This window comes from Dermacentor andersoni, chromosome 3 (genome assembly GCF_023375885.2).
Source record: "Dermacentor andersoni chromosome 3, qqDerAnde1_hic_scaffold, whole genome shotgun sequence".
NCBI classification, from domain to species: domain Eukaryota; kingdom Metazoa; phylum Arthropoda; class Arachnida; order Ixodida; family Ixodidae; genus Dermacentor; species Dermacentor andersoni.
The window spans coordinates 172,430,167-172,574,345 of NC_092816.1; the positions used below are offsets into that span (position 1 = coordinate 172,430,167).

General features: G+C 46.7%; 2 protein-coding genes across 6 annotated transcripts; one reads left to right on the forward strand and one right to left on the reverse strand.

Annotated features, from left to right (window-relative positions):
- The first annotated feature begins 5,157 nt into the window (after positions 1-5,157).
- On the forward strand, positions 5,158-5,769 carry LOC126524155 (uncharacterized). The gene has a single exon (XM_050172506.1). It carries the CDS (start codon positions 5,158-5,160, stop codon positions 5,767-5,769), a length of 612 nt encoding a protein of 203 aa, XP_050028463.1.
- Positions 5,770-9,463: 3,694 nt separating this feature from the next.
- LOC126524455 (monocarboxylate transporter 9-like) lies at positions 9,464-103,198 on the reverse strand. Of its 5 annotated transcripts, XM_055067323.2 has the most exons (8): positions 102,301-103,198; positions 34,484-34,619; positions 34,350-34,421; positions 19,724-19,895; positions 17,199-17,345; positions 16,346-16,489; positions 12,199-13,077; positions 9,464-10,562 (listed from the first exon to the last, which is right to left on the reverse strand). In XM_055067323.2, exons 4-8 carry the CDS (start codon positions 19,851-19,853, stop codon positions 10,369-10,371), a joined length of 1,494 nt encoding a protein of 497 aa, XP_054923298.1. In that variant the 5' UTR covers positions 19,854-19,895; positions 34,350-34,421; positions 34,484-34,619; positions 102,301-103,198; the 3' UTR covers positions 9,464-10,368. The 5 variants fall into 5 exon arrangements, with proteins under 5 accessions (XP_054923298.1, XP_054923299.1, XP_050028722.1 ...); XM_055067324.2 differs by lacking the exons at positions 34,350-34,421; positions 34,484-34,619 and adding an exon at positions 94,805-94,879; XM_050172765.3 differs by lacking the exons at positions 34,350-34,421; positions 34,484-34,619 and having other exon boundaries at positions 102,301-103,197.
- Between the last annotated feature and the right edge of the window lie 40,981 nt (positions 103,199-144,179).

Consider the following 144,179-nt stretch of genomic DNA (forward strand, 5'->3'; position numbering starts at 1 on the left):
GCTCTTTTGGGCGGCCATCTTGGTGTCGAGGCGGTACTTGGCAGTACAGTCTCTGGAGTTTGTGGCATGGCCGCCACCACAAACAGCACATTTCGGATTGCACTCATGAGGGGCCCGCAACCCTTCCACGAAAGGAGCCTGCAGTCCACACAGGCCGCACTTGTCTTGCATTGGATTTGGACATGAGTCTGCTCTATGGCCCACGGTGCCACACACACCACAGGCAGGGATAGTGCGTAGGTAGGGCTGCACTTGGACAATCTCCGAGTTGTAGTTCACTGTCCGGGGCCTCACCTTTCCGGCAAAAGTCAGGCGAGCCTTAATGGAGGTTCCAAATTTACGAATTTCTAAGATGGTGCCATGCCTCCACTGGATACCGTCTTTCAGAGCTTCCCCTGTTTCTTGATTTGCCACATTGATGACACCGTAGCAAATTTCTTCGCCATTTTGCTTGAGACGGCCCCGCAGTGGCACGTCTCCCTGAGCCGCTTTGATCACGAAATCACCAAGCAGGCGGTCCGCCACGTAGGCGTTCTTGGTGCTCGCAATGAGTAAATTTTGCTCGCGGGAAAAGACGAAGCTGAGTTCCGCCGCCATTTGCGGTCCGAGGTAGGCACGCAAGGCCAGGCCCAGCTCACCATATTGGAAGGCACTCCCGATGCCCACAGCGGCTCGGGGCTTGATGATCACGACGAAATCGTCGGATTGGAACTTGGGGAGAGGTTTGGGCCTCCATGTTGATTTAAGTTGGCGGTCCTTGGCCACACGCGAGACGGGACCGTGCTGAGGTGAGGTCGACTTGCCGGTTGTCGTTGTGGCGTCTGCCGTCAATTTGGCGTTCCGGCGCTGAGAGCGGCTCTCAACGAGACGCAGGAGATTTTCGTTCCGGAGCTGGTCCGATGTTGCCGAATTGGGTTCCTTGGCTTGGGGAATCGTCGACCAGGCCATGGCCTCCGGGTCGTAGCCGTGTTGAGGTGGGGAGTTCACCATGTTGGTGCGGAGAGCGGCTTCTTCGACGCCGGGTGCCGGTGCAGCCGTTAGGCTTAGCGGCGGCACCGCCAAGCACGAGTGAAAGTCCGCTCTAAATTGGCGAAAAATGTGGCCCACCTGGATGAAAGTGATGTCCCTGTGTGCCGGGCAACTTGCTGCGTCCGTTGGATGCAAAATTGGCAGGGTTCGATGAATTGGTCCGTGGCTCCTGTCGAAAAATGACGGAGCCGAGGTGACATGCGTCCGATCGCTTCACTCGCCGGACGCGGACCCTATAGCAGAGGACGTGGCCGTTAGTCACAACTGCATAAGCTCCACCAGTTCTAACGTCACTAAGGCCAATCATTTCCCAAACAATGCCTGATAGTTCCTCAAAGAGTCCTGCTAAGCTAGCTCACTCAAGAGGGCTCGAGCGCTGGACGTTGCCAGGGTCAATTTCCATTTCAGTTTCCGGGTTCTCTCACGCAACGGAGGACTCAATCAATAAATGACAAAGAATGGAAGTGCCCAACTCAAGAGATCAGATAGAATTAGCAGAAATGTCAAAACTAATCAACAAGAAGAAAGGAAGGGATATTCGAAATTGTAACGTGAGAAAGAGTGACGAAGCAATAGACAATGGACGCAGTATAAAATCAGTGAGAAGAAAACTCGGCATAGGACAAACAAAGATGTATGCACTGAACGACAAGCAGGGTAATAGAAACAGCAATTTCGAAGATATAGTAAGAGAAGCGGAAGAATTCTATAATGATCTGTACAGTACCCAGAGCGGCCATGATACCTCTATCGAAGTAGTAATGAACAGGTTAGGGAGGCTCCTTCTATATCTAGTGATGAAGTTATAAGGGCATTGCAAGACATGAAACGGGGAAAAGCGGCAGGAGAAGATAGAATAACAAGTTGAAGGAGATATCGTGCTTGTTGGAGGAGATGTCATGCTTGAAAAGCTTGCGGTGCTTCACACGAAGTGTCTTACAACATCAAGGGTTCCCCAAAACTGGGAGCATGCCAGCATTACACTAATCCACAAAAAGGAAGACGTTCAAGAATAGAAAAAAATTATAGGCCCAATATCTTACTTCCAGTATTGCATAAAATGTTCGCCAAGATAACTTTAATAGAATGAGGGCAACGCTGCACTTCAGTCATCCAAGAGAACAGGCTGGCTTTAGGAAAGGATACTCTACAATAGATCACATCCATGTCATCAATCAGATAGTCGAGAAATATGCAGAGTACCATCAGCCTCTCTATATGGCTTTCATGGATTACGAAAAAGCGTTTGATTCAGTAGAGATACCAGCAGTCAAAGAGGCATCACGTAATCAAAGAGTACAGGAGCCTTACGTAAACGTCTTAGAAAATACCTACAGAGATTTCACAGCTACATAAATTCTCCACAAGGAAAGTAGGAAGATACCTATCAAGAACGGCGTCAGGCAAGAAGACACAACCTCTTTATTTCTATTCACTGCATGCTTGGAAGAGGCATTCAAGCTATTTAATTGGGAAGGCATAGGAGTCAGGATCAACGGCGAATATCTCAACAACCTTTGGTTTGTAGATGACATTGTCCTTTTCAGCAACACAGGGGAAGAATTACAACAAATGATTGAGCACTTTAACAGAGGAAGTGCAAGAGTGGTGTTGAAGATGAATATGCAGAAGACAATGATAGTACTCAATAGCCTGGCAAGGGAACAAGAGTTCAGGATCGCCAGTTAGCCTCCATAGTCTCTGAAGAAGTACATTTACCTTGGTCGATTACTCGCACGGGACCCTGACATTGAGAAGTAAATTTACAGAATAAAAATGGGTTGGATGGCATAAGGCAGATATTGTTAGTCCTGACTGGAAGTTTACCACTATCATTGAATAGAAAAATGGACAGTCAATGCATTGTACCGGTGCTAACATAAGGCCCAGCAACTTGGAGATTGAAAAAGAAGCTCGAGAACAAGTTAAGGATCTCGCAAAAAGTGATGGAACAAAGAATATAAGGCGTAACGTTAAGAGACAAGGTGAGAGCGGTGCGGATCAGAGAGCAAAAGGGGATAGCCAATATTCTAATTGACATTAAGAACAAAAAATGTAGCTGGGCTGGCCATGTAATGCGTCTATTAGATAACTGGTTTACCATTAGGCTTATATGATGGGTGCCAAGTGAAGGTAAGCGCAGTCGAAGACGGCAGAAGACTAGTTGGGGTTGTGGCGACACACTCCGCGCATATTTCTGCGCCCCCTCCGTCTTCTCATCATCTGGCCCAGCACAACACAGCTGCACGGTGGACTGCATGGTCGATAAAACATAGCGCCACCGCCACGTCACCCGAGGTATGCGTCACCGACGGTGGCTATAAAAACAGGCTGCCTGGCTGAGAAAGACCGCCTTCTACCTTCCGCTACTGGGACGAACGTACGGTTGGTATGCCCGTCCGCTGCCATCGTTAGTCGAATAAAGAAGCGTCACGTTTTTATGTTGGGATTCGTCCTTCGGCAGACACGACATCCCGCATCTGGAGACCCGGGCGTGATGCAGCAGTGTCCATTGGATTAAGTGCAATTCGAAGAAGCGGAATGCGGGGGTTATGAATTCCCTACCAGAACAGCGAACACCGTGACGGTATACTGCTGGAACGAAGCGCACGGCTGCGAGAACACAGTCACCTTCGTCTGCTTTTCCAACGCCTCGATGACCACGGCTTACTCGTCAACGCCCCAAAGAGCACGCTCGGCGCTTCAGTCGTCAAATTCCTCGGCCATGAAGTTTCATCAGAGGGAACTCGACGCTTACCTGAACGCATCTCAGCCATGCAAAATTACACTGAACCAACCACCGCTAAAGACCTTCGCCGTTTCCTTGGCGTGCTGAACTTTTACAGGCGTTTCTTGCCACACGCAGCCGAGTACCATGCTTCTCTCCACAATGCCTTGGCTGGTCTACGAGGAAACCAAGCCGTCACGTGGACACCGGCTTTAACGCAACTGTTCGAAAAATGCAAAGCTGCTCTTTGCACCGCCACCCTTCTCTCCCATCCTGTGCCAGACGCTCCCTTGGGGCTCTTCACGGACGCCTCTAGCATCGCCGTAGGCGCCGCCCTGATGCAGCGCGTAGACGACACCTGGCATCCCTTGGCGTTCTTCTCCAAGAACCTCTCAACTCGCAAAACGACCCCTTCTGCGGCCAGTCCCACCGACGAAACCATGACCCCCGCCCCGTCGAGTTCGCCAGCTTACTTCAGAGAACTTCTGGCGATATACGAAGCAGTTCAGCACTTTCGCCACATTCTCGAAGCACAGCACTGCACTATCTACACCGACCATAAACCTCTGACCTACGCCTTTTCTCAACGCCGCGACAAACTCCCGCCGGTCCAGCAGAACCAGCTCTCGTTCATTGCCCAGTTTACCACCGACATCCAACATGTCAGCGGGAAGGACAACGTGGTCGCCGACGCGCTTTCACGTGTGGCAGCTATTAGCCCTTCGCAGATAACAGCTGATGTCCTCGCCAAGGCTCAGCCTACGGACGCCGAACTGCACGAGCTTCTTAAAGGCGGGTCCTCGCTACAGCTGCAGCAAGTCCCCATACCTGAATCGACAACGACTATCTACTGCGACATATCAACAGCACGAAGCAGGCCTTACGCGCCCCTTTCCCATCGCCGTGGCCTCCTTAACCAGCTACATAACCTAAGCTATCCCGGCATACGCGCCTCTGCACGCCTCGTGGCCGAGCGCTATGCCTGGCTCTCCATGCAGCGGGATTGCCGCACCTGGGCGCGCTCCTGCATTCAATGCCAGCGCGCTAAAGTCACCAGGCATGTCACTTCACCACTCGGCGCATTCCCCCAGACCTCTGGTCGGTTTCAACACGTCCACCTTGATATCATAGGGCCCTTGCCTCCAGCTGGACGCTATCGCTACTGCCTCACCGCCATCGATCGGTACACCCGATGGCCTGAGGCATGGCCCCTCGAGGGAATCGCTGCAGAAGACGTCGCCTCGGCGTTCTTCGCCGGCTGGATTGCCCGCTTCGGGCCCCCTCGCCGCGTCACCACCGACTAAGGACGACAGTTCGAATCGCACCTTTTCCGGCTGCTCGGGCTGACCGTCGGGTTCGAACGCTCGCGGACCACCAGCTACCACCCATGCGCCAACGGGATGATCGAGCGTTTCCACCGACAGTTCAAAGCAGCACTCATGTGCCACCCGGACTCAACCTGGCCTGAAGCCATCCCAGCCGCCACCCTAGGTCTTCGCGCCACCTTCAAGCCCGACATTCAGGCTACACCTGCAGAGGTCGTCTACGAGGAACCCCTCCGTCTCCCAGGCGAATTTCTTGCTGCACCGCCATCCACTACCGCGACGTCAGATCCCATCGATTTCATCGCCCGGCTCCGACGCACCATCGCTGCCCTCCACCCGTCACCTGCAGCTCACCACTGTAAGACCGCCCCCTTCGTCTTCAAGGATCTGGCAACGTCCTCGCACACTTTTCTCCGCGACGACACCGTCCGCCGGCCTTTACAGCCACCTTACAGCAGACCCTACCCAGTTCTCCGTCGCGACTACAAAACCTTCACCCTGCGCATTAAAGGGAACGCCGTTCGCGTCTCTATCGACCGGATGAAGCCGGCCTACACCGATTCCGCCGAACCAGGGAATACCAGTGCATCCACAGACGTCCATCCACGACCGCCGACATCGCAGCCTGCTTCTGTCACTACACGCAGCGGACGTCGGGTACGCTGCCCAGATTTTTACAAGCCCTGACGGCTCTCCACTCCGCGGGGGGGGGGTGATGTGGCGACACACTCCGCGGATATTTCTGCGCACCCTCCGTCTTCCTATCATCTGGCCCAGCATAACACAGCTGCACGCTGGACTGCATGGTCGATAAAACATAGCGCCACCGCCACGTCACCCGAGGTATGCGTCACCGACGGTGGCTATAAAAACAGGCTGCCTGGCTGGGAAAGACCGCCTTCTACCTTCCGCTACTGGGACGAACGTAGCGTTGGTATGCCCGTCCGCTGCCATCGTTAGTCGAATAAAGAAGCGTCATGTTTTTAATTTTGGGATTCGTCCTTCGGCAGACACGACATCCCACAGGGTGATTAAATGAGAAAATTCGCAGGAGCTAGTTGGTATCGGATGGCGCAGGAGAGCGGCAATCGGAGATCGCAGGAAGAAGCCTTCGCCCTGCAGTGGACATAAAATAGACTAATGATGATGATGATGATGTGACTAAAATAGCGCTCCGTCGCAGCTGTCTCTCTGTGAATGTTTGGCGTGGGGCGTGACGTAGTGTGCGCTTGATAAGGCCCCCAAGAAGAACTTTGTAACATTTCGCTCCGCCGTTGCTATGGGAAGACCACGCGTAATGCGTACGCCTGAAGAGCAGCGTACCTACGAGGAGGGACAGTGAGAGCAGCGGCGGGAGAGAGACCGTCGACGTCGTGCCAGCCTACTTGGTCAACACAGCTATCACCGGTAGCTTCGAAAACAAAGGCGCTTTTAGCGGCAAGCGCAAGTTGCGCATTCGTCCGGAGCCAAGTTTTGTGTATAATTTGCCAAGAGTTTTAACAGGAAAATGTTCTAAGATGACGAGAACCGGCGAAAACAAAGCGGTGTGAAGGGTGTAGACCCTGCCTTACAACGTGAGAAAATGTTCGCCAGAGAGCCGCAATCTTGAGTTAGACATTGCTTGTAAATATGTGCTCTATTCTTGCTTTTCCCGTGGAGTAAACAGGAAAAGCTCACTTTTAGGGTAATGGTACCGTCTCTGCCTTCCACTCGAAAATTGCGGACTCAATTCTCGCTTGACGTAATAGTTCTGCAGAAACCCCCAAGGAGGAGAGAATTAATTAATGAAGGGAAAATGAGACATCCACCCAAACGTAACTCAGAGCTACAAAGGAAACCCATACGGGTTCTTTGATAGAAAAGCTTCGCAGCTGCAGAAAAATTCGTCCTGGTCCGGGACAAATTTCCTTTTTTCTTTGTCCCTCGAAAGAATAGCTTCGCAGTTGAGTAAAAATTCGTCCTGGTCAGGGACGAATTTCCTTTTTGGGTTCCCTTTGTAGCACTAAGCTACGTTTGGGCGGATGTCTCATTTTCCCTTTATTAATCAATTCTCGCGGTTGGTGTGCTTCTCTTTTTGCGTAATTTTCTGATTTTTGAAGAAACGTTATTCGACACTAAACGAAACGTTATATGTAGCCTACTACAGCACATTCACGAGTTATCAGCAGCTCAAGCCTACCTATGGTGGCACTTGTTTTGATCACTGACGGCTCTAAATAAGTCTTGTGAGCGTATTGCAGAGAGAATCGTAAACGTACTTCTTTGATATTCACATGTTATCAGGCCAGGATCAAACCGAAATAATACCGAGAACAGCTACTTTGTAGTTTGTAAATCGTACTTGCGCTCGCAGCCACGCGGCGAACGCCTGTGAAGGCATCGGTATCTTTCCGCTCCATGTAGCGCAAACCAGCAAACATTGCACGTCATTTGCTAACGTAGCCCCGACTGTGAAATACGGCGTAGGAAAGGGACGCGGAAACGCACTTGGCACCACGCATAAAGCGTCGTCTACACAGGCAACGATAGCATTATGGTTAGTACTGAAAACACCGTAGCGCATAGAATGGAAATCTAAGCCCCTATGGCTTACATTTATTGAAGTCACCCTGCTTAGTATTGTGCGAAACAAAAGAGGGGGCTGCTGATATCTTTCCGCTATGCATTAGGCTAATAAGACTCATGGAGCGAGCGCCGTTCATTTTTGGTAAGTGCAGCAGTCTGTAAAAGATCGCTCGGAAACATCGGCGCCATTTTTTTGTTCCACTGATTTAAATGACTTTGTACACAGTAACCGCATGTCTCGCGGCGTGCAAGCACAAAAAGGGAAGTGCAGGACAGGAATTTCTGTTGTGTGATCATTGCGCGTTTAATCAAAAAAGGGAAACGTTACGTTAAGCTTGACGTCGCCATTATCTTGAGTAGTTAGAAAATACTTTGCAATACTTAGTAGACGGTGACCGGCATATTTACAACAATAGCTTACCCTTCTTTTGGTGATGGTTAGACGCAATTGTCAGTGCAAGGACTCGTGACAACGGATTAAACTGCGCCTAAAAATAAAGAGTGGCAATAGTGACTATAGTGCGAACTACTACAGCAGCCGTTTTCTGACACGTTGCCACTTCACAGGCTCAAGGGCCGCAGGTAGAATTTACTGAAAATAGCTACGAAATTTGCCCTTCTGATTGGCCTCAAAACGTGCTATAGCAATTACAGCGCATCTAAATAACCTCACCGCGGATACGCTACTGCTTCTCCTAGCTGATACTCCAGCAAACATCATCCCGAAAAGGGACCAGCAAAGAGCGGACGCGCTCGTATTTAGGAAGCTTGCGAAACTTTTCCGCAGTTTACACGTGGGCCATTTGACTTAAACGCGACACCGTTAAACAAAACATGCTTCCTCTCCTGCACCCCCGTAAAACAAAAAAGTTATGGCTGCGCCACTGCGATTCTGCCCACTTCGACAGAGCGACAGTTATGTTGGTATCACATCGCGACGGCTGGAGGCGTTACTCTGCCTGGCTTCGAGTGCGGAAACATGTCTCCGCTTGGGACATCCATGGATGAGCTGCCGGAAACACCTAGCAAGGTTTTTTTTTATTAAGCAAACAAAATGCGAGCGTCAGGGAGGCACATTTCTGAATGCAGCGTGTGCTCATCTTGCAATACATTAACCGCATTTGTCTCGAGTTTGTCTTCTATCATCAGCGGTCAACCGGAGCCGGGTTTTATGGTAGCAGCCTGCCCTGGAGAAAGAAGCTCCTACATATTTTTTTATCTAGCTATCTACATATTTTTTTATTTATGTACGATGAGAAGTAGACGTAGCGTCTACTTCTCATCGTACATAACAAACTGCTCTTTGTGATTGCTCAAAGCGATCTGAAATTTGAGATATAAACAGAAATAAACCACGCCCTTCATTCTGTTTCTAACTATTATGTTGTGCCGGTCACTTTTAATAATACTTTTACTGTGGGCACAACTATTCGAATGGGTACGGAACGAAAAAAATATTTATGGGGTGTTATGTGGCAAAACCATGAACTGATTTGAGGCACGCCGCAGTGGGGCACTCCAAAATAACTTGGACCACAGGCATTCTTTCACCTGCGCCTCAACCTAAGTACAAGGGTGTTTTAGCATTTCGCCCCGATCGAGCTGGCGAAGTCCGACTAGGTAGTGAACATCCTACAATAAATAATACAAGAAATTCACTCGTGAAGATTGGACAGTGGACGGAAATGACAGCAATGCGTCGTCTGTTCGGGGGTTGTGGAGAACCGTCATTCCTCAGTACAACTATTAGTGTAATAGCACATGTTAACATTGACATGTACCAGACGCACCAATTAAAATTTCTTAAAATAGCAACTCACAGGGAGGCAAACAAATTCTTTTTATTCGTGTTTATTGCAACGTATTGTGTGGAGGTAGTTTTCGCTTGTATTGTTCTTCACTTTATGATGAAGAGCCATAGATGCCGTACAATTAATGACAAAAATGATGGCGCAAGACATTCGTCATATCTTAGATGATTGTCTGCAGTGTCGTGCATGTATGCATAGTTACTAATAGAAGTTATTATTGTAACCTTTTCTTCGGACACACCCTTCTGTAATACGAATTTAAGAAAAAACTTTCGTGTACAGAAATGCCGCTGCAACACCCGACCGCTGCAACACCCGACCCCATTTCAATATCTCCGATTCATGAGAACCACTGGAAATGGGCCAGCACCAATTGTCGGGGATGCAAGTAATTTGTGATGCAGTCGTTCAGTGCCTGACAGCCAGAAAAAGAGCTAAGGTACAGTGGTACAGCATGCAACGCTTGTGGTCTCCACCCATTGAGCTTGTCCTTCGACCTAACATTCACTCTACGCAAAACTCGTCACTGCGTATAATTGCAGCTCCAAGCGAGTCGAAGTGTCTTCTTTAAAACCACGGATAGCGCGTGCCGCACTCAACAAAACTCTTGATAGGTCTTTCAATAGGCAATAGTAGTGTGTGGGTGGCTCTGTAGACAGACGTTTGTACGAAACTAAAGCAGGTCACTCCTTCGCTTCTATAGCGCGCGGCGATAAGAAGGAATTCACCAACGCACACAACCCGCACGCGCCGGAATGATTTACGCTCGCGAATGGTGGTTCAGCAACAGGAATCTCGCGCAAGCATATTCATGCAGATAATGCAGGCGCCAACGAGGGGCGTTGGCTCAAAAGCGCATGTGTGATTCGCAACGCGCTCATATTTCGCGTTCGCTTCGAGAACGGCCGATTCAAGGTTGGTTCTTCTTTTTTACACTGGCGTCCTGGGAGCCACACAGTGTGCCATTTCCCAACGTCCACGTATGCTTGGAGGTGGCGCAGATCCTGATGTGAACGAAGATCCAGATGATGGCGGCCAGCGTCACTGTGGAGCCGCACAGGCGAAACAGGTTGTCGTAGGATCCCACCTTGTCCCGGAAGTAACCTGCGTGATATTGTCGAAATTTATGAAACAGAGTTTGTGAACAACTCGAAATGATCGAGGAAAAGTGAATTCTATGCATCCTAGTTTCCGTCTTGTACTTTAGCCAGCTTTGTTGCTGCCGCAGATGCATGCGCGAATGCCGGGCCCACGACTTTAATCGGAAAAGTGGGAGCAAGTGTGTTGTTGTGTTCCGAGTGCTTCGCTCGCACCTCCTAAATTAACAGGCGAGAGACGTCCCACTTCTACGGCTCCGAAAGAATGAACCCTGCTTGTTTATAAACAGCCGCGAATACTTTCAGCAACAGGGTTACCTTTACGAATTCTCGACGGGCGAGTCACAGACAGGGGCGCGTGACACTCTATCCGATATTTTCATCCTCCTTACTTTTACGATAAATATTTGAGCTCAAGAAAAGAAGACAGTGAAGCGCCAGTTTGACGCTTCACTGTCTTCCTTTCTTCTGTCCCTTTTCACGAAATGTATCTTGCGCCACAAAGTATACCTTGGAAATCTAAGCACCAACTTGCCCAAGAAGTCCTTTTGGAATACTGTCAATTCGTATGGGAAACCTCAGCGCCCTCTAGCCTGCAACGCAGTCATCTTTTGCAGAGAAATACATTCGTCATGTTTGTAATGCACCATACCGATCCCACACAGCTCAACTTTTTCACAATTCCAGAATAATTAGTATACACGACTTATGTAAGTACCGACTGAGCATGAAGTTCAAAACTGAAATGAGACATAACCTCAATAGTTTTGCAACTTCTTGCAGAATTGCAAAACAGATTACCATGCTACCCAACTAGATGTGCAGAAACCTGGTTAGCCAATACTTCTCGTCTTACTATCGGACAACGGCATTTATCCTACACGTTACACTCTCTTTTGAACGCCTACAAATTAGATTTGATTTATTTTCGTGTTCTCACCAGAATCTTCGCCCTATGTATAGTGCTCGATTCTGGATACTTCCTTTCGCAGTGACTTCATGTTATTCCGTGGTTTGTATTGTCATTAGAATCCTTTACCGTTCGATCATTACCCTCTCTGTATATTTAAGTCAGCAGCATCAGCAGCAGCTGCTGCTGCTTTGTTTTGTTAGCGTGCTTTTGATGTGTTGCTGTGCTTGCCAAAATAAACAGAGCAGCGGCTCTCAAGCTGCCTGCGAGCAGCTTTTTTTTTTTTCCTCCGCCCTCCCATCTAACATGTATGATGGCAAATAAACATTATTATTATTAGATGCATTACTGAATACGGGGTTTGCCATTAGAGTTAACATTCCCATTTTGCATCATTTTACGAGTGCAAAAAGCAATATTTCTTCTGACTTCCGGTGTGTGAACATTGGGTTTCGGTGTTACTTTTGTTACTTGTGAAATTCAAGGTGATATTTTATGAGTCGGTGTCCTCACTATCTTGATTATGACAGGTGAATTGTCATCTCTGCTGCTACGGTATTGAACTGCTGCCCTTCTATTAATATGTTGCCTTTTTCCAGGCACGAATGCAGACATAAGTCTTGCGTAGTCATCTGTGTTCTTTATAAGTCCCCATATCATTTGCAACCAACCAGAAACATACTGTTGCCCTATAGCGAATAGCATGCCTTCATATCGTGACCACAATACGCACCTATGACGAGTGGCTTCGCTAGCGACGTCATCCCTGCCGAAGCGGACACCATGCCGTAGGCCATAGACACTCGCTCGATGCCCACATACTCTGCACACAGCACAGAGAAAAGCACTACAGTGGTGCCGATGCAGAAAGCAATCGCAGCTGCCATGGCGAACACCACGGCGTAACTCTCGGCTAAGGGAAGCATGATGTAGAGGCATCCCATCCACGCGAAGCTGACGGTCATCAGGGCTTGCCGAGTGAAGTATCCTTTGTCGGCCAGCGCAGGAAGTGTTAGCCGACCGACCAGATCAGCCACGGAACTGGTGGAGAGCACGGTCACCGCGTTAGACACACTGACTCCGCGGTCGATGGTGAAGTCCACCAGCAGCGAGATGTAGCACTCGAACGCGAAGCTGAACGCAATGTAAGAGTACATCACCACGTAAAACATGGGGCACGAGAACACGGTGAGCCCGTGACGAAATGATCCAGGCACTAATTCGAGCTTCTTGACACTTGTCTTGTCGTCTGCTAGCCCGTTCGGAATAGCGATGCGGCAGCCATTGACGGGGTGCCCTGAAGTATCGTTTACGCTGCGCAACTTCTCCGCCTGAACTTGCTGCTCCTTCTGCTCCTTCAGCTTTTTCTTCAACCATGAAGGTTGACGCAGGAATAGGCTGAAGGCAACAGCATTGAGGCAAAGAGCACCGAAGAGCAGAAGGGCACTTTTGAATCCGTACTGGTTGGTCGCCAATTCGAGGAACTTTGGAAAGACAAACGTGCCCATGGTGGCGCCGGCGAAATTGATGCCCATGGCAAGGCCCTTGTACCGAACGAAGTGTTCGTTGATGACAGTCGGAATAACGACGAACAGCATGCCACTCCCGATGGCTGAAAAGGAAAAGACGAATGGTTTGAGAATTTGCTGTGCCTAATGTACAACTCCGAGCCACCCGGGAGAACCCAACAAAAGAGACCAGAGCAAATGTCTGGTACACGGCCGACAGCCACCCGCTCGACTGTGCTTGGGGTGAAACGGGTCACATGTAACAAGAGGTTGAACACCACAGACTCAGGTTCCAATGTTTTTATTGCGATGTGCATGGTCGACGCCTTATTTAGCGGCCACGTCAAATCGGAGTGTACCTCGTAGCCAAACGCTTTTTTTTTTAACCTCTCGGTTCAGCAGTACCGGCTCCGATTGCTTCCGCACTCTGCAGCAGCCAACATGCCTCATTTTGCGCTCTCGTGAGTAACACGTCCTCGAGCCAACAAAAGCTAAACTAAGAAACGATGACTTTCACAATTACTCTTTCTTTCATTGAGTGGGAAGGAACCTCCTTTGGCACGACAAGCGAATGACAACCACTCCTCTTTTCTACCATCGTTTGACAGAGATCATGCTATTTATGCCAGTGGCTTTCGTGAACCATTGCTCGTTTACTGCGCTCGTCGAAACGGGTCTGGATTGCTCAGTTACGAATAGCGAACTTGCAATTGGACTGTGGAAAATAAACACATTGTGGCAAGAGCGGCAGCTGCATGAGGCAAATCACTGCATAACAATGTCTTGATTCAAATTCGTCGTTCCTCACTTACTGAACCGTTGTTCTTGCTCCTTCTGTGTTCCAAGCCAATTACCGTTACCATGAAATTTCTTTATCGTGCATAATAATAAGGTTACAAATGGGGATTACACATAGATACAGAGGGAGGTCCCATAGTCAATAGACTGTGCAGGCGACCTGCCATTACAAGTGAATAGGATATGTAAATAGAAAGCAGCTATATGCAAACGCACAAGACACCATATTAAGTTAGTCACTAGCTAACGCCGTAAAATATTTAATGACACAAGCAATTATTAATATAATGATAACGATCAAATTATTATATTGAGTGCAAACATTTACGAAGGTTTGATCTGAATGTGCAAGATGAGAGAGTATCTTAATATGACATGGTAATGACTTCCAAAGTAGTGTGGCAGAAATTTTAGTAGTAAATTTACCATAATTATTTCTAGGCTTTGGTAGTAAACAGCTGTTGGTAGAAGTGAAACGGGTAGACGTGGAATGTGCATACCAGCTGTTAGTAATTATAGGGCATGGGAGCTTTCCGTTAACAGATTTATAAACAAGTATTCGAAGTTAGTATTTATTTAGTTTCTGTAACTACAGAATACCTTTAGAGCTGAGCAAGAGAGATGCTTCCGATGTGTAGCTGCTACATGTAATGATGCGAATTGCTTGATTTTGGGTATGCTGCAGCAGGGGTAAATGTATGGATGCGTATCTTCGTAGTGAATATGACGCTGTTACCGACCTTCGTACTTTTCTCGTGATGATATCAAGCGTTTATCCCCTGTGGCAACAGAATGGCTAGACCGTATTTACAACTTTGCCCATTTTAATATATAAGACACATACCCCCTTCGGTGTTACCTCTCTGTCAAGATTCGCTGCGATAAAGAAGTCTGGCAAACCGCCATCTGTGAAATTAACTTGTCTGTCCTCCTTGCACGCAAAATCTGCCATGCCGAAGGTTTTTATTTTGCTTTAATCGCCCACACAAGCTTATTCAGCTCAGTAAACGGCATACAGACTGAGTGGTCACGAACGGCATCGCGAAATATCGGCATCTCACACAGCACAGCGAATGTGCCTACTTTGAGGAAATTGCCGATAAGCACAGCTCCTATTGGTCGCTTAACCTCTGTGTCATTCGGTGTCTTTTTTTTTGTTATGTGATCACAAAGCCGGAAGGTATGCAAAGCGGTATTTTATGCATAGCTCAAATTTACCTGAGCGTGTTTCGCAGTGTAAGAAAGGATACCTGTTGTGCAAAACACGGTGGCTTTGGCGAAGTGCCGCCCTCCGCGTCGCTTTTGCTCAAGATAAACATGCTATTGTTTCCGTAATACACGACATTCCGTTTATACGACATTAATTCCTTTTATACGACAAGCGATAGCTCCTGTGTGGCTTTAACTTTAACGTCTTGACAGTTGAAAACACACTTCATTTTAATCTAGGGTCCCATTTCGGGGTTCTCCAGTGGCGCACTGTGTGGGCCACACCGGCATCCAGGAACACAACCCTGTCTATGTAGAAAAAGAGAAAAGAATTCAAGGGTCTCACTGCATTTATTTGAGCGTTCGTGTCCTTGACGCGTTACCTGCACTTAGCAGGCCGAAACATGAATGCTAATCAGATAATTAGAGGTGACTAGTTTCACGCACACTGAGTGCGCCTGTTTCTTTTCATTGGCGTTTCACCTTGTGCCTGTTGTGCAGATTCTAATCTTCCGGAATGTGCTCGATAAGTGTGCTGCACAACAACAACCGAACAAGAAACGCAGCCGACACCGCACGATAAAAGGAAAGGTAGCCTGAAGCCCAGCCGCGATGTTCGCCCTGCGCGTTGCGTCGCTTGCAAACCCAGATAGCGCGAACACGCTACACCGAAAAGGCATAGAAGAATTAGAATAATCATGTTGTCCATTATTTTTGTATCTGACGCGCTGCAAGCCGGTTCTCGACACTGTCGTCACTTTTGTTTTTGTGAGTGTTTTGGTAGTTGCACATTTTGATTCCATTGAGCGTGCTACACAAGTGACCATTTATTCGCGAGGTCACACCTCAAGGGTGTTATTACGTGCGTAAAGTGCCTGATAAAATTATGTATTCACGTGTAAATTACGCGATGAACAATGTTGTTTACAGAGATGCGCCTACTGTAAATATGGGTAACCTCAGATTAAATTGCTCTGGTATCTTCACAACGTTGACAATATAATTAAATGGAAGCATGAGAGCACCTGTACGACGTGCAATTAGGCTGCGCAGAGACCTCAGTTATCTGCTCATGGAAGCCGTAAAAGTTGTTTGTCAGTTCCTGACGTGTGTCGCCCTAGTGTACCTGCTAAGCTGGTATAACCAGGGTTCTTTCTTTGTGTTCATTTGCTGAAATAAATGGCGCATTTTTCTTCATCTATTATTCGAAACAAATGACACAGAAAGAAGAGTTTTAACTGAAACTGTATTTCCTCTGCCAAATGAATTTCACAAAATATTGAGCTCTTACGAAATTGGCTGTAATAAACCTACGTCGATAGTGTCCGTTAGATTAGCCTAAATGCAAGGAGAAGGCGTACTTACAATGGACAATGCCCAAGCTGAAAACGAGGTATTCAATGTTGGTTGCGAAATAGGATACGATGAGGCCGAGGGCTCCAATAGTACCGCCGACTATGGCCACCGGCCTTGCTGTGTACCGGTGCGCTAATGGCCCAGCAACGAGTCCTGAAAAGTGACAACAGCTTTAAGTATAGCTTATTAGGCACAGAGTTCACACATCACGGGAATATGTTCGTTAGTATGCTACGACGTACGCTACTGCTTCATTTACGGAAGGTTGGCTTTAGCTCAATCATGGTCAAATATGCTTGACATTCTGCAGGTAGGCATGCACGCTACTTACAGAAACTTTAACGAATAAACTTTGGCAGCTGTATGTGCTGAAAGAGCACCCATAGTTTGCATAATGTACGAGGTTTCTTGTCGCAAATGGTGTTACTCAAATGAAAATACGCAATCGCAGAGAGTTTTTGAAAGGACGACGTCTTCAATAATCTGGTGCTTTGTTTCTTTTTTACTTTTAGGTATGCATAAATTGAACATTTTTGGTTCATATAGCGAGTTCATCAATGCACATGTTTGGTTTGTGCCACTGTCTGCATACAAATTGACGTACTCCGAGGACGAAATACATTTTGACCTAATATTTTTTTTAATTTCTCGTACAAGAAGATGAAAACATGCGCGCGCAGAATTCAAAAGGGGCTCAGTTATTTTCAGATATATTACTTCATTATGCCAGTAGCTTTAGTAAGCTTTAGAAAGAGGCAAACATATAATTGATAGAAATACTAGATTATTACGCTCTGCCTGAGCTCCTCCGTATAGATATCCTACTGTTACCAATATTGATAATAACGTTCGCGAGCTTTACCTGTGAGTAGTAGGACACCGCCAAGTAATATGATGGGCCATGCAGCTTGTGACCTGGTGGCGTTGAACGTATCCAATATAGCCACGTACAAGAAGCCGCTTGACCTTCTTCCACCGACACCGAAAAATGTTGCAAAAGCACATGCTCCTAGAAAACATGGGATGGTACGGGCTATTATTTGCAGAAAGGCGGTCTTTGTATTCAAGTGCTCCTTACGTATCACACCGAAAATGACTCTATTTTACCATGTCTTCCTTATCCTCCTAAAAACAACCAAATATTCATTTATCTAATACTTTTCACAAAGTGCTTTGAAGTCAGTGTTGTCGCTTGTTCACGACTCTTGTATTTTGGGCTCCACCGAAATATCGGCAAGTATCATCCATAAGGCAATGATATTGTAGCGGTTTCATGATACATGATTTTTCTCAGAGCACATCCATTCGGGAGAATTTGCCAAGAATGGGCGCATACTGATATCACATACGCTGTGCCGTACTTTCCTGTTCGGGCACGTACTTAGTGACCCAAGTTGTCTACCAAGTCACGCAGCAGGTAGCAGCAAGTTATCCACTTAGACACATATCCAGTGTTGGCCCATGTTGTTTGCTTGGCAAGACAGCAGCCAGCACATAGGCCATAGACCTCCTTAGTGGTCCATGCTAGTAGACGACTTGGGTCTCTGGGTACGCGAAAGAGGTTAGATACAAACAGAAGCACTGCAAAGTTGGTAAACTTCAGAAACAATGCTGATTGCACTGAAGCAGCCAAAATATTTCTTGTCTAATAACGTGTAGACTCGTGTAAGGGCCGCACTTTTTTTTCACAATTTTGACGAGGTGCGACCCTTAGACGGGACCGAACTAAATGGTTCCGTCCTGTCTAAGAACCGCTACTACATGGTTCTAGATAATATATGCCTCTACCAAATGGCTCTCGCGATCTAATGGTGGCACGAACTACGCAGGGCGCGAACATTGGCCGATGCGCGCGCGCGGTAACGGGGCACCAGACGCGATTGCTTCTGCGCTGTAAATGTATGTTCCCCAAATTTTGGGCTTCCAACTTGGGGATGCGGCCCTTACACGAGTCTGTACGATATTTCGGAAAAATAATTCAATCTTGAAAATAGTGCTTATTCTGGGCTCACGTCTCTCGCGCTACACCAAAACGATAGATTATAGATATACCCACACGTATTTTCTTTTCCGTAGCACTAGTATTCAGCATACAGTTGCTATGCTGATTCTAGAGAAAGAGATTTGCAAGAAAACTGGAAACCACAAAGACGCCACAATGTTGCTATATGTCATTATTGTGAAACCTAAAGTAATCAAAACATCATGCATAAGGAAGTGCTCACACGTAAAACGTACGTGTGGACAATGTGTAAAATTCATTCCGTATGTTTTTGTGGACGATCCGATTACTATTTGTAAATTTCGAAGTAAAATTTACCGTACTTGACACGTTGCATTTGCAAGCGCCTGAACTAAACAGCGCCACTATATTAAGGAAGGCTCGGGATCGCGTCGGCTGCGCACCTCGTCAAAGTCGCATCTCGTCGTCTGCGCTTGCGCGCTTGCACAAGGAAGCAACATGGAGGCGCCCGTTCAGTTACCGATTTCAATGCACGGGCACTACGGGGAGCTTCTCCTCTGTAGTTGGTAGTATTAACTTTACGGCATTTGGTCCCACGCGAAGATGTGGCAGGTCATTTAGCGCTTTATTGGAAATTGCTCGGTCGTGGGAACCTTTACAGGACACCGATTAAGTGCACCTTATTTGATTCAATTCTTGCTGTACAGAGTGCGGACATTGTAAGAGAAGGTGTAATCGTGTCATGATTGCTTGTGAAATGCAGGCATTTTTACACTACAGTTTGGCTAGCGTCAAGAGTGGTTGCATGTTATCTACGTAGTATTTACGCCCAGATCGCAGCCCCCAACCTTACGCACGAAAGGAAAAGACATGCTGTCCTCGCGGGATTTGCCGCTTTCCTCACTGATTGAGAGATCGTAACATTTTTTGTTAATGAGCCAAGTGGCTTTGCAACAACCTGGCAGATGTTGCCAGTGTCATCATAGTATCTCTTATTATGAGAACAAGAGCGAGTTTACGGCATAATTGTATACCATTAAATGTCACGAAATAGAAGGAAAAGAAATACAGCTAGAGTGCAAGTTCGCAGCTTTGCGCTAGACGAAATGATATCCTATTATTTCTTCCCATGAGAAAGGAATGTGTGTTCGTCGCAACGAAATAATAATGTATAAATGTAGGAACTCATTGCACATTTTAGGAACGCGGGAGTTATAATGGTTTTACCTGGCGAATACCGGTAAAGAGCAAAAATTAGGAATAACCAACAAAGCAAACAGTAAGCCTAAGTAGAGCGCTCAATAAGCACTTAAAATTGTTTATGCTCATTTATTACAACAAGTGGCTCATCTATATTATTACACTTACGCCAGTCGAAAAAGCAAGTACTTTAATGACTAGCGACAACAGCTCTTTCGTCCTACCTGCCGTCATCCAACTGTGCACGCTGTCCGGACCATAGCGAGGTATTCCCTTCTTTCCGTTGCTCGGAGAGGCGGCTGCGGGCCCCTTCTTCTTGTCGGCACAGGCGGTCGTCTGGTCCGCGACTGTCATGGCGACCACGGAAGACAGGTGCTTCTAATCACGGGCCATGCACTGCAGATGACCGTTAACGCGGTGAAACACGCGAATAATTATTTCAACGCTCTCAGAGCCTATCTACTACGACCTGCGAGTGCCGCCAGTCGGCCGTATCATTGAATCTCGAATCATCACGTGGAGCAATCTCCGCAATGCGCAGCGCCTTTGTCGAATGAGAACACGTGGAACGGCCGCCGATACACCACGTCAATTCATTTCTGACGGACCCTGCTTGGTAACCAAACATTATCCACGCTCCGTCTTGCCTGCTCTGTTTGGTACGGTGCCAGCGTTATTTCACACTATTGAGCAATTGTACTGTCACAAGAAGTAACATGTTCCGCCCGCATATGTGCAAGACGCCCACGAGTTTTTGCTGTAGGAGCCTTCAAACTGTCTGCACTCTTCCCTGACTGCCCCTCTAAGACGTCCTGTCAGCTTACGGACCAAACTCGCCGTAAGCTGGAGACGTGCGCGTAAATGGGAATGGGGGTGTAGCAAGCTTGTTTGGTTCTGCGCCGTTGCGCAAAATTCGTCTTCTATGACAGGGCGTGGAGGGACAAAAAACGATTGCTCGCCCGCTGCGCCGCTTCGTACGCTGGCTCTCTTCGGTGCCCAAGCAACGGCAGGAGAGCCATTCGGGTACACAGGTACAGAGAAACAGAGTGGTGGAAAGAGCGCGCCTGCTTGGCAACGAAATCGACTTATACGAGATGCTCCGGATCTATAATACAGGGTGTCCCAGCTAACGCTAGCCAAGCTGGCAGACACAAGTAAGAAGTGGTGCAGTACACAATTATGAGAACTACGGTAGTCGCTGCCAGCCCACTTTCACTCCCCAGATAATTTCTCCGCATGAATTAGCCGGCTATTTCAAGAAAAACAATTCATAAACTTCTTAATTTTTCAATTAGGGGCGTGACTTCCGATTGCAAATCTGTTATCGTTTCCTTAAAGATCGCATTCAGTCATTTTCGGCTCGACCTGCCGCGCTGGTTTAGCGGACATATGGTGTTTTGCGAAAACGCCCGTGTCGCGTGCATTGTGGGCACGTTAAAGATACTCCGGTGGTCAAAGTTAATGCGGCGTCCGTTGCAACTCCGGTGACCGGCGTTCGTTGCAACTACTGCGCGCCGGATGATAAAATCGCGGCTTTGGCACGTAATACCACATCAAGCATCATTTTCGGCTCGCTATGTCCTGCGTCAATATTTTTTTCCAAGCTTTACTGGTAGCTTGGGAAATGGAAAGAGCACCGCGTGAATACGCGCCCCTATGCCGCAGCACCAGTAACCCCAAATGTGATTCGAATAATCTCACTCGGCTCTGCCTGGGGGCTTATTCTCGTACGGTCGCTCATTGGCTAGATGAAGAAGTCCGGGTGAGCTAATTGGATGGTTGAGCACTACGTCACGCGGACGCGATATTATCGCAGAAAGTGATCCTCCGAGAATGCGGCCCCGGTCCTCGACAATCGCATGGAAGCGGCAAGCTGTCGGTTTTGGTGTTTGCCTCGGCTGATCGCGAACTGCGAGTTCCGGATAACGATCGCAGCCTACATGATGATGGGCAGTGCGCTGTTGTTAAGTAAGCTTGTCAGGTGACGATCTGTTTTTATAACAACATTTTTTTCTGATAAGACCAACTGCTGTCGAAAAACATCTTTTGAAACTGTTCTCATCAACTCAGGTGAATTCGCAAAAAACTGATATTCAGTATCGGTATGGCAGGATGCAAGGGCAGGGCCAGCGTATAATTTTTAGAATAATTGGATAGTTCAATAAAAGAAGATACGGTAAGACCGGCCCAAATAGAAGGGAAGAAATGTGCAAAGTAGAGAGATAGAGACGATAATCAGAAAAGAAATTACGGTTTGCTATCCCTACGCGTGGGGATCGGGGAAAGGGGGGTGCATAAATATAAGCAGAGAGAATGAGAAACATTAGAGACACGATCACAGCCGCTCGCAATTACTGCACACTATAACAGCAGTGTAGAAAGTTTGGCATTACAAACACCAATTGGGTCTCACTTGTTGGTGAAGGTCTGTTTCTCTTGAAAAATATAGCATTGCCTTCTTCGTTCTCGGCTGCTATGGCTTAAGAGGTCCACATTTCAAAATTGCTTTTTTCGAATATCATGTGTCGCCAACGAGACCTAGCGCATTCGCGTGCGACTGTTTCCAAAATTCATCAAAGATGTCAGCCTATAAGTCTATAGACTGTTTATTGAGTAATCTACAGATGTGTCAATAGAATGTTCACAGACTATATAGACTGTCTACAAAAATTTGGAGCGTGGACAACCACACAAAAATTGTTTCATAATAAAAACACTCAATTTTAAAACACCTTCAATGTGCCGCAGCTCACACAACTGCATGTGTATACTTTTGTGGAAACATCGCGAGACAATGGCAGCCACCACTAACAGGCTACGCACCAAGGGCGTGGCCTGCTAAAACCACTACCTTGCGGGAACCCCCGCACAAGACAAATCTAGAAGTGCGTCACAGGACGGGCTCGGCAACATGCGTATTCGGAGTTAACCAACCGGACCTTGTCTTTACCACTACACTGGCCTACATGCCGGGTGAGGTTGCGCTATGTAGATTATGTGACAAATGGCTTACACGGCGTTACACAAAAAGTTGCTCGGCGGTAGCAATGACGGAATTACAAAAAAAAAAAAAGATAATCATTTTTATGGCACATCTGTTGGCTTAGCATGGAACAAAAATAAATCGAAATAATTGTACTTCATACGCAATACGGATTGAGAGTCAAAGCATTTCAGGCCAAGAAACAGTGCTCGTCTTGTGTTCTGCCCTTTTTTTGTTGATGTGGTTTTCTACGCTGACCCGAAGAATGGAATACAAACACACACACAAACACGCGCACGCGCGCTCAAAGAGAGAGCTGTATAAGCTGATGTGTGAGTCCTTTAGTGACCAAGCGGAAAGTACAGGTGGGCGAATACCAAATTCTTCAAATACAAATATAGTATTGAATAGTCAACCGAAGACGCACGTAGCTATTTACAGTGAAAATATTTATTTCACTGTTACTAGGTAGTATACACCTGAAGTGACTAGTGCAAGGAATTATCGTTATCTATCAGAATCGAATTATCAGTTTTATAGACAAGTTCCCTAATTTTGATTTAATAATTGCGCCAATAGCCTCTAAACATATTTAGTGCCTGTTTACAAACGCAATGAATGGCTGGCGTAAAACGCTAAATAAATGGTTGCGGATAAAAGATCAGAAGTTGTAGACAAAAAAAAAGAAGAGCTGCTGAAGGACTTGGGTGGCTTAGACACACGGAGAAGGCCCGTTGCACACCCACAAAAAAAAAATACCACTGGTCATAGCGTAAAATACAAATGTGCTATTTAGCTAGTCTGTCAAAGGCACTATTGGCAGGCTCCAAACAAAAAACACAAGTTGTCATGTAGGCTCCCAAGGCGAAACCGAAAGCAAAATTTGCGTTATCAATTTTGTTACTGCACTGGTTCGAAATTCCTTTCGTAGTTTTACTTCTTGCAATTTGCTACGCGTTTTTTAGCAAACGCAGAAAGCAACAAGATGGCAATTGTCGGTTGTTGCGAGATATTTTCTTAGTTTCGAATATTCGAAAATACCTAATAAAGCCAAACGCCTTAAACGAAGCGCTTCGCACCTCCGAAATCTTTCATTACGCAGGTCACTCCCTTGTAAATATCGGGTGCCGCACCGTTCGCAATAGGGCAGGCGAAGCAATTTACCTAAGTCAAAATATTCATTTACTATGAACTAAATACATATTGTGCGAATTAATTAAGTCTCCAATATTTTCCCGCACACTTCCTGCGAGGAAATGCGCGACTGCAGCAGACGCAGTGTCATCGAGGTTTGAGGAATGCTCATCAGCGGAATTGGTAGTTGAAGCATGTTACAGCTCAAGATTGTCGAGTGATACTATCGCCTGCCTCGCCAATATTCAAATCAAATCAAATTTAATGTTTTATTTCTTGGTAAATGCACAGTGTCTTCGTCACTGCTACCCGTCGTCGATATTTGCTTTCATACGTTCCTTGACGGTCCCAAACATGTCGTCAGTGCTCAGTTCCGACGAGATAAACGCATCGGTTCAGAGTTGAGGGGGGGGGGGGGAGGGGGAGGAAGCTACTATGCATGGCTCCTAAGGCGTGTATACCTTCCCAGACGGTATTTGTTAAAGCGTCCAGCGGCGCTTCTTAAGCGCACCGCGGCTGTGTGGTGGCTGCACACCGAAGCGGTGCTGTCGCTACGTGTTTTTTTTTCTCTTTTTTTTTTTACCACCAACAAATCAACTATCGGGGACTCCGATATCCCTTCGTGCAGACAGGCCAATTTGCTGTAGGGGCGTTCGCAATACACATAAAGGATATTACTTTGGACGGTAGTGAGAAAACCTTCATTGTACAAGTCATTTTGTTGTAGAGGCATTCGACTGTATAGTTCCTTTTCGAATACAAACGCCAACACTTAGTTATGTTCGATTCGTATGTTAAACTTCGAGTATTCACCCACCCTATAACAGAAACCGTTCGTGAAAATGGGCAATGCAATCGACGCAACTGTATAAGGGATGCACAGGCAGTGAGGTGTCGTGTCGAAAAAAAAGTTATAAGGGGCGTAGCGTCGCGAAACTACGCAATCAAAGCAGGCTACGACAGCATTTCCCCGTACCGTTCCTATATAGGAATGCAAGTATCGTGGCTAGGAGTCGAAACACCAACCTCGTACTTGGCAACAGAGCTCCATAGCCAGTGAGCCGTCTCGCGGCCTCTTTCTGTCTTTACCCTCATCCATTGATTCGAAGATGTCATACGGTAGTTGTAACCCTTTACTGATGACTGTTGCGTACAGTCAACACAGGCAACGTACAGGCAACATTCCAGAATATTTTTTTCTTGTATTTCTCAACAATCACTCCGTATCTTATAACAAGCTCCACATTCGTCTGAAAATCAAATAACCCTCGTTTGGATCCCAGCACACGCCGGGGTTGTCCACGCGCACCTCACCAACCTCAATGAGGCTACACACTCCGTAGCACGAGGACTAGTCAACCTTGCCGGAGGCGGTGCAGGTGCGCCCGCAGGACGCGACTGCCTTACAAGGTACAACGACCTTGTGAAGTCATTTTACCTCGCAAGAAGAACCTTCCCCACCCCTCACCGCAACTTAAACAGAGCACAGGCAACCACCCTTCGCCTGTTACAAACCAATACACACCCCTCCCTCACAGGCTATCACATCATACACCCCGTCATCTACCCGAGCCAGACGTGCAAGATCTGTAAAAGTCAATCAGCAACACTCCCCCACATGCTATGGGAGTGCAAACAACAATACCCAGACCTTAATCCTGCGACCCTCTCGTGGAGGTGGCACGCCGCTTTGCGCAGCTCCCATCTCGACGACCAAGTCTGGGCGACTCAGCAGGCCTACGAAGCGGCGAAGGCCCAGCCAACTAAACTGCTGGTTCTCAATAAAGTTCTCTCTCTCTCTCTTGTTGAGTTTCGGTATTGAGTACGAAGTGTCTAGCTACATATATTCAGCGAACACTGGATGAAAGTCAGAAACCGCCACTTGTTCATTTATAGCAGGGATACAGAACGGCGAAAATTAGGTTTTGAACGCGACTCGCTCACTTCTCAAAGCACGGTAAGAGGGGACGGGCCCACTCAAGATCTGCGGCTGCAGTATTGCCATGCACGTGGGGTAAAGAAAATTAAGTGTTCGCCTATGGTTCACGGCCGACGACAGTTGTCTGTAGATGATGATGATGAAAATATTTTTTATTTACAGGTAAAGGGAAATTGAGCTCGTCCGGGGCTCATGTGACGTCTTCGCTGATGACTCGTGCCCGTCGGATCAGCGCCCGGCGGACCTCGGAAAGGCCGTCGCGAAGAATGCCTTCCCATTGTTCTGTAGTGCCCGTTGCAAGAAAATTCCCAACGAACCCTTAATAGGCTTGGGGTGAGGCCTACTTCCTGTTTTCTTATTTTGGTTGCCCTCCTATCGCTGAAAAAAATTTGCGCAAATGATTTCACGAATATGCTTATTCTGGATGTGTTTCTCACAATTAAATAGGAAAGAAACATTTGTTTCGGGCACTCATAGGTACAGTAATTAAATGGCTTCAAAAGCCAATGTACTGCTTAGTCTTGAAAAAAAAAAAAGCTGTTGTAAGCTTTCTTTTTTTCATCGTTTTAGTTGCTCGAAATATGTGTCTGCATCTGCAGAGCCACTATTTGGTCTGTTGGTAGCGACGTTCTACTCCTGATTCTTAGAGAAAATGAACCTTTTGAGTGATAAAGCGTGCCGCACTATATGCTCCGTTTTATACATCAGTGCAAAGCTGCGGAAGCTACGCAAGGAGTCCGGTCACCAAAATGTATAACTCCGGGTGCTTCCGTCTATGTTTCGCTGCGCAGCAGCGGCGTCCGCACGCGCGAGCATGCACGTGAGGCTGCCGCGACGGGCACTGCAGTAAAAAATAACGAAAAGCGAATTCATTTAAGGCAAGGCCTTTGTTTCTAAGGGTAAATACGTTTCTTTTTTTCTTTCATTCAGAACTAGGCTTATAGACCCTTTCACTGTTCACAAAGATAGGCCCTGGACGGCTTCCGGTTTTTACTCACTGACGTAGCCCATTAAATCTAGCGAGTAACATAAGCATTGGCGGCTATGTTGAGTAGCAGAAGTGCGTTAAAATCTAAGGCCGCAGACTTTCAACACTTTTCCTCTATACATAACGACATATTACAGGTCAAGGTTGCCGTAAGCTGTAAAAAACATTTTATGCATTAATCTTGAGGCGCAATGCGCATGTCTTTTATCTCAAAACTTAAAAATAGGCTTTCCCCACAGTGAAAGAACTTAAAAACACGCTTTGTGTTCCGGCGCAGCAGATTGATAAGGCCCGTGACCGGAAGTTTATTGGGGTCACTCTCCGCTTCTGTTATCGCTCGAGTGAAACCGCCTACGTAAAGAAAACGTTTGCGAAAGCCGGGTCAAGAAACGCCGAACTATTTCTAAGTGCGAACACGGCCACTGAAAAAAGTATCTCTAGCCTCCACGGCGTTGCGCCTGATGTATGAAACGGAGTATAGGCATCACGGATAGCTTGGCGTGTATTCTCGTATAAGCGGTAAAGAATCAGATCACGATAATGTGAAGTTCTGATGCGTGTTTTTCTTGATTTACGAGCTGAGTAGAAACTCTGACGCATGGAAGCACTTCAACATTCTAGAAGGCCACAAACGGCCACATGTGTTTAAGGGTGAAAAAAAAAAACCAGCCATTTTGCTGCATTTTGCAAGCAACATGACGGTCAACAAAAGCTGCGCACGAGGTCACTGTTTGCACGTCGAGGAAAAGTTTGAGTCTAGCGTACTAATTCAATTTATGATCCTCTAAATCGGCAGAACCACAGGAATTGTACATATATATATATATATTTACACGTGAACTCGTTTATCTTTTACGGGTGAGCCCTTTTACCGTCCACGAAATGTTATCGCTCAGCGCAGGACGCGTCTCCATGTATCGGAAGTTTCTAGAATGTTACGATGGTTCCATCCGCTGTCTGTTGTCGCCGAACCTTGTGTAATCTGATTGCATGTATGCGCGACGCGAATGGCGTAGAACTTTGTGGAAGGCATGCGGGTCCCAGCGATTACTCTTGAACATTCGACGACTGATCTATAAAAGCCGACGCGCTTGACCCGCTGATAAGATTTTCGACGATCACCGACTGTGTTCGCCCCTGTCGCCGTTGTTTGAGTGTAGCCTGTTTTTGAGGGCACAAGTTCACCCAATAAAACGCTAGTCTCATCTTTCCCAGTTCGGCTGCTTTCTTCACTGTCACTACCACGTGACAATATATATATATATATATATGTACAATTCATGGCATACTGCCTACTAAGGAGATTTTCAGTGCTTATGCGATTACATTTAATGTTTACTATGATGTGAACAGGGATTTAATAGGTTTCGTCTAATGACGTCAAAAATACCTACCTGTACAACTTTGCGAAATCAGCTCAAGTATGTTGTAGGACGTAAGGGATGGGGCTCGTTATATTTCCTATAGCTTTGGGTGCGACGCAGGGGATGCATCGTCTATGTGTGCGTGCGTGTGTCTGTGTGCGTGTGCGTGCGTGCATGTGCGTGCGTGTGTATGTGTTCGTGTGTTGCGTGCATGTGCGTACGTGTGCGTGTTGCGTGCATGTGCGTACGTGTGCGTGTGCGTGCATGTGCGTACGTGTGCGTGTTGCGTGCATGTGCGTACGTGTGCGTGTTGTGTGTGTGTGTGTGTGTGTGTGTGTGCGTGTGCGTGTGTGTGTGCGTGTGCGTGTGCGTGTGTGTGTGTGTGTGTGTGTGTGTGTGTGTGTGTGAGTTAGGACACCTGTCCAAGCTCTTCCCGCACTCGCTACTACAGCGTTGAAGACACTTTATCCGCTATGCAGATAGCTTTGATTATGTTAAAGCTGGTTCCGCCGCGACATCAGCTCGCAAGCACGGTGACACCAGCACTAACGTGAGTATAACGACACGTTCTGCGCCTCTCTTCCAAAATTTAAAACCACGCGAAACGCTGAACATGAAATATTTTCTGAGTGCGCTCTTCAAACAGAAAGCATGCAATCGGCTCTGATACAGCTAGAGAGAGAGAGAGAGAGAGAGAAAGGCAAAGGAAAGACAGGGAGGTTAACCAGAGATTATCTCCGGTTGGCTACCCTGTACTGAGGGAGGGGAAAGGGGATGCAATAGGTGAGAAAGAAAGAAGGATAAAAAAAAAAGGGAAAAAAAACCTAAGCACACACACGCACGTACACACGAACTATTTCTGTGGGCACTGTCACGCAACCCGCAAAGGCTACATAGTAAACAAACAGCTACATAGTACACATAGTACAGCTACATAGTACACAAACATATGAAGCTGGGACTACGCAGGGATTCTGTACTGCCGATGTGGCCATATGCAGGGGTACGTTCGTTCGTAGCTGCGTTTCTCACGTAAAACGCGTTCCTAGGCTGAGAGACGTGGTGAAGTTTAGGGGTGCGACGTGAGTTCGTGTGGTTTTCACCAAGTAGGCGGCGCAACGGTGGCGAGGCTGATGAATCAGCTGATGTAACGATGTGTACTTCTTCTACACATGTGTGAGTGACGGGCTCTATCCCGTGCAGAATCTCGCAAAGAAACCACCACCGGTATGCAAATATCATCGCTGCGACAAATGCACGCCTCCAAGTGCAAAATTCTATTATTTAAGCGAAAATTTCCGCTTCATGCCTCAGCGGAGTTTGGCGCGTCTGCTCGGTCGATTTCTAGTGCGATAAAGTTTGCCTGCCCCGAAGACAGTGTAATCGAAACAGCGCCGATGCCAGAGACAACGTAATCGTCGATCGCGAGGTGGGGGTCTCCGGGCCTTGACTTCTTGCCTCGGCTGGCACGTATTCAGTGTCCCACAAAACGCGGTGAAGAGCGCGAGCGCGCACATTAACAACATTGCGCGTCGGTACGAAGCCGTATGGCACAATACTCCTGCGATGCGAGCAGGAAGTGAACAGCTGTGAGCATGCAGCCAACAATAAAATGAAATTCCACGCAGGATGTGTCTATTTGCATATTATTTATTCAGAGCGGTTTAGCAGTGTTTTATACTTTGCCATCGCTGTGAGTACTTCGTCTTTTGAGCAAAACTGCGGTGATTATTATCTTTATTGTACAAGGTGAGGTCCATAGCGGTTGTGTAGTTGTAATGCACGGGCGCGTACAAGTGTGACGCGGTAAGCGATTGAAATGAGGTTCTAGCCGAGCGCTGACACTAATGATGCCAAAAGAATGTAATTAGAACAGTCTCACGCGCAAAGAAGGAAGCTGGCAGAAACAAAATGTCAATACCTATACACAATCCGAGCGTTCATAGCCTCGTATATAAACCCATTAGAAAATTAGGATCTCGCGAAAAGACATGGCAAACAGTGGAGAAGGAAAAAATGGAAAGAAGGAAATGAAAAAGTAAAAACAACAGACACAAACAAGAATGCGTTATTTCAGGTCGTGTAGTTCAAGCGCGCTGCATCATTTCTATCGTCGTATAAATTCAAAAGATCCGAATTCGGCGCTATGCCTTCGAAACTTTCATGTAACCTGTTCTCCGTTATGTCTCCCGAAATCAACCTACCCCCATGTTCGACAATGTTAAGGTTTCGGAGGAAAACTTTCGACAAACAAAAAGCCACGAATGAAAAGGAAGGCACACAGGTAATATAATTTAATTGGCATGCGCGAGGCCTGCACCTTAAGTAACCTCGCTAATCTATAGCTGCAAATGAAGTACTACGGGAGGCTTATGAGGAATACGGCACGAGAATCATTGGAACTATTCGTCTGCAATATGCTACAGTTACAAAACGACCACTCCTAATGCTTCAATAACCCCTCGCCACCTCTTTGACGTTCACTAAAGCAGAGTGTGGTTTTAACCCAGAATAAGTAATTCCCCTCTTACTAGGAAAACGAACGGGCTTGTACTCACGGATCTGCTCTTCGGCGACACTCGTAGTCCAAAACCAACTGAGGTTCCGTGCGCGAATGCAGAAAGAAAAAGTCCCAGTGAAATGCGTCTAACGTATTGTTCGGGCCCACGGCCGGGTCTTGGCGGGGCACTGACCTGCCCAAAGGATGCCGTCCGCAACTGTCTAAACATGCAAGCGCGTTCTGTTTCCGCCGAGTCAGCCGACGGCACGTTAGCGGAGATGAGGACAGAGACTCGCTATGAGCGCGAAGTCTTGTTGCCACCCACATCATGTGCGGAGAGTGTTGGGACATTTCCATTTCAGTCATTCCCGTTTTTACTCTCCACGCAGGCTTATAGCAGGCAAGCGCCGAGTACGACGCATTGTAGACAGATCAAGGAAGAGGGGCTCGTGAGAGCGGATCCTGGAGGTATCGGGGCTTTCAAAATCGCCGCGCTGTGGACGCGGCCCGCCCAAGAAGCAAACCGGACGCTACACTCGTAGGAAAGTAAAAGGGAAAAAAACAGAAAGACATGGGAAGCAAAGAAAGAAAGAAAGAGAGAGAGAGAGAGAGACAAACGAATGTTGCAGCGTGAAACGTCATACAAAACGACGCATTCGGCAGGGCAGGCGAGGGCACGCGTCTACTAAACCAGCCGGTCCGGTGCGGCTGCGGCGCTCCTACCCCCGCCTCTTCCCCTCTCCCAGTGCTCCCGCTTCACTTGTACGCGCGAGGACCGACTCGAACGCGCTGTTGTTTCTGGAACGGGAAGTGGGCTTTTCCGTGGTTGCACGCGTTCTGAGAACGCGTGCATCTGAGAACGTTCGGCGTTCTCAGATGCGTTTTCCCCGCTATTCGTTGGAGAAGCGGTCGTTCGTCGCACGTGTCAGGAAGCCGCAAACGGCCCGAGAATTAGGCTCAGGCCGTGGATAAAAAAAATCGGGGTAAAAACCGTGCTGTTGTAGGGGATTTGTTTTTCTCGTTTCTGACGCTTGCTACTTCGTGGAAACTTAAAGGGCAAGTGGTGTAGCTCGTGTTTTCTAGTTGCTCCATGCGCAGACACTCTGTGAAAAAGAAAGAAAAAAGGTGCCTGCGCTGACCTTTCGTGTCTTGTTTTTGGGTCCCGAACGTGCTGTACATTGATGTGTTGCACGAGTTAAGCCATCGTGTACTGACATTCTTACCGTTCGGACATATACACTGTCTCGAGAGCAGAAAAAAAGTATAAGCGCAGTCCTTAGCCATTCCTCCTTCATTGTTCGCGATTCTTGCGGGAAAAGTAATATTGCACGTACTATGTCATTTAAACGGTTCCGCACTGATGGCAAAATGTTTATTTATTTATTTATTTATTTATTTATTTATTTATTTACTGAGTTATTGATTGCTTGATTGATTCTTTATTGGTTTATAGCCATGCATGTGATGGGAGGCGAACGCAAAGGCCATTCAAGTATGGCTTGAGGGAATACTTCGCCCCTATACTGGCAAAGACAGCAGCAGAGGCACACACATTTTCTTTACATTGTCCTACACTTTGACGAAGCGTTAAAATTAAACACATCAATAGTTAGCGCACTACACAGAGCGCCATGCGTTAGCATACATCTCTTCACATCAGCACCAAGCACCAGCGCAACACTTCATTACAACGTACGCATTGTAATAGTGACGTTTAACAATATAATTAAATACAAACCAAAGACAGCGCTAAAGGTCAATTTCAGGCTACAAAGAACGCGTACAAGGCAGATAAGTTTGCTTCGCGAATATCGATTTTTTTTTATTATATTCATTTAGTAAACGCGGTAGTTTGCTGTGAAGCATTTGCTGACCGTATCGAGAGCTACAATACGGAACATGCCATAGTTCTGTTGTTCTTGTGTTATATGGTACTTCCTTTGGGTGCAGATGTACCAACTCCAGGAAGAGATAATTATGACGGTCATAATTTAGGCGATATTCACGCTACAATTTTACTCATATGTGTCGTGTGCTCCAATTATTCTAATTTTTTTAAAAGAGCGGCGCAGTGGAATGCAGAACTGGTACATTCTAAAATACTATTCTCTAAACATTTTTTTTCATTACTGATAACCGTGAGAGGTTCGAGTGTGTAATAATCCCCCAGGCCAACTGACAGTAGTTTATAAACGAAGCATACGGGGCATTATAGATAAACAATTTTACATACTTCGCAATTAAGTAGCAGTTTCAGTTCAGTATTCCGGTATTGCACCTAACTTTTCCAATATCGCATTGACATGCTCATCCCACTGCACTGATACTGAAAAATCCATAAGAAGTACCCTAATAGACCTAACTAGCTCTATCTTTGAGCAGAGAAAAACAAGGTTACCTATTACAGAAACATGCTCACCTATAGTACGGAAAATCGCAGCGCTTTGTTATATTTATCTTTGTTCCTTATTAGCTGTCCACTTGCTTAATCCCTCTAAAACGGCATTAATTTTATGAAAAAGATCAGCATGTTATGAAGACGAAACAAATATGCTGGTGTCGTCCGCATATATTATAAATTTATCTTCTGAAGATATATAGACTATGTCATTTATGTATAAATTAAAGACCAAAGGCCAGAGAATGCTATACCGCGGTACACCTGAGATTATTTTCTTTCTGTCGGATACTGTTTTATTTATCAATACAAAACAACGTCTTTCTGAAAGATGACTTTTCTGTAGCATCAGGGGAAGCGCACGGATGCCACAGTGACTTAATTTGTCAAATAAAGCTTTATGATTTATGTAATCAAATGCTCGCGTAAAATCAACAAAGATTTTCAAGAACAAATAGTTTTTCCTCAAATTTCTCTTATACATGTTGTTTCTGGTCGAGAATATCCGTACTGACATTTCCTTATCACGAACTTGTTACAGAAAGGACATAGTCAATTATAGATTATTCTCCCGAGACCTTTAGAAAACACAGACAATATCGGAACGGGCCTTCTCATATACAGCCACAACACGCACCAATTGCGTTTTGGGTGGAAAAATCCCCGTTGAAATACGTAAGTTCAATACATACGTCAGCACTGGAGCAATTTTATTAATTACGTATTTCACCGGCCTCACTTGCGGCCCACCAGCATCGCACCTACGTCTGTTTCTAAGGCCCAACAAAACAGTAAAAACTTCATGCTCCCCTGTTGCCTCCAAAGAAGAACGAGTTTACATTACCAGCACCTAAAGTTGTGCAGGATACGCGTGGCCCACCGTCAAAATCTCGGTACACAATATAGCCGTTAAACACGCGAAACCACTGATAGTTCCCCCATGAGGTAATATTTCAGTCGCCGGTTCCATTCCATCGCTCTGTCCCATAAGTGAATTCAGATTGTTCCGTAACACCGCTGTTCATGGGAAGAAAATATATGAAAGTACGAGTACATTTTCTTCAATTCTTAAGTTCTTCATGTCAAGCATTTCGAAACCGCTTAAACGCAATTAGGTCTACTTCTATACGCGCACGTCACTTTTGGCTTTGAACAGCCTTTCACCCAACAACAAGTGTTTTTCAAAGCACTTGACAGCAAAACATGTCCTAAAAAACAAACGACGATTAGAGCAGTCAGCATCATCAGTGAAAGATTGTTTAAGTAACGGGGCGAATTTGCCTTTTTATTACATCACCTGACAGAAAATTCAGACGCTGTGATGAAAAAAAAAATAAACGAATAGGAAAAGCAGCGGACTAGAACCCATAACCCTCAAGCGTCGGTAGTAACAGCAGTTTGCTCCATGACCCACCTCAGCGAAACTAGGGGCTCATGGTGAAGTCGTAACAAGTATTTTTTACCGCACGGGTAGCTTTAAACATAACTGAAGACTTGTGCATTAAAAAACTAGAATGAACACGGTTTCATCACCGTTGACTTACTGCTCTCCTACAAAGATCTTCGATGTCGCTGTGTTGTCTTTCTGTCGTTTCTTGTTAGTTTTTTTCGGCTGCCTAGAAGAGTTGTAGATTAATTTTCTAAGTGTAGAGGTTGCAGGAGGGTCACATTGAAATACCTTCATTATTTTCTAAGCCCAGTGCCATGCTTGATATTATCTTCGTTTTGCAGAGGTTTCTGGTATTCACTTTGGTCAGGAATGACAAACGTTAGCGTCGGCGATGTGCGCATAACCTCAGGCCTCCGCAATGCAACTGTAATCAGATCAGAAAAAAAAACATACAATGGTTGTGGAAAACGCGAAAGATAGTTGTGGATGTAAGCGGATAGGTTAACTATATTCGGACTGCAGATATTTAGTGGATACGCCAGTAACACTTTCAAAGTGTACAGCTGATGTGAACAATGCTATTTCCTGAGGACGCTGCAAAATATCGGCATATTTTGGTAGGTGAAATGACAGGTTGACGACAACGACGGCACACCGACGATGATGCGACGACGATGGAAACATGACCAAACGCAACATCACGACGACGTAATAACGACCGCGTGACGACAACGGCATCGCAAATATTGCGCGCATGCTGTTTCTTTTTCGCTTCTTTAACTCCACAGTGGCCAGATTCTTCTCCGTCTGTCACTTTAAAATCAAGCGCATCGTCGGAGTCGGTCTAAGCGAAGCCGTGGTGAGCAGGCAAGGCGACACGGCCCATCTCGACAACAGACGCTCCGTGGACTGTGGAAACAAAGACGCTACGCAACCTGCAGTCCATGTGGCGTAGACATGGATTGCCTCGATAGTACCAAGGAGATTATACACTTACCCCCGTATTCATAAATGCATCTTGAAGCCCTTGCTTGACTTGATTTAAATTATTTCTGTGGTGAACGCTCCAAAGGAAACGCAATGAGCATCTTGAGCACGTTCATGCCAGGCGTCATATAAATCAAGGTAAGCATGGGTTTCAAGTTGGCGTACTTTTACGAATACGGAGGTCAGACTTCTGGAGCGGAGGATGGTCTCCAAAAGTGAGACCGTTCACCGCCATGTTGCTAGAGGCGAAAACCAGAGTCATGGAGGAAGGAAAGCGTAGGACAGGCCCCGGCCAGTACGAACGTGGAGAAAGTGTGGCGGAAGTCACGTGCTGTTTTTTTCACAAAGGAGCGCTGGGACTGGCATGCCAAACGTTAACGTTGTCATGGCAACCGCACTCCTGAAGCTCTCGCTGCTCCTCTCGGCCTCTAAAAAGTGACATAAGATTTTTCGGCCCGTGTCTTTGTACCAGCACATTCTGTTCGCGAGACAAACTTACTTTGGAGCACGGTGTGTAAGCTTCAAAGTTTCGTTTAGGGTCTATGAGTGTGAGTGTCAAAAAGCAACAGAAACGCTCAAGTAATTACGGCGTGGTTCTTCGTCGTCTTCAACGTGCCACAGGAAAGCACAGGAGCGCGTCTGCTTCACTGAACTGTTACAGAAGTTTCGTAGGCTCTGTTCTGACGTGAGCCGGCAGCACACACTTCCGGTGGCTCGTAGAAATGCAAGTTCAAAGCTAGCGCCGATCTGCTCCGGCGAGCTGATTGGAGGCGCAAAGGCAGATGGCACACCAACATGGCTGCACGCCCGACTTCCAATACGAGACGTCAGGGCCTCTCCTGCTTTGTTTCCTTCCTCCACGGTCAGAGTAATCGTAGCCGCTTTAGGACCTCGTTGAGGGCGTTGGTCACGCTTATTGATTGTACGCATTCGCAACAGTGTTTGACTGATTGTGGCATGCTCTTCGACGGCATTACAACATCTTAGTACGTCATGGCTGCCATGCAATCACGTACAGTAGACGCCCCTGGTTTAATCTTCCGGCTGTAACATAAGCTGTCGTTGTTTGTTCACGACCGGACGTTGTGGTTAGGTTTGCTTTAGTTTGCAGCGGTTAGGAAGGTGCCGGCACGTAAACGGATAGAATTTACGTCTGAAGCAGCCACTGGCACGTCACTGCAAGTGATAATATTTAGCGCGGCGAGATCGGGTTCTGACGTGTGGTGCGCATTTTCAACGACATTCTATACTTCGTTTGTACGTATAGCGCAACGCCTGTGTTCGTAATAAGGAAACGGCTGAGACGCCTGCACAAGAAAGACAAGCACTCGACTTATGACAAAAAAGAGAAGGGTTGGATGTGCAGTGCTCATCCTGGCATAATTATCTGGGAAAACAGGTGAATTGAATATAAAGTCCAGCCCTGCTCTTCCCTTGAGTACGTGTTTGCTTGCCTCAAAGACTTCCTGTGTATTCACAAATACGTACCAACTTCGCCAGCAAAAGATGATATTGTATTATAGCCTAAACACAAGAGTGGTTGTGCTCAACTCCAATTGCAAGGTTGCAGAGTGTTGTATAATGTTTGGGACACACCGCATCACTCAGGAATGTAATTGAACGCATTGTGATAAGCGGTACGTAACGCTGCTTTCGAGACTTGTATTATTTAAGAATCAATTAACACAGAACCGAAGTTCCCAACTGAGCTTATGGTAAACCAATATACATTTAAAAAAGGTCAAGTGTGGCCGAAAATCGTTTCTCCTGTTCCTACGTTTCTGCATGCATTGGTAACTAATATATATGTTTACGCTGCCTGGATGCTTCCAAATGGGCCAGTACAATGCGTATATTACATAAACAAATATTTTCGATGCCATGAATGAGGGGCATCAGTTTCTTTAGGTGTAGATACATTGCAAGAGTCTCCAATGGCGCGAGGTTTTCTCTTAGGACCTGCCGAGAGCAGATTAAAAAATGCCACAGTTTCGCCCGGTAGACGAAGCATCGATGGCGATAGCAAATTAGTAGACAGCTAGACGAAGTAAGGATGGTAGTTTCATCGGCTGTATAAACTTGTAAATATAGGCACACTAAGTAAGTTAAGCAGCATGGTGACACGCCCGCATAAGCGAGCATGAACACATCTCACTCGATGACCGCGGAAAGTCGCTGTAAAAACTCTGCACTGTTGAAACGCGGCAGCAGCAGCGAGCGAATTAACCGCCGTGTAGCCCCTTACATCATCGTGAAGTATCGTGTGAGAACACAGCGCAGCGCGGACGCTGTAGCCGTCGCAGATGGCTTTCAAGATACAGCGGCCCGGCCGGGTGCCTACGGCTGCCCAGAGTAGAACGCCTCCGCCCCCCCCCCTCCCTCCTCACCCTCCCGTCGAAGACTTGCGCGCGAAGGAAGGCGGCGCGCTTCCTCCCCGCTTCCGCCGTTGCGTGGGCGAGATTCATCCGCGATCGCCGACTCACCATTGCATGCTTTCGCTTGCGCATACAGCGCGCGGCGATGATTTTATCGCCCTTGGACTTCATGCGGAACCTCACGGCGCGCCGACGGCAGGAATGCTCCTGGAGTGTCTATATATTTACTATCGCAATAAAGAGAAACTTGAGGACGCTTAAGCTGCGCCTTTAACAGCTAGTGGATCGCGATAGCATTCGAAGATCCCTGACGGCTTATCACGCTTCCCGGCAACTGCGGCTTATGTAACCATAATGCTTACCGAGAAACGCTGGCGCCGATAGCTATGCACGAAGTCGAGCTTTCTCGCAGAAACGCGGCGTCCTGCGTGGGCCATTCCCGAAGATTGTGCGGAGCCGTACCAGAAAATTAAATCATGTCAGGTTCCCGAGATATTGTTTCACACTTTTAATATTTCAGTCTGCGAAGATTTACCATAATGCCAGGTGTTGTTGGTGTTTTGTTTCGTGACATTTATAAGTGGGCTGTCCTGAAAATTCCGAGGAATAACTTTATCAAGAATGTAAGACAAGGTATGAGCCACTTTAGTGATAGAATGTTGTGGCAATATGACCCGCATATATCGCATGTAATATAGCAAGGGGAGGCATACACATATACATAAATATGTACGGTAATTTCGCTCAAGGGACGCCAATGCCGGATTTTCTGCGACAGGGGGCCCTTAACGATATCGCGTTAATACGACATACAGTTACTCCACAGCCGTGTAATAATAGCACTCAGGAAAGATACATCAAGCCAATAAATGAGGACAGTGGCCGCGCCGTAAAGGGAAACGTTGTTGGTGGAAAGTGCATTCACAAACGGTGGCTCTAGAATGTTTCTCGCCAAGCAGCGGGTAATCAGTAGTGAATATTACGCAGTCACATCGCACGGGAGACCGCTCGTAATGTAACACTGCGAAGAAGTGTGATTGGCGAAGCGTTCCGCCGTTTGCTTTTCTCGAAACCTGGGATAATAGCTGGATGCAGAATTTTTTTTTTCCAGAACAACACACGATCATGAGCTGATATACATCTTAAAGACGTGTGAAGAAGAAGACGCGCCTCGCGGCACAGACACATCGCCAACGCGCGGCTCGGCTCCGCTCGCGCTGTTGATTACTGTCGCCTTTTTTGGACAGTGCTTCGGGCTGTCTCGCCGTTCCCGGTCGCTGCGCTTTTGCCTTAGGAGCCGCCAATAAACCTCTTCTCAATTGGTGGAGGTGCTGGGACTCAAACCCCGTCGCTTGTAACCCTGGAGCTGCGATCAAGAACGCTATCGCCCGCCATGACCGACAGCTCATCCCAAACGGCGCCGACGCCGCAGTCCGTCACTTGCACCGGCGTTGCACGACAACGCGACCCCAAGATCTTCAGCGGTGCAGACGACGAAGATGTAGAAGACTGGCTGGCGTCATATGAACGGGTGAGCGCGCACAACAAGTGGGATGATCCAGCGAAGTTAACCCACGTCATCTTTTATCTGGCTGGTGTTGCGCAACTCTGGTTTCACAACCACGAAAGTGACTTACCCACATGGTCAATCTTCAAGACAACCTTTACAGAAGTGTTCGGCCGACCCACTGTTCGCAAACTGCGCGCTGAACAACGCTTGCGCGCCCGAGCACAGCAGACGGCAGAAACATTCACGAGCTACATTGAAGACGTCGTGGACCTGTGTAAACGAGTCAACGCGGCAATGCCCGAAGCTGAGCGAATTCACCATATACTGAAGGGCATCGATGACGGCGCTTTCCAGATGCTTCTAGCCAGGAATCCGCGCACTGTGTCCGAAGTCGTCAGCCTATGCCAAAGTTATGATGAGTTACGCAAGCAACGCGCTTCGACTCGGCGTGCTCTGGGCAGCGACGACTTGGTGGCAAGCCTTGACAGCATGTACGACCCATGCTCATTACTTCAACGGGTCAAGGACTTCGTGCGTGAGGAAGTTGCCCGCCAACTTTCTTTAGTCCCCTTCACTCAGGAGCCCACCTCCAGTCTTCCAAACACGCTCCGCACTCTCATCTCCGAAGAGGTCGCTCAAGTTGTCCCTTCCGCACACCATCAGCCGCCTGCAGCCACGAATCTCAACTCTGCTCTGGCAGTGCAGCCTGTCGCGACTCCTCGCACCTATGCGCAGCCAGTCCTGCCTGTGGCTGCGCCTCTTACGTACGCGCAGGCAGTACGCAGGCCTCCGCCTGCGTCTTTCGCGACCCATTCCCAACCGGTGCCACCGGAAGCCCATGCTGCATCTTGGACCGCACCGAGAGCTAATCCTTGGAGGACGCCTGATAATCGTCCCATCTGCTATTCTTGCTGTACTCCTGGACACGTCGCCCGATATTGCCGACGTCGGCCTCAAGCCTTCGGCGACGCCTCTCGGCCCTTCCAGTACGGCAGCCAGCCCTTTCGCCAATACGCCACTCCTTCCCACCAACCGTATGCTCGTGCTGACCTTCCAGAATTTCCTTCGCGTCGCTCGCCATCCCCTCGCCGACGCTCGCTCTCCCCAATGCGTCGGCGACCCGCACCACCTGACCAGGAAAACTGAACGTCGCAGTTCACGAGGCAAGAACTGCGCCCCATTCGAACTGTCCAAGTCCTCGCGCCTGTCCTGCTAACGTGGTCGAAATTAGTGTAGAAGGTGTTCCTGCATTCGCTCTTGTGGATACCGGCGCAGCCGTTTCTGTGATAGCCGCCAAACTGTGCCGTTCGCTGCGCAAGGTGACCACGCCGCTTTCTGGACTGTCGCTTCGTACGGCAAGCGCTCAGCACGTCACTCCGCACGCAGCCTGTACTGTACGTGTGCTTATTCACGGCATTGTTTACATAGTCGAGTGCATTGTTCTTCCCACCTGCTCGCATGACGTCATCCTCGGATGGGACTTCTTATCCCGTCATAAAGCCGTGATCGACTGCGCACGCGCCGAAGTTGAATTTTTTCCTTGTGACGCACCCTCGCACGAAGATTGTGACCGCCCTTCTAAACTTACCGTGCGCGAGGACACAGATATTCCACCTGGCTCCTTCGCTCTCGTACCCGTCTCTTGCGATGCCATCACTGATGCAACGGTCCTCTTCACACCTTCCGACGTCTTCATGAGCCGTAAATCTCTCCGACTACCCTTCGCAACACTTGACATGGCTGGCGGCTGTAGCAATATATACTTCTGCAATCCCCTCTGTGCGCCGATTACATTGCTCGTTGGTGAATGCCTTGGCATCGTGGAACTCCTCGACTCTTCGTCTTTGGTTGACGTCCCCGGAGACTCTTTTGATGTCGACTCCGGCCAGTCGTCTTCGATTTCCGCGCTTGAAGAGACGTCCAAGGATGCATTCTCGAGTGCCATCGCCGATACCCTCACACCTGCCGAACGCGCCGACCTTCTTGATCTCCTGCACCACTTTAGAAGTTCATTCGACGTTTCACAACCTCACCTGGGCCGCACGTCGGAAGTGCAGCACTACATTGACACCGGTTCACATCAGCCGTTACGTCAACGACCCTACCGCGTCTCGGCCGAAGAGCGTCGTGTCATTACCACCCAAGTCGAAGATATGCTGCGCCGTGACATTATTCAACCTTCGCACAGTCCCTGGGCGTCGCCTGTCGTTCTCGTTCGCAAGAAGGACGGGTCTATTCGCTTTTGCGTCGACTACCGTCGGCTAAATAAGGTAACGCGCAAAGACGTCTATCCTTTGCCGCGCATCGACGACGCCCTCGACAGTCTTCAGGGAGCAGAATTCTTCTCGTCCCTTGACTTGCGTTCGGGGTACTGGCAGGTACCGATGGCTGCAGCCGATCGCCAGAAAACCGCATTCATTACGCCTGACGGCTTATATGAATTTAACGTAATGCCGTTCGGGCTTTGTAACGCCCCTGCCACCTTTGAACGACTCATGGACAACACGCTGCGTGGCCTCAAGTGGTCCATATGTCTGTGTTACCTCGACGATGTCGTGGTTTTCTCGCCTGATTTTCCGACTCACCTGCTCCGCCTCAGACTTGTTTTGACCTGTCTAACGAACGCTGGCCTCCAACTCAACCTCAAGAAGTGCCGCTTCGCCGCGCGAGAGCTCACCATTTTAGGCCACGTTGTGTCCAAGCGCGGCGTTCTACCCGATCCTGCAAAACTTCGAGCAGTCGCTGAGTTTCCGAAGCCTCAGACCATCAAAGAACTTCGGAGCTTTGTGGGCCTATGCTCATATTTCCGGCGCTTTGTTCGGAATTTCGCATCGATCATGGCGCCATTGACTCAGCTTCTGCGCGGTGACACCACCCTCTCCTCCTGGTCCCCTGCATGTGACTCCGCCTTCGCTACGCTGCGTCGTCTTCTCACCTCCCCACCTATTCTGCGCCATTTCGACCCGTCGGCTGCAACTGAGGTACACACAGATGCCAGCGGGGTCGGTCTCGGCGCCGTCCTCGCCCAACGAAAGCCAGGCTACCCCGAATACGTAGTCGCCTATGCGAGTCGCACGCTGACGAAGCCTGAGGCCAATTACAGCGTGACCGAAAAAGAGTGCTTGGCCTTAGTATGGGCACTTGGCAAGTTCCGACCATACCTGTACGGGCGCCCATTCGACTTGGTCACAGATCACCACGCGCTTTGTTGGCTTGCCAACTTGAAAGATCCCACTGGCCGCCTAGCCCGTTGGGCATTACGCATCCAGGAGTACGATATTCGCGTCGTATACCGCAGTGGGCGAACACACTCCGACGCCGACGCTCTGTCTCGTTCACCTTTACCTCCAGACTCGGCCTGCGGAACAACTTCCGCACACTCCATCTCATCTCTCGACATGGACTCCTTTGCCACCGCACAACGTCGTGACCCGTGGATCGCTTCTCTTTTCGACTATCTTTCTGGATCATCGACCATGCCTGTATCCCGAACCCTCCGACGCCAAGCAGTTCATTTTGCCATTCGTGACCAGCTGCTCCACCGACGCAATTACTCTCCTGAAGGCCGTCGGTGGCTTCTGGTGATTCCCCGCAGCTTAAGGTCACAAATATGTGCCGCTTTCCACAACGATCCACAGTGTGGCCACGCCGGAGTCTTCAAGACGTACGAACGAATTCGCCACCGCTACTACTGGCGCGGCATGTACAATTTTGTACAAAAGTTTGTTCGGTGCTGTCTTGACTGTCAACGCCGCTAATCGCCGCCTTTACGCCCGTCTGGTGCCTTGCAGCCGCTCCCGTGCCCTGCCACACCCTTCGATCGCGTCGGCATCGACCTATACGGCCCGCTTCCTATGACGCCAGACGGCAATCGGTGGATCGTAGTTGCTGTCGACCACTTGACACGCTACGCCGAAACTGCTGCTTTACCAAGTGCTACGGCACGGGATGTAGCCTTTTTTGTTCTACATCGCTTCGTGCTTCGACACGGCGCACCTCGAGAACTCCTCAGTGATCGAGGTCGCGCCTTCCTCTCCGAAGTCGTCAAAAGTTTGCTCTCGGAATGCCGCATTATTCATCGGACAAGCACGGCATACCACCCCCAGACTAACGGACTCACAGAGCGATTTAACCGCACACTTGGTGACATGCTGTCGATGTACGTGGCATCTGATCATGGTAACTGGGACCGCATCCTTCCATTCATCACGTTCGCGTACAACACCGCGATCCAGGCCACTACGGGATTTTCACCTTTCTTCCTCCTGTATGGCCGCCAGCCTACGCATACCATCGACACGCTCCTTCCATACCGTTCTGACGCCTCCGAGTGTCTACCTGTGTCCGACATCGCCCGACAGGCCGAAGAATGCCGCCAGCTAGCGCGCTCCTTTACGGCCGAGCAACAGCAGCGCCAGAAAGAAAACCGCACCGACACGCTTCCGAACACCACCTACGCTCCAGGTGTTCTTGTGTGGTTGTCTGTGCCTTTCCAGACTCCGGGGCTTTCCTCGAAACTCGTCCCAAAATTCGAAGGGCCTTACCGAGTCTTGGAGCAAACATCTCCGGTGAATTTTCTAGTTGAGCCACTGTCACCACCTGAAGACTTGCGCCGGCGTGGACGTGACATTGTCCACGTCTCGCGTCTGAAGCCCTACCACGACCCTCTGCCTCCTGATTCTTAAGGCGCCAGGATGGCTCTTTTTGTCCGGGGGGGAGATTGTGAAGAAGAAGACGCGCCTCGCGGCACAGACACATCGCCAACGCGCGGCTCGGCTCCGCTCGCGCTGTTGATTACTGTCGCCTTTTTTGGACAGTGCTTCGGGCTGTCTCGCCGTTCCCGGTCGCTGCGCTTTTGCCTTAGGAGCCGCCAATAAACCTCTTCTCAGACGTTTCATCTCAATTCTGCTCGCGTAACTACAAATGCAACCGCATCCCGCGCGTATTCCTCGGCCGCCTGTGCTCGGGACGCGTCCTCTGTTGCCTATGGCCGTCGCGACTTCAGTGGTTCCCTTAGGCGGCTGCCGGGATTGCCACTCCAGAAGTTTTATATAACCGCCCTGGATAGTACCGCCCCTCTCTCGCTCTCTGTCTTTCTATAGAGTGCTGGCATGGACGCCATTGTGGTGGACACACCGTATAGCCGGTCCTTGTGGGTAACTGGACGCGGCTGGAATTATTCATAATGTGCTCAAAAATCGCAATATTTTGCCCAATGCACACAAGAGTTGCGGAATAGTTTGAGCGAAGTATGACGCTGCGTTCACTTGACTTTTTTCTGGCCGTGTACTTTTTTTTCATTTCTATTTTTTTTTATTATTTTTTTTATTTCCACTCAAGCAAACTGCCCTTTGCCGGCATATACGGAAGACGCAGTCTTGAATATGCAAAATTTATTATTTTGCTGCATTGTATGAGCCCATAAAAATTGAGTGGAATGAACTATAGATGCGACCTAATTGAACCTGTCTACGAAACACAATCGTAACAGTCGTCGTGAATAAATAAGAAAATGAGTGCATTTTTGCTGCAAGTGGAATGAGAATTTCATGAACTTAGCGTCAGAAAAGTTACTTTCAACAACGTACAAAACTGAGTCAGTTGGTGCATGTTTAGTTAAAGTAAATAAACGAAACAAGGAAACAGCAGTAAACGCAGCAACGAGCCAGCCATTAACCAGCAGTTTACTGATTTTAGAGTTAGTTTTCTCTTCCCTTTTTAATCGATTGCTTTCTTCAGCAGCGTCTAATAATTACATACAAGTTTATTCACTATGGCATTTCTCTCTGGCAGCTTGCTGTTTTCTTGGATATAAAGGTGCTATGACTTAACCATACGCTTGAGGACTTTCGTTCGGCCAATTAGCATACTCTGACTATTTTAGAAATGCGTGCCACTTTCAAAGCTCATTTCGAATGCACATCCTCGCTGGGCGGAATGCAAGACATTAAAGAGTGCACCTTCGTGCGCGGCTAAACGAACCCAAGTGTTGAAAATTTAGTCCAGAAGTGGAAGTAAGGCGTTGAGGCGCAAGATGGCGCAATCGATCGATTGGTACGTTCATTCGTTTATTCTACATATTCCTATTTTTGCCTACACTGCCGCAACTTCCGTTTCGAGTGTTCAAACGAAAGTCGATGAACCGCCTCACTAAGTTCCTCTCGAAGCTTTTACGCACATCAAGGAAGGCGTAGCGCGGCGCGGAAGACCAAAAGCTTGTAGATATCAACACGCACGTGTTGTATACAGACAACGGGTTTGCCCTATGGTAAGTATTGCCTCCGGAACTCTCGTCAGCTGCACCAAGGCAAAAGGGTTAAGAAGTGCGTGGCTCAAAGGCCTCAAGCAGATGCTTGTCGAGTCGTCTTCCGTGTGTTTCCGACTTATTTACAGCTCTGTCCGTAACAGTCCGGTCCTCGGATCAGCAAGCGTACGATTATATCGGCGTGTGCTTGTCTAGGGAACGCCAGGCGCTAGTGAGTAGTGCTGCTTGACGGTCTAGATTTGGAGTCGTAATGTCGGCGACCGAACGTCACGGAACGCAGGCTGTACGAATGACACGAATCTCTGCTCCTTTAGAGGCACACCGCTTCTAAATCGAATGTAATCATTGCGTGGGTAACGCAAACTACTGCAGTTCGGAGCTTTGAATTCGGGGCTATGTGCCAACGCCTCGGGGCATATGTTCTTTTTTTTTTTTTTGCTGCGGAATTCTTGTTTTTACCTTGTACGAACATGCATCAAAGTACTGATCGTGCATACGCTTGGGAGCTTCGTGTGTATGTCTTATTTTCATGCATGTTTATTTTCATTTTCTTACTTCCTTTAGTGAGCGTGCATGCGGTGAAACTGTAATTACGTTTCTTTCTTTTTCTTTTTAATCTCAAACTTTAACCTCGTACATCATCTCGCGCGTCACCGCAATTTCGTGTTGAAGTGAGTAGAAATAGCCGGAAGCGCCTGCCATCAATATTTCCAGCTGGCGCCTAAGGTAATAAATCTAACCATCTCTATAGTTTCAATGCGGAAGCGTTGCAATCGCTTAGTCCGCGAAAGCTACGCGTAAAAGAGCCTTTCGCCACGAGTGGCAACTTGGCGTTATAATTTAGTGTTCCTTTGTGCTTTCGCGTTCTCTGTAAGATTGAGGAATTCTTCCGGAAGGGCCGAGCGAAGTAACGAAGGAACGGGAAAATGGGCAAATCGAAGGTTGCACACGATTATGGGCAGCGCAAAACCACCGCGAATGAGCGAATAAATTCCACCAGGACGAGCCCTGCAAGGAGGACTCTGTGTAACGCCGAATGTTTCATCGATGGTACGATCGATTTTGCGCCAGAAAACTTTCATTTAGGCGTGATAAAATTAACGTCTGTTCCTGAACTATGGCCAAAAATGGCCCTCTACATTACGGTGGTATCCTTAAATAAGCGACATCTACAATATGTTAAGAGTTTGCTGACACAAAATCTAAATCTTTTCTTGCAAAATTGAAGATAAAAAGGGCAATAAAAGAAAATTAAGGGTATCGTCCACGAGAAAATGAAAGCTGCAAGAAAAAAAGCTGGCAGGACTCCTAAGCTTCGCCTTTAAGAGTGGAACGCAATAGCATTCAAAGATTCCTGACTGCGTCTCACGCTTCCCGGGAACTGGAGCGTACGTAACCGTAATGTTTACCGGGAAGCGCTGGCCGCGAACGCTATGCACGAAGGCGAGCTTTGTGGTAGAAACACGGCCGCTTGCGTGGGCCGCGATGCGATGGAGGCGAGCGCCAGCTGGAGGTATTGCAAGGAACCGGGCGCGCCGCTCCGTGGCCCCCGAGGACGCCTGCGCGCTGGCGCACGCGAATGGCGGACGCCGCGGCGGGTTTGCGAATGGTAGACAAGCTGGAAAAGCAGATACTTTGAGTTTTCGCATAACAGAATTATGTTTTCTCGTATAGTACAATTACAATCCGAGAGCTCTCATGTCTCTTGGTTGCGTGTAAGTCATTGTTTACGATTCTTTCTAAGTATTTTAGCTTGGTAAATTCAATTAGTTCAGTAAGTTCCTTGCATCACATGGAGGGTCTGGCTATGGGTGGTTAGAAAATATTTTCAGCGAAACGGCGTCCGACGCCGATACCAGATTTTTTGAGACACGGGCTCCTTAACGTTGTCGCGTTAAAAGAGACGTACCTTTGAGAAGCTGACCTTGTTTATGGGGCGTTTTTGTGGGACAAACTATGCTCGCTGACTGCACAGAACGGGTTGCCGGAGCGTGCAGCATCGTTTTTGATGCACTCGAAAGGCATTTTAGATGTAGGTAGTTAGGCAAGCCGATTAGTAATTGTTTAATTGCTATACTATATTCTTACTCAAATAGCCTTACATTGTTTTTTGACAAATATATATCCTCTATGGCTGGAAATAAAGAGGAAGGAGTTTAAGTTTTCCGGCCGTGAATATGAGTTTCACTCTATCATATTAAATTAAATTTCATTGATTGCATCGCCTTGCATTTATGTCAAGTGTTGAAAAAACAAAACGAAATTCGTAGCACCGATGTCACCACATTGCGGAACCTTCAACGCAGCAGCTGCATGCCGTTGCATTATTCCGGGGGGAACAATGCAACAGACGTGCCATTCAGTCATAATTCGCAGTCATGTTCAATGAATGTGTGATGTTCAGTGGCGCAAGGGCCAGGCATGGCCAATGCTAGAACTGATAGTGATAGTGATGTTCAACAGCCAAATTCGCTGTCGATCTGCTCAGGCGCCCTCCAGGAAAATTTTTTTTTTAATGCCGTACACGTATCGCCAAGGACACATATTTACGTGCAAAAGAAACACTTACCAAACATGCATTCGCGCAACCTTGTGCTCGTGGCGCTTATCTGCCCGAAGTGCGGCACAAAAAGTCCTAATTAGGCACAGCACAGAGGAGCAGACGACACCTATAGACGACACCACGAGAATACGAAGCACTTGTCCGCCTGTTTCGAAAGCTCAGGTAGAAAGAAAAAAAAAGGGTAGGAAATCAGCGCTAGCACGTGTTGAGCAGTTTGACGATACTTGACCGACAACGTATGTCCACCAAGCACGCTGCTTGTTTGATGACCCTACCCTTCGTGAAAGCGCGTACCGCGGCGGAAGGAGCGCAGCGATCGGCTGCAGATAGAAAACGTCGAACTCGCCAGACTGAAGAGCGCAAAGCAAGACGCACGGCCCCGGTCGCCGCCGGGAAATCAGTGAAGTGCGTGATAGCGCAGACAGTGTGCGGCAAGTACCACGCACGCAGCATTGCATTTTTTTTCGCACAGTCAGAAGCACACAGAAAAATAGCTCTCGGCGGATACACGGCAGCGGTTGCCAGGTGTCCAGGTTGCGCTGCTGAGCTCGACGTCGCAGGTTGAATCCCGGCCGCGGCGGACGCGTTCCGATGGAGCGGAACGCAAGGCCGCTCGTGTAACGTGCTTGGGGTCCTCGCGCGAGAACCCCCAGGTGGTCAAAATTACTGTGAAGTCCTGCACTACGGCGTGCCTCATAAACACGTCGTGGTGTTCACATGCAAAGCCCCGCATTTTAATTTTTAAAGGACCTGTAACCGCCCGATTCATAAATACGGCGCAGGAACGCACGATAAAAGAAAGGAACATAAATGGTCCTCGGATACAAAGCTTACAGAAAAAAAATTTTAATTTTTGAAGCACGGAAATAAAAAAAGGCTTCACTTTAAGTATATAAGCTGATCGCGACGCGTTGTATTACATGTAGAAAAGAAAGAAACTACCCCAAAGCCAGAAGGTTCCGTTTGCGCTTTGGCTGTGTTGCACATGTCACGGCTACAGTGAAATTTATGCTTTATACGTATAGGCACCAGGCACGTATCCAGAATTTTTCTTTTTCTTAGGGGGGGGGGGGGGGTGGAGACAAAGCCAAGGTAACTTTTCTATGGAAATGAGGGGGCGGGGTTTCATTACTAGTACAAATGGGAATAACGCCCGCCATTCGCCATCAAGACGCGTAAACCCACAAAAGTGAAATGAAATAAGGTGTATTTTACAGGTAAGCCTGTGGGATACACCTCTCCTTTACTTGGCAAACAAGGAACCACGTTAAACGGACTCGTGCAGGAAAGAAGTGCAGGAAGAAAACTGCTGAGAACAAGTAAACCAGCGAAAGTATAAAATAAAGATTACTGTACTAGAATAGCGACCTTAAAAAACAGCAGCTGGCAATCAAGGCACATGGGCTGCGCGGGGTCGTGCTACTCCGCCAGCCAATAACAGAAGCAAACAAAATCGTCATCGTTCGGCCTTTTCAAAATGGCGTCGTACTTGATACCCCCGAAGCGTCTGCTGTTCTTCGAGAGTCTTTTCATCGATCGGCTGAAGCAATGAGGTGTGCAACAGACATGGACAAATTGTATGGAGTCTGAGAATTTCACTCTTCAAAAGTCTGCGGTACAGTCCATTTCCCTGCTGAACCCATTTTGCTATGAAACTTCGCAACCATTTTTCAATTGAAGTGGAACTTGAAAATAAATATTTGCAGCGAAAGAAGCATTTCATTTCGGTTCCATAAAGAATTAGGCTTTCATCGTTTCACTATCTTAGGCGAGGGAAAATGTATAGAATTACGCGCTAATAATTTTCTTTCCGTGGTCACAGCCTTATTTGGGTAACAGCAAAAGTTTGAAGTAGAAATTGTTTGCAACCTCGTGGGGGGGTGGGGGGGGGGATAACAGTGGCTGGCGGTTATGACGCCGGGCGCGGGGCTTCACTGCTGACTTAAGTTTTAAGTTGTACACTACAGTAGTAGCGTTTCTTGAAGTAGCTCTGGCGGAATTATAAAGAAATGTATATTTGCGGAACAATCACAGTTCTTCTGGATTCCTCGTTTACTGCTATACCACGTTAAGTGCCAAAACATATTCGTATTGTTATTTGGGAAGTTACGTAACGATGCGTGGCCGCCAGTCGCGTACAACCCCGTAGAGTGCAGGACGCTGCGGTTCTAGGTGCACTGCGCCCACCGCGGATGGTTAGAAAAACACATAAGCACAGCAGAGAAGTGGCTACGTCAGATGGCTCGTCTGATAAATGTAGAAGCGTCATTCAATACACACGGAATAGCTCTCCACTTCCGGCGGCGTTTTTTCTACTTTCTTTTTAAATAAAAAGACGTTGATCCATAGATATTTTCATAAAGAACGAATAATTTCGTTAATTTTCGCTCTTTCTTTCAGTTAAGCTATTGCCTTGGCTCGCTCCCTTAGTAGATCGGTTGACTTCTCAACTTCTTGGGACTCTTCTTTTCAGCTACCAATTTTACACGAAAAGTGCTGTACAATTAGGAAAAGACCAGACGAGGTAACGGGTGACAGTCATATCGCTTATGGGTTTAATGGATATGGCAGGGTTTGATGATGGACGCTGTTTCGCATTATTTCATTTTCCAGCTTACCCGAAATTGGGCCCACCCCACCGGAGTGGAGGACAATTACATGTGTTCTGAATTACGCTTCTATAGTTATTATTAGAGCCGCCTAACGTAGCCACTTCTCTGCTGTGCTCATGTAGTTGTGTTTCTCACCTTCCATGGTGGGCGCAGTACGTCTAGAATAGCAGCTTCTTGCGCCATATGCGGTTGTACGCGACTGGCGGCCAAGCATCGTTACGTAACTTGCTAAGTAGCAATACGAGTCGGTTGTGGCACTTGTTAGAACAGAAAACGAGGGATCCGGAAGAACTGTGATTGTTTTCTGTATAATTCTTCCAGAGCTAATTCAAAAAACGCTACTATATTCGGATACAACTTAAGTCTGCAATGAAGCCCCGCCCACGCCCTCATAGCCGCCAGCCACTGTTCCTCCGCGAGGCCGCAAGTAATTCGTACTTCAAACATATTGTGTTACCCAAATAAGGCGGTAACTACAAAAATAAAATTATTATCGCGTAATTTTATACCTTTTTCTTCTCCAATTATGGTGGAATGGCGAATGCCTAATTCTTTATTGAACTGAAATAACATGCTTGCTTCGCTACAACTATTTGTTGTGAAGTTTAACTTCAGTTGGCAGTGAAGTATCATGAGTAAAACGTGTGTAGCAGTGAAATGAACTGCACCGCAGACTTTTAAAGACTCCACACATTTTGTCCATGTCTGTGGCACACCTCATTGGTTCCGCCAATGAAAAGACTCTTCAAGAACAGCAGACGTTCCGGAGGTATCAAGTATGACGCCATTGTGAAAATACCGCATGACAACGATTTTGTTTGCTTCTGTAATTGGCTGGCGCAGTAGCCTAACTCCGCCCAGTCCGTGTGCCTTCGTTGCCAACTGCTGTTTTTTTTTTTTGAATTTTTATTCTACTAAAGTTATCTTTATTTTTCACTTTCGCTTCTTTACTGGTTCTTGGCAGTGTTCTTTCTGCACTCCTTTCCTGCGCGAGTCCATTTGACGTGGTTCTTTGTTTGCCAAGTAAAGGAGAGGTGTATCGCAGAGGCGTACCTGTAGCGTACACTTTAGTTCATCTCTCTTTTGTGGGTTTACGCGGATTTATGGCGAATGGCGGGCGTTATTCACATTCATACTAGTAAAGGTACCCCCCCCCTCATTTGCATAGAAAAATTACCTTGGCCTGCCCCCCCCCCCCCCCCCCCCCGAAAAAAATCCTGGGTACGTGCCTGCGTCACTCAAAGAAATAACGAAGGAAAAGGAAAAGTTAAACACAATTGGCGTTTTCTCCCGCCACAACTAATTCCACGAGCAGTACAGACTAGCTGACCACGAACCGAATCTCTTTCCTTGTCCCTGGATCAGTCTAAACGAAGAAGGCTGAACTAACGAAGCAACAACGATGCGCGTGACCGTTGAATAGACGGTGCCAACTGAATGTATCTTGAGTTAATCGCGTGGGCGAATCGACGAGGAAACTGGCCTTCACATCCCAGCAGATGCCAATAACTGCCGCGATCCAAAATAAGTGAAAAAGGCAGCAATGTGTTTTACCGCCGAATAGCTGGCAAATCTCAACGTTGATTTGGCGGTGCTTTAGGAATCTCTGTGAGTAGTGGTGGCGTACGCGGGCCGAGGGAAAGGGTCGCTGCTTAATTCTATTTATGGGGGGGAGGCCCGGGACCCTCCTCCCTGGGTACGTGCCCGATAGGTGCATTGATTCTGCCAAACACACATACACACTCACGAGCGCGCGCGTAGCTTTAATCGCAATAAAAAGCTTACGCCTCCTGACTACGAAAATTCACGGAAGGAAGACAAGCATGATGATCTCGCCCTACTTACTACGCACACACACAGGTGTCTCGCTACACTTTCGCATTTTGTCTATCTACTGCATGGCAGCAGGAATGCGTTTCTGTATATCACTGTCAAACCACTCCTCGAAACTCTCGCTGATCATTTCTCGAGTTCGGCGATTAGCTCTATTAGTCTCCTTTGTTCCACCATCGTGCCGCGTATCGCGTATCTAAACGCGAAACCTGACGGGTAGTGAAGTCTTGAAGTGCCTTGCAACATACAGGCCTCACGAGCATGTCAGTTTCAACGAGAGCAAGTATGAGGAGTACACATGTGGACTACGAAGAGCACATAGTCAATGAGCCACGGGGCATACACCTTCCCTCTTCCTCACGGCAGGATAGCAAAGCTGGCTTATCATTCTGGTTACTTTGCCTACCTTTCCCTTCCTTTCGTCTCCCTCTCTCTCTACCTCTGTAGAAGCAAGAGCACTTGTCAACGAGATACGGGTGGCGGGCAAACGTTGGGGAAGCCAAGGTGTGAAACGTCAAAAAGCCAATATTATCGCTAGGTGGCCTAAACCATTACAGCCCTATTCACACCTGTTTTTATGCAGACGCGGAGAGACCGCGTGGTCTGAAAGGACCATCATCACCAAAATACACGAGATAAAGTTCGACGAAGGCAAGTACAGCTAAACATAAACATTTACTCGCGTTAACCTATGGACAGTTCTACATGTCACTCTTTCAATCCCTACATAAGAATCCTTTGCACGTTTTTATTTGGGTACCCCTATGCCGCAGGTCAAAATTCTGCATGAAAATAAGTACCGGCAAAAAAAAAGGAAAGAAAGATAACAGAGAAGTTTAGTAAAAGTACTCACGCCCTCGGACAGCTCCCGGAAGCCATTGAATTGCCCTTTGTTCACTAATCCGCCCACGCGCAGCAAGTGTTTAGCCGGTCCCTCAGGCGTGGCGCAGGAGTTGTGTCACTCGCCTAAGTTGACATTAGTAGCAGCAGCGTCACCAGAGATGGGTTCGAGGCACCTACAATAATGCTCTTAGCGTGCACCGGTCGCCGACTGCGCCACCTCGGCTGTGCGAACTGGTGGCGGAAATCGCGGACAAAACACGTGCTGCTTTCTTTTTTTCGTCGGTTTTCATTAATGACTCGAAATTTCGTAATTCTTCGTCCACGCTCGCCGGAAACGCCGAAGCTGAACCAAGCGTACGCAGCGCCAGCTTTCCGTTTGGTCCCGCAAGCTGGTCGCGATAATTCTCCGTTGGGCGTGTATCCGATGGCGTGAAGAAACCAACGGCAATGTAACGTTCTCGGCCCGACGCATACCGTCTATCCGTTTCGATGTCGCTGCGTGGACTTGTTTTCTGTGTCGGCGGACTTTTATTCTTTTTTTCTCTCTTCATGACATTCCCCGAGCCGCCTCGAAACAGGCCACGCATCGACTCTGTGTTTTCGCCCTCCAGCACGCGTGCTTCGTCGTCGGGTAGATGGTTTTGCGCGGCGACGTCCAATGGTTTGCCCTGGTTACAAGCGTTACGACAATCACCGACGTACGCGCGCTGCTTGCGATCTCCCATTAGCAGTAACCTCACGTTTCGTTCTAGCCAGAAAGTCTTGCTGTCAACCTCCTGTTTTGATGTACAGCGATGTGCCTGCGAATGGCGTGAGCGAAAGCGCGCGAACTTTAACGTGCACTCCGTATCCACAGTTTTTTAACTAACGTGGTGTGAGGCTCTGGACGAAGAAGCCAGGAATTACGCCGCGTAATTGCGGCATCAGCGCTGCCCTCTCGGTGTCCTTAAAAGCCACGACGGCGCGCTGAATTGTCCTCGCTTTTTTTTTTTCTTTTTCTTCTCACGCGCGCCTGATTTCCATTCTGTCGCAACATATTACGCTGCCTCTCGGAGGCCATTGACTGCACGGTCTCTTTGAAGCGGCCGCTGCCCGGCGGCAACGTAAAGGAAAAAAGGCTGTGGCAATCTTGATAGGGGCCTGCAGCTGGGCACTCGAAAGCGGCACGGAACGACGCCAGTGAGGACAGAAGAACGCACGACAGAGGCACGCGATGGCAGGGCAATCCTTGAGGGGTGCGCGAAAGAGCAGCTCCCAACGTGAAAAGCGTTAGTCATGGCGGTCGCACGGAACAGCAGCGCAACTAGATGTAGATGAAGATCATTGTGATATACTGGCACGCACCCCATCTGGGAGATTGGCCAAGTCTAACCACTGCTCCCTGAGGACATCCTGTTTCTTTTCCTGTTGTGCATTTATTTCGCACGAGCTGGGCAAGCTGTGTGCGCTTGCAGTGATGAGGAGATTGTTCGTTAGAGCTGGCACCGTATAACTTATCTCTTACTGCGGGAAAGTGGCGTAGCATAGATAATACATCTGCGTTAGCGCTGAAAACCAGCATTTGTCAATTCGTCTATAGCTGCGCGCGTGCGCTTGATGGTGAGATGTAGGGAATTTTCGCAGCTTAATTTGCGTGCTAGGGATAATACAGTGACGCACACGTTACATATTAGGTTCCGGGCTACGGCGAATGGTTCCACATCCGCACGACGAACGTGTGAAATTGAGCGGGATCATAATTTTAGACTACACGCAGTGCGCAAGTGCACTTGAGATCGCATTCTGTTAAGGGGGGAGGGGGTACGCATGATTTATACAAGCTAAGTAACTTGTTTCGAAGCCGTACTGCTTCACACTAGGGATGGCGTTTGTATCTGTCTGACCACTCACTCATGGTAGACGCGAGATCCGCAATAGATTAATAAGAACACATTCTGATGACCGCATCCTGTACGGCTGACATGACGGTTGCCTAGAACTCTGTAGCCTTTTTGTTTGTTTGTTTGTTTGTTTGTTTGTTTGTTTGTTTGTTTGTTTGTTTGTTTAGATGTACAGTCATGGGAAGGTGGGCTACGTCTAGCTTATGCATAGGTTGTAGTCTTGTGCAGTAAAGAAAGGACAGCCTAACGTCAAGGTAATATCTGAATTCAACACGCAAACAGTAGCAGAGAAAATGTGGCTGGAGGGTTCGCGTGACGTTTCTCGAGCTGTAGCATACTGACTGAAACAATTAATCTCCCCTGAATTCTTTATTCAGTAGCATCGCGATTCATGGCTCTGTGAAAAGAAATGAGAAGAAATGAACAGAAAAGTTAAACTTAAAATTAATTAAATTATGGGGTTTTACGTGCCAAAACAACTTTCTGATTATGAGGCACGCCGTAGTTGAGGACTCCGGAAATTTCGACCACCTGGGGTTCTTTAACGTGCACCTAAATCTAAGTACACGGGTGTTTTCGCATTTCGCCCCCATCGATATGCGGCCGCCGTGGCCGGGATTCGATCCCGCGACCGCGTGCTCAGCAGCCTAACACCATAGCCACTGAGCAACCACGGCGGGTGAAAAGTTGTACATGACGTTATTTTTCAGCGCCCTTGTGATCATCAGCTCCTTCCAACATAACCGCGTTTGACAGCAAGAACAATGGGTTACAGGGCCTTCTAGCGGCCTGCTAACTCACACTATTGAACAACAACGCCCACAATGCCCCATCGTTAGAGACGTTCGTTCATTGGTTCCTGTCATGGCGATCTTTTGCAACGATCCGGTTCACTGACACGGCACCACAAAACACTGCGGGTTGAATCTGATACAAAAAAGCATGACCTAACCAAAGTATCAGCAATCGTAATCTTTCCATACGTTCTATATTGTCATTTAGTTTGTAAGACCGCGCAGGTTAAGGCGTTCGCGCCCTTTACACGGACCTCTAAGTAACGGAATGGTATGTTTGGTAGAGTTGACATAGACCATATATGCAAAGCCAGCCTGAAGTTATCCGACAATAACGCAAGCATTGAGTGGGAAATATTGTCGTCAGTACTTGCACTAGGAAGCCATCAGTGCGTAGGTGACTTCAAGCACTACTTAGGTACTTACGAAAGCCGTATATCGTAGTCAGCGTTTTCTTCACGCTCGAGGAACCGCCCTTCTTAGGCCAACGGCAGCTTAGTTGTTGGCCAAGCAGGATGTTGCAGCTTCGATTGCCGAGCAAGGCTGGAAATATCGAAGCTGCAGCGCGCAAAACCGCTTACAAATCACTGTTTGTAGAGGCGTTGGTGGTAGACTCGACAGGGGTTTTAAGGTCGAAGGCGGAAGCCGGCTGGGCTGAAGAGGTAAGCCAGTTCGGCTGCTTCAACCTTCAGTTGGAGCTTCACGGAGCTCTATAGTAGGTGGCGTAAAAATTTTAGCACTCGCATTCGGCGACATCTGGGCAGTGCGTCGTGTGTGCCCACTGGACACGCCGGCAGTTGTTGGAGCACTAATCGCAGCAATGGAATCTTTGCGAGCCTCTGAGAAACTGTAGATAACCGCAACACACGCACATTTCAATGACGCATCAGCGCCGGGTTGTGGCAAGCGGCGACGCCATGGATAATGCACACGCGGTTCGTTCTAACGCGCGTCAGGCTTACTTCCTGTCTATAGTTCGCACGGCAATGCAGAGGCTCAGTGCTGACAGCTATCTGAGAAGGAAATAATGGAGATAGTATGCGCTGCAGGGGAGCAAGGCTGAACGGCGTTTATAATTCTTCTTTTGCTTCCGGAAAAGGTGCTGGGACCACGGAATCATCGCCAAGCGCAAACCGGAGTTTCGAAAGATTTATTAGATTTCTCAGCGGTACATTTCTGCATATTGATTGCTATACAACTTTTGTTCTTGTTTTTTATACGTAAGTTCAATCATTTGTCCATTCGCCTATTCATTGTATTCATTTATTCGTAGATATCAAGTTAGAGTATGCGTAAATTGTACTTCTTTGATAACCTACACGTTCTTGCTCCATATGTAAGAGCGCCATATGCTCTGGAACTGGCTAAGGACCGCGCAAAGAGTGATCAAACATAAAATGATAGGCGTTACGTTAAAGACAGGAAGAGAGCGGTGTGGATCAGAGAGCAAACGTGTATAGCCGATATTCTTGTTGGCATTAGGAGAAAAAAGGGAGCTGAGCAGGCCATGTAATGCCTAGGGCAGATAACCGGTAGGACATCATAGAGTTACAAAATGGGTGCCAAGGGGAAAGCAGCGCAGTCGAAGATGGCACAAAACTAGACAGGGTGATGAAATTATGAAATTTGCAAGCGCAAGCTGGAATGAGTTAGCGCAAGACAGAGTAATCGCTGCAAGAGGCCTTCGGGGCTCCTGCAGTGGACATAAACAGTCGATGATGATCGTCACAATGAAATTGTACTTGCTTACAATTGCTGTATCCGTATAGCAAGTGCACCTACAGGTGTTTCATTTTTTCGTACTTCCAGTGGCTATTCCACTGTTTTCTTTGTTTGTTTTCTTTGCAGGAATGGCTATGCGCACACCGTACCAAATGTCTTGTTGCGCCCACTACACTGCTCATTGATTCAAGCGCGCTGACGCTGAACACTCACCATTGTAGGCGTGTGCGTTTTCTCGTTTGTTCATTTTTTTTCATGTCAGTAGTGTATATTGATTCGGCGTTGAAGTGTGGAAAAGTCGACGATGAGAACTGTCAGAATTAACAGTATCAATCAAATAAAAGCAGAAGCAGAGAAAACAGGACTCGAGCAGTGGAAGAGGGTTTTCTAGACAGGAAAAAGCAGGCATGCAAGTCATGGCGATATTTGTTGACCGCACCAAGTGAGTGACATGCAATAATGACGGTTCGGCCCTTCGTGGGCTCGTGCTTTGCAACGATATACTTATTTTCTTATTTTATCTAATTTTTGTATCAGACGGCGCGTCGCGTCGCCAATCCCATCAATAAAGCCGCTGTATGAGTCATGTTTGAGCCAATTACGAAGTGCAAAACGAATGGACAATGAAATGGAACATTTTAGACAATACGGCCTCCGCCTACCTTCCGTTGTGGTTGTAGCAACCGCTGTTTCTTTGGACACCTCATCCCGGTGCCCCATTGTTGTTTGGTCAAAGTAAGAACAATCTAAGCGTGAATTGAAAGCATTCTTTCTCATCTTTTGTTTGAGACAATTATGTACATCCTAGCTTCGAGTGCCACATCGCGAGCTAAAGAAAAGACAATGATGTCGAACGCTAACACACGTACACATTCAAGAGAAACCCATTACGATTTTCTTTTTCTAATGACCTTCACAAATCTCTTGAAGAATATGCTACTCAGTTTTTCCCCATTACAGCGACACTCAATCAATATCCAATCAAACCTCATTCAACCGAGATCACGCATGCGCGTATGCGCGTGCTAGCGATCACGGGCTATTGATAGCTCAACACTCGCTAGCACGTGATCTGTCACTCGCCGCTTTTAAGATGAATCTAACAAAACGTTAACATGGCACACGTTTCTTCGGCTACCAAGCTGTGACAAGACTCTTGTTGCGTCGTGCAACACAAACAGCTTGTTTCGAGAATGAGCTGGCACATTTTGCATGCGATGGCTTTTCCTATACCAGAGAGCTCCACCCGCTTTTGTTGTGTCTGGGTGTTTAGGTTCCTCATGAAAACAACTCTAAACAAGCACCCTTTGTTCGAAGCATCGCAGCGTGTTCTACCTCGCGATTTGTCCGGTTACTTTTTTTGTTCTTCCCCTCCGCTCACAAGGACACCGCGCCCAAAGAACGGCCGACTGCTCCATTACACCAGCGGAAATGTTATCTGCGAGGGCCACTACGCAGTGGGCATTCGTTCGGCACGTTTAATGTTAACATTCACCGCGAGAGGGTGTGGCTTCAGGGCTGAGTGCACTTTGCTTTACGCTGCTGGCATTACTCGCAAACTATGCGACGCCGTACTGCGTCTCGCCATTAGCATTTCTAGCAGGTCGCCTACGCGGGCACTGCGACAGTGCAGGCATCCGCAAACTCAAATATGCAAAGGCCGGGAATTGTTTTCTTTTTCGTCTTTCCCATTGTTAGCCCTTTAGGTTTTACCGGGGGCGGGCCATAAAATTAAAAAAAAACAGGAAATTCATGAATTTCAGCTCAACTGATTTATGATGCGGTTGCGGCATCAATGCAAGTTGCTCAAAACCTGCCTTGGTTGCTAGGTAGCTATCGTGTTGGGTTGCTAAGCACCAGGGCGCGGGACCGAATGGTGACAGCGGCGGTCGCATATAGAAGGGGCGAAATGCGAAAACTCCCGGGTACTTAGATGTAGGTTCACCTTAAAGAACTACCTCCCCAACCCCCCCCCCCCCCCCCCCAGGTGGTCAAAACATATTCTACTACGGCGGGCCTCAAAAACGAGATCGTGGCTGTGGCACGTAAGTCCCGAGAATTTGATTGAACCTGAAAGCAAAGCCGTCTCACCAGTGTCGGCGTTCATCAAGCGACAAAAATTGTGAGACATCTTATACTGCTGTTAACGACGCGCATTCAAAAGAGGTTAGCAGAGCCTAGAGGTTGGTACTTCAGCGGCACAGGTTGTGACTGTAGCAGGGCATAAACGTGAATATTACAGAATTATAATCCTGATGAGCAAAACGAGAACAAGGTGAAAGCAGGAGCCAACGTTTCGACAAGTGGACTTGTCTTCTTCAAGAAGATAAGTCCACTTGTCGAAACGTTTGCTCCTGCTTTCATATTATTCTCGTTTTTCTCATCGTCTTGAATTTCCATCTCCCGCTTTCCCCGTGTTTGCCCCGACTTATAACGTTTTAACATGTGCTGCGCACAAATACGAACGTGCCATGAGATTGCATGGGATCGAAAACGATTGTACGCTGCGAATTAGTCGCACAATATTTTTATGAAGCACATCGCGGAAGCATCGCCTCATTGGATCAAGGCAGTGATTTGGACTAGTTGGCACTTCAACATCGTGGAAATCAAAGAGCGAGAACTGTTCTTTTTTTACGCGCTTGACACAGATACCGCTATGTGCGTTAGGACTCCGATTCTATTTTTTTTCGCTCTGTGGCCGCCCAAGAGCCCGAGCATTTGCTCGGATGAGATACATTTTAGTGAAGAAATGATTGCCTGTATCAGGGGGCAAAGAAAAATAGTCGACACGGGAACAGTCAAAAAAGAAGTGCTGTAGCTTCTAATTAGCAACAAAAGATCAAGTTTTGCCGCGTCACTCCCAAAGGAGCCCAGTCTTGCTGCACACATGCGGTGACTAGCCGATCGCATGCTCTCAAGAGTGGACTGACCATGGCTACGCGAGCTTCGATCTTTGAGTGGCCTGTCAGAATGTAATTGACGCGATGGTAGTAATTTATTACTCTCAGCTTCACCCAATAAGCTGTACAGATCTTAAGGAAACGCAACTAGAACGGAAACGGTGTCCATGTGAGTGCAGTTTGTTTTGATACGACGCATGCTACTTTACTGTATGCCGTTTTGTTTGTTTTCCTTCCAGGTACCTGACCGTTTTCTTGGGCCAATCTCGAAGGCAGTTTCGTCTAGCGTGGCGTGCTAGATCAAACTGGTTCGGCATGTGCTCTGTGGCAGTCCATTTGAAGCGAACAGCTGTTATCAAACCACTATGCAGCGCTCAATGTGACCTTCCGACATGGTAGAGCGCCAGTGAAACAAAGTGCAATCACTTATTGCTTCACACACCCGCTCCGAGATTTTAGGCATTGAGCACATGGCTTCTTCTCCTATTGCGCACTGACATCGGCAATGACCAATGATTGGCTTGGTTCCTCCATCCTCCCTCCCGACAGGTAATTCTACCAGTGAAGCCACACGGGATACCACCGGCAAGACGCGCTCGAAGCCACAATGAGTGAATCAATGGACATTGACTAATTATGTCGGGTGATCTACGTATGTATAGTTGTACATGTTCCAATAAGGCGAATTTCTAAAACATTACGTATTGTGGCGAGTGGAGCCGAGTGCGCGAGACGGACGCAGTGCAGGAAGAAATGGTGTGTGATGATGCGCTGCGTCGTGGCACGCGAGCAGAGAGCTCGTGCCGCGATTGGATTTCGGAGGGCACGGCAGAAGGAGCTCGGACCTAGTCGCCTGCCTGTTCATGGAACACAACCAGGTCAGCCCACACACGGGCGGGTAACGGTCCCGTCGGGCAGCCGTCCGGGAGTCATCGGGGCCAGGGAACGGCTCCGGCGGCTGACGGTCCGCCCGGTTGGCCGTGCCTGCCGTCCCGCCCGAGGCCCGCCGTCGCAACCAGACAGCGCTGCAGCTCGCGCGGCTGCCAGCCATGCTGACGACCCTGCACGTAGACCGGAGCCAGCGGAACTCGCCGCCGACGGCCAGTCACGATCCACGAGCCCGAGCGGTGAGCTTCTTCGGCACCCACACGGCCTGGGTCGTGACTGCTTCGCCTGGCGTCCCGGCCGCGGTCAGCCGGCTCACCGTGGTGACCTTGCCGTGGTACTGTGCGTGGGTGAGTCACCCGACGAGCGGGAATGGACGCTTCAAGCCGGCGACCTCTATCGCATGGCCACGGACTTTAGGTGCGCTCCGCGAAGCCGCTTCTAGACGTGTTCAAGTGTTTGTCGCGCCCGTTTTTAAGTGTGTGTTTTCAAATGCGATGCGCGCCCTGATATAAAACAGATAAAAGCAATGTCTGTTTGCCATGTCTTCCGCACTGTGTGTTGAGCCCCTGGCCTCACGAACCTCAATCACAATATTCATTATCTCTAGCAATGCAACGCGATATAAACGTTTCATCTTCGTAACTTGCGTTGTGCGTTCCGCTTCAGAGAATTAGCACGCTTCGTGAGTCCCCTTGTACTACCAATAAAATTCAACAAAACAATGTTTCTCACTACGTAGCGCACAAATCGGGATAGGGCTGCCAAATTTATTTGTAATATAAATGCTCTGCGCAAATCACCCGAGTAAAGTAGATTATGTAAATCCAATGGACATTGCGGTATCTATGCGACTGGAGCTTTAGTGAAGCGGTTATTGAAATTCTGTAAATTTTTCCATTTCACTCCTGCATCTTCGGTGTAGAGGTTCGATCCCTGTGTCGGTTACATCATTCATGTAACCGACACAGGGTTACGTGTGTGTGTGTGTGTGTGTGTGTGTGTGTGTGTGTGTGTGTGTGTGTGTGCGTGTGCGTCCCAGCATCCACGCTCAGGAAAATCCGCGAGGGCTCGAAAGGTAGGCTTCACATGAATAAAAAATAGAAGTAATGGGAGAACTCTTCCACGAACACAATGGTGTTACTTTTTTCATAGTGTTTTTGTGCCATCGTTTGTGTCCAAACATACTTGTTCCTATTCGCGCTGTGTTTATAGATGAATGTACCTCTAATAGCGCAACTTGTACTTCAGTAAAACGGTATCGGTGGTCTCATTTTTCTTCTAGAACGAATGAACAGAACATCATGTGAAACACCTTACAAAGAACACTGATGTATGGCCCAGGGCCAAACGTATGCTTTCGTGGCCATTTTCACAGAGAAAAAAGCTTGCGCGATGTTTCTATTTTACTTAAGTTAAATATTTAAAAAAAAAGTGCCTGGGCGCAGAGCAACGCTGCCATAGAAATCAGGTTGTAAGGCAGGCGCTCATAACCGCATTCTAAATTACACCGACGAATAAGCTTACTAAAAAGTTGCATATTAAAAATGTTATAATGAACGCGTAAATCAAGAGTTTCTGTCGCATGGTTGAAGCTCCGCAATCCGCAAGGTCATTAAGTCCAGGAAAGCCTTTCTCCCGCTGTAGTGCGCTGAGATATTTGAGATTGCTAGTTGCCGCTTATCAGCTCTATCATAAAAAACACTGCCGTTCACCTTGGTGAAAGTGTTACGTGGGAACGTGATACGCATTGAGCGAGATAACCCGCATCAACGCGCGCTCATTCTTTCATCTGCCGTTGTCTTGCAGCAATCGCCGAGAGAAGCACGGATAGTGACCCTCAAGGTTGTTTAAACAGCCCAGTCAAACGCAGTTCTGCTTTGGAAGTGACTTTTGTTTAGTTTTAAAGCGAATGTAGTATTGCCTACCGCTACAGGTTTTCCTTGTCTATTTGGTTGACGAGCGGTGAGGAGAGCTCAGAAGGGGAGGCAGTGTCAGTGGGACGAGCTAGCACAGTGAAAGTAAATAACCGCATGGGGAGAGTGGCGCCTGCTGATCCGATTGTCCCGTTTAATATTGCATAGCTTGCCTCAGTTCGTCGGTGATTGCGGCGGCATGCTCGAACTCCCGGGTTCGAATCCCAGTGTCCACGGCGGCGGCATCTCGATGGGGAGAAATGCGAAAACAGCCGTGTACGATTTGGGTGCCCGTTAAAGAACCGCAGGTGGAACCAATTTCCGGAGTCCCCCACTACGGTGTGCCTCAGTGAAATCGTGGTTTGGGCACGCAAAACCCCATAATTAAATTAATTATTTAAATTCGGCTGCGCGCAGCGGGGCGTTAGAAATGCCACCAGCACAGATCCTTAGTAAGGAACACTTGGCAGAGTGATGTCGCGCGCGGGCTGAAAGCGCCTGGGAACGTTATACTGCCACCCAAAGTTGCTATTGTAGGCATCGAAATCATTTCTCGCCGTTATCTGCGACTACACAGCGCTGGAGGGGTCCATGAAAAGCCATACTCTATTCCTTTCAGCACGGGGAAGTTTCTGGCTATTGAAATGTTCCCTTTGATCGGCATAATTACGCGAAAGCGTTAAGGGCATCATGTCGCAAAAAATCCGGCGTCGGCGACCCGCGTCTACCTTCGTTTCGGCAAAAGTCATTCCGAACCATGCAAACTCAAAACAATTATGGGATTTTACGTGCCAAAACCACTTTCTGATTATGAGGCACGCCCTAGTGGAGGACTCCGGAAATTTCGATCACCTGGGGTTCTTTAACTTGCACCTAAATCTAAGTACACGGGTGTTTTCGCATTTCGCCCCCATCGAAATGCGGCCGCCGTGGCCGGGATTCGATCCCGCGACCTCGTGCTCAGCAGGCCAATACCATAGCCACTGAGCAACCACGGCGGGTCATGCAAACTCAATTACGCATACCCAATTACTCAGACGCTCGGTGCAGAGTAAGGAAGTTACTGAAATAATTGAATTTCTCCAAGTAAAATATGTCAGAGAAATCGTAAAGTACGAATTACACACAACCTGCAGAGGTGATAACGTTGGACTGTAATTTGAATGTATGAGAAAACATAATTATGATACGCTAATACTCAAGTATAACCTCCTTTCTAGCTTTTATACCATACATCGACCGACCACGGCTTCCGAGATTTGGGCGCGCCGGTGCGCGCGCATCACGGAGGTCACGGAGTGGCGCGCCCAGTTCCTTGCAACACCTACAGATGGCACTCGCCTCCGCCGCATCGCGGCCCACGCAGGCACCAGACAGCTCGACTTCGTGCACAGCGTTCACCGCCAGCGTTTCCCTGTAAACATTACGGTTAGATAAGCTGCAGTTGCCGGCAAGCGTGAGAAGAAGGCAGGGATCTTTGAATGCTATCGCGTTCTGGGCCTAGCTTTATGCGTCCTCCAAATTGTTTGATGCATATTTAGTCCCTGCATGTCCAACTGACGCGGTGAGTTTTTTGTGGTTTTGTAGTGCCGCATGACAGACAGGCAGACTAGGCGTGGCTTGAAAACATGGTGTCAAGGCTGCAGAACCCGATGAAAAAGTTTTTTTCTATGTTTGGCCTAATCATGCATATTTAGTGTGTACAGGTCATCCCGAGACGGGCAGCTTTCGTGGTAGTCGTTACGTCTGGTGAGAAACAGTCGAAGTCGGTGTGGTTCGAAAAATGTTTGTTCATTCACAAGGGGTATTGAAGTAAATGGAATAGAGATAGAAGGGAATCGGTTTACGTTATAGCGCCTATGATCACTATGATGTATCTTACTGAACAAAGGTTTGACTAACTGTTTACGTTTGCTAATTGCTTTTAAATTTAGGCAGTAATATAAAGGGCAGTGATAAGTAATTCAATAATCGATTTCTCCTGAAGAGTAGTCGGAATCAAAAGAGGAAGAAATCTGATCAGTTAGCATGCAGAAGCCTTAGAATCACTCTTACTAGGAATTTTAATCAAGCACGTAGACAAGCTACCAGTAAGATCAAGACTGCCCGTTGAAATTAAGAATAATTACATACCGTGTATATCATCACAGATTATTTTTTTAAATTTTTATTGGTTAACACATGAAATATATCCTCAAGCTGACAACAGATTTCCGCACATGAGCTTAATGGTGAAATATATATGGTAACTACTATTCTACGATTGCCTGTAAGGGGCAGAGAATTGTGGTATAATTCTAACCAGATCTATGCACATATCAAAGCACACAGACACAAACACAAAAACATCGTAACGTCGAATGTAGGACAGAGATTATCTGATGAAAATTGCCATATCCAATGCTACGGAGGGGTTCACGATTGTTTATTTCACATTTATAAGCCAGGCAAAGCGTACCATCTGCCATCAGTTGAATTAGCCACGTTTCTGATGGGCATATGAAAGAAAAAAATTGGCAGTGGCTTAGCTAGGCTATGCCAGGATATACGTAACGAAGCCTAAGGCATAGCATAGTTAGCCTTGGTTAATCTTGATTGCAAGTCCAGGTTAGTCTGGTTGTCTAGCAATGTTGCGGCGTTTAGCCAGTCATTAGGCGCGCTGTTCGTCAGTTTCCTGGGCGATTCGTTTCCTCTTCCTCTTCAAGGCCTCCTCCTGCTTATCAAAATTGTCGCCGTCCATACTGCCACCTCAACTGTGGCTGCAGCGCACGTGAGCTCTTCTTTTCAATCCTCCGACATGTTATGAGGCATGCGACGCAGCTGGCTAAGCGAGCGGAGGCGAGCGCAACAACGAGGAACGCGGTGTGACGTCATACCAAACGGCGGTGGCCGAAAGGCGCCGCGCTGCGCAGCGGCGGAACAACTGTGGCTCGGTGCTACTATTGGCGCATGCGCAGTAGTGACTAGGGAGCGAGAGAGAGAAATATCCGCGGCGAGGCGCGCGCTGTGACGTCATGTGCCTCCCCGTAGCACCGCCACGGTGAAATCACTAGTTCGCGCCAGCAAAGCTTTCGCTTTAAAAACCGTGCAAATACAAGGCACATGTTGGCGTCTGTGAGAAGTAAAGGTTTGTACAATGTTTGTGCATGTTTGTGCATATTTTTCTAGTGATGTTCCTGAGCTGCTTAAGAACAATCCTGCCAAGTTTTGGAAAGTAATAAAGCCTAACAACGAATCAGATGATTTGTCATTACAAAACAGCAGCAATATTCCTATTCCAGACAGCGAATATTTGGAGGTCTTTAATTCATTCTTGAGCTCTGTATTTACACAGAACATTTCAAATATACCTTTTTTTTTCAGAATTAGGCTACCAATACATGGAACCTATTGAAGTCACTTTGGAGGGCCTCTCTTCTCTCATAAATAACCTTAAGATGTCTTCTTCATGTGGCATAGATGGTATAAACACAAAGATTTTAAAGAATACGGTAGAAATATCAAGCAAAATTCTTTTTCACATATTCAGACAGTCACTTGAGACTGGCCACCTTCCCGCCGATTTGAAGATGGCGAAAGTTATACCTGTATTTAAAAATGACAACAGGAACTCCTGTGAGAATTATCGTCCCATTTCATTCACATGCGTTCCCTGCAAGTTGCTTGAACACATTATCGCTTCGCAGATTTACAGAGATCTTGAGACTAACGAATTCCTTTTTCATAATCAGCATGGCTGTACGAAGGGCCTCTCGTACGAGACACAGTTATTTGAATTTACAACAGACCTACACACTAACTTAAATTATAACTTACCAATTCATTGCTTGCTCCTTGATTTTTCGAAGGCATTCGACCGTGTCGCACATTGTCGCCTAATATCAAAACTCCCCGCACTTAAATTGGACTGTCTTACCTTGTCATGACTCCGAAATTTCCTGTCTAATCGTCAGCAGTTTACTATTGCAAATAACTACTATTCCTCCATAACAGACGTTTCTTCTGGCGTAACACAGGGTAGCGTCCTCGGTCCCTTGCTTTTTCTAATTTTAATTAACGACCTACCTCAAAATTTGTCCTCCACCATCAGAATATTCGCCGACGACTGCATAATTTATCGCCCAATTAAAAACTCAGATGATGATCTCGTCCTTCAGCAAGACCTTCAACAAATCATTAGCTGGTGCAATAAATGGCTAATGACCTTAAATACCACAAAATGCAAAGTAATGTCGTTTACCCTGAAGTCGGCAACCTCAACGTATCTCTACCATATTAACAATTACAGTGTTACAACAGCTACACAATATAAGTATCTAGGAGTTCTATTCACATCGAATCTTTCTTGGACAGAGCATATCACGTCCATTTCAGCTAATGCCTCCCAATCGCTTGGGTACTTGCGACGCAACTTAAGAAATGTTCATTCAAATGTTCGCAAGCTAGCTTACCTAATTCTAGTTCGTCCCAAGCTCGAGTGTGCATCTCCCATTTGGTCCCCTCACCAGAAATACCTCATTGATACGCTAGAACGGATCCAGAACAGAGCAAGCCGCTTCATCATAAACGATTACAGCTACTAGTCTAGTGTAACACAAATAAAACTTAAGCTTTCATTACAATCCTTGAACACTCGCCGACACATTGCCCTTTTATCACTGTTCTACAAATTCCTTCACTCCACTCGAACACCCGCATGCTTGAAACGACCCTACTCCACGTCACATAGACTTCATAATCATTTCAGCTATGCCTGCCTTTACGGGTCTACAAAAGCATTCCATTACTCTGCTCTTCCTCGTGCTATTACAATATGGAATTCACTCCCGAACAGCATTGCATGCCAGTCCAACTACGATTCATTCCGTGGCGCCTTGGCTGAATTCATGACTAAAGAAATGTGAAGTTTTACGTTTGTCGCACAATGCTTTCTATACTTGCACTATCTTTTAAAGCTTATTGTCGCATTATTACCGTTGTGAAGCTATGTTTACCGTTCCGTTGGAATGTCGCGTCCGTAACTTTCCTGTCATTTGTTTTTTTCATTATTGCTCTTTAACACTCTGATATTGTTAATTACACGACTTCACTGAAAACAATCTGTGTGATTTATTCCTTGTTGTTATATTATGTTTTCTTCTTTTCCCTAATGTGAATCGTAAACTAAATAATTCTTTTTTCATCTCGGTTGCACTTGCGGTTGTAGGTTGCAAACAGATACGGTTTATAGATTTATCGTATTCTATGTATTTTTTATGTACTGGCCCCCTTACTCAATGCCTCACTTTGAGGCCTGTAAGCTATTTTTAAATAAATAAGTAAGTTCATCAATATTCGCGCTGACGTGGCCGCACATACTTATCAAAAGAGTGCACGAGCAGTTTGAGTAAATCGCTTCTCTCTCATCGACGAGGCGTCTTTGTAGATGTGTACTTTACATCTTGCCGCTAAGGAGAACGCCTATCTCTTGCGGCGGCGCTCTTTGCGCTTCCCGCTTGCGAAAATTGCTGGCTGCCCTCGTTTGCGCGTAAGTACACGCTTACGTCTCGCGGCATCGCGTGCACGTGCGCGTTCAGCGAAACGCCCTCTTCCTCGGCAGTTACAATGCCATTGGGGTCCCATGACAAGCTCTCACTGCGAAACCTTCACCCAACATGGTGACGTAGAGGCAGCGTTTTTCAGCGCTCACGTTACCTACTCGCCAGGGAAACGACAACGAAGGCCGGGGAAGCGAGAAATTAATTTTATTCAATTGTATCTTCCTACCCGTCACACCACCGTGGCCCATTCTTTTTGGCTCGATTGGCCAAGATTGCGCGCGTACTGACGGGGGCACGTGCTCAGCGGTGCAATTGTAATTTCAAGCTGCTTGTGCCGCAATGCTAGCGCATCCATTCTAGGGTATTGGCCAAAAATAGGCACATATCCGGTGATCCAAGTTGTCTACTCGGCACGGCAGCAGTAAGCGCCTACCCAGCCGCCGAAGTAGTGTTTATGTATCCACGAATACACCAGGGAATGTAACGACGAAAGCCAACAACAGAGGAAGAGCCAGATATATATCTTCGCTGCAATAAAGTGTGGTTAAGTGTATATAGTAAGTTCAACTCATTAAAATGAGGCCTGCATAAAAAGTATTGTTGCAGTGAAGGCAAGTTATTTATTCGCCGTGTATTGCGTGTGCGTCTATGTTTCTGTTCACGTCCTCTCTTCCTCGCCCAGATTAAAATTTTGCTGAACCAAAGATTGTGCTAGGTCACAAGCACATATTCCTTACAAAAATGAGTTTACACTTTCTATAGAGTGTCTGTAGACTTCTTGTAGACGACTTTGCCTTTCTATAGATTCGTTCTTTTCTGAATACGGAATCTACAGACTGCTTGTTGACAAAAAGTAATAACGTTTCTATTTCTTTTTTCCTACTCCCATTGTATAGTCGGTCCATAGAAAAAAGTCTATAAGACATTTGTTTCTTTTTGTCTACTTCCGCTGTTTAGAATACCTATAGAGAAAAGTCGACACACTGTCTATTCATTCTTGTTCGTTCTCTGTCTATATATGTCTATAGTGGAGAGACCCTAAGGTGTTCCTTTTCCCTACTCCCGGTTTAGATTGTCCATAGACAGAAATGGATAAGGTGCATTTTTCTTTTTCTATTGCCAGTATATAAATTTCCTCTTGAGAAAAGGTAAATTGTCTCTTTTTGTATATTTTTCAGTGCATACGCCGTCTATAAACAAGCGTCTTTCGGTTGCCTATTTCTTTAACGAAATGCGAGTTTATAGAACGTCTGCAGAGAAAATTTATAAAGATGATAATTTCAACTTTGTCATTGAATGAGGCTATCATTAATTATTAGTTTACCACATAATTAGGTGCTTAAGGGTCTATCCACTCGCAGAATTTTATCCAGGAATGTACTCCTTTTCTACACGTAACCTCTGAGGCACACTAGCCTGGGCTGCATCCTCGACGGTAACTTTTACTTCCGAAGCACACGATCGCTAAATATACCCTATCCAAGTGGAATTATTCTCCACGGTTTCTTATATCACCCCTGGTGAAGGCTATAAAGTGGAACGTCACGAAATGTGAGGTTAACTTGAGCGAACAGCCCGAATAGAGAATGTCGTAAGGCATGAGATAAAATAAAAAACAGCCGATACTGTAAAAGTCTTATTGCTTCAGGTGTACTTGCCCTCTGCGACTGACTATAGGAAAAAGTCGTTAATTTCGACAGAACCCATGTACGCTCTAACCATTTGGAGGTACCGGCTGATAACGAGGAGCTACGTTACATATAAGCCACTGGTGTTGTATACTGCTGAGATTGCTTTGAAGCCTTTTTGTAGACCTAAATACATACATAGTGTATACCTCGTCATTTTCTTGCCACATTATATCACCTCTTTAATCGCTCTTGCCAATCCCAAGACAACCTTCACAGTTGTCATAGCATGACTTTAGCGACAGTAGATAAGGAAAGCAAAACGTCGATACAATCGTGATAATAGAGGTTGTGAATCCCAACTTTAGCAACACGGATTCAAAACAGGCATCAAACTAGCAGCACAGATACTTGTAATCTTTGTCGCTGACAACGCAGAGTTTGTGAGTGTGCGATGAACCGATGCCGCGCATGTGGCGTGCAGATTACGTGTCGTCTCATTCTTGGATACTTTTCAGGTGTCCTCATATCTCAGCTGCATCACTAACATCGGGTGCTTTTTCGTTGACTGGTATCGTGCGCTATAAACTCATCAAAGGTACTTGTTCACCTAAAGTATGTGTCAAATGCTCTGTGCCCACCCAGTCCTTCACAGGCGGTATGCCTGGCGCGGTCGTGCATATGTGCGCGTCATTACGGTATGTATTGCTTTGACATATCACCCGAACAGACAAATGTGCACTAACAAGTGTGCAGGTATCCTATTGCATAGCGCATAATTTGGGATTTATAAGTTGCTGCATCTATGACGATTGCAATTTTGCTCACCTATTTACCACCACCGTCTCTTTGTAACTAGTAAAAATCCGAGTGCCCTTTTTTATGATTCTCGAATTTATATAACCTCTGAAGTTAAGAGATAATGTATGAGCTCAAGGATTAGCAAAGTTATCCTGAAAAAATGAGCTAATGGTGTTGCTGACAGCTGATAACAGGTTGCATGTCTTCAGAACTGTGTAGTCACCCTCCATGATCGCGTCGATAGCTACCACTCTTTCATTCGCAATGGTTACAGCAGGCAGTAGTAGCAGGCAGTAGGCAGCAGGCAGTGCCTGTACGCTGGCATCCAATCTGCCGGCTGCATTGCAATTGACGCACAATCTGGTTCCGACCAGCTCACTAGCCATAAAATAACTGGAATGTGCACGCTGTAGTGAAGCACCTCTCAGATGAAGGTGTGGCTGTTTTGCTTTGCGGACTCACCGCGAAGAATGTCGGGAGGTGCTCGCTACTGCGAACACTAACTAATCACGCAATGAGGGTAATAGCAGCTTCCACACTTAATTTGTGCAAAATAAATACAGGATTTGTGGATTCATGTAGTCATTAAAAACGCGTTGATGTGGTAAACATTTGTTTAGTGTTCCCTTGATAATGAGGCAATCAAATATTCTGAAGGGTAACATTATTGAATGTGACACATGGTTCTGCGTAGCATACCTTGAACGTACTGTGCTTATTGTCCAATAACTGATATATTGTCAAATAGTAAATCAATGCCCGAAACATTTCCGGACGGAGGGGAGCATGTTAACTCTATGCAGGGGTAAAGTATCGTTTTTTTTTTGAGTTTCTACACCCCGACACTAACAAGACATAAACGACCGTTAGCATCTTGCGACCTGTATCGCATACAGGAGGATCATCACTGTTAATAAGAATGAGTGAGTGCCATATGTATGGCCTATCCTGAGACGGCACAAAATAACGTCAGTTTGTCGCATTTTTGTTACTGGTGCCCAGCTTCCTACGTTTGGCTTAATAACGTAAAGTTTATTAAGTGTTTCAGTGTTCCACGTACGTTACGTTGCCAATGGTCGCTCAGTTTCTTGCGTAGGAAGGGCTTTAACTCTATGACAGGGACAGCTATGGAAGAATTACTTGGTTTTGTGGTGACTGATGTGGCTATACGGTCGGCAATCAAATTACCATCGATGCCTCTGTGGCTAGGTATACCCAACCTAATGTGCTATGTCGATGAGATTCGTACAAAACGCAGAGGATTCCATAAAGTTCAGTAAAGACAGGATTTTTATTCTTTTGCAGGGATATTAAGGCTTTGAGGACACTCAACGAATCTGTAAATATTATTCCTTTTCTAGTTTTCTTTCCTTGATGTGCTGACAAGAGTGCGTAGGGCTCCGCCGTAAATGTTTCTTTCGGGATGCAAACAGCTAGATTCTGAGAAGGATGGGCCAAGTGCTGCATAAGAAGTGCCGGCGTGCGCCTTTGAATCGTCTGTGTAAAATTCTGTGCACGAGTATTTGGACTACAGTTCAAGGAAATGCATTCTAGTATGTGCCCCTAGTGCGTGTATTGCAGCCTCTATGAAGGATGTGCCGAATTTTATTAGCTGCCACTACCACGGCGGCAATGGCTTCTCTAGGACCATCAGGCTTGGCTCAAGCATCGGAAATCCTATTTCCTCAGAATGTTTCCTTACGCGCAGAGAAAATTATTGAAGGTCGATTACGAAACAGCGTTGCGGATGTAAAATAGTTTACGCTTGGATAAGACGGATGTTATGTGCTCGCATTCACTTTCACAAAGTAAGGGCCGCTTCAGTATGAACATTGGAGATGGAGCGACCACTCGTTCTCCTATACATAGAGGCTTGCCACAGGACTTGTCCTGTAGGCACCTTTGGCAAGCCGGATGCCTAGGTGGCATTCAAAGATAAAGAGATCGGCTTGAAGGGCCCCTCACGAGGCTGCATAGCAAATTTTGGTTATACCCTTGAAGTTCTTACATAACCTCTAAGGAGTGTTCTACCGCAAGAATTTTTCAAATTCGTTCATTTATAGTAGAGATAGTGGAAGTGCTGTGCTAATTTTGCCATCTTGCACCAAAACATAAGTATGAAGTGACGTTGCTAAATTTGGCGGTATGCAGGTTTTCAGTGGCAAACACAAAGCCGTTGCTGTATGATTATTTAGCCCTGCAATCCAAGCCTAAGCAGCCCGTTTAAGCTTTGGCATTTATGGAGGGTGCTTTTGGGGGCGCATTTTAGCTTGGCTGCAGGGAAATAGAAATTTTGTGCTAAACAATATACTATAAATGTTTCCGTGGTTTGCAGACATGCAAAATACATAACGTCCTACATGACTAAGTTTACTAAGAGACCACTGATATTAGTCCTGTGTGGATGCATTAGTTTTCACGAGGTAATTTAAAAATATTGCCAGTTTCATTCGTTTTCAGGAAAAGACTATGCAATAAGCTCTACGTTGCTTTTAATGCTGTTAATTATTTCTCAATGTGCTCCGCAACGTATACATAGGCACCTTATTAACTTAATAAAAGTAGGTGCCATTCATGTAAAGCACTTTGTTATTACTTTTTAGGCAACATTTACTTAATGCGATCATTTTTCGAGCGTAGGATATTTCTTAAATAATGGAGTTATTATTTGGGTCTCAGCATTACTCTTTCATGCAAGTGCACCATGGCAAATGAGTCTGTTAAAGACGAGCAGTGGACGTGGCTGTTGTCACGCCCAAAAGACTCCTTGTTTTGCAAGAAAGCAACTAAGCTCTGATGCCGTATCCCTAACTTGAGGAATAGGAGCCTCACAGAAACAGCTTGTCGACGCTCCGTCAAGTGGGATTCACAGGCACCACCAAGAAATGCACTGACACTTGAGAAGCTGCAGTCTGTCGCGAGTAAGTGTTTTAAACTTAGCGTATTTTGGAATATTACTTTATTTGATAGATGAGCAACTAACTTAAATATTGAAAATGTGCTGCACGTTCCTATTTCTCAACAGATGGCTTTGCAGCCTACGTCGACAACAAAGCGTTGGAAGTGCCAGCAGCGTATCGACTGCGACAGGTGAACCGCAGGTATGCTGAATTATTTAAATAAATGGTGCTCAGGGGGAAATGATTTAGGCCTCGTTTTTCTTCTATATGGTGCACAATTCTGTTTGCACACATCTACACGGCGTTCTGTACTCATAAAATCCCTTACTAGAACATACATTGCTGCAGATTCCACATTAGCCACACAACCCCCCCCCCCCCTCAAAAAAAAAAAAAAAATACCCGCATTCGTATATTGCTCGCATGCCTCCATATCACCAATATGCCCCTATATCACCAATATGCCCCCGTTTACCCGTATCAAACATCCCCCATATCCAATAACATCGTATGTACGTGTCCTATATATGAAGGAATTTTCAGTAGGGACAGTACGCGTATGCGCAACTTCTCAGGCTTCGACTCTGCCTCAGTGATCGTTCTGGCTACACAAGTTTTAGCTATCAGCAAGAAAAGAGGAAGAATACTTATCGAGAAAACGGCCAGGCAAGGAGATACAATCTCTACATTCATCGCATGCTTAGAAGTATTCAAGCTATCAGACTGGGAACGATCAAGATCGATGAGTAACGGCTATTATCTCAACGACATTCATCTTTCCAATGACATTGTCCTGTTCAGCAACGCTGAGGACACATTGCAACAATTGATTGAGGACCTTAACTGAGAATGCGTAAGAGTAGGTTGAAGAATAATAAGCAGAAGACAAAGGTAATGTTGAATAGCCTATTAAGCGGACAAGCGTTCATGATCGGCAGTCAGCCTCTAGAGTATGTACAGGAATAAGAATATCTAGTTCGATTAATCACAGGGAACGCTGATGGGAATTAACAGAAGTACGAAAATAGGTCCGAATGCATAAGGCCCGCATTACGCAAATCCTTACCGGCAGCTCACCGCTGTCGCGAAAAAAGAAGAAGGAACACAGTCATTCCATTTTTCAAGGACTATTTTATTGGGCGGAAACTTGGAGGTTAACAATAAAGCTTGAGAATAAGTTAAAGACCGCTGAAACAAGTGATAGAACGAAAAATATTAGGACTAACGCTAAGAGAAAGGAAGAGAGCGGTGTCGATCAGAGAGCAAACGGTGTTAGTGGTAATTGAAATTAAGAGGAAAAAATGGGAGCACGGCAGGCCGCCTGATTCAAAGGGCAGATAATCGGTGGTCCATCAGAAATAGAGTGGCTGCTAGGGGAAAGAAAGTGCTGTCGCGGACGGCGGAAAATTGGGTGAGGTAATGCAATCACGGAATTTGCAGAATAACTTGGAATCAGCTAGTGCAGGTCGAGGGTGATTATAGATCGCTGGGAGAGGTCTCCGTCCTGCCGCGAATACAAGAGTATGCTGAGGACGTTCTACAACATCCAAAGTTCGTCCGGAATTTTAACGGACTGTTGCTCTTTGGCCGCAGTTCGCTTCGTACTGCGAGGCCGCATTCATATGTCTGCAGAACGGCGTCGGGTGCCGTTTGGATACCTAACCCACTTGATATCGTACGATATGTGCAGTGACTGCTGTGAAAAGTAGTGCGTCAGTGTCGCAAGGTCGACGACTTGAACTGACTTGAACCAAAACCATCTACAATGTTGAACCGGTACGTGCTGCATCTACGGTGCTGCGCATTAGTCTGACGTGCACTTGAATTCCTTTGAGGCTGATAAATTTGCAGCAGCGTTGGCATTGAGCATTGTCGTAATGTTGAGGGTAATGTTGTGGTAATGTTGAGCCTTGACTAGTATGAGGTGGCACTTGAGCTCTGACAGAGAGCATAGTTAGGGACTCCAGGCGCTGACATCACCAACGTATCATTTATTAGCGGTGGGAATGGGTCCGCCTGAACCTGCAAGAACAATCCGTTGAGCTGGTGCGAGGCATTGCCGTGTTTTCTCAGCTGATGAAAAGCCAGGAAGAAGCGATTAAGACAGGTACGATGTGAAAGTGCGATAGACAGCAAAACTTGCACGCGTGAATTGTAAATAGTGAAGTTTTCTGTCATAATTTTGGAGTTTCTATAGCTACGGCTTCTTTATGCATTTCTTTTTGTGGTTGCTTCAATAGCTCTCCGTGCCTTCGACGGTGATCCTATGGGAAGGGAGTGCGCGTTTCGTCGTCAGATGGCGGTCGACGACATCGTCAACAAACACGTTAGACAGTACGGGCTGCTGAGGGAGCTGATATTGAGCCTACCTGTGGCATTAGAACGGCACTTGCAACCGTGTGCTGCGCGATCACATACCATACCGGTGAACGTACCTGTACTGGGCCCTTGCCCTTTAGGGCATACGAACTATATATTACATAGCTTTTTAAAGCGAAGCTTTTTTCGCCTCTTCCGTTGACTTTCCTACTGCTGCTGCTGTGAAGCACACCGCATCGGGGGGGGGGGGGGGGGGGAGGGGGGTGTTACAGCGTGTGCATATATGACAGGAGCAAGTCAGAAAGGAAAGGCAACGCTATAAATTCGTTTTCACCCCACCGCGTCGAATGTGCACAATACCCCCTGGAGCTCCCTGACCGTCGCCACATTAGCCTCTTAACAGCTGTAACTATCCGTGACTCCCCTCAGAAGCATTGCAGAAGCTGCGGCGCTTTCTTTTCTACTAAGGTGCGAGTACAGAGGGGACGTAGATATAATTACGGAAGAGGGAGGAGAAGTGGCAGTTCTCATACAAGGGAGGGGGGGGGGAGGAGGGGACGAGAGAAGGCAAGCAAACCCTACTACCATAAGACGGCGGTTGCGGGGAAACAGGATAAGTTTAAGTTCAAGATACGGTACAGTACCTTACTGCTATTTTTGAAAAATAAACACCATGCAAATATGTCAAGCGGACAGACTACGCAGGGCGTGCAGAAGCAGAGCCACATTAATTCAAGTGCACCGCAGGGTCCAGGAGACCCTACGGAAGCGGTCGACTGTGAAATCAACACTTCTGTGCCCGCCGCGTTAGCTTTGCGGCTATGGCTTTGCTAGAGGTTCTGGATTTGATCGCAATCGCGGCAGCCGCATTTCGACTGGGGCGAAATAGAAAACGAACGTGCACTTAGATCTTGGGACACGTTAAAGAACATCACCCGCCGTGGTTGCACAGTGGCTATGGTGTTGGGCTGCTGGGCTCGATGTCGCGGGATCGAATCCCGGCCACGGCGGCCGCATTCGATGGGGTCGAAAACACCCGTGTGCTTAGATTTAGGTGCACGTTAAGGAACCCCAGGTGGGCGAAATTTGCGGTGTACTCCACTACGGCGTGCCTCATAATTAGAAAGTGGTTTTGGTACGTAAAACTCTATATTCAAATTCAAGTTTAAGACTTCTGCCACAATGCGATATGCCATGTGAGGATATGACAACGCTGAACCCTCTCAGAGGTTATAAAATATGGCGCACAACAACGCCTCAAACAAACACCTCGCCCTGTGTGTTCTGTGTACTACGCAGTCAAACAGCAGTGGTGCCCGCAAGGTATCGTTTAACATCAACTCACCACTCTCGTGGTAGACTAAACGTTTAAGAAATTAAGCTTTAGGCGTCAACATCACGCCAATTATCGTCAGTCAAAGTATCGCGCACGGAATGCTTCGCTTACATCGATTTCCACAGTGCGTGGGATCTGCATAACTTTTTTTTTTCATTTCCGTGATTAGTATCGAAATAAAGACATTTAGTCGCTTTGTAACATGGTGGTGGTGATATATTAGTATGGTGTACTAGAGTAGGGGTAGTGGGCCAAAGGGGAAGGCGCGGGCAACGCGCGCGCGTGAAGCGAGAATCCGGCAAATCTTTGCGGCCGCGAGGCGGCGCCGTGGAGCCTTTCACCTGGGGCCCGCCGTGCCACCGCCGCGCTGGCGCGTTGGCCTCTCGCCTACGCTCGTCCACGTCTTTGTGTTGCTCTGTGTTTTGTGTGCGTATTTGTTATTTCGTGTGCAGTTTTGGCTCTGACCGGTGAGGTGACATGACGAAGCGTCGTCGGAAGAACGACTGCTTCGCCCCCGGTCGCAGAAGTGCGTAGGGCAGCGTGAAGAACGCGCCGAAGTTGTTTAATGTCCCCGAGGACGACGGAAGGCACTGTGGTTGGAATTGGAACATTCACCGGGCTGATAAGTCCCTGGAGCTGTGTGTGAGCTACAGTTCGAAGAAAAGTATGTCTCAGAAGACTATGTTCACGTCATTGATAGAAAGGCAGTGCGGATACCACGTTTTCACGTCGCTTTCACTGGACGCAATACCGACCATTCGATTTTCCCAAGTACCTATCGAAGGTGCCAGCACACAAAAGACCTCCAAGAAAAAATTTTTGCGCAGAACCTGTAGTGTGTGGGCCGTCTAAGAAACCTTGCCTGCAAGTTGATGAGCCTCAAACGGGTGGGCCGGCAATCGACGTGCAGTACATGCCGTTTGACTTATGGAATGTGTATGAATCGACAGAGCAGTGGGCTGCTCATAAGTTTCCCAACTATGGCGGTGCTTCTTATGTTCACGCCTCTTTTAACAGTCAGTCTTAAGCTGTCGCGATCGAAAAGACTGTCTTCAGGAACTCCGGAAGTACGCAAGGTGACGTTGTCTGCCGGACGCATGTTTGCCGTACGTTCATATCACAACCACTCTCCCACACCATGTAAGAAGCGAAACAGGTATGGTATGGTATGGTATGGTATGATGATCTTTATGTAATGTCCATAAGATCAACCCTTAGGTTGACGCAGGCGGCTCCCACGTCGGGACAGTAAGGTTTAACCTTACCGCCGTATCATGGGCCTTCTGGACGGCCTGTACTTGATCGAAAAGACCTCCACGGTGTAGGACTCGCCGCCACCAGTCTCTCTCCTTGTCACAGTCTGTGAAAGTCACAGGACACTGCCAAAGCATGTGATCCAGAGTAATGATGCCATTACACTTCTCGCAATTGATTGTTATCTCTCTTTCAGGATATACCTTGTTAATAAAGTTTGGACTTGGATAAGTTCTTGTTTGCAACAATCTCAGAGTCACCGCTTGAGCTCTATTGAGCTTAGCGTGTGGCACTGGGAATTCCCTTCTGTTCATGTAATAATGCCTCGTGATTTCATTATATGTTAGTAATTGGTCCCTGTTCTCCTCCTGTATATTATTAAGGTCCTGGTCGCGTAGTGCATGGATAGTAAGTCCTCGTCCAGCTGCGTTAGCCATCTCGTTTAAATTCTTCCTAGATGGATCGAGAGACTCCATGTGCGCAGGAAACCAGCGGTTTTCGATCTCTTGGCTGTCCAACTCACCGATAAGCTGGGCAGCCCTTTTGATTACAAAGCCATTGGTAAAGTGTCTAATAGCCATCTTAGAGTCACTGTAAATCTTCGTCCACTTATTATTCCTTAAAGCCAATGCTATCGCTACTTGTTCCGCGACTGTCGTGTCTTTAGTCATGATTGTAATAGCATCCCGAGTGAGACCATCTGCATCTACTACTACTGCCGTAAAGGCTTTCTTTCCTCTGACCCACGCAGCATCTACAAATGCCGCATGTTCTCTGTCGTGTTCTATCTCTTGCAGGAGAGCTTTGGCCCTTGCCTTTCGTCTTTCCAGGTTGTGCACCGGGTGCATATTTCTGGGGAAAGGAGTCGTCTTGATTACTTCTCTTATGCTATCTTTAATTCTACTGTGCCTTCACCTGAAATTTTGGATTCGGTTGGGCAACATCTTACCTCTTCTAGTATTGCTCCACCTTGCCTTGTTCCAGAGAGCCTCTCTCTGTGGGCAATTTCCTGAGCTTCAATTATGTCGGTTATGGTGTTGTGGAGCCCCAGTTTTATTAATTTGTTATCCGGAGTGTTAATCGGTAACCCCACTGTTGTTTTGACTAGCCTTTTAATTAATCTGTTCAACTTGTTTATCTCTGTCTGTGTCCAAGTGAGCATCCCAGCTACATATGAGAAGTGACACAAGGCGAAAGCGTGGACCAGTCTCATGGCGCTCTCCTCTCCCAGCCCTCTGTGTCTGTTAGTGATTCTCCTTAGCAGTCTTATTACCTCCACAGTCTTGCTTGTGATGTGTCGTATTGTTCTTCCATTTGCCCCGTTTGCCTCCAGGAATAACCCTAAGACTCTAATGGATTCTACTTGCTTATTAGATTCGCCTGCCTTCGTGGTTAGTAATAACCTGGGTTCTTCCTCGGGAACGTATCCCCTCGGTTTTCTACCCCTTCTTCTGTTCTTGAGTACAAGGAGTTCAGACTTATTAGCAGAGCATTTGAGTCCCATGCTTTCTAAAATAGACTCTACCTCATAAATGCTCTTCTGAAGTCGGCTTTCCGCATGTCCCATACTTCTTTCAGCGGTCCATACGAAACAGGTGCTGGCCGACTCTTTTCGTCCTGTTTTACAGCGAAGTTGTCTATGGCAAGGATCCCGGGATGTCTTCGTCGCGTAACGTCGACAGAAAACTATCCTAATCTATGGCTCATATCTCCGTAAAGGAGAATCTACAAGCACTTACCAAAGGGAAGCGAACAGTGCACACATTCTCTGGAATCACGCATACAACATACAGAAGAGCATACGTTTCAATAAAGAACAAGCTTAAAACAAGCATCCGAACCACGTGCATAATTGATGATCTATAGACACTCATACGCGTACATGCAATGCGAAGCACATAGCGCTCCCCGCATACGTTTCCCAGTAAAGATTACCGTTGCGTTAGCTGCCGCGGCGACGGCAGCTTGACTGTTGAATGCGAAGCAGGGAGGGACGTAACTACACTTTCATACGTGCAAGAAGAACCCGCCTAGCAACTCATTTGTGCTGTGGCACGCGCATATAATAAAATAGCAGGGTTCATACGAGGCGCAGCGAATTTCTCTTCTCTCTGGCTCACTCTTTGTAGATGCACAAAATAGCGGTGCAAGCCAAGTCGCAGGCCGCCGAAACGTAATAACGAGGTAAAGTGCATTGCATGTCTTCACGTGAATCATTTCAACCGACGTCACAACGGGTAATCGTTCTAGTTGTCGATTACAGCTTCGCTGTCCAACCACATTTACAACAAGAATTGGAGCCCATTTTTTTATTGTGAAAACAAAGCGCTCTCTGCAGAACTAAACATGTGTGTACGCTTAATGTTATTTCTTCTAAGCAGGTTCCGCTAAGCCAGTCGTGATACCGGCGCGTGCTTGGACTCGCATGTACCAATGAAGCTTTTTGAACTTGTGTCCTCGCAAGAAAAAAAAAGAACAAAAGAAAAAAATTTGCAATTCGGTTTCTTTCCCCCACTTCTCTCCTGTATATCAGAGAACGCGGTAGACTGTATTGAAATACGTTTTTCCAGCCGGTCGAGGAGACACCCACCGCGTATGGATGCACGAAGTGCCCAGGTGAAAGGCGCAGCAGCGCCACCTTTACGTTTCTCGGAAAACCGCTTCCCCGTGGAGCCTTCTCACGGCCCACTACCCCTAATCTAGTACACTAGCCTAGCCGGGAGTTGCTCCGACTGAGCATCGCTTTCTGCGCCAAATATGTCACCATGTGTCAATCAGTCCTGCCTTTCGCAGAAATGTGAGAGGAATGCGTAACAGCGTAACACCTCCACTGCAATTGTTTCAACGGCGATGCGGTGAACGCGCGAGTTCTGTTGCGCTTGTCGACGCTGTAGCAGACGCCCGGAAAAGGCAGCTGTCGAATAGGTGTGTGCAGTGATTTGCCGTAAAAATATACTCTCAACTAGATATGCGTGATGTGCAATCGTGCTATCAGTTGACCGCACTTCCAAAGGCCGATCAGAATAGGTCGCGAAGCTTCGAGCGAAAAGCGGCTAAGAACAAATTGTCACCGACATCAGCAAGGGTGGCTGTGGGAGCGGCGATTGAAGCACGACTATTTGAGGAGGGAACAAACATTGGGAAAGAAAAAGACGTTCTTAATTAAAATGAGACATAATTATATTAGTTCAAGGAAAATAAGATTCCCATTCAAATTTAAGTTCACGTGACGAGAAAAGAAAATACAACTATATTTAACGTTATCATTGTCAATACATACATATCTTTCTTTTTCAGCACTGCTATCACTGGCAGTGCAATGCATCTCTTGAAATGTGCAGAAAAGCGCGCTCGTACAACACTTCCCCCTCACAGGTTGTGTTGTTTTACTTGTCGACATTTGTCTGAATTCGAGGCGCGGGCGGTTACACTGTTGCTTAACCTATTTATTCGGAAGTAGGGAGTTACGACCGCCAGATAATTGTTTACTTTAGCTGTTGCGTGGGTCAGCGCTGGGCGACGGGCCTTGGGTCCGACGATGGGACCAGCACACTACACTGGAACCTTTCGCAAGCCGTCAAAAAAAGTATGCTCTGTGCAGGAGTGCAATTTCGAGACCCCTACGGCTGACCTTTCACTGCATCGCTTTCTGCTCTGAAATCTCGGGACGCCCACCAAGTCGAATGGGGCGGAATTTGAATACACAGATCTAGCGGCAGGCCCCCATAAAAAATTTTGCGCCTTTGAGAACAAAATGACGTCCCTTCTATTTTTAACGGATATGGCGTCCCATTATTTTTCTTCCGCCGGACGTGTTCGCTCCTCACACAGATCGCGTTACGCCTAATGAACCGCCGATGAACCGCCATCTTTTGAATGTTTGGGCTTCTATGGAAGCTTCGCTACCAGGTATATTTACCTTGGCACTGCTTTCATTTCTTGCCCTTTAATCTGAACTCTGCTTCCTCCTCGCTCTCATGCGAGGCCGTAAGTTAAGTGCGCTGTCACTTCGGCTGCACCCTTATCTCAGCGTAGGAACTTTTGGCTAAGATACTGCGTGCGACGAGTGCACCTTAGTGAATTCCGCCCCTGGATCGCAGCGTCTGTGCGGGGTGCACAAAGTTGTGAAATCGGGGCGCATTGTTTATGCTAAGCCGCGGATATAGCGTGTCAACGTGAAAGCGGTGTAAGGCTCATAACCGGTCCGGATCTTTATCCTTCGTGGTCTTTTTCCAGGCGCCCTGGGAGGAGGACGGGCATGCTAGCAGAGAAAACCCGCGCAATAATACCCCGTCAGGACAGCCTCCGTGGCATCATGCAGATGACGCGTGCAATAGCGCTGATAGTGATAGCGAAACTAGGCACGTAGACAACGGCACATAACGACCATGGCAGCAAAATGATTACAGCTACTGCTAAATGACCACAGCCGCAACGTCACAACGATACGACGGATCTCAAGACGGCAAGACGTCTCTGAGGCCACGGGACAACGATCAAACGTTGAGCGTGGACGAAAAATCTTGTTTTGCGGCTTTACTGGCTGTTTCTGCGAAGAAGCATAAGGACGATGAACACGCTGGTGGTGCGTGCGACAAGCTTACAGAACTTCATCTCGTCATGACTGTCGATGGTAATACAATTACTGTTCCAGCAATGGGGCGACGCACCGTATTTCTAAAATCACGTTTATTTATTGTCTATACTGGTCACTCTGAGACTTTTGTTCGATCGGCATATTCGCCATAACCCGGTTTCCCCTCATCTCGCTATGGAACTCGCTTGCCAAGATCGCCCATGAGGATGGTGGCATGGCGACGACTGCGTGACGTCAACGCTGCGGCATTGAAAGAGTGACGAAGACGGGATGACGTCATTACAACGACAAAGGCGACATGACGACGGCAGCATGGTGACAACGAGATGCTGATCCTTAACTCCCCAGGATAATATCACGACGACAACGTGACGACGACGACATAAGGACAATGGAATGACGGCGAGTGTATGGTAATTATGACATGACCGAGACGGCATGGGGACGACAGTATGATAACGGTGGATATTCGCAATTCATTGACGACAATATGACTGTGCAAGAATTATGAAGGAGCAAGGATGTCGACAGATCTACAAAGGCGTTATGACGACGACGCATGACGACAATGTAATGACATTTCGGCAGACGATGGTAGGACATCAGCGTGGCCGCGACGGAATGATGGCCATTGTATAATGATGACTCTGGTAAGATGATGGTGTGACGGCGACGGCCTGACGGCAGCTAGATGTTGAAATAATAATGTATAAGATGGAACAACGGCAATGGCATTACTGCAACAGCAAACCGTCGTGGTGAACAATGAATGCATGACGATGACTGTACGATGAAGACACAATGACGAAGATGGCATGAGAATTCTATGAGGAGAATGAGATTACGACGCGTGTACGACGAAAATAGCTGGATGACGACTGTATCACATACCCTGTAAGAAGCCGACGGCAAGACGAGAGGTGAATGGCGAGGCTGGAGGGACCACGATGACGCGACCGCGACAGCATGGCGACGGTGGTTTGACAACGGATGCATGATAGCAAATGTCTGACGATGACGCAATGATGTCGATGGCACGACAATGGCGGCATAATCACTATCGATGGCCACCGCATAAATACGGTAAAATGACGAAGGATTGACGTTGATGGAAGGACATAGGTGGTATGACGACGACAACGTGACGACGATGGCATTATGTGAGCCGTATGTGGAAGCTACGTAGCCACGATGGAACGACTGCGATGGCATCAAGAGGGCGGTATGACAACGCATGCATCGCGACGGCTGTATGACCAATTTAAAAAAAAGTTTGTCTCGTTTGTTCAACCTTGGTCACGAAAGAAAGAGTTCCTTGCGCAGCCACAACACCACTCCCTAGTTAGGAGTGGCTCTACACGCTAGCATTTTACATTGACTTAACGTACCGCATGAATGCGATAAGCTAAATGTTCGAGCTGCTAGGACAGGCACAGCTCATTCATGACTTGCGCATGGACATCAAAAGTATCAGGGCAAAATTCAATTTTTTTTTTTTGGGGGGGGGGGAGTAAAAAAGTAATGAGAGGATTTCCGCTATTGTTCATGGATTCAAGCTTCGGCGATCTGCAAACACAATTTCGCGAATAACTCCCACACCTTGATGCCAGAAAGAAGGAACTAGAAATGTTCCAAAATCAATTTACCTGTGATATAGGTGCGCTAGGTTTCGCCTATTGAGATATAATTGAGCTACAGTCAAACGACTTCTTGAAATACAATTAGAAAGAAGGAAACTTAATTTATGTAAAATCTCGGCTCTGAAGCGTTCCCGAACTTCAGTCAATAAGTCCGCTGATACACGCCATTTTCCGGCACTATCTGTATTCGTAAGCAAAGCTTCCGTCGAAAAAAAAAAAAAAAATAGGGCGTCAAGATACAGGGTAACTTTAGTTGACGAACACTTCAATTATCTGCTCATTATCGGCTCAGCAGTCTTGCCGCTACAGTTTACTGAAGTAATGAAGTCAAAGCATCAGGTCCACCACTCACATTAGCACCCGCCCAATGTCCTGGGAGCCAGAGACAGTTCCCATGCATTCAAACATAGTGCATATCGCTGTGGTCGCATGTTTCCCTAGTATACATGTGGGTCACCATAATTTCAGGTGAGTCACGGGAAATATTGCTTAAACTCAAACGAATTCCGAAAAAGGACACATCATTTGGGTGGATAGCAGCATATCTTACCGTGGGAAGCCAATGTATACCAGTCGATGGCGTGAACTCAAGCTCAGCCCGCATGAAATCAGGTGTTCCTCAAGGTGTATCTTATGGCCATTGTTCTTCCTTATATTTATCAAAAACATCGTACAAGAGTTATCTGTAAAAATATATTTTTTGCCGACGACTGCATACTATATTGACACGTGTACTTATATTTATCGGGTGACCACGTTTCGCCGCCTAACAAATGTTATCGCACAGCGCGGGACGCGCCTGCATGTATCCGAAGTTTCTGGAAAGTTATCGATGCTTCTATCCGCTCTCTGTTGTCGCCGAACTTTATGTTATCTGATTTCATCGCCTGACGCGAATGGTGTAGAACTTTGTGGAAGGCACGCGGGTCCGAACGATTAGTCTGGAACATTCGACGACTGCTCTATAAAAGCCGACGCTCTTGACCCACTGATCAGATTTTCGACGATCGCCGACCGTGTTCGCCGCTATCGTTGTGCTTAAGTGTAGCCTGTTTTGTGGGCACAGGTTCGCCCAATGAAAGTTAGTTTTGTCGTTCACAGTATTGCTACTGTGTTCTTTGAAGTCACGACCACGTGACAATATCAAGAAATTCGCCGTCCAACTGATCAAGAATCTTTAAATCCTACTTTAGCCACCCTGCACCCTCTGCGTAAATTGGCATATGAAAATGAACTACAAGAAAAAAAACCGTCAGAATGAGAGTGACACTGAAAAACTGTCCTTTTTTGTTTGCTTACCGCATTGATAGCCGTCCTTTGTCAGAGGTCTCTAGAAATAAATACTTAGGAATAATTCTCACACCTGACATAAAATTTAATGACCGTGCCGAGACCGTGCCGACAAAATAAAAAAAGGGCCCTGAAGAAGCTCGGATATCCAAAAACAAGGCTTGGAAAAGCCACGCCGGGCATTAAACTTCTATGCAGCTGTAGTGCGGAATCCCTTTACTGTGTTCAACATAAAAAACTAGAAAGGGTTCGAAGAAAATTTTCCCGATTTGTCTTTCATTGTTATAGCTGGCCGACGTCACACTGACTCGTCACACAAGAAGCGGCACTTGAGGGGCTACAAATCAGAAATACGGAAAAGCTGAATGGCTTTTATTTAATTCTTCATGGCAAAATTTGAATTAATAAGACATTGTATATAAGACCAGCATTTGAATGCGCAGTGCGCTTTTGTCACTAAGAAAATTGCATGAATTATATATCGCATTGATACCATAAAAATGCATTTTTTCAAAGAAAATTCCGTGAGTGGAATCGTCTATCAATTGATGCTATAGTATGTGAAACTGTCTATTCATATATAAATTCACCCAGGAATTGGTCCTAAATTAATTTTTATCATTGTAGTTTCATTTTCTTTTCTATATTTATTTATTGTAGAATTTTTTTCTTGTGTTGTAATGATTGTAGAATGCTGCCTCTCATTGTAGATAATGCAGGTTCAGTGTGTTCAGTTATTTTTCTATTTTGTCACTATGTCTTTGGCATATTATATGTTGCAATTGTTTTGCCAACAAGAACTACGTCTGCCCACTCCTGCTTTAATCCTGGCACCCGCGCTGACAGTACGAAATAAATAAATAAAATAAAAGGTTATATTGCAAATTTGAGAATGTGATAAAGCGAATCTGTGAATATTTTCTTGCCTCGTTATTTCTTCAGTGAGAATTCTGGACCAAATTTATTTATTAGCGTTATTATCACATTTGCTATTTTTATTTAATCAGCGGGTTTCACGTAAATATCATGGAAGTTATGTCTGTTCCCACTAGTGCTGTTCCGGTAGTAAAGTGTTATATAGTTTACGTAGTAGTCAGCGGTCGCCATCATCCTTAGTAGAAAACTTGCACATTCGTAATTATGTAAGGTTTTCGTTCCGACTTCATGCATATTATTTATTTCTAGATACTGTTGGTCGTCTTGATCGTAACAATGTGAATAGAGAAACATAACAATGCAAAATAATGTGGTATACTATTGGCCGTCTTGTTCGTAACAATGTGAAATGCAGCAACATGGCATTTCAAAGTAAATATGTATGAACAGAACACGCAGAAATGAAACAAAGCAAAGAAGACTATATTTCGGATATCATATATATATATATATATATATATATATATATATATATATATATATATATATATATATATGTATGTATCACTATGACAATGGTAGTGTGCGTAACATATGGCATAAAATTTGGAGGACGTTTAAGCTTCGCTTTTAAGAGTGCAACGCGATAGCATTCAAAGATCCCCGACTACTTCTCAGGCTTCCCGCTAACTGCAGCCTATGTAACCTTAACGTTTACCCGGAAACGCTCATGGCAAACGCTGTGCACGAAAGCGGGCTCTCTGGTAGAAAAACGCGGCGTTTTGCGTGGGCCGCGATATTGCGGAGGCGAGCGCCATCTGGAAGTGTTTTGAGGAAACGGGCGCGCCGCGCTGTGGACTCCGATATATTCCCGCGCCGAGGCACGCAAATGGCAGACGCCGTGACCGGTCTATGCATGGTAGAACCGCTGGAAAAGGGATTAGTTTTTCTCTTGTAACATAATTATGTTTTCTCCTATATTCAAATTACAATCCGCCGCTTTCATGTCTGTAGGTTGTATATAAGTCGTACTTTACGATTTTTCTGCGTATTTTAGCTTGAGACATACAATTAGTTCAGTAACTTCCTTGCAGCACATGGAGGGCTTGGGTATGGGTGGTTCGAAAACATTTTTCACAGAAAGACGTCCGACGCCGACACCGGATTTTCAGAGATACGGGGCCCTTAACGCTATCGCGTTCAAATACTGCAGCATACATTCAAGAATTATGTGAATGTCTGCTTGATAGTTACGAAACGCACATTTCATGAAATACCTGTAACTCATTCGTCGAGAATTTCAACACTACTAAAATGTGCAACAGACAATGGTAAACAGTTCCATTCTTTTATCGTTTGTGATGAAAATGAATACGCGTACGCATCAAGAAACGCGCGTGGAATTGCAAACACGCGATGATGGCTTGATCTGACCTTTCTTGTTTGCTTGGAAACGAGGTAAGGGTGTGGCTGTGAAATTGACGCAATTGGCAGCCAGAAAAGAAATCAGCGCCCCTTCCACTCTGCGAAGGCGGTCGAACAGCGAAGCTGTGTCAGTTACACCGAGTGTCACTACGCACCGAGTTACACCACTCAAGTCAAACTTCGCAAGCAGTCTACGTAGTAAATCTTTGGTTCCACCATTCTTTCACAAATTTTCGATTTTGCGTGCTTCGCGTGGCGAGCATGCTTTAGGAGTACTTCTTATGTCGTTCTCCCAGTGCCTTTTTTTGTGTGCTTTAGGCTAGCTTTACGACGACGAGCTCGTTCGCGAGCGAACTCTCGCAGGCTCTCGTGGTGGGCAGCTTCTTCCTCGGGAGTACTCACTACTCGTGCTCTTACCATAGTTGCAGCTGGTATGGAATGTGCGGAGCCACTAATACAAAGCTCCGTATATTGGGCGCGTGGCTCACCACTGGAGCTGCAGGCGCTGCAATCGTTTTTAAGACTGGTTGCATCGCTTAGACGATTGACCTCTTTGTGTTTCTTAATCAAGTTACTCGCACGTTCGGCTACGACGGAGAGAACGGCGTCAGCGACGGTATGCCCGCAGCCCGCCGTTGTCGCTAGGATTCGTTGTCTCGAGTGTACTCGGCGGCGCGCTTAGGAGCATCTACCCGACATTGCGGCTTGCGATTCATCTAAATTAAATTGTTTGAACATCAGAATGAACATTAGAACAATGAATGGCTCACACTCCATTAAGAAATGCCTCATACCCCCGTGAACGCAGCCTACATATTACGACGACAAAAGAGAAGTGAAATTCTTTGCTGGAATGACGAGCGGCAACAGAGCCGGATGTGGGAGATGACGAACGCGGGAGCAGGGGCGCCGACGAACTCGCTGTGGGTGAAGACGACGACGCTCCAGTCATTGCCGATGATGATACTTTTAGCGAACTCCAACAACGACTGCACACTGTCCGCAAAACAGCTTCGCCGTAAAATTTAACACTGCATAATTTCCGGCGTTGTGCTAAGTAGGCACTTCAAGCAATTGCAGCATTTCCGAAACAGTCAGTTTCAATATACCCTGGTAGAATTAGCCTTGCGGCTTGACTTAGTGTTTTCGGAATTTGGTTAATTAATCCTGATGGGGACGGATCGCATATGATATTAGCGTATTCTAACAATATTCTTGCGCAAGTTAACTACACGCGTAGCTTAACTGTTGGGGATGCTAGCTTTAGTTTGCGCATTCCACCCAAGTTCTGCAAATATTTACCCATATTGATGTGCAGGAATGGACCCACCCCAGCTTTTTACGGTTTGCCAAAACTCCATAAACCCAGAATGCCATTACGGCCAATCGTGGAATTTCGTACTCCCCACTGCGATCACTATCCACATACTTGCACCAGATTACATCACCACTCACCGGAAGGAAGCGTAGCACGTGCGCATCTTCAAGAAGTTCATCAAACACACGTCTAAAGGGCGTATCTAAGATGATGAATGCCTGGTCTTTTTTGATCTGATCTTTCTGTTCACCAGAGTACCGATTCAACTGGCTATATACGCAACTAAGTATGCCCTAGAACGCGATGATACACTCAACGAGAGAACCCCTTGAGTGTAGGCTAAACCAGCCGCCTTCTCTAGCTCTGCCTGTCAAATACCTACTTTAACTTCCGAGGCAGGTATACAGACAGGTGAAAGCAAACCCATGGGGGACCTCAATTTCCGTTACAATGACTAACTTTGGAGAATGGTAGCAAAATCTCGGCGATTTTCGGTGAATTCCCTGCTAAATTATTGACGGAAGAAGAAGCTTACGTGAAATGCGATAGCTCGGTTCGGCGGCCTCTTCTTCCACGAACAGACGGCATTCTAAAATTTTCAGTCTACCGTAAACCAAACCTTCACTTTGAATCCAACCATCCGGCTAACCACAAAGCGCCTGTTGTAATTTCTTTGTGAAATAGAGCCGAAGCTCATTTCTCATTGGAATCAGATCATAAGAAAGAAAGGAGAGTGGTTCTTAACGAAATTAAAAGGAATGGCGACACAAAGGACTTCCTTCGAAGAACCACTCGACAACAAAAAAGAAGAAACAAACTAAAGGACCAGTAACAGTTATTTATATACATCTGTGTGTGTGTGTGTGTGTGTGTGTGCGTGCGTGCGTGCGTGCGTGCGTGCGCGCGCGTGTGTGTGTGTGTGTGTGTGTGCGTGTGCGTGTGCGTGTGTGTGTGTGTGTGTGTGTGTGTGTGTGTGTGTGTGTGTGTGTGTGTGTGTGTGTGTGTGTGTGTGTGTGTGTCGAAGCTCTCAGCCGAATATTGAAAAAAGAAGACTGAATAGTCGCGCACAAACCTATAAACGCTTTCAATATCCTTCTTCCTAAACCAAAAGAACGTCCGCCAAAAGAAAATGCTCAAGGCGTCATCTATAATATCAGCTCTGCCGACTGTCCGCCGACGTACGTTCGGGAAACCAAAAATCCAAAAGAAAGAAGGAGACAAGATCAGAGTAACATCAGAACATGCAACCGAATACGCACCGCGGTCACTGAACATTCCTAAGACGCCGGCCACAAAGTTGCTCTCCAAGAGACCCAAATCCTTCAAACAGAGACGAACTAGCGCAAAATGTTCCCACTGGAGTCGTGGCACATTCAGAACAAAGCAGGTAATATAAACCGCCCGAAGAGCAACCTACCATCTGTGTATATCCATGGCCTTGGAGACACAATTAAAATAAAAAAAGGACGCCCAGCCAGGTAGATCACCATTCTAGGCCGCCAACACTGAAACGTCTGCGCTCCCCCTCCCCTTCCCTTCAACGGCATTCTCGCAGGTCAAGCGCCCCCAGCATCGGTCATCCCAGCCGACCAGCACCGCCGCAGCCATCCCACCCTTTCGCCCTTCCCGTCTGTCAAGAAAAGGTTCTCTGTCAAGTGCCTCCCCACCTTCCGCGCTCTCCCCTCCTTGTTTTCCGAAGGGCCTTTTAAAAGCTGCACACCACCACCGCCGTAGAATACCTCCTAAAGAAGGAGCCGAATAGGGTCCGAAAGGTCAGGCTAATAAATTAGTTTATTTGGTTGGACACACTGTCAAAGTCCTAATCAATTTTCGCAACCAGACAGGTAATGCTGTCGGAATGTTTAGCTTCATGTCAAGAGACTTATATATGAACGCTGTTAAACCTTTGGAACGTGTTGAACTGCTTTAGTCCGTTTGGTGCTTAAATTACAAAGTACAGCCTGTTATCGCACTGTCGTTTACAAGACCTCCTGGGTTCAGTCAAACTGCTTACGGCAGTTTTTAGCCCAGGAGGACGCTTCTAGTGTCTACTAGTAGAAATAATAAAGTCGTAGTTGAACCTGATACTTTCCAATACCTTTATTTTTACCAGATTTGTGCACCATAATAACCTTTCCTAATAGCCAGGCATCTAGAACCCGTTTCTGTGTCAATAAAACATTGAAAATGATCTCCAGATAGTGGGCTACTCCTTGCGCATACTTTAGTAAGAAGGCGCTTGGTGCACCGTCTGGACGAATTTATTTTTTACCATTAGTATTTAGTAAAAGACCTAAAATTCCATCATATGAAACCTGCATATGAGGCTTGTTGAAACATTCGGAGACTACAGTGCGGAGGGTGACACATCTGTAGAAGCATCAGCAAAAATCGATTGAAAAAATGCATTAATTAGGTTGCAGTACGCAAGCAGTCCGACACAAGTTCATCATTCACAACTACGTCACTGATACCTTCGTTATTCGGCGAGAGAGTGAAAAACGCTGTGGATCATGATTCATTGAAATTTGATATTGTTAGCACATAATATTTAATCTTATTGGCCTCGAGCTCCACCACTGGATAAGCTGGCACCACCGTCGGCGTGACGTGCTAGGAGGGATCACGTGAACATAGCAGCCGCGTCGGCTCCTTCGGAGCGCCGAAGCGAGCTGAAAACGAGTTTAAATTCCCTCCTACGCTACGGTCCTCATTTAGTGGCGAAATTTTCCCCCTTCGAGTGTCTCCTTTACAACGCGTGAAAGCACTACAATAGGTAGTGGCTGCCTTTGAAGGCGCGCAACATGGTAGGCTACTGCTCGGTGCCGCAGGACCGGACGCACGTAACGGAGGCCGGTGTCAGCCTTATTCACACGTAGCCGCAGGACAAGAAGCTGCGTGAAGCTTGGCTCGCGAAAGATAAAACCGGCAAACAGTCATCGGCTACAACTCGGGTATGCAGCAAGCACAGACGCGAGGAAGATTTCTGCTACGGCGCCGGGTCTGCGATGTTCTGAAAACGCGCACTGAGACGCTCGCCCGAGTCCGCTGTCCGACTAATGTCATGACGGTTTGGTCAATGAACTTGTCGATGCTATAGATGCTGGCAAATTCAGTGGAGTGGAAAGGCAGCGGTAAGAAGCATATTTTAAAAAAGCATGGCATATGGTCATGTTTGTGTTATGAATTAATGCGCTGGATTACGAAAAAGGAGCAGCGGGAAATTGCACGCTGAGAACACCGATAAACATACAGTGCGACGCAACTCGAGAAATAATATTGAAAGGTCAAAGAATGTAGAAGAAAAAAAAGATTGAATCGTCGCGACGGCAAATCACAGTCCCTGTTGGCGTCGAAGTCTCTACAATGAAATTATTTTTGAACAGCTCTGATAGTGCCCACGCAACAATGGTTGCTTGCATACTTTCAAATGCTCATATTCTGCGGCCTAAAGCTCATGGCACGGTGCGAAAACGCGCGCGCGGAGAAAGCGAAACAGTGCGCGGACAAGCATGCAGACGCGCAGTCGGTCTCAACGAATATGCGCGATCGCTGCATTGAGGCTTCGTTCTATTACACTCCATTTAGACATACAAACACTATAAGAACATATTTCACATAGTTTGCTCTCAGCGTTTGCCTACCTTTCACGCAAGAAGCCGGTTCGGGAGACTCCATCGCGGCGACCGCGAGCAGTGTCGTTCACTGTACGTATTCGGTGAAGAGATAGCGTCTGTAAACGATTGTGTGCTTTCAGTTTGCCCAAGATTATTATTTAGACAGTAAAAACTTCTCTCGTTTCGAAAGTACTTACAGAAATGTCCGGGAGAGCTCGCGCGTGGTGTTTTCAGTGAACGCTGACAGCAAAATCTATGAGGAGCGCGCCGCGTGATCCCTCATACTACGCCAGAGAGGCGCTTCCGACAGATGGCGACTCCGTAACTCCTCGCCGCCAATAGCAGCAACCAACTTAACGAGCCATAGAATACCGAAGGCTAAAATTTATGATGACTTTTTCTTAAATTCTGTCTTTCCCTGCTAATTGTTCGTTTTGGACCTGTGAGTTCGCCAGTCATTCTCGGCTTGCGTTTGCTTCTTTTCCTCCTCCGAATTCGCACACATCTATTCACGAAGTAAAAAAATACGCCTTCGAATGCAATTCACGTCGCATTGACGTCATTAGTTTGACTGAATGCGTCTAAAGCAACGGAAATCATAATGCTCGCGTCATCGCCTTTATCAAATCTCGAACATGCTTCTTATAGTACTGACTTAGGGTCATGCAGCATTATGCTTTATCTGTAAATAAACCATGTTAAGATTCGCGAGGCCGTTTGCACCACTAGGACATCATTTTCAAATTGTCCCTCTCAGAAAACGAAGTCTAACATTGATTTCCATTCTATATATATATATATATATATAAGGCACGTACCCAGGACCTTTCGTTGGGGGGGGGGGGGGGGGGAGGGCCCAACCAAAGGTAAGTTTTCTATGCAAGTGAGGTACCTTTACTAGTACAAATGTAAATAACGCCCCCATTCGGCATTAAAACGCGCAAATGCACAAAAGAGAAATGAAATAAGGTGTATTTTACCGGTATGCCTGTGCGATACACCTCTCCTTTACTTGGCAAACAAAGAACCACGTCAACTGGGCTCGCGCAGGAAGACTGCCAAGAACAAATAAAGAACCGAAAGTGTAAAATAAGGATTACTTGAGTAGAATACAACCTAAAAACACCAGTTGGCAACAAAGGCACAGGGACCGCGCGGAGTTGTGTTACTCCGCCAGCCAATCACAGAAGCAAACAAATTGTCGTCACGCGGCCTTTTCAAAATGGCATCATACTTGATACCTCCGGAGCGTCTGTTGTTCTTGAAGAGTCTTTTCATCGCCGGAAGCAATGACGTGTGCAACAGGCATGGACGAAATGTATGGAGTCTGAGCATTCCACTGTTCAAAAGTCTGCGCTGCAATTCGTTTCAATGCTGAACCCGTTTTACTAATGAAACTTCACTGTCAACTAAAGTGAAACTTCACAACAAAACGTAGCGAAGCAAGCATGTTATTTCACTTCAAGAAAGAATTAGGCATTCGCCATTCCACTATAATAGGCGAGGCAAAAGGGATAAAATTACGCGCTAATAATTTTATTTTTGTAGTTACCGCCTTATTTGGGCAACAGAAAAAGTTTGAAGTATGAATCCTTTGCAGCCTCGCGGAGGAACAGTGGCCGGCGGTTATGAGAGCGTGAGCGGGGCTTCATTGCCGACTTAAGTAGTATCCGACTATAGTAGCGTTTTTTTTTTAATTAGCTCTGGAAGAATCATACAGAAATGTATATTTGCGGAACAATCATAGTTCTTTTGGATCCCTCATTTACTGTTTAACAAGCTAAGCGCCACAGCTAACTCGTAATGTTATTTGGAAAGTTACGTAACGATGCGTAGCCACCAGTCCCGTACAACCACGTAAAGCGCAGGACGTTGCGGCTCTAGATATACTGCGTCCGCCGCGGAAGCTTAGAATAACACCCATATATGCACAGCAGTGAAGTGGCTACGTAAGGAGGCTCGACTGATAACTGTGGAAGCGTCATTCAGAACACACGGAATTGTCCTCCACCTTCCTGCGGCGTTTTCTCATCTGCCTTACTAAATAAAAAAGATGTTGATCCATAAATATTTTCATAAAAAACGGTTAAATTTATTAATTTTCGCTTTAGCTTCCTGTTTGGCTGTTGCCTTGGCTCTCTCCTTTAGTAGATCGCTTAATTTCTCAAATCCTTGCGACTCTTGCTTCCAGTGGGAAATTTCGCACGAAAAGAGCTGCACAATTAGAGAAAAACCAGACGAGTTAACGGGTGACAGTCATTTTGCCTATGAGTTTAAGGGTTATTGCAGGGTTTGATGATGGACGCTGTCTCGCACTATATTATTTTGCACCTTATCTAACCCATATCATGGGCATATGGTTCCAAGGATGTGTCAGCGCCACGGCGAGCCGTCACTCGAGGAAATAATGAAACAAAAAGAAAAGTTAAACGCAATTGGCATTTTCTCTGGCCGCAACTCGTTCCACGTGCATACAGACCAGCTAACCACGAGCTGAATCGCTTTCCTGGTCTCTGAATCAGTCTAAACGAAGAAGGTTGAACTAACGAAGCAACAACGATTCGCGTGACCGTTGAATAGATGGTGGCAACTGATAGCATCTCGAGTTAATCGCGCGGGCACCGAATTGATTAGGAAACTGGCCTTCACATGCCAGGAGACGCCGATAACTAGAGCCATCCAAAAGGAGTGAAAAAGGCAGTAAAATTTTGACCATCGAATAGCTGTCAAGCCTCAACATTGATTTCGCGGCACTTCAGGAATGCGTGTGAGAATTGATGGCGTAGGCGGGGAAGGGGGGAGGGGGGTATGAGTCTTAATTTCGGGGAGGGGGGGTATGTGCCTGATGTATACACACACACACACACACACACACACACACACACACACACACACACACACACACACACACACACACACACACACACACACACACACACACACACACACACACACACATATATATATATATATATATATATTGTTGAGCCCACAAAGGGAGTTTACATTGAAGCCGGGTACAGTTGGATGCCATGACCTTGATCAGCTGAGCGCCTGTCGAGATTCAGCTAGCCAGCCACCCGTCTTCTTCTTCGTTCACCACTCTATCGTGTCCCCCCGTAATGTTTGTTGAGGCGTGAACCCACTATGCACGTAAGAGGGTCACATTTCCCTTCGCGCAGACGAAGCCCGCCGGGAAAGTCAAACAGGCTGTCGAGAAATAAAGGGCTTTAAATGGGCGACATGCGAAAGTTCAGTATTTGCTAAGAGTCGGCCATTTGATGTTAGATGTGCTGTGCGGTAGGTTAATTCACTGATACGCTCAGTAATAACGTAGGGTCCAACACAGTGGGCCAGCAGTTTTTCACATAATCCACGTTTCCTGGTTGGTTTCCAGAGCAACACAACATCACCAGGGTCATATATAAGGTGTCGGCGTCGGCGGTCACAGCGTGCCTTCGAGCGGTCTTGTGAAACAAGAGTGCGCAAAGAAGCAAGTCGTCGGGCTTCTTGTGCAAGACAGACTGTCTCTGATATACCAAGATTTTCGTGGCTGGAAAACGGGACGATAGTGTCTAGTGTATAACGTGGCGGACGAGCGTAAAGAAGAAAGAAGGGACTGTAGCCCGTAACTTCATGCTTTGAGGTGTTAAATGCGTACGTAATGAAAGGTAGCACGCTGTCCCAGTTCTTACGATCTGACGCGACATACATGGACAGCATGTTAGTAAGAGTTCTGTTCGTGCGTTCCGTAAGGTCATTTGTTTGTGGATGATATGGGGTGGAATGTCGAAACCTTGAAGCACATAGACGAAACATCTCTTCGACCAAGTCTGCAGTGAACTGCCGCCCACGATCGCTGATGATGACTCTGGGAGGTCCGTGTCGGAGCATGACAAAACGCAGCAGAAAAATACACAATTCAGTTGCAGTAGCCTATGGTGTTGCAGCTGTCTCACAGTAGCGTGTCAAGTGGTCGGCACACACGATAATCCAGCTATTCCCATCGGATGAATGCGGGAAAGGACTTTCCTGACCGAAATAAAACTGTCACTTTCGCGTGCTGCATTTTCTCAGGAAAGACGCAACAGAATAAACAAACATTCTAAACTTGAGTAAGTCCTTGTAATGAAAAGTCACTCAGAAATTTAATAGGCCCTTTATACCAAGTCCATTTATATCGCACGTGGTGCTGTTCTTTAATGACATCTAAGTCTAGTATACCTGTTATTGTGCTGTAGGTTCGTAAAAGGTTGTGTGCCTGTTACAGCTCTCAGAAAGGAAGTTACGTTTACGTCAAGTGTGCTTAAGTTTAGAGATGTAAAGTCTTTGTTAGATATGTCACCAACAGTCGACTTATTATACACTGCTAGCTTCTACTACCCGAATCTGGTAGTAGAAGTTTATCTATTTCGCGTCACCTGACCTCACTCTGAGTTCCCGGTCTATTAAAGACGTTTTCGAAGTATTTGTCCTTGGCGGAATTTCTTCACAAGGTTTCGGTATTCCTTTTTAATGAGGAAAAATCCAGGGGTTCCTGAGTTTTCACAAAGTTTGCGTATAACAAATTTTTATCACGTATCATTCGGAGGCATTCTTGTGCAAGTCGTCATTTCCGAATTTTTTTACCGTTTAACTTTTAATTCAAAAGACAGCATTCATAAATGTTTAGAAGTGCGCCTATATATATGTTGTAAGCTTGACCCGCTTCTGTGCAGTCAATTACAGAACTGAATTTCTTTTTTCGATTTCTGTGCGAAATGTGTTTTTGAGTTTTCAGATTAATTACTTGAATACTAATTGACTCAGAATAATGCGAACTTCTAGATGCATGATTTCCTTTACAGAACGTGTACACGGGCGAATGGTCACCTATGTTTTCTGCAATTACAGCACAATGTACATGTCTGTCTGCGCTATCTGTGTCAGAGAATACAAGCAAGCTCTCGGAGTTAGCGCAGATGCTTGTGAGTGGTACGATTATGTTTTAGCATACGAATAAAAAAAAAAAAAAACATATGCAGTGTGCGTGACTAGGGCCTATTTAGTAAAAGTCTAATATTAGGATTGCCGCCAAAGTCGTGAGTGGTTTGTGCACACAAATGAGAACCAACTCTTAAAAAAGAACAAATCATCAAAGAACTCCTAATGTCACCACCAGGGGGCCGATACGCAACAGTGAAGACACACTTATGGGATTCCAGACTCAACACTTGTTAGTAAATTGTCGGTGCGTAATAAAATAGGAGCATGCTGCATGAAATTCTCGTCAGATGCAAGCTGAAATACACCCCAGCCGCACCTCTCAGGAGGATTCGAAAAAAAAGTTTGATAACCCGGCATTCGCAATACTTCCTCGCCTGATGTATACCATGCTTCTCCAACGGACTGATTTTTTTGTGTTACAAGTGCCAAACCCAGGCTTCGATCATGAGGCACACCGTAGTGGGGTATTAATTTTGACCAGCGGGAGATCTTTTACGTGCCCTCAATGCAAGTGACACCGGCGCTTTTGCATTGCGCCTCCATCGACATGCGGCCGCGATTTCCTCCGGCGCCTTCGTGCATAGCAGCGCCAACACCAGAGCCGCTAAGCTACCGCGGTGGCAAACCGCTGAGAAACGAAGTCAAATCGTCGTGTTTATGCCTAGCCGACACCGCGTTACAGTGAAAAAAAAAAGGGGGGGGGGGTAAAAACAGGAAAAGAGCGGTAATCACTACATGTTGCGAGGTGTCGAGAAAAGATGAGCTTCCGGAGGCATTGAGAGCGTGGTGCGAACGTTAAATATACTGTTTTAGCTGAAGGTTTACGATGCGCGGCGTTCAGACTAGAATATCCTTGTTACTTCAACGTAGAGCCAACGCTACTGCGCTTGCGCAGTACGCTCGTGCCGGCAGCGGAACGAAGATCGCTCCGCGTACACAGGCGATTGCGCGGAGAACGAGTCTGCTTGGATTCTCGGTCGTTTTGCAGCCGAGCTGATAGCGCGTCGCTCGCGCCTTGCAAGACGCGTCTATCGTACGCGAAATCTACTCCGCTACCTGCAGTTTCACGGCCCGAGAAATGCGAGCGGTGCGAAGCGTAAGCGAGGCTCGACTGAAACTGTCTATTGTCATTGGAAGAGTCGCGCGGTCACTGGACTACAGCAGGTTTCGCTTCCCCCGATTTTATGTAGCATATTTCCAAGTCCTGCCGGTTTGGCTTTAATACTTCGATTGCAGTGCTTATATTTACAACTACGGCACAGAGTTTCGGCCGTCCTCGTTGAGGCTCGCAGTGGGTGCCCCAGCGGACAGGGCTCCGCATTATATCATACGCGAAATCTTGCGGGGCGGTCAGGTATTAGACATCACAGTACTGTGGCCGCAGTGGTGGAATATTAACGTGCTAGCGCTAAGAGCCCCGTGCCACAAGAAATGCGGTATCGGCGTCGGACGTCGCTTGGCGATAGATCAGTCCGCACCACAACCATGGAGGCCCGGCCGGGTGGCGTAGAGGCGCTACTGAACTAATTGCATTCCTTTAGGTAAAATGCGTAGAAAAATGGTAAGAAGTACGACCTAAACACACCCTACAGATATTATTGCGTTGGAGTTCAATTTGAATATCACCGAAAACATAATTCTGTCACGCGCAAACTCGAACGCAAACGCCTTTCCCGAGCAGGGCGGCTCGCTGTGTTCCTTGCAGCAACACCGTCGCGCGTGCATCCGCGAGAAAGCTGCGGTTGCCGGGAGGCGTGACAAGCGCTCACGGATCAGTTGAAATCTATCGCTCTCCACTCTTAAAGGCGAAGCTTGAGCGCCCTCCTACGTTTTCCTTAGCCGGAAGGCAACTCGCTCTAAATCGGTGACGAAGAACCGGTAATTATACCTAATCGAAGTAAGACGTCACTGAGTGAATGTTAATTAGGCCATACATTTCCTGCGGCCGCCACGGACACCAATTAGCAGCGGCGAATTCTGGCTTGAGGCTGATGCCGCGGACGCTTTCGTGTCACGCTATGGCTCGTGCGGACAGCTTGCTAACAGAGCGCAAGGTTTCTTACTGCCACGGACTCGCCGTGGTGGCTCAACAGTTATGGCGTTCTGCCGCTCGGCGACAGGTCGAGCGTTCGAGTCCCGACCGGGGCGGCCGCCATTCAACGTGGCGGATTTCAAAACGCTCGAGTTCCGCGCTTTCGGTGCACGTTAAAGAACGCCGCGTGTTTATAATTATTCCGCAACCATCAACATCGTCCCTCATGACCCTACTGACTAGATTCGAAATTTGAAAGCCGGCATTTTGTTTAATTGCATTGTCATTAAGAGCGCAATCACTCCTCGAGCACTCAAAAGCGGGTTGTTTTCTTCTGTCACACTTATCCTTGCTCGCCTTCCAACGGTTACGGCGTTGCGTAAGGATAGCGTAGATTGTACGAGTAGATAATTGTTTAGCTATTATCGACTTTCTTTTTTAACTCGCCTGTAGCAGATAGCATAATTCCAGTCCTTGAACTGGATTTCTCAAGGAAGCGGACATCACTCGCACAAAAATTTTTAAAAATATGTTCAACTAATTGAAGGAAAATTGCGCTTTAACTTCTTAATTAATTATTTGGTGGCACATATTGCGATTTACGAAATGTAGCCGGTGAGTTCGCAAGACGTATACAGTTAAAATTTATTTTAGAGATCATACTAAGTTTCAATACATTCACTGCCAAAGTGTGTGGCTAAATACATGGGCGTTACAGTTAGTTTTGTGTTTCAATGCATAAAACCGCGTTTCGTTAATATATATATGCATTTATACACCTAGCATATGCATATATTCGCTGACTACAATTCGGGAGCAGCAATATGTGAGGCAAATATTAAAGGAAGAAGTTCATTAGTGAATTTTACTCAGTAAGGGGAACATGTGCTACCGTTTTTCGTACACGTCCATCCCATAGGATAATCCAGCTCAAAGACTAGGATTATGTTATCTGCCAGAGGCAACTTAAAAATCTCGCAACACTTGCAAATGATGACCACGTACAGACACGGAACATGTAAAAGAGGGAGCAAGAAGACTAAGGAGATAGCAACTTTAGACACGAAATTGCAAACTTGCCGCAACTATAGAAGAAGGGCGTTTACGTTTCATGTCCCGCCATCGCGGAAACGTATTTTCCTCAATCTCACTATACGCACTGCACGAATGGACAAAAACAGAACGCCTTTTACTCTCCACGTAACGACGCGCATGATGCGTAAAACGCGTACGACTCTTCAGGTAGTATTTGTTCCAAGAAGGAATGGCGCGCAGCTCCAGATACAGTAGAAGTTTGCTGAAATGCGCGAGAAGGATTTCAACACATTTTACGCAATGTGTTAAAACGCCCTTTCTCTCCCTTTCAACTACAACCTCGGTAGAGAAGACGACGGTAAAATATCTTAGAGTCGATTACTAGATGCCAAAAAAAAAAAAAGAAATTGAGAATTTACTTACGGAGACCACTTGTGAAGAGATGGATTTACCGTGCCGTCACGACCGTAGCGGGGTATACCTGGTGGCATATACGCGCATTGCATTCTAAAGCGAAGAGAATTGCGGCGAGGTGTTTCTCGACTCGCATGTGTTTCTTTTGGTTCGTTTCTGTCTTTTTTTTTTCTTGTTACGTTAGGCTTCTCGCTGCTGTGTTTCCCTCCCCTACCTAGAGACGCACAGATAGGGAGAGAGGGGGACTGAGCGAGCGCCGGGTGTACGTAGACAAGACAAGGTCTGCAGACCTCTCCTCCCGCATTCTCACCGCTGACGAAACTATTTGTTTAGTTGGGCCAAGGTGCAATGCCGCTCTTTTCTTTTTTTTTTCTGCAGTGCCGTTTCGTTTCGTTTTGCGAGCGATGAGTTATCGGTACGCAGTCGTTGTGAACGGGGTCGCGTGAGGAGCGCGCGATTTGAGAGCCGGGACAGTACCTCGCAGTGAAACGATGGTCTGAAGTCTCTTCAAGCTCGCGAGAGGGCGCTCTTTTGCACTCGTCCGCGCTCTCGGCGCTAACCCTCTTTTTCCTCTCAAAAGGGCGACACGGGTGCGAAGACGCGGCGAAGGTACGGCTTTGTCGGCGCGGACACAAATCTGTCTAGGCGCTATCTTGTTTTTGCGGGGCCCCTCGGTCCGCCATCGCGAGGGGCTCTCGACCTTCCCACTCGAGTGGCCTGCGTGCGTGAATGATTCCTCATAGGCGTCGGCGCGACCTTGGCGTCCACCAGCTGCTTGCCGTAAAGGCGCCCGCTGCCGTGCGTTCGTCAACCCTCCAGTCCGCGCGGCCACCCTGGCAGTCATGTATCGTTCCCGTGGTCTTTTCTTTTCCGCGGCACGCCTCGGTGCCTATCATCCGGTTCATTTGAAGGGTGCCCTCTCTCTCTCTCTTACTTCCTTTTCCTTAGTTTGATATGCTCAGAACTAAGTTATCTCTGGTGTTCGTTTCCTTCGCGTATTCTCTGCTTCGCTTAGCGCTAACGACTTGGATAGCCTTGGAGGAATACACAGCGGAGCAGCTCGGTGGCACGTCTGGGAGCCGATACACTTAGAACTGCCGCTTGAGTTCGATACTTTGACGATAGCGGCGCTAGTGTACCTAAGAGCGCTCCGCCAGATTACGGGACGACGCGCACCTGCTGGTATAGCCTGCCGGCGCGTGGCCTCACACGGCGTGCGCCGCGCTCGCCTGGGGCGCGAATTGCATACGCGCTGTAACAAACGGTCGGCTAGGATGCTTCGAGCGCTGTTAGTGGGTTTTGCGGGCTCAGCCTACAAGGGGCACCAGTGCTTGGACTCGTACCGTAACTCAAGAATATCTGCCTGGCCTGCAGCCGTTGTTCGATTGATTTTATTGGCGTTCTGGAGATGTACGAAAGGAATCGGTGTTCAAAGTGGCGCCTACATTTGCACCACCGATTTATTTAACATTACTGGAACGCAAACTTGATCTAGCTAAATTTAAATGTAGCTCGGTTGGGCCAACCGTATAACATATTTAACCCCTTCAGTTGTAGTGAAAGCATTTCTCTACATGACGTCTTTTTTTTTTTTGTTACTCGCAGTTGTCGAAAGCAAAGTACTAAGGTGATTGAGTCCCTTCTAAACGACCTGATCTGCTCATATAATGTGGGTCCGTTTCTATTTAGCGCAGGGAGTTCAGTTACACAGAACTTGCCTATAACGATGCTCGTCCCGTCAACTTTCTTGTGTCATCCGTGTTAACGCTGCGGTTATTGCCTTAAGTCTGAATGGGTTAGATTAAGTGCTTTCTAGGCCACGCCCACGTTTCACAAGTCCGACGTACGGTGTTTTTTCACCGCTAAAAACGGAACATGTTACCCTGTGTCATCCCTACTGCAAAGAATAATCATTCATTGAGCGGATGCGTCTTGTTTCTTGTAACAAATAAAGAAAACATTATTTACTGGATTCACACTGCACCCAAAATAAGTTTCACAGTAAAACAATGTCAACAGTAATTGCTGAAGGGATTATTCTGCCACCAAATTTAATGCGAAAACCATTCATAGTTGAATTAGTAAAGGCAAGGCGCAGAAGACCAGGACTCAAAAAGAAGAACACAAACGACAGGACCGGCGCCTTTCACAACTAAATTTATTTCCGCATCAAGCCTGCCTTATGTAGGTTAATCACAGCGAGTCACACACGAAACTTTAGACGTAAAAAACAGCAATATATCGACCACTCACTAAGCATATCTGGCACAAAATATCAAATAAGCAAACAAGAAACACACGTGGAGCAGCACGGGAAGCAATTCGTAGAGTATAGCCTTTTCCAAGCGAACGGGGACAAAAAACGAGACATAAAAAGTACCGTCTACGCTTCACTATCAAACTATCCACAACATAACACACATCAAACGCCTAAGGCCCAGTCAGTGATAAAACCCGCACGACTATGGTAAATAATGACAAAAGAATAACACGGAAAAAACACGAATAAAGGCGTCTAAGTACAGCGTCTGCGTCAAAACTAAAATCTCTAATAGTCACTCACCTAAAAATTTGATAAAACATGTTACCACGCGAAAAATGAACCACGTGACAAACAATGAAATGGACAGAACAGTTGAATGATAAAGGTCTAAAGAACAGTGTCTGCGTCAAAAAAAAAATAAATAAAGAAAACGCAACAAGAGCTTAAAAGCCACTAGAAAATCGTCAACACAATAAAAACTAGTTAAATAAAAGGAAGACAGACGGAAAAACCAAATGGAATCACTCTAACATGAGGCGTAGATGAAACCTTTCTAAAAAAGTAGTCTCCTTGTCAATAAGCACAATGGACGGCCTGCTGACGCATGTGTTTCCCTCTTTCTTGATGAAATAGGCTTCCACAATTTCCCGCTCGAACCTGTCTTTTCCAAACTTCAAAAATTTAGTTTTGTCAAACTGAGGGCGGCAATTAGTGCTGTCTCTGCAATGCTCTGCAAGGAAACTCCCTTCATTGTTGCGCAGATTACGACCATCTTCCATTGCACGCTCATTGAAACATCAACCTGTTTGTCCGATATAGCTGCGACCGCAGCTTAGAGTTTTGGTTGACGACAGTGGTCCTGCATTCAGTGAACTTCTTCTGATGCTGAATTGAACAAGCCGGGCGTTTCTCTCGGTTCATGGCGCAAAGCTTAGACAACTTGCGAGGCACCGAGAAGACAACCTGAACATTATGCCTGCTCGCCACTTTCTTAAGGATGTGCGATGCCTTATGAAGGTACGGAATTACCGCAGCAGAACTGCATGAAACTGGCTCCCTGATAAGAGACGGATGCTTGAGATTTTAGAGCATTGTTTCGCAGACAGCTGAAATCAGACATAGCGGGAAGCCTGCGTGTTGTAGGCGTTGCACTTTAGCGCTAAAGCTACTTGACACCAAGTAGATACAAGACTTAGTTAAAGCAGTTAGCAGAGAACTGGTAGCAATTTCACGCTTTACAATCTTGGAATGGGCGCTCTCAAACGGTAGCGGGCCTTTCAAAGAACGCGGATTGTAAATCCAACAGATGCCTTCCTTTGAAAACATTAGCCTGATATCCAAAAACTGGAGTTGAGTACTGTTCGGAACTTCCTTGGTAAACATGAGACCCCAACTGTGGTTCGAGAAGATAGTCATGGTTCTCTCAACGGAAGAATCTAATTCGTTCTCAGGGACATTCTTCAAGATGACCAAGAAATCATTAAACATATCTGTGAATGGACACTACGTGAGGATCACGAAGGTTATTACTGATCTCAGCTCCTACAACAGACACGAAGATATCGCAAAGGACAGGAGCTACAGAAGAACCGATGCATATCCCTTTCTTCTGCACATAAAACTTTCCTTCAAACAAAATCGCGGTTGAGTTCAGGTAGAACTCTAATAAGGAAATGAAATGGTCTGCGCTTACACCTGCAGCATTCTGGAAGTGCACTTCACCAGTTGATTGGATCTTGTCCCTGACCGCCGCTAAGAGACCTTGGTGAGGGACCAAGTAGAAGATAGAAGAATAGAAGGCGCCGGTCCTGTCGTTTGTGTTTTTCATTTGTGCATTTTTTTGTCTGTCTGTCTGTCTGTCTGTCTGTCTGTCTGTCTGTCTGTCTGTCTGTCTGTCTGTCTGTCTGTCTGTCTGTCTGTCTGTCTGTCTGTCTGTCTGTCTGTCTGTCTGTCTGTCTGTCTGTCTGTCTGTCCGTCTGTCCGTCCGTCCGTCCGTCCGTCCGTCCGTCCGTCCGTCCGTCCGTCCGTCCGTCCGTCCGTCCGTCCGTCCGTCCGTCCGTCCGTCTGTCTGTCTGTCTGTCTGTCTGTCTGTCTGTCTGTCTGTCTGTCTGTCTGTCTGTCTGTCTGTCTGTCTGTCTGTCTGTCTGTCCGTCCGTCCGTCCGTCCGTCCGTCCGTCCGTCCGTCCGTCCGTCCGTCCGTCCGTCCGTCCGTCCGTCTGTCTGTCTGTCTGTCTGTCTGTCTGTCTGTCTGTCTGTCTGTCTGTCTGTCTGTCTGTCTGTCTGTCTGTCTGTCTGTCTGTCTGTCCGTCCGTCCGTCCGTCCGTCCGTCCGTCCGTCCGTCCGTCCGTCCGTCCGTCCGTCCGTCCGTCCGTCCGTCCGTCTGTCTGTCTGTCTGTCTGTCTGTCTGTCTGTCTGTCTGTCTGTCTGTCTGTCTGTCTGTCTGTCTGTCTGTCTGTCGCCGGATGAACCCTCTTCCCACCAACTTGGGTAACTGGCTGTCCATCTATGCGGCTGCTCTGCCGATGGACCCGTGTTCGAAACCAGCCGGCGGCCCAACTTCTATTATTGGTTATGTGCCGCGCATCAATGAAACTCTGTGACGCCAGTTTCGGTCACTGGGTATGTGCTACTGAGTGTGTGACGCTCTCAATAGCAAAAAGAAACAGTCCTTTAATAATTTTACATTGATGGACGGTATCAAATCCCGCATCAAGTATCTACAAACAACCTTGTCTGAATATATACAGGGTGTTTCAGCTAACTTTAGCCAGAGCTTAAAGATATGCCGATGGACTGTAAGACGACACGACCAAATGCATGTTGCTCACTTTTGTATGTAGTGTGTCGCGGTATTTTTTGTATTTTTCTTAATTATATAATTATTCGAGAGTTATCAACCAACTTCCCAAGCAACAATATTTGGCAAAAGATTCCAATTAGAAAGTTGTAGAGCGCTTTGCAAAACGTTCGAATATACAGTTTCTGTCTTTCTATCTATTACGTATTAGTGTTTTTCACATTACTGTGTATGCCGGCTAAATACAGAAAAATACCACTGGACATACCCGCTTGCGTGCCGTGATTGCAACACTCGAAAACTGTCCGCATACAGGGCGCGCTGCCGCTTAAAAGGCGACAGGGCAGTGACGAAGGCGTTGGCTGTGCGATTTACGCCAGCGATGTGATTCCCTCACGGCGGTTCATAATAGCGATAAGCAGATGTAGCACACCCGGCTTAATGCTATGTTCATTTGTGCGCGGAACGCTTGGGAGCAGTGCAATCACGACACGCAGGGGTGGTCACGTGGTGTCACGTGGTGTTCTTTAATTCATTCTGCGAGCTTCCGCAGTAAGCTGAAAAACGCTAATACTTAATAGATTAATAATACTAATACTACTACTACTAATAATAAAAATAATAACAATAATAATAATAATACCGTTATTCATAAAAACAAGTGGTACAAAGTGCCAAGGCATTAGGAAAAAAGTTGCTACAAAAGCAACTTGACTGATCCTAATAACCAGAAGGTCCAAGAGGCAGCAGACAGCAAGGAGCGAGAAAAAAGAAGAAGAAGAAAAAGAAGGGAACGAGGAACAACGAAAAGGGAGATAGGAAAGAGAGTAATGACATGTAGTACATAGATCTCACTTAAACAATTTGCTTCCCACATGAAACAGCTCGGGAAAAACAAGCAATATAGATATAGAGATACACAAAACTCTTAAAAACAAAAAAGATTAGGTACATGGTTAAACCCAATTCTTGGGGCAATAGAAATTATACAGTTCTCTGCCAGAACAATTGAATGCCAGATTGAAAGACAGAAACTGTATATTCAGACGTCTTTGCAAACCGCTGTGCACCTTTGTAATTAGAATTTCTTTCCCAGCTTCGTTGCATCAGAAGTTGGTTAATTAATCTTGATTATTATATAGTTAAGCCAAATACAAAAAAATAGCGTGACACACTGCACACAAAAGCGAGCGACATGCATTCGGTCGTCCGTCGTCTTGGACTGAGTGAGTGAGCGAGTGAGTCAGTGAGAAAACTTTATTTCGAATCAGAAGGAATTGAAGTTTTCTCACTCACTCACTCACTCTAAGACGACGCGACGAAATGCATCTTGCTGACTTTTGTATGCAGTTTGTCACGCTATTTATTTTTATTTGGCTTAGCTATATAATTAGTCAAGATTAATTAACGAGCTTCTGCATCGGCATATTTTTGAAACTCTGGCTGAAGGTAGCTGAAAAACCCGGCGTAGACACACACGTGCCACGCCCGATCTTGGCGGCGGCAGCGTCCAGTGTGCGTGTCTAGTGCACATCCGGTGGGAAAGGCGAAGCTAGAACAGAGGAGGAGGGCAACGCTCTCTCAGGTGCAGCTTCCGGAGACGAGCAGGAGTAACAGGGTCGAGTTGTCTTTGCGGGAGGTTCCGACGTACGTAGAGAAGTACCGGTGAAGAAGGAGAAAGTCGGTGCCGGCGAGTGAGTCCAATTACCGCGCTTACGGAGAAACCCGTCAGGGAAGGGACAGCTAATGCCGAGCAACACCTGTGGGTACCAATGAAGGATTACCATTGTCTCATTATCACCACAATCTAGTGAAGATAAGGGGAGGAGGAGTAATTACCGTACAACAGGAATCAGGTGCAGGAATCGCAAAGCAAAATGCCGCAGGTGTTACCGATCTCAAGAATGATTTCAAGCAAGGGCATACCGCATCGTGCACGTTGCAAAAGGTTAACATGCAAGGGTGCGAAATTGAAAGGGGACAGTGCTTGTAGTAAAAGGAGATTCAGACGCCAGTTAAGACAATGAATCTTGCAGTGATATACATCAACCGAGAAGTGCACCGACCAGGCCGCGAAGGTGCTTTTGCGTGTGCTGATCGAGCTTTCAGGGACACTGGCCAATCGGCGCTCGTAGAGAGCTGCTGCTGGAAGCTCCGCCATTTTCATTGGGACGGGCTTATTTTTCTGTGATAAAAAATCGTGGAGGCGCAAGTTCTACAAAGTCCGTAGAAAGGCACATTCAGCGTTACCAGCGGTAACGTGTAAAATTCGAACAATGGGATCACGTGGAAGCTACCGAAATGACTGACGCCTCGTTTATCAGGACGAAAACGACCCGTTTGAAAAAAAAAAAAAAAAAACTGGGCGGGAACATCAAATACGCCCGGAGATACAAGCAACATGGACGCATAGGTTTCATTTCAGCTTGTCCTCATGCGCTGACGTGAAGAGAAATTGGTTCAAAAATTACGTATTCTACACCCAAGTCGTGTTCTTGACCGGACTATTTAGATAATATTGGTCATATCTAGCTGCAATCGATGTTCGCCGAAGCCGAATTGTCGAATCCTTTGGGCCGCCAGTTCCCGCGTAAGTGCTACGGTAGCAGTTCTAACTACGAAGTTATGTTGTGGCGTTTATTCACAGCATCGCCGAAAATCTGGTCGCTTGTTTCTTCACCAGAACGCAGCACTCAAGATCTTCGCTGAAGTTTCAGTTTTACTTCTAGAAATAGGGCCAGTAAAATTATCAGTTTTCAATATTCCTGATAACGAAACTTATTCTATAGCCTTTTGGTGGGCGTCGAAAGCGGCATGAAGAAACATTCCCTGAGAAATTTGCAGTCAACATGTAGCTCGTGCGCTTATATTTGTAACTCTCTTGATAAACGCCTTCCAGTGACCTGTAAATTCCAGTAACACCTACAACATGGTAAGGTGTTGGCATGCGAGTGTTCGTGGAGTATAATTATGGAAATGCGCATGACTTCACACCTACTGAAAGCCTCTAGTAACACTAAGTGTATTTGCAAAAAGTTTCCATCTATGTGTGACGCGTCGTTTCTCCCAGTTAAGCAAAGAGCGTCATGAAAAATCTAAGTAATAAATAACGAAGACATTCAACCGTGCAGGACTATTTGTCTTAGTGAAGTGTAATGGTGAAGAGGCGCAATCCTGACGTAATGTCGAATGTAATTTTGCTACACCCACCTAGAGCGACTGCACCTGTCTTCTTGTGCCGTGTTTCTTTCTTCCTCTTTTTTTATTTCGTAAATTTCTTTCGGCATCTCTATGGCGAATAAATTAGTTTTAGCGATTCGTTTTGCTGTGTGACCTATCAGATATTGTAATAAAACAAGAGTGTGGAAACCATCGTTCGTTGGCAGGCGTAACATTCATCGCACCAGCGCTGAGATTTCTCCTACAACCTTTCTTGTTTATGCTGCAAAGAATACGTACTGATATGTTTGCTGCGTAGTGATACGTAGTGATACGTTGCTGAATGCTTTGCGTCTGTGACGAAGGAGAACCCAGGTCAGACACTCAGCAATATCGACATCAATTCAGACCTTTCGGAGGAAAAGCAGAAAGCGCTGCGCGAGTTGCTCCTTCGGTTCAAGGAGTGCTCCGCATCTTCTTCTAAGGTGCGCCAGACGTCCATCACGAGACACCGAATAATCACGTATGACGGTGCTCGTCCCATACGACAGCTGCCTTATCGCGTATCGGCAAAAGAGCGCAACGTGATTAATGCACAAGTTAAAGAAATGCTTGACGATGACGTCATACAACCATCCCAAAGCCCTTGGTCATCGCCGGTGGTCCTCGTCAAAAAGAAAGATGGAACGCTTAGGTTCTGCGTTGACTATAGAAAGTTGAACAACGTCACATGAAAAGACGTTTATCCGCTTCCGCGGATCGATTATTCGTTAGATCGACTCCGGCGAACCAGGTATTTTTCATCCATAGATCTGAAGAGCGGATATTGGCAAATCGAAGTTGACGAGCGAGATCGCGAAAAAACTGCCTTTGTTACCCCGGATGGACTGTACGAATTTAAAGTACTTCCATTTGGCCTGTGTTCTGCACCGCCCACATTCCAGCGAATGATGGACACTGTTCTGACGGGTCTGAAGTGGCACTGCTGTTTAGTATACTTAGATGACGTCGTCGTGTTTGCGGCGACCTTCGAAGAACATCTGAAGCGTTTAGAGGCGGTACTTGAGGCGCTCCGCTCCGCTAACCTCACACTAAAGCCAGAAAAGTGTCACTTCGGCTACGAAGAGCTGAAGTTCCTCGGGCATGTCGTGAACGCCGACGGCGTCCAGCCTGACCCAGACAAAACATCTGCTGTTGCTGCTTTTCCGACTCCTCGTGACAAGAAAGCAGTACGCCGCTTTCTCGGTCTGTGTGCGTACTATCGTCGCTTCATCGCCAATTTCTCGCGCATCGCTGAACCACTCATACGCCTCACGCGAGAAGACACACCCTTTGTTTGGGCGGATGAGCAGGACGCAGCTTTCACCGAGTTACGGAAACGCCTGCAGGAATCACCTGTCCTCGCTCACTTTGACGAGGACGCTGACACCGAGGTGCATACCGATGCAAGCAACATCGGTCTACGGCAACGCCTGCAGGAATCACCTGTCCTCGCTCACTTTGACGAGGACGCTGACACCGAGGTGCATACCGATGCAAGCAACATCGGTCTTGGCGCTGTACTCGTTCAAAACCAGGAAGGCGTCGAGCGAGTCATCGCTTACGCCAGTCGCACCCTTTCACGCGCCGAAATCAACTACTCCACCTCCGAGAAAGAGTGTCTAGCGGTTGTGTGGGCCATCATGAAATTTCGGCCTTATCTCTACGGTCGCCCTTTCAAGTTGGTGACAGACCACCATTCCCTGTGTTGGTTAGCCAACTTACGAGGCCCGTCCAGACGACTTGCTCGATGGAGTCTCCGTCTGCAGGAGTTCGATGTTACCATCGTCTACAAATCGGGCCGAAAACACGAAGATGCCGACACGTTGTCGCGCGCTCCCGTCAAAACTTGCGATGAGGACATGGAAGAAGACGGCGCATTTCTTGGGGCCCTCACCGCATCTGACTTGATCATACGGCAGCGCGAGGCCACCGAAATACGCCCTCTCATCGATCACCTAGAAGGCAAGAATGCTACAATCCCACGACACATTCCTCGCAGTCTCTCGACCTTCTGCCTGCGAAAGGGTGTCCTCTACAAGAAAAACTCGAGGGCCAGCGACAAAGAGTATCTATTGGTAGTACCTGCCGCCCTTCGTGATGACATTATCCTAGCCTGCCATGATGAGCCCACGTCTGGACACTTGGGATTTTCACGCACTCTTGCACGAGTACGCCAGACGTACTACTGGCCCAGACTTTCTACCACGGTGAAGCGTTACGTGCAAAGCTGCCGTGAGTGTCAACGCAGGAAGTCGCCGTCTTTGAAGCCCGGGGGGTTACTCCAACCCATCGCACCACCTAGTGCGCCGATTGATCAAATCGGCATGGGTCTTTTGGGACACTTTCCCTTGTCAGCCAGCGGAAACAAGTGGATTATAGTCGCCACGGACTATCTAACACGCTACGCCGAGACGAAAGCTGTACAACGTGCCACGGCCTACGAAGTTGCCCAGTTCTTTATCGAGCACACAGTCCTCAGACATGGTGCCCCCTCACATGTCATCACCGACAGAGGCACTGCCTTTACAGCCCAACTTATAGAGGACATATTCGAGCTGAGCTGCACGCAGCATCGGAAGGCGACTGCCTATCATCCGCAGATCAACGGACTGACGGAACGGCTAAACAAAACCATTGCTGACATGCTGTCTATGTATGTGGACGTCCAGCGTAAAACATGGGATCAAGTCCTGCCGTACGTTACATTCGCGTACAACACCGCCATTCAGGAAACGACACGCTTCCCACCGTTCCGTCTTGTCTACGGGCGCGAGGTCCAGACCACGCTAGACGCTATGCTCCCGCACGACACCGACGCATCACTTACTGCCGACGCCGAGCAGCTTACTCAACACGCAGAGGAAGCTGGTCAACTCGCGCGCATACACATCGCGAAGCAGCAGAGTACAGACGCACGACGCTACAACCTTCGACATCGGCAAGTCGAGTACCAGCCAGGTGGCCAAGTCTGGGTGTGGACTCCAGTCCGTCGCCAGGGGTTGTCTGAGAAGCTCCTTAGTAGATACTTTGGACCCTTCAAAGTGATACGCCGCGTTAGTGAAGTGAACTATGAAGTCATTCCCTACGGTGCCACGTCGCCTCGGCGTCGACAGCACCGCTCAGAGATAGGAGGAGGAGATAAACTTTATTAAAGAAGAGGTCTTAGGCGGGGGTTGGGGTGACGTTCCCCTCCCCGCGGTGGGCTCCTCTTCTATGCCGGACGCCAGGTGGCCGACCGACGATGTCGTTCGGCGACCTCTTCGGCCCGCTCCGTGACTCGGAGTTGAACCTCCGGGTCCGAGCTGAGCAGCGCGGCCTCCCACTGCGATTGGGTAGAGAGCTGCAGACTGTTCGACGGCTTGTCTTGATTACATGAGTATAGGATGTGTGGTGTGTCTGCCTTATGGTGCCCACAGAGAGAACAGACGGGGCTGAACTGCTCTGGGAACCATATGGAGTATATGTACGGATTAAAGAAAGTGTCTGTTTGGAGCTGTCGCCAACTGACTTGTTGTGTTTTACTTAGAGATCTATGTGGTTCTGGGAATATTTGTCTTTCTTTCTTAAAGTGGGCAGTAATTTCTTTGTAGGTCGTCATTCGCTCCTTGGCCGACCTGAGCTCGGGGTAACGCACCTCCCGGTTAACTACGAATCCCCGGGCAAATTGGTGCGCCGCCTCATTTCCAGGATGGCCTGAATGGGCGGGGACCCAGACCAATGTGATCTGGCGGGTATTGGAGATTTTTTGTAATATTTTGATCGCTGCTGAGTGGGCCCTTCCTTTGCAAAAATTTCGAATTGCGGTTTTAGAGTCGCTGATGATGTATTTGGCAGTGGTGGAGGTAATAGCTAAAGCTATGGCAGCTTCTTCGGCCTCCTCTGGAAATTTTGTTTTATCGATTGTCGCCGATGCGAGGGGAGAACCTCGATGATCGACAACTGCCAGGGAAAAGGCGTCTCTGTCCGCATGTTCTGCCACGTCCACATGCGCCGTATCTTTCTGAACTGAAAATCTTTCGTGAAGTTTTTGTGCCCTAGCCTTTCTTCTGTTTGTATCGTAGTGTGGATGCATGTTTTTGGGCAGAGGATGGACTATTAAGTGTTCGTGCACGTGTCTTGGAATCGGCAAGGTGTGTGCACGGATTCCTTCATATTGTATGCCTCCTTTAGAATGAAACGTCCCGTTTCAGTGCCTGATAGTCTTTCGTATTGTGCGGTGAGGTGTGCTTCCATCATTTCCGCTAAGGTGTTATGAATTCCTAACTGTAGTAGTTTTTCATTTGGGGTATGACGAGGGAGGTTGAGCGCAATTTTGTAGGATTGTCGAATTAGAAAATCCACGTCGTTCCTTTCTCTGACTGTGAGGGTGACGTATGGTGTAGAATAGATGACTCTGCTAAGAATGAAAGCCTGAATTAGTTTCCTGGTCTCGGCTTCTTTAACTCCTCCTCGCCTATTCGCGATGCGTGTGATGAGGAAGGAGATTTGGTTGACGGTGTTTCTCAGCTTCTTAATTAGTGTGTCGTTTTTTTGGTTTGACTGTATCAGCATTCCCAAGATTCTTAGGGTTTCCACTTCTGGGATGGCTGCCCCTTCCGCGTATATTTTGATCTCAGGCGCTTTATTTTTTCTTTGACGCTTTGGGTGTAGGATGAGGAGTTCAGATTTATGGGGGGAACACGCAAGTCCCGCGGCTTGTGCCTCCTCTACTACTACATCTGCCGCTTGTTGTAGCGTATCTTGTATAGTGCCGATACTGCCCTTGGTTGTCCAAAGGGTGATATCGTCCGCGTACAAGGAGTGTTCTAGGTCAGGGATTTCGGCGAGTTCGTGTGCCATTTTGATGAGGGTTATATTGAATAAGAAGGGGGAGAGGACCGATCCTTGCGGCGTTCCTCTGTCTCCTAAAGTGAAGGTGTGGTATTTGATTGTGCCAATTTGAATTTTAGCCGTTCTATCGGAGAGAAAGTCCTTGATGTAGTTAAACGTTCTTTCCCCTACATTCAACGGTGAAAGAGAATCTAGGATTGCCCTTGTGCTCCTTTCTTGCTCCTGAGAAAGGACCTCGTTTGCTAGTCTGAGCATTGTATCCTGTGTTGATACATGTGGTCTAAAGCCGACCATAGTGTTTGGATATAAATTTTCTTTGTGCATGTGGGACTGCAGTCTGTCTAGTATGACGTGCTCTATCAGTTTTCCTATGCAAGAAGTAAGCGAAATAGGTCTGAGGTTTTCGAGCGCGAGCTTTTTGCCCGGTTTTGGGATGAATTTAACGATGGCATGTTTCGAAGACGCTGGGAGTTTTCCTTCCCTCCAACACCCATTCGCAAAGTCCGTGAGGGCTGTGATGGAAGCGTCGTCTAGGTTTCTGAGTGTCTTATTGTTAACGCAGTCCTCTCCCGGAGCGGATGTCGTGCGTATCTTAAGGAGGGCTGCTCTTATTTCCGCCATTGTTATGTCAGCGTCCAGGATGGGGTTAGGTTGTCCTTTATAATCGGGTAGGGACTTCGTCTCTCGAGTTGTGCAGAAGTATTTCTGCTGTAGCGTGTTTATTATATCTTGATCCGTGCCTGGGTCTATGTTTAATATTTTAGTGATTTCCTTTTGAGTCGTAGCTTTGTTCGATTCCGGATCAAGGAGATGCCGCAGAAGATTCCACGTGTCTCTCGTGCCAAGATTGCCATTTACATTTTCGCAGATATGGTTCCACTGCAGTATTGCGAGTTCTGCGGAGTGGTGTTGAATTGCTTCCGTGAGTGTGACTATCCTGTTTCTAAGCTTTTTGTTGTATTTTTGCTTAAGCCATCTTTTTTCTAGGCTTTGCCTTGCCTCCCACATGTGTGTGAGGCGGCTGTCAATCGTATTTACGCCTAGGTCATGTACTACGTCTTTAGAGGCCTTTCCCACATCTGATAGGAGGGTTTGTGTCCACTGTTCTAGGTCTGCGATCGGTTCCTGATTGTGGTCGCGGATCGTCCTAAATTTGTCCCACTCGGTGATTCTGTTTTTTCTAGGTTGGGGTTTGAGATTGCCCATGACGATTTTAGACGTTATGATATAATGGTCACTTCTCAGATTTTGTCTGGTGTTGCTCCAGCTTAAGTCTGGGAGATTTTTGCCTATCGTGAGGTCCGGGCACGTGTCCCTGTTCACGCTGTTGCCTATCCTTGTAGGTTGCATGGGGTCCGTGTATTGGGTCAGCCCTCTTTGCTGGATAAAATCCATTAGGGCCGTGCCTTTCCTGGATATTGTTGCGTGTCCCCATTGCACGTGTTGAGCGTTGAAGTCGCCCACAATTAGGATTGGGTTTTGACCTGCGATTTGTAGGGCTTTGAGTATAGCGGCTTTCGCTGGTCCAGCCTGTGCCCTGGGGTGGCTGTATGCGTTAAGTATGAACAGCGAAGAGGAGTTTCTTTTGCTAGGTAGAATTTATATATACAATCGAGCTCTACGTTTTCAATCTCGTGGTTAACCACGGTAAGGTTTCTATGTACCATCGTAGTGGTTAATGGCTGTTCTGCGATGTGACATGGCAGAACTACCCGATACCCTGGCAGTTTTAGTCGAGACATTCTGGGTTCCTGGATCGCAATTACGTCAGGTTTTTCGGATTGCGATTGAATGTGTAACTGCAGATGTGCTTTTTTATTGCGCATTGACTTGCAGTTCCACTGCCAAATTGTTATGGTTTTAGGATTGGCCATTTTGCTGTGATTGATCGATTGGCGCCCCTTGAGTTGACGGGGGACGCCGACGTAAAATTTCCTGTAAAACGGTGTCGAGTACTCCGAACTTGTGATTTACATCCTGTATGTGTTGTTCGAGGCTTTGTGTTAGATTGTCAACTCTTTGTGTTAGGTTATCGAGCTTCTGGCTGTGCTCTTCCACTTTTTGTTTGAGTTTTTGGACTCTGTCTTCCAGTGAGGGATTTCTTACGTCAGTTATTGCTCGTTTTTTGCGAGGTGTTTCTTCCTTGCTTACTACGCTTACTGGTGTTTCGACTGATGCGGCCACAGTAGTTTCCATTTCTGTGACCTCCGGCATTGGGAGTGGTTGTGGAAGAGGGTCCTTAGAATTTGTGGAGGCTTTTAGTTTACTGTTTTCTTGTTCCAAGTGTTTGATTCGGTCCGTGAGCATTTGAATGTGGTGGAGTGCCTGATCGAGTTTAGACTGTAATGACTGCAGCTCCGTCCCCTTTCCGTGAGAGGCCACTCCCGCCCAGCTCACCTGTTTCGGTCCGGGACTCTGAGTCCGGCTGCTGGTGCTGTTGCCACCTCCGCTGCGGCTGCTGCTGCGTCCGCTGTCCAAGGACGGGAAGGAGCTCGAGCGATCCTTCCTTTGGGTGGATGTTGCGTCGTCGCAGGTCCGGGATTTGGATCTTGACTGGTGCTCCGATGTTTTCGTTTGGGGTCGTTGAAATCGTTTCTTGCAACTGTTATCACCTGTGCGGTGCCCTCCTCCACAGACAATGCAAACCGGGTCGCAGATTTCTTCCTTTAGGTGCTGGTTGCCGCAGTACGGGCACCGTTGTTGCGGTGGCTCCGGACATACGTCTCTTCTTTGTCCGACTCTTCTGCAGTTCGTGCACGCCTCTACTTTCGGAATGAAGGGGTAGACTGGGTACAGGACTCCGAAATATACGATGCTACCTGGTAGTTCGTCCGCGTCGAAGTGGAGCAGAAGGGACTTTGATGTTCTTCCCATGGTTCGTGCTTGTACGATTTCAGGGTTTCTTTTGAGCAATTCTGTCATCATTTCTTGTTGAGTTTCGCCATCGTAAGCCCGATAGATGATGCCTTGCAGGGCCCTGTCCGGAGGGGCGATGTACGACGTCATGATGACGTCTTTGCCTTCTATCTTGATTTGCTTGACTGTGACGTAGCGTAGTGCGTTTGCCTGCACCGGCGTCGATATGGTGAACACATTTTTTGCAGAATTTGTTCTAGATTGGTCTTTATCAGCCTCGGTCGCGGTGATGCCACTCGCTGTTGCGATCGCGTGCCTGATGGACTAGTGCATGTTATTCGCCTCAAGCCGTATTTCGCGCGTTAAGGCGACGCCAATCTCATATCATACGAATTCCACACTTCCTCCTTCTAGTTTAGTAAGCATCGGGTCGATGCCTTTCTTTTGGCGGGGTAGTAATGCCGCTAGATGTCACGAGCAAGCGCTGGAAAAAAGAAGTTGGGACTGGAACACGCGCTCAGCAAGAGACGGGCGCTGAAGTAGAAGAGGTAGAAGCTGAGGGCGCCGGCTTGAATTATTGCACGCCATCTTGTACAACTGCCTCCCTCGCCGACGCCGGGTACATCGTCCATTGTCTTTTCGTGACAAAATTTCTTTTATGTCTTCTACAGGACCAGATCTCCAGTGACGTCCAGCAATCCCAGTGATCTCCAGTTACTCATGTTGTGCCCTAGTTATTTCTAAGTTGCACCGGCAATTTTTTAGTTATTTTCATCATCACACCACCTAATATATTGCAGTCCTTGACGTTGCGTTCCTTCCCTGGGCATATATACCGTAACAGTAATAAGCTCCCGTTATGTGCCTTGCGCATTACGTGGCCTGTCCAGCTTCGTTTTTCTCTCTTCATTCAATGCAGTGCATACAGGGATCATTTATAATAAGGAAACATAAACATTTCTCCTCACACCACCACTAACGTGGCCCCCATTTATGCCGAATGCGACGAAAGTGTCATGTGCAACTCTCTCAGGGAACAAGTAGGGTGAATAACCGTCCTACAGCGAGTTCAAGCACTTAGTGAAGGAATTTCATACAAACAGTAACTTATACACACACACACACACACGCACATGCACACACCACCCTTCGTGGTTGCTTAGTGCCTATAGTGTTCGGCTGCTATGCACGAGGTCGCGGGATCGAATCCCGGCCACGGCGGCCGCATTTCGATGGGGGCAATGCAAAAACACCCCAGTACTTAGATTTAGGCGAATGTTAAGGAACTCCAGGTGGTAGAAATTTCGAGTTCCCCACCGCGGCGTGCCTCATAATTAGAAAGTTATTTTGGCACGCAAAACCTCCCAATTAATCAATCAACACACACACTTTGCATGCACATTGGCCACAAAGTTTCTAAAAGTTTGACTACATTTCGGCTTCCTAGCTCGATGTTGCTTTTTCTCAGAACATTGGGACAAATTCTGCGTCGTTTATCAAACACAGGTCGCAGTGACTCTCCCAGGAGAATTTGCATATGTAACTTATTGGAAAAGCTGCATGAAAGCCACACACTTCGAGCTTCGCTATATACTGCATAACCTTCTCCTTACTATCACCAATTATAAACGAAGTTGTTTGTTTAGTTTGCCGAGAACAAGGGGGAGGTATTATTTTATTCCTATAATGTATAAAATGGGGCGCAAACGAGTACTGTAAAACCCCTATAACTTAGCGGCCCCAATTTTCCGCGCATTGTAAGCTAATTGTCCTAGGTACATTCGCATCTAATAAACTTCGGTATTTGAAGCTCGAACCGGGCGGCTAAGTTTGGTGGCAGAAGCTCCTTTGAATTTTTCGGCCAAGTCTGTCTTCGAAACAGTGTAGTCTCTTTAGCTCTCTACCCGACACTTGAGTCCCACGAAGTTCTTCGTTGCATGCAAAATAACGTGCTCCCAATGCGAAAAACGCCCGTGTGTCATGCATTAGGGGTACATTATAGATCCCCAAGTGATCAAAACTTCGGCAGCATGATACACTCCAGTGACACGTGAAGGCGAAAGCTTGCTACACACGTGGTAATGCATTTAGTTATGCGATCGGAGGGGTGAGGCTTCTTTCAAGACATAATGAGCCGCAGCGTGGAGTAAACGTATTGCGCCGTAGGTCGACCTCCTCTACGACGCATGCGAGCACCAAATGAACTACCTAAAAGTTCTTTCGTCCTTTCTTTCGTCCTCTTTCTTTCCTTCTTTCCTCATTTCTTTCTTTGCTCTTCCGTTCATTCCTTCTTTCGTTTCTTCATTTATACTCAGCCATTGCATCTTTGCTTGATTACGAGGGTGTGAGTCATTACTGATGATGATAATGTTTGCTTCGCTATACTTGACGCGGCTTTCTTTCGGCTATGAGCCACTTCAGCGAGCCAATTTTCATAGATGTGCTGATTACAACAGTGTACTAATGCGGGATCTGTGCAGTTAACAGAAACATACAGTAGTTAGCAGGGAGAAAAAATTGACATTCACCTTAGTATCCTTACGTGATTTCAATGCGAAAGCATTATCACTTGCCGAATTAATTTGTTACGTCCATGATACGTGGCGTCATACATTGTCCCTTGCCCTTCACAACTATACCTTAATCCACCTTTCTATAATTTGCAACAAACTTAATCTACCATGCTCTAAATTGTAACAACCTTAATCGACCTTAATTAACCTTGCTCTAATTTGTACCAACCTTAATTCACCTTAGCCCACCTTAATCTACCTTGGTCTAAGTCGTACGAACTTTCATTCACTTTAATCAACTTTAATCCACATTATTCCAATTTAAATCTCCTTCATTCACTTTACCTTAATTTACTTCACCCAACCTTACCTTTTATTCACTTTACTTCACCCTAATTCATGTTAAGCCGCTTTAATTCACCACGATTACCTTTAATGTCTACTAACTAACGATGTTATACCGTTTACTATCTTCTGTGTTATGACTGACTTCAGAAAAGACGCTGATGACGTCGAATTTATTTTTGGTGCCACTCGTCGCGGACAACGCAGGCTTTCCTGCCTAGTGGGACATAGAAAGCTTTCGCATTAATAAGTGTTATGGACAGATGAGATGGCGACGCCGGCTCCATGCATTAAAGTATCGACTACGCCGTAGTATCAGAAGTGGTCTACCAAAGACTAGAGCAAATGACATTACATGAACATGGAAAAATAGCCCTCGTAGCGATCATAAGCGTGTAAAGGGGATATTTGAGAGACACTCAGGCAAGACAGAAACCAATAGCAGCACAACGCTTAAATATTACTGAAAAGCAAATAGTAGAGATCTCAACGAGCACACAGAAGAAAATGGATGCCTTTTTAACTCCGGACTTGGAATATGAGGAAGTAGTTGAGGCCATGCAGCTGGAGATAAGACGAACACGACAAAAAAAAATGGTGGAGTTTTGGCCTTCCGTAACTTCCCTGTAAATATTGTATATAGTATTGGGCTCCAGCTACACGTAACACTGATTTGGTGGAGGTGGACCTTCCCCGTACCCGTCATGGAGCTTCGCAGCGGTCGCAACGGCGACAGTGCAACTTCGGCTCCTGCTGGCGGCACTTCATCTACGCAACCATCTCCGCCTGCAGCCCCGACCTACGTCGCCGTTCCCCCCCTCGGGATCCTGGTGTTTTCAACGGAGTCGGCAGTCCTGATGTTGACGACTGGCTCCGCTTATACGAACGTGTCAGCACCAGTCACAGGTGGGGTCCGACTATTATGCTTGCGAACGTTCTTTTCTACCTCGATGGAGCTCCACTCGCATGGTTCCAGACTCACGAAGAGGAGATCTCGAGCTGGGATCTCTTCAAACAAAAGCTCCGCGACCTTTTTGGCAATCCGTTCGGTCGCCAAGTCAATGCCAAGAAAGCCCTTGCCACACGTGTACAGACGTCGACCGAGTCCTACGTGTCGTACATTCTCGACGTCTTGGCGCTTTGTGCCAAGGCTGACCCGACCATGTCTGAAGACGCTAAGGTTAATCACGTCCTCAAAAGCATTGCTGACGATGCCTTCAATTTACTGGTGTTTACGAACGTCACCAGCATCGATGCGATCCTCAAGGAGTGCCGCCGTCTTGAGCATGCTAAAAGCCGCCGGGTTTCCCACACATCACGCGACTTCCCAACACAGCTGCTACGTCATCCTGTGACGACCTCTTCCACCAGCCGTGGCGACGTGACAAGTTGACCCACATCACTGGTCGTGAGGTCGAAACGGCACAACCGGCGGCCCCTTCATTCCCGTTACCTGATCATTCTCCGGTGACAATCTCCTTGATCCAGGCCGTCGTCCGTCAAGAGTTGTCCAACGTCGGCCTGCAATCCATTCGTTCCATACGCTCGGAACCTCTTTTCCACGTACGTCCCCACCGCACTCTTCTTACTCCTCTTACGGACAGCGCAACCCCTCCGAATGGCGAACCGTGGACGACAAGCCGATCTGTTTTAATTGCCGACGCATTGGACTTGTCGCTCGCCACTGCCACAGCCGCTGGACTTCTCCGATGCGCTATTCTCCTGATTACCACCCTCGCCCCTCTAGCGCGTCCTTTTCCTTCGCCCCTTCTATGCCTGCTCCATCATCTTACCCTATGACACCTTTGACCCGGCCCGCTACTCCCGCTCGCCTTCTCCCTCACGTCGTCAATCTCATTCGCCGCCGTCGCGCCGTGCTCCTTCTCCGGCCTACTCGCCGCACCCCTGACCGGAAAACTAGACAGTGCAGTTTCTGGAGGTGAAGCTGCAAAGACGACATTGTCACGAAATCCTCGCTTCACCTTATCCACGAACAAGAATCTTTTGGATGTTCTCGTCGACAATGTCCCTGTGTGCATGTTGATTGACACTGGGGCGCATGTGTCCATTATGAGTGCTGCTCTTCACCGTCGGCTCAAGAAAGTTCTGACGCCCGCCCCGAACCGATTTGTACAAGTCGCCGACTAAGGGACTGTCGCTATTGTTGGCATGTGCTCTGCCAGACTTACCATTGCTGAGAGACAAACTGTCGTTCTCTTCACCGTCATCGAGCATTGCCCTCACGAACGCATTCTCGGTCTGGATTTCCTTGCCAATCATTCGGCCCTCATTGACTGTTCCGCCGACTCACTTCGCCTTGACTTGCCTCTTCTTGCCGACCCTGTGGACCCGCCGACACCGCCGGCTATTCACCATTCTATCTCCTATATGGCCGAGAACCCGCGTTGCCCTTGGACACTTTGTTGCCCTCGGCCACACGTTCAACCACTGAATACGCCCGCGACGCGATCGCACACGCCGACCACGCGCGCCAGCTCGCCCGCACCCGTCTCGAGGCCTCACAGGAGCATCAGAGACGCCTCTATCATTGCCACCAGCGCGACGTGCACTTTTCTCCGGGTTCTCTGGTGCTTCTCTGGTCACCCATTCGCCGTGTGGGCCTTTCCGAAAAGCTGCTGTCGCGCTACACTCGCCCATACCGTGTGGTGCGACAAGTGACCGATGTCACGTATGAAGTCATTCCCGCCGACCTGTCAGCGTCATCGTCGGCTGCAAGTGACATCGTTCACGTGGCGAGACTAAAGCCATACCAGACACCTTTCACCGCGGATGTGTACATTAAGCACCGGGACGGTACTTCTACCGCCGGGGGTGATGCTACGGAACAGCCGCCACAGTGAGGCCGCACTGAGGAGGAAGAAGACGACGTGGGCCCGCTTGATATAGCGTCGCCATTTTGGCCTTCCGTTAGCTTCCCTGTAAATATTGTATATAGTATTCGGCTCCAGCTACACGTAACAATATTTTCACTTCCTCTACGCATGGAGATTTCACTAGCGCAAAATATATCTTATGAATAGCATTTCATGATAATACGGAAGTTTACGAAAACGTGGACGGGAAATGGGTATGGAATTATATGACGCAAGAGGGCATCGATATTAATTTTGTGAAACTCTTCACGGATACGTATAAAAAGTCGACTGCAAATTGTAGATAAGGGTGGGAAATGCAATGAAGTCGTGGCAGTAGCCCTAGGACGGAAACACGCATTTTCTCTGCCTCTCTTATTTTTTACGCTTTATGTTGGAAGCCAACAGAAATGAATGAAGGACTGCGGATTAGGTTTGATTTCTCTTACATTCGAAAAGGGGAAAGGTTACTACAGAATGTCACAGGTTTTATGCATACGGTCGACATAGTGCTCCTAGTGAACAATATAAGAGAGTTACAGAGGCTTGCGCACACATGTGGCAACACACCGCAAATCTATTGCTCCAATTTAGCATAGATAAATTGCGAAATCTTGTATGAATAGACAAGTAATTGCGTGGTACCAATTCAACAGCAAATCATACCCATAGTCAAGCGGTACAAATGCTTGGGTGTAGCGAAGGAAAGACTTGCTCAAGTACCCATCAAGATAAGATGAAAATAAAGGGGATGCGGAATGCAGCAGTAAGCAAACTACAGTTCGGGCTATAATGTTCATAAGGTGGTGTGTGCAGTCAGGAAAAGGAGTAATAAGGCAGGAGCTAATGTTCGCAACTATATTCTGCGCTTGAAATCAGATATTCTGTCGCGGTTGGAAGTAAATCAAAGATTGCTAGACCGGTTGGATTTGGGAGCCCACGGTAAAAACATGAATCGGGCAGTGCAGGGTCACATGAGTTGGGCCTCTTTCGAAGTCCGAGAACCGCAGAGAAAAATTAGTTTTGTAGACTCAGGAACACAAATGAAACCAATTGGTGGGCTGAAGTGCACACGTATCTGCACCTCAAACGCGTGGACGCAGAATGGAGGAAGAGGTCTAGAGAGTTGCGCACTAAGTAAGGGTATTTGAAAGTGTAAATACACAACCAAGAGTCATATCAACAATAACGTGAAAGAGACAGAGACAGTAGATTGGATTTAAAGGCGGGAAGCAAATAAGACCATGGAGATTTGCGAGAATGCCAACAAGGGAATTAAAAGGGAAAATGTGTACCGTAACACGAAGGGCCGTGCCTTGTTATTTGAGGCTCGAGCTTGGTTGTCTGTGGCCCTATATATAAAATATACCAGATCAATTATTCGCTACATGTTGAGGCATGTGTGTGCTGCAGCAAAAAAAAAAATAGACCGTACTAAACGTCCACCTACCAGAGGCGCTTGGATTTAATGTGGGTGGAAGCTTTAACGAGTCACGCAGTCCGGATAAACAAGAGAGGCTCATGGGAGTGCAGATTTTTAGGCTAGTTGGTTGGTTGCATCAATTGAAGCCATAGCGCTGGATTGACACGGACATCAAAGACGACAGGACATGCGATATTTATCAACTGAATATTATTTCCGAAAAGCATGGTACGTATACCGGCTCAAACGGGTGAAATCATCGCACGCGCAACGCAGTATTTTCCAGATAGGCCGTTTTCTTTCTGCTCATAGAAATCGACGGAGCACTGACGCAGTTTGCACCTTCTTTTGCAATCAAGCTTGCTTTTACAATCTCCCTCGTATCTTTATCTGTATTTCTAAACATGACTACACAATACTGAAACAGTGATTTACACCCGCAATCATCGCAATGCGCCGAAACATGTCTATCTCGATAGCAGTTCAGTTTTTGCTTTTTTGCTTCAGTTTGGTGTAATTATCATGCTTTTCTGAAATAAAATTCAGTTGATAGCTAGCGCACGTCCAGTCGTCTTTCTTGTCCGTGTCAATCCAACGCTATGACTTCAATAGAGGCTTCTAGTCTTGGGGGAAAGAAAAAAAAAAGAAAAAGAAAGAAATTGATAGGCAGGACCCACGTGATCCTGTCCTGTACATGTAAATATTTTAAGGAAGAGAGTAAATAGGAGACGTCGACAAAGTGCTGGAGTGAGAAACCACCATAGATTACTTGATTAGCTCAAGGAGGCTAGGTGGCTATTTGTCGCCGCCCTGCTTCAAAAGGAACGCGCATATATCATCATAATAAACATCGAAGCGTGAAAGAGCAGGCCGGCTGCACGAACGCCTAACACTGTCTGACGTGATTCGTTTCGCATTGGCAATAGGCCTACGGCGTGACAGAACACTGCTGTATGGCTAATGGCATTAACGTCGAAATTTATCGCGAGGGGGGGGCTCCGGCGGTATTTTTTTTTTCTTATATATAGTCGGCGCTGCCATGGCATAAGCATTTGTAATTCTGACGTGAACAGCACACCATAATTTGGTACTGTTCCCTTTAAGACGATGCTCTTGCTCTGAGCCTACTCCAATTTTCCTGTTCAAATGCATGTAAATTGCGAGAATGCTGCTATAAGGCGGCCAGCAAACGGACCTGAATAAGATTTGCGGCATTTGATAGAGAGGTTAAATTGTGGCGACTCCTGGAAGCCGAATTTTGATTTAGGGCCTCAATACTTTAAAAATATGGTTGCCTAAGATAAAAAAGATGAAAGCACAAGGTCTACAAAACCCGTAGCTCGGCACTAAAAACATGCCACATTTCTGTAAACTGCATGTGTTAGACGATACCATGCGGACAAACTTCATATAGAAATGTACGCTGTTGACTTGTTACAAGGTTTCCAATGATTTCCCAAAACTGTTACTCATAACTGAACGGCACATTTCAAAATGATATGTGATATATAAATTTTGCCCATATGTATGTATTATTAGGTTCAGCTTATACAATTGGAATATCATTTCTTCTTTCTCTGAGTTAGCTTTAAGATCATAACTTCTTTTTACCATTCTGGAATATTCATCACTTTTTTAAAACACTGATGGCGTGTACAAAAGTCCGTTACCCTTATATTTAGTTAGGAGCTCCAGAGCTAAAGTTCCTTCATCATGCGACTTTCTTCGACGAATGCGTTAGGGAGCGAAGGAAATTCCTGCTACGTCAGGTTGAGAAAACGTGGGGAGGTGTGACACATCACCTGCGTGATTTTTCGCATGCTGCGTGTTTTCTGCCTATTTGCCTGAGCATATAATAATTACGCCATTCATCATGATTAGTTCCTCTCGTTCTCGATAATGTCATATTACCCCTTCAAGCTTTGCCAAACGACCCTCGCAAGGTTTACACACACTGCTTTATCGGGAGCGTTACAAACGGAAAGCCCGTAAAAGGGACGCCGATCAGTTTAGCAGCCAACGCATTTCTTGGCTATCGTAACGTGACCACGAAACGTGGTAGAGACCCCTTTTCTGCTGGCGCAAGAGAACAGGGCCTTCAGTAACGTATGGAGCAAGCCTCGTCTTGCTTGCTACCCCATTTCAAACGCAGTGCGAGAACACACCATCGAGCCGTATGAAGCACACCTTGTGCGACGCACAATTATGTTAATTAGCGCGAGTGTCGCCGAGCTGGCTGCCCGCATTCAGAGATACCGCTGTCCGAACAGAGAAGAGAAATCGCCATTTCACCTTGAAACCTTTCCATGATTCTGATCAGCTACGCTCTAATGAGGAACCACTGGCGTGTAGTTCTGTGTACACATTTCTATTCATCACTACAGATAAACGCGACGGCTTTTTATTCCAACACCGCCCCAGCTCTAATCGCCTACTATTTAGGCGCACTACGTAGTGACAAGGACGTAATGCATGTAGGGTATCATATGCATGTACCGCATTTCTTGTCGCCACCCACAGCCAGTGCACAGTGCTCTAGCAAACACCATGGCGCAGTTGCTTGCTAGCAGCAGCAGCCAACAGCCTCGCTCTGTGTGCAAAGATTGTTTTACGGGCGGCTCCAGTTGGAAGAAAGCAGACACTGATGTAAGAACGAAAAAAAACTTGTATTTGCAGGGACTTTTCACAAAGGCAGTTTACAAAGTTACGTGGTTATAAAGTTGCCCAGGGTTGAGTTAAACTGTCGGTTCCATGAACATAGAGCACGCGCATGTCGTAGGGGTGTGCGAAGAGTGATTTTTGATACTGAATAGAATACGAATAAACATCGAGTATTTTTTCGAATAGTTTAGGAATAATCAAGAGCCGTTAACACAGTTATTATATAATAACATTCGCATTCCAGCATCCTCAAAGTTAGCAAGTTTCTGCCATTACGTTGTACGTTATGAAGCGTCGCTTCTTAAAGCCCCAATTTTGCATTTGAATCAAACAACTACTCCAGAAAGAGCTCTTCAGAGAGCGCGCATGGTCACTGTATAGCCTGTAAAATATGGCTAACAAAGTGACGTAGACTGCTCTACCGCTTAAGTTCTCTTCTTTTATGTCTATTCTATGCTTTTAAAATATTCGAAAAGTAGCCGCAAAATATTTCATTCACTAATAGTGACTAATCGATTTGGAAGTCCGAATCGAATACCGAATACAACACTATTCGATTCGTTATTCTAAAGTTTCGAACATTCGCACACCCCTAGTACCCTGGTGGATCCCATGGTGGCTTGTACCCGAAATCGGGTGCACAACCTGCTGGAAGACTGGATCAGCAATTTCTAGCCCCAAACGCTTACAGTTGAGGCATTACTCGTTTTGTTGTTGACTGGACTGTGAGTTCAGCAATCACAGAATTTATCAAAAGTTCCTTCTGTGATGGGTCGGTTAAATAACCAACCGATAAACTTGGTCCAAAGACGCTCTTTTTTTAAAGAAGAATTTCACTGTTGAAATACCACTCCAAATACAGCACACACAACCACACAGCGGCAATGGCCACGCTAAACACATTTGTCATAAGTTCCGAGAAAGGGAAAGCAAGCACAGCTGGTATGATGAAGCGTTGACAAGGTGAACGCACGCGCAAAGTGTCACCGTCAGCAAGTGCCAGAATGATAGCTCCTGCTTTTGAAATCGTGCGCAAAGTGGCCATATGCCACGAAGCCGAATGTCGGGGCCGCTAACCCCTATAAAAATGGTTATGTCCTTTATGTTAGCTGTATGTTTCCCGGAGGCCCCATGAAGACATGTTCTCTACCTTTCCTCCATGTTCAGATTTGGCCACTGCTTTTATGTCTCCTTCATGTGTCCTCCCTTTATGTATCCCTTATGTTACCGTACTATATATTTCGTCCATGCCACTACATTGGCCACTGCTTTTATGTTTCCTTTATGTGTCCTTTCTTTGTGTACTTCTTATTTTAACGTCCTTTGTGTAAACTAGATGTTGAAATTTGGCCACTGCATTTATGTTTCCTTCATGTGTCCCACCTTTATGCATCCTTAATCTGGCCGTACTGATGAAGTACTCTATTTTACGTAGACATGCATAGATGAAGAGTTCTCTGTGCCCACTTTATATTTATGTACTTTTTCTTAGTTTAAAAGTTTTACATTGGTTTTTATTATAAGGTTACTGTTCCCTACATTATGCAGCATGTCGACGGAAACACTGCTACTGCACAGACATTCATCCTAAGTTGTTGTAAAATTAAAAACTAAATAGCTTACATAAGATATTTCAGTATAACATTTAGTGTTTTATTGTACGTTCCTCACTGCAGTCCTGCTGTTATTCTAGTTATGTGTTTCTCACAAATATAAAATGTAATATTTCGATGGAACGATGTCAGGTTGAATTACTGCTTGCACTTTTAAAAGAAAGTTTTGACTTTACTTTACAATGGTTTCTCTGAAACTACGAGTAGTTTATTGGACTATCTGCATGTTACTTGAATTTGCTACGTCTGTTCACAGCAGACCTCTGGAATGTGGTGCTTGGAAGAGAGCTAACAGGGCACCTGAAAAACAAAACAACAGCCAATCTTTCTCACTGATACAAAAAATTCCATATAGGCAAGAACAGCTTGGCCTATATGCACACAGCTAAGAAACTTGCAGCAGTCAAAAATAGTTCATAAAATCAACATTAGGGCAACACAGAAGCCTCTAACTTATGGTTGTTTGAAACAGACTGCGCTGTTATTTGCCAGTCCCGTCAGATATGAAACTACTCACAAATTATTTTGAACATTATTGCAGCAGCTGCTGAACAGTACATGAAATTTAGGAGCAGGAAACTGGCCAACAAGCTTTTGTTGGCTACCTCAAGCATCAAGGTTCCCAAAGTTGAGGCCCTCGCTATGCCATGAGCAAGAACATGTCTGTATTTGCCATGAAAGCTTGCTTATATGACAGGCCTCCCGTCGCACAACACTGCGTTCTGTGTCGTAAGGTTCTGTGTTAATCGCGCTAGTCGCGCACACATTCTAATATCGAAATGAAAGGCGTTATAACATCCTGTGCATTTTTCGCATGTGCTCAAAATTTTTGTAGTTTTTACACAACTTTATTTTGAGTTGCAGGCTGCAGGTGTGCATTCTGATTAACTTTCAGCACAACGTTTTACTACCTTCAGCATGCCACAGAAGGTGGCAGGCAAGCATGTTGTGTATGTGTGCCCACAGGAAACTGAATGGTAGCAGCATCTGCTTCACAAGCATAAAAGCTGTTTTTCGCGTAGTGAAATGTTTAGGCTTTATCAAATTTGGACACACCATCAATAAACCTCACATGAATACATTATTGAAATCTTATGCTTTCTAAACACAAAAATGACGAGTTAACTTCTGTTTAATCTAAAAAGAACTGCATTATACTTCATCACGTGCTTGTCATAGATCAAAATGAGGCAGACCATCTATGTTTGTTATGAGCAATCACCTTCCATCAATGCTGCATATTTTAATAGTTTTCAATTGCGTTGATATCCTGCAAACGCATGCCGCTATTAGTTCAGCAGTGGTGTGTAACAGACGGGCGTTACGCTGGCACATAATGGAGGTAGCATGTAACAAAGGCTTTGCAAACTTTCACTGTCAGCGATTAGCATACTCTAGTATCTACATTGCAAGGGCAGGCGCTAGAAGCTTGCATGTCATTGCTTCTACGTCAATCTAATTACACCGCAGCGGTGCAAACGATAAGCGTTACCATGCCATACCATCATTTGAGTGCTTTCGCTAGTGTACTACATAGTGCTGGCCCACATGCCTTAGCATGCCTTACAATATTATTGTGTATTTTTTGTGTTGCTAACAGGCACAAATGCATGATTGCCTAGGCCTGTATGCAGCTTTGTATCCTTAAGAATCTGGCGAAAAGCTCAACAAATGAAACAGCATACCAGACACACTATTACACAGGATGCCAGAGGATATCATTGTGCAGTGCAGAACATGCCACGAGCTCTCATTTCATCTGTAACCACCACAGTCAAAACCAGCATGAGTTCAAACCCAAATTGACAAGTGACACGTACAAGCACCATCAAAAGAAACAACTATTGTGTCCATGCTTTCAGCTGAGTCTGGGACATCAAGTTGGCTCTGAAGCTGCCACTATTGCAGCAGCAGCCAAGAATGCATTGGAATTAACCAGACATAGTAAGACCCCTTGGAGTACTTACTTTAAACAGCAGAATCTGTCACCACAGGAAAAGTTGTTAAAAAGCAAGCTGTTTGTTGCACACACAATTGTGTTGAAAAAGGTAGGGCGTGAAGGCCAGAAATTTAGTTATGTATGGATCTTGAGACATAGCACACTTTGATGCAACCTTTGTGTGAAAGCAATACTTAGGGCAATTTCTGCCTAAACGATGTTTTCAGCTGGTAGAAAACCTTTTCGTACGACTACTGAGAGCGCATTATTCGCAGGAGAAAACCTCAATTCAGTCAGAGTGCAGCAAATAATTACCCTATATCAAAAAGAGACTCTTTCAAAATTTCACCATAGAAGTGCGGCTCGAGCTTGAAGCAAGCCTCCTTGTAACATATCGAAAATCTGAGGTGGTGAGTGTATGGTACCACAAACTACAGTTGTATGCATCAGTTCTAGGCTGTACTCCGCATTGTTAGCATGTCACGGGAAGCTTGTGTATTAGGCACTTGATAAGTAATGAGAAAGAGAAGGCACAAAGGATTCCCCGCATTTGAGATAAGTGCGGCATAGGACAAGCTTTGTCTTATCAACTGAACAAGTGCAGGGAAACGAAGCAAAAAAATGCAGTGTAACAGAGAATGCTCCGCTTTCAGCTGTGCTGCCATGGTGGGCTCGCAATTACTCTACTGGCTGACTTTTATATGACATTGGCCGACATTATCACCAACTCAAGTTTTTGTGACATATAAAGGAGACCCGCTTCCATGTTGAAGCCCACCAGTCTTTGGGCCACAGATTGAATTTGTCACATTAAATGTTTAATGGCTTGTTGATTGCTTGAAGAATTGAGCACTCATACTGTGACTAGAAATTCAGCAGTTACTTAATAAAGCAAGAAATTTTATTGTCTTCATGCTGGTATTTTTTAGATGAAGTATGATATGCAATACATATTTGTTACCGATTAAAGGGAAGAATCTAGGTGTGCAAGTATTAGTGCGAGAAGTGAACTCCACAAGGCCGCATATTAATTCAGGTAACCGAAGCCTTCTGCTTCTCTCCGGTGACTGATTAAAAAATACCCTCATGCTCCTTTATGATGTTCTTAAAAAAGCAATTTGAATAGATTAATATACAGTCTGTGTGGAGCATAGAGCGCATAGTTACTCCAGCCCTGTTTATATTTACCTAAAAAGAAGCTAATTTAATTTCATTGCTTCAACTGAGGGACAACCAGATGAATAAAAGATACTGTGCCAGTGATCTGCTACTACAAATCCTGAATATGGCATACACAGTAAAATGATTGCATATTACACAAACATAGCCTACAACTCACAGTGCAACGACAGTTTTGTACGCACCTTGTAAAAACGTGTAGGTCAAGTGCATCGTTGTGTGGTCCAATATTTAGCAGTGCAGCAGGTTACTACAGGACCTAGGCTTGACTCCACAATCCGCATAGCCTTCAAGAGTAAGAAAGGTTTAAATTAAGGCAATGTGAAGCTGCAAACGTATGATTTACCGTGCCATGTGGAATTTTGAGAAAGCGCCTCACACATCAATCTGTGTCTGTTTGTACAGATGTCTCGTGGTTATATCTCAAGTGGTTACACTGTTAAATTGTAAAATTCAGGCGAAAATAAACCCCGCAGCAAACATCAGACTACCTGGAAAATTTTCACCAAAACTGAAATATGTAGTAAATCAAAAGAACAATTGACTATATGAACGGTTTAAAACATAGGCCGCGGTTTTACTGCGATGCCTTTTTCGGTGCTACTCCGTTTCCTCAGTGGTCAGACTGACATTCCGCCGGCATTATTAACGAGAACAGTTAGCCGTGAATGGTGAGTTATAAGAGTGGCAAAAGTCGAGAGGAAAGAGTTGCAACAAAATCGCAACCCTTATTTATTAGGCAGTGCTAGAACCCGCTGCCTTAAACAAAGATCGCAGGAGGTGACATCCTGTCCTTCAGATGAAAATACTAATGAAAACGAGCACCTGGTTGACATGCCTCGGTTAAAAGAAATTTCGTTGTTGTAATGTCGGCCTATATTTGCCGTGTAATATAGAAGACAAATAAGGCAGCACATCGAACAAGACAAAGAATGCAGACAGGTTCTCGCGAAGCTGGACTGTATCAATAAAGTAACCTTCACACAAGCTAATGTAAGCTTATAAGTTATAAGCTTATAAGTTATAAGCTGGACTGTAGCAATAAAGTAACCTTCACACATGCTAATGTCTGCTCATGTGTCAAAGTGGCGTGCGAACTCGCGATTCCCACGACACATCGACATACATTACGCACTTAACTTGCGGAAATGCATATCCACGGAAGAATTTCTTGCAAGGAAACTACCGAAGATACAGTAACATTCAGCGTTTACATAAATCTTTGCCCATTCAGTCCCAACAATCAGCGGTGGTAGCACATCACTGCAGAAAGCAAGCAAGCGCTAAGAAATAATACATTTCACGGAAACTCTCATCGTGAAACTGTTTGCTAAATGTACACAGCAACATGAGCTTCGAAAGTGCTCTGTTGTCATTGAAGAAAGCTCACTACATGAACCATAAGCTGCAACAATGCGCGCAAGCACCACACCTGCTTACCTTCAACATGTGGTCAGCAAACGCTCCTTGGTCTTCCAGGCACCGCGCAACGACGCTCTTTCCGGCGCGAACACTGTCAAATTGCCAATGAACACCAGCACACGAACGCATAACTGTCAACAAATTCTTCCATGCGCCATAATTCGAAGTCACAGTACCACGTATTTCACGAGCGAACGCAGACAGACGAGAACAAAGGGACCTCGGACGGGCGCTGTAGTTTACGTAAGACACTGGCGTATCACAGGAAACATAAGACGGACTAATAGCTTTACACGGGTCCAGAGGTTTCCTGATGGTTAATGCGCACAATACAGATCACATTTTGCTTAGGCACGTCCAAAATATGATTCAATTAGCGTCTGACTGCAACGAGCACTCATGCCAACCCAAAGTGGTCCAGCTCAATATATCATCCAGTAATTTTACCGGGAATAAACGATGGATGGATGGTTGTTATGAACGTCCCCTTTGGAGCGGGGCGGTGGGTTGCGCCACCAAGCTCTTGACGTCACACTGCGGCCATGCCGCACTGCGGTTAACAAGTGAATTTAGCCTCTCAGATCTACATTTGCTTCCAGGGCGTGCAGTTCGCAAAAGCACGGCCTTCGAGATTCAATTTTTTTGCTCAGACTAAGTCGTAGCTGGAAGGAAGGCAGGTATTTAGACACACCTTATTGAGTAGTGCCTGGTTGTTCTGCCTTGTTCTTTTTTAAGCATGTACATAGATTTTAGATGAACCATGCCCCAACTTTTGCCGGCGGACACGAGACAATCAGGGCGCAGCATGTGTAGCGCCGTCTGCTTGCTATGACAGTCGGTCTACGGTCAGCAGCAGCGAGATCCACCGATCAGGAATTGGGGATCGCCACAGACATACACGCCCCTTCTGGCGCCCAGTGGCGTGTTTTCGAGAATGTGAGTCGTCATGTTGAATCGGTGAAACCAGATTCCATCGTAGCGTAAGGAATAAAGAGGACAAAACGTGGCGATGGCTGGCATCCAGCGGCAGCTGGAGCTTCGCCCAAAGTGAAACAGGCGTACTGCCTTGCATGCTCGCATAACCAAACAAATACGACCATACTCAGAAAACAATTTTCATACTAAGCCGACTGGCAATTATAAGTTATTGAGCGGTACGCCAAAGCAAACATTTACGGGGTCCGCGCTGCCGTACAACTGCCCCCGCTGATGTCAACACAGCACTCGCGTGATACTTTTGGTAGCAGTGCGAAAGCGACACGGACAAGCGGAACAAACACGACAACATGGCGCTGTTTCTTCGGAGTGTTTATTCTTTGTGTCCGTGTTGTCTTTACGCTGTTACTAAAGATATGACGAATCCTAACCAACTCTCCCACCTTGCTATCTTGCTTCAGCAATCACACGCAGTTTTCAAAAGAAAGGCACCTTTAGCATCGACCGCAGGTTCTCCATTGGTTAGTGAGCGATCTCTTGTGTATAGTTTACGTGAGTAGTAGAGGAAAGGTATCATAACAAGGCCGAAGGCTGAAAAAAAGAAATAGCCTAGAAATAGCAACATGTCAAAAAATGCTTCGAAGACCACGGTTTTGAGGTGGGCCAATGGTAGTGTCTCCCAATGTTGAAGTATATATTTTTTTGAGTTTAGAGTATCAGAAACGTTATAAATATTCAATTTAACTACATTCTTTCAAAGTAGGCGTTCTGAAAGTTAGCGGCAGCTCTACTTCAGCTCTGGAGGTAACAGCGCTTGCATTTCCCGCTGACGGCTGCAAAGAGATCTAACAATCGTAATACAGAGACAATCGTAACGTACGTATTATATATTCGCGTGTAATGAGGCTATCATGAAGCGAATATAACACCGCGAAGAGTTACTTAAATGGTAGGCTATATAATTATACACGCTCGCAACAACGCGGCAGACCGGGCCCTGGAGGCGTCCGCCTTTTTTTCAGCTCATGTAGCGCAAGCCATCAAACACTGCGCGTCGCGCCACCGCGTCTCCAGCCGCCGCGCGATTGTTATGCGTCGTGAGAGATAATTCGCTGCATGGGGTTTCGATGTACGTATGTACCGTTGATGGAGCGTGGCCGTCAATGCATCGGGTTCTGCCAAGATAGAGAGGAAGGGGGAGGCAGGCGTCCCCCCCTTTTTTTACTTGGATACGCTAGTAATTAATGGATGTTTCAGGTAGACGATCTACCTGTAGCACGTAATATACCATAATCACTGCGAACACTCTATGTTACCTGGATGTGCACTCGAGGGAGTGCACAGCCAGGTAACATATAGTGCACAAACAGGTAACATCCTCCCGTAAACGCATAGGACACATCCTACAGGAAAGATAAAGTTCGTTACCTTGGTTTGTACGAAAGGATAAGTAAACATGCGGTACACACAAAGTATGTTCCTCAAGTTCACATAACGGACAAGGAAGCACAAAGGTCACACAGGGCACAAGAAGGAAACGTACAGGAAACAAAGGTAATGACCATTTTCATATGGGATAAACCTTTGACAGTGACCAAACCTATCTAGCAGGCGCACTCGATGAATGTTCTGTAGCTAAACATCAACTCTGCCTATCAACAGTGCGACGGAGATTCCCTGGAATGCATCAGATTCGCGCAAAAGCGACTGTTTCGCTTGCGCTTGTAAGAATTCGAATATACCTCCAGCCCTCAATTTCAGGGTACGCAAAAAAGCATTCACGCAGAAACTCCGTCTAAGTATGCGTAAGCATTGTACCACTTGCTCATTCCCATGCAGCCCACTGTCATTATCAATGCCATGAAACTCGATTCGAACAGCATAAACACGTGTCAACCCTGATCGGTTGTTAGCAACCTTATCGAAAATGATTCTACCCTTATCAACTCTTATAGGTCCTTATCATCCTGGATGTCCAGCGAAGCTGCTGCAAGACATTTGAGAAAACCAGCGAAAAAATTGAGACACAAACACGGCAGTAAGAGACACCACAACGTTGTGCTAACAACTGACATATATTTGAAACACGGATCACCCTCGAACATCAAACTGCTAACGCACGCACAAAACTCCTAGAATAGTACAAAATCTTTATACTGGTGAGCACAACAATGTGCCCTAACTGATCTTTAAATTCAGTCTTTTAGACTGATTTGCAGTCTCTCTTTATCGCTCAAAGAGATAGACGGAAGACTGATGCTTTTTCCTTGCTCTTGTATACTGATATAAAACGCCTCAAGTATTTCTCTTTTGGTTCTCGTCTTCCCCTGCAAAGAATCATCACATTTTCGAAAAGTTTTGCGTAGTCATGCTGACGGCCGTGACGACAATGAAAAGGTATCTGCTCCTTTGGAGTTGGTCAACGCACAATTCTCGCGCCTCGGGTCCTTGAAGCATCGGCCTGTTTGGCCAATATAGACCTTACCACACTTGGACCAGGATTTTGTAGATAACATGCGTGGTACACTTAAAGTATTTGTTCACATCCTTGGTTTTACAGGCTTCTTTCTTTTTTCCAGCATTTCCAATGCGAGTGCACAGTCCTGACAGCTTACACGGAGCGGAAAACACTAATTGTACAAGGAGAACGTTTTGATGGAGAACTAGCTAAAAGATCTCCGAATCGGTAGATAGCACGTGACGGTCACACACTGAAGCGGCGCCGCGCTGACAAGCACAAGTCAGAAAGGAGGAAAGGCTCACCGCGCAGTGTGTCCTCTTAGACAAATGAAAGGTCTGTATAGGGCCTGCGATGCCCACTGCCCGTATTGGGCAAGGACGGTGTCGTTTTCGGTGCATTAATGAGGTGGCCCGTGCAACGAAGCGGCAAAACCTCGCGTCGTGAAACTGCTCGTACCCGTCCGCGTGCCGCGACCCAGGCGAAAGCCGTTGCCGTTCCACGAAAGCGCGACAATCAGAGATTCGGTGCCGTTCGTAATTGTGTGGTGCGGTCGCGGATATGGCGCTCGTGGCCCGCTGCGCTCCACATTCTGCAGGTCTCATCAAAAAAAAAATATTTAGCATTACAAGTAATATTCCAACACAGATTGCAGCATAGCATATTGTGCGTAATGAAATGCTCTTTCCAAAAATATACGCTGTCAAACAAAAACATTATTAGATGAATGACAACAATTCTAGAAAGCGCCATATTTGCTGCCACGTGGTAAAAACAAGAATAAAAAACATGACATAAACAATAAAAATTAATATATAAGGAAATTCAGAATATAAAGTTCAAAGATAAATAACCCAGGAATACAAAAAAGAAACTACGGATACAAAAACTAAACTCAGACCAGTACATGGCTTCGCTCATGCCATGTGGTAAAGCAGTTCCTGGATTTTGTTAAGTATAAGTGCACTTCGCACTTTTACCGCAATACGTCTGCTTTTTGTTCGACTGTGGAATGCTCCTAACACATTTTCCTGTTCCGCCTTTTCGGCATTGTTCAGAAGTTGGGGCGCCATGCGGCCGACAAAGCTTCCATGCATAGTGCCGTGCCAGGTGCCGGGAGAAATCGTTCAGAGTGACGTTTAAGAGATAAAAAAGGATTATATTTAAAAAGTACATGGTTGAGTTTTACAATACGGCTCCAACTATCGGAGCACACTATGGTAGCGACTTTGTATGCCCGAGTGTCCCACTGTTTCCGAGCGTCCCCCCTCCACCTCTACAGCTATATGGATCCGCTTTTTATGCCCTGCGTCGTCATTAGTTATTTCTCCAAACCGGCGCCAGGAGACCGATGACCTCAGGTCGCACCAATCCAGAGCTTCGCTGCCTTTTTCCTCCGACGGGAGTTTTGTCGAAATAAGCGCACATCACTGGGTACAAACAGGGGAACTGGGATCGTATGCTGACTCCGTCCCTGGCGTGGTCGTGCCAATTTGTGCAGCTGACAGGTCTGAAGAACCGTAGCCTTGCACGGGCCACATCTCTGGCGCGGACGTTCAACATCCCATTTCACGAGGCCGTCGGCTCGTTTCCTATAATTGCTTCCTCCGTGACCGGAGTTTTGTCGTGGAGTGAACGGCCGACCGTAAGGGCCTTGATGGGGTCTTCGTGACGGTCAGAAGAGACGACGTTGCTATATTCAAGCGACCTGCCATGATTATCACCACTCAGCATTGCCGGACGGCAAAGCCGGCAGTATAAATAAATGCGTGAGTTGCTGGGAGACATTTGATTACAAAATGTTGATGTTAATGCGGCGTAATCGTGAGCGGCATGCTTTTTTTTCTCGAGAGTGGCACAAGGTGACAGGCGGGCCTTTTTTGCTACGATGGACGCACGTTAGTTCGCAAAAAAAGGTCCCTCAAATGTCACATCGGCGGAGCGCGAAAATTTAAACTAATTCTGAAAGTGTAGTGCCTGTACTAAATACATGATGGTCTTAAGTGGATAAGAAATAGCTCCAGCATACCGAAATCGGGGACCTATAGCATCGATCACCGGTCAGCGATATGAATAGGCGTGCTAACCAATGAGTTAAGGTAACTGGAACCTGAACCGTCAGACCACGCACAAGCAACACTGTGCTGTTGCCAGATTTGATCCGATGCGTCTCTCCGACCGCAGCAGCTCAGCTGCGTAACTCGGCTTACCTATATTACCGCAAATCAGCGCATTTTCTTCGTCCTTTAATTACAGGATGACAAGCTGCATCTATGATACACGCTAAAGGATTTGCGGTAGGATTACAAAACAATACAAATACAAACATGTTTATTATGCAAGAAGAACAAGAAAGTTCCCTGCTCTGACAGCTGAGAACTGAGAGCTGACGGTCAAATGACAAGAAGTGGGACTGCCGACAGGACGGTCTGTTGTGCTTCGTACTCGCGAACCTTCCCGAACTCTCCGGAAAGTTATTTGTTGGTTGCGAAATTATCCCCCGTTGGTACTATATTGCTACAAACTACGCTGAATTACGAAGAATGGTTAATGTATAAAGCACGAACACGTAAACTTATTTTGTATATAGGCCGATTATAATAAAGGTTGATAATCGCATCTGCGTCGCTCATGATCTCCTAAACATTAGGCGGTCAATTTATTTATTTCTCTTGCTGTGTCTACAGGAAGTCTGATTGTACCATATTTCTCCACCGGGCGAAGTGATGCGACCGCGTGTTTTTAATTCTTTTCCTGATGTGTTACGCTGAATGTATGCGTACGCCTTTATGGTCATCGTGGCAGTTGGCCTTTGGATGGCTTTATTTTTGCGTATTCCTTCTTTATTTAAGATGCGATTGGGCTTTTCTTTTACATACTGCTAGAGCCTTCGCTTTAATGGGAATGTTCACGTGACGCCTTGGGCATTTCCATAGGGGCTGCGTTCTATAACGCAGCTCTTAGGCGCCCGTTCCTGCGTCTAGCGTCGGCCTCGGCGTAACCAAGCCAATGAGCGAAAGGTGAAAGCGTGAACGCGGAGCGGGAGCTGAAAGGATGCATACGGCGGAGGCCAATGAGAGCGGTGCCTTCAGTGACGCGGGAAAGTAGTGGCATGAGGACCCGCCCGACTGCTCGATGTGTAATCGTATCTAGACCAAGCCGGACTGCTCGTTTCGTACTATGGCCTGCTCACGTCAGCTCTTGGTCGCCCGTGTTTGGTCTACTTGCTATGCTGTCATTCGCCCTTGTTTCGACTGCTGTGGTTGGCCCCGCGCCAGCCGCGAAATACAAGCACGTATAGAGAGAGCTGCGCTCAAGTTTCGCCTAAGGAAGTATCGTAATCGTCGAGTTTCTTTTTCTTTTTTTGCTGGCGGGCTTTCGGCTCGCACTCGAGTTGCTTTCCGGACGTGGCTGCAAAGTGTGCTATAAGCGACGGCGACGAATCGCATTCCCACGAAGACCGAGCAGCAGAGGGAGAGCGTGGCCTCGTTCTGTTTATTCGGAGCGCTGCAAAATCTTCCAGTGCGCATCGAGAGGTAAATGGAGACGCAAAGGGAACGTTTGGCTTTATAAGCGAGCCGAAGCGGGTGGTTCAAGTAGCGCCTACCACTGGTGGCACTTGCGCGGTGGGAACACGCTCGTTCCTCGACTCGGTGGGCAAGGATACGTGACTGAATCTGCCGAGTTGGCTTCAGCAATGGAAGACAGTGGACCGGCTCGCAAATGCCCGATCAGGGAGTCAGACTATACTGAATTTATTTGCTCAGCGACTGTAATTTAATACCCATTTTCTCGAGTTAAACTCGAAGTGTAACCTCGAATGTCTCTGCTTTTTTTTTATATAAGATTCATTTTAGGGTTTACCTGCTGACGATCATTCATTTCTATCGATGCACAATTTTGAGAACAGAAACAGCAAATCGAGAAGAGTCGAGAAGGATAGATATCCAGAAGTAAGAGTTCAATCAGAGAACTTATTTACTCGAATTAATTTCTTGCCGAAATGCGTGACTGCTTGACCATTTCTACTCCAAGGCGACTAGCATTCCCTGATAGGTCGATCGCAGAGCGGGTAATGTTTTGTTACGAAAGGCCTGCCTGAAAGGGCCGAGTAACGTCACTAACTAGCCAGCGGCATCACTAATCTACTTTGGTTTGTGACTCCACGCACTGAAAATGGAAGCGCGAAACACGCCGGTCATTGACCGAGTTGCTGCCAGTTGACTTTGTCGATCCAAGCTCTAACAGAAACAAGAATTATGGGGGAAGAAACGAAGTGAAATACGCTGAACTTCCAATAAAAGAAATTTGCTTGCGAATAAAGCTTGCGAGGAGCGATTTTTCCGCCCTTTTCCCGGCACGCCTCACCTGCTGCGGTCGCTCAGGGGCGATTTGGCATTATGCCTCATTGTGGCTTGCGCGAAATGAAAAGAAAAGCTCCTGCGCTTACATGCTGCTGCATCTTAAAGAAACGCGGCGGTCAAAACAATAGGACGGCCTCCACTGCGGCGTCGCACCTAGCCGTAGGCGATGAAATGTGCGGTGAATTCTAAATCACGTGATATTTCACACTGCTAGCGCGAAGGATAATACAGATTAACTGAAATGAATAACTGAATTCGTGCAAGCGAATTGTGCAACCGAATTGAATTGAATGTGCAACCGAATTGGTGTGCACTTGGGTAGTTCTAAAAGCAGCGGATATGGCCTACTAGCATGGATATTGACACGTGTACATATTTAACTTTTTCTGGGGAGGGGGGCTTCATTTCACCCACCCACTGAAAGTTATCGCTCAGCGCAAGACGCGCCCGCATGATTGGAACTTGCTGGAACGTTATCGATGGTTCTGTCCGTTGTCTCTTGTTACAGAACCTTGTGCAATCTGATTGCATGCACGACACCAATTGTGTAGTAGTTTCTGTAAGACACGTGGACCCCAGCGTTTACTCTCGAACCTTCGATGACTCATGTATAAAAGCCGACACGCTTGACCCGCTGATCAGACTTCGACGATCGCCGATTGTATTCGCCGCTATCTTCGTGCATGCCTTGAGTGTAACACGCTTTTGTGGGCACATGTTCCCCTAATAATCAGTTAGGTTATTCGCAGTTTAGCTGCTGTGTTTTTAGAGCTCACTACAACGTGGCAATATATTTGAAGAGAATGCACAAGGGCATAACTTGCACCTAAGTATCTTTACGTTTTGATAGTTTATCGCGGAGAGTGGTAATGTGAGCTGGCCGTGATAGGTTTGTCGAGAAAGAAAATACAGCATAGTATGCACAGAGATCAGCTACATCTACTTACCGGGTGTTATTAATCATTAAGGCTAAACATGTTACCCTGAAAGACCTCAGACGGAACAATCATGAAAAACAAAATATCGTGGACGTCAGTAAGATGCAACGCTCAGCGCACAATAGGCAACAGGCTACAGGCACACGCAATGTGCTACAACAAATGTGATCATACCATCCAAAATGAAGAGAACGTCTAACTTTTTATAAACATTTCAGAATACAGTGAAAACGCGGTCTAATGAAAACCGATTTTACGAAGTTGCCGATCTAACAAATTTACATTCCCCGGCAGGTACCCATAGTCTTCAACGTTACCATCAACCCGAATCGACCCGCCGTGGTTGCTCCGTGGCTATGGTGTTGGGCTGGTGAGCACGTGGTCGCGGGATCGGGTCTCGACCACGGCAGCCGCATTTGGATGGATACGAAATACGAAAACACCCGTGTACTTAGACTTAGGCGCGCGTTAAAGAACCCCACGTGGTCGAAATTTCCAGAGGGCTCCACTACGGCGTGCCTCATAATCAGAAAGTGATTTCGGCACGTAAAACCCTATAATTTAAAAAGAAGTCGAATTAACAAAACAAACTCGGTCAAACTCGATTTCACGAAAATTTTTCCTGAAATATACGAGTAAAACAAGCGGTGATTTCTTTCTAATTCTGACTGATAAGGGTTCTTTTTCGAGCGTGCGCCTAAAGCTTCCGCGTAAAAATATCTGAGTGCCATGGTCACATTCGTAGCTTTATTTTGACGAGGCTGCACGCTGCGCCCATGCAAGGAATAGCCGACCCATCCCCTCGGTGGGGGCAGTGGTGGTTTCTTTATTGATTTCATGGTTTATGCGGCAGATGGATGGAGTAGCGGCGAATACAATGCTGCGGCAGCCATTGCGTGTCGCCACGTTACAATTTTAGATTTCGAAGGACCGAAAATTCCTTTCCCCATTTCACGAACTTCCCGATTTAACGAAATAGATCGAACGTGGTCATCACTTGCTCAAGTCGAGTTTCAACTGTGTCTAATAAATAAAACCCACTGAAAGTCTTAAATCGCAGAAAGAACATGAAGAAGATAGGTAATCCACTCTGTGAAGGTGGATTACCCGCGGAACTGCATTTAACCCTAAATAAAATAAAGCAGCAAAACAATATAACACAAATAAGCACGTTGTTGTGTTTATCTGTATTTACGTTTATCTCGTGACCACAGTAATTATGGCCTTATGGTCGCTATCATAGACGGCCACGGGCTCTGTGACGACACTGTAGATGT

Coding starts and splice junctions, on each gene's coding strand:
- LOC126524455 (XM_055067323.2), bottom strand. CDS start 19,853: ATGACAGTCGCGGACCAGACGACCGCCTGTGCCGACAAGAAGAAGGGG. Junction 17,346..19,723: donor GCACAGTTGGATGACGGCAG/GTAGGACGAAAG, acceptor CATGTTTTCTAG/GAGCATGTGCTTTTGCAACA. Junction 16,490..17,198: donor CGGTGTCCTACTACTCACAG/GTAAAGCTCGCG, acceptor GTCACTTTTCAG/GACTCGTTGCTGGGCCATTA.
- LOC126524155 (XM_050172506.1), top strand. CDS start 5,158: ATGATCGAGCGTTTCCACCGACAGTTCAAAGCAGCACTCATGTGCCAC.